Source organism: Tenrec ecaudatus, unplaced genomic scaffold, assembly GCF_050624435.1.
Source record: "Tenrec ecaudatus isolate mTenEca1 unplaced genomic scaffold, mTenEca1.hap1 Scaffold_485, whole genome shotgun sequence".
NCBI lineage: Eukaryota > Metazoa > Chordata > Mammalia > Afrosoricida > Tenrecidae > Tenrec > Tenrec ecaudatus.
Window position 1 is genome coordinate 181,776 of NW_027459395.1, and position 144,179 is coordinate 325,954.

The window sequence follows — 144,179 nt, forward strand, 5'->3', positions numbered from 1 at the left end:
CTTCTGGCAAAGGCTTATGGTTCCTGAGTACACGAAAGCACTGGTGGACATCTAATTCACTGCACAGCAGTCTTCCCAGAGGTAGCTTAACCCAGCTAAAGATCACCCAATTTTGGTGGCTGTAAGCATGTGGGCTTACAAACTTTCATTTTTCCCACTTCCCATATTTTCCCCAGAAAACAACCGAGTAAAGGGTGGCTTTGTCTGACCTCTGGATAGACAAGGAAGAAGAATTACCATGAGGGCAAAGTCAAACAAATAGCTACTCTCCATCTTAAGATGAGTTTTTCCATTGTCCCACTGCTAGGTATCCTATTTGTGACTCTGGCTCTCGTAGAGAAACAGGGGCACAGAAACTCATGTCTAAGTGAGACTCATATATAAAGGTTAAGTGTTCATCAAGCAGACATCTGAAAGCAGTGTGGTCCAAACCCACAAGTCCGACATTAACCCATTAACCCACATGTCGAAACCAATTGCAATGTCCTCCTCCATCTTTCAAAACAGACGACATGTTGCAGGGTGAAGGAGGGGGGCCGAGACAGTGAATGTGTAAGCAGAGCCGCGTGGTCTGTGGATATATCAGCATATCTCTGCACGGCTACTCCAACAACCCGGGCTTCCATTGGGTAAGTACATGTGTCTTCGGCTCAGGGACGTCTTGCCGGAAAGGAGCCTTGACAGCTAAAGCAGGGAACAAGCTGAGGCAGCTGCACGCTGCTCCCACGTTCAGAAATAAAGAGACCCAACTAGAATGGCAATGCTCAAGGAGCCATTGATCTCTCCGCCCTTCATTTAACTGCACGTGTGTATCACCCAGGTTGGCACAATCCACGAACTAAATCCACATTTGTGAACCTGGCACCCGTTCAAAATTCTTTAACCCCAACATGGAATTAAGTAACATCAGGACCTTAATTCAAAGCCTTATGGAATGTTCCCCCACTCAGAAAGTTTGTAAGCCAACTGCTCTGTGCCTTTATACCCCTAATTTTAGCTATTCACTTTATGTATGGCCCACTAATATAAAACCAGTGCTCAGAGGAAACAATCATTGCTCGCCATGAAGAAATCTTGATTCTAATAGGAACCTTTCACAGTCTGTGTCCATCGGCAAAATCAAAGCCGGACAGGCCGTGCATAAAGTCAGCCCTCTTAGGCACCAGTTCACAGTCTCCAATATCGCCCTCTGGTGGGCTTCTGGACGACCGGTGCCGGCTACCTCACTCAGCCTCCACGGGGTGTCCACCGGTCACCTTGCTTGTAGACCATGGCCTCTCACCACTATTCAACAAGTTGGGCTCCTGATGCGACGTGGTGAACATTCCTCGAGTCACCCTTGTGTTCCCCTTTACAGGTAAACAAATCCACAGGTATCCGTGCCCATACGCAAGCAATCCTGTTACTGCTGCATTTCTCCGACTTCCACACCATATGTAGATCCACGTGGACACCCAGCAAGCAATTCAGCCTGCTCACAGGCTCTCTTTAACACACACTCCCAGGGAGATGTTTTCTCCCTACTCCCAGATTTTTTTTTTTACTTCTGGCCAAGTCTTATGATTCCTGAGTACACCAAAGAACTGGTGGGCATCTATTTCACTGCATACCTGTCTTCCCAGAGGTGGTCAAAACCCAGCTAAAGATCACCCCATTTTGGTGGCTCAAGCAAATGGGCTTACAAACTTTCATTTTTCCCCCTTACCCTAGTTTCCCCAGAAAACAACCGAGTACAGGGTGGCTTTGTCTGACCTCTGGATCGACAAGGAAGAAGAATTACCATGACGGCAAGGTCAAACATATAGTTACTCTCCATCTTAAGATGAGTTTTTCCATTGCCCCACTGCTAGGTATCCTATTTGTGACTCTGGCTCTCGTAGAGAAACAGGGGCACAGAAACTCATGTCTAAGTGAGACTCATATATCAAGGTTAAGTGTTCATCAAGCAGACATCCGAAAGCAGTGTGGTCCAAACCCCCAAGTCCGACATTAACCCATTAACCCACATGTCTAACAACAATTGCAGTGTCCTCCTCCATCTTTCAAAACAGATGACATGTTGCTGGCTGAAGGAGGAGAGACGAGGCAGTGAATGTGTAAGCAGAAGAGCGTGGGCAGTGGATATGTCAGCATATCTCTACACGGCTACTCCAACAGCCCGGGCTTCCTCTGAGTAGGTCCATGTGTCTTCGGCTCAGGGACGTCATGCCGGAAAGGAGCCTTGTCAGCTAAAGCAGGGAACAAGGTGAGGCAGCTGCACCCTGCTCCCATGTTCAGAAATGAAGAGACCCAACAAGAATGGCAATGCTCAAGGAGCCATTGATCCCTCCCCCCTTGATTTAACCGCACGTGTGTATCGCCCAGGTGGGCACAATCCACGAACTAAATCCACATTTGCGAACCTGACACCCGTTCAAAATTCTTTAACCACAACATGGAATTAAGTAACACCAGGACCTTAATTCTAAAACTTATGGAATGTTTCCCCACTCAGAAAGATTGTAAGCCAACTACTCTGTGCCATCATACGCCAAATTTTAGCTATTCACTTTATCTATGGCCCAAAATATAAAACAAGTGCTCAGAGGAAATTTCATTGCTCGCCATGAAGAAATCTTCATTCCAATAGGAACCATTCAAAGTCTGTGTCCATCGGCAAAATCAAAGCCGGACACGCCGTGCATAAAGTCAGCACTCTTAGGCACCAGTTCACAGTCTCCAATATCGTCCTCTGGTGTGCTTCTTGTCGACCCGTACCGGGGACCTCGCTCAGCCTTCATGGGGTATCCACCGGTCACCTTGCTTGTAGACCATGGGCTCTCGCTCTATTCAACAAGCCTGGGGTCCTGATGCACATGGTGAACTTTACTCGAGTCACCCTCGTGTTCTCCTTTTCAGGTAAACCAAATCCACAGGTATCCGTGCCCATACGCAAGCAGTCCTTTTATTGCTGCATTTCTCCGACCTCCACTCCATATGTAGATCCCCGAGGTCACCCAGAAAGCAATTCAGCCTGCTCACAGTCTCTCTTTAACACACAGTCCCTGCGAGATGTTTTCTCTCTACTCCCAGATGTTTTTTTAACTTCTGGCAAAGGCTTATGGTTCCTGAGTTCAAGAAAACACTGGTGGGCATCTATTTCACTGCATAGCTGTCTACCCAGAGGTGGTCTAAACCCATCTAAAGATAACCCCATTTTAGTGGTTCAAAGCAAGTGGGCTTACAAACTTTCATTATTCCACCTTTCCATAGTTTCCCCAGAAAACAACCGAGTACAGGGTAGCTTTGTCTGACTTCTGGATAGACAAGGAAGTAGAATTACCATGAGGCAAGGTCAAACAAATAGCTACTCTCCATCTTAAGATGAGTTTTTCCATTGCCCCACTGCTAGGTATACTATTTGTGACTCTGGCTCTCGTAGAGAAACAGGGGCACAGAAACTGATGTCTAAGTGAGACTCATATATCAAGGTTAAGTGTTCATCAAGCAGACATCCGAAAGCAGTGTGGTCCAAACCCACAAGTCCGACAATAACCCATTAACCCACATGTCCAACACCAATTGCAATGTCCTCCTCCATCTTTCAAAACATTGGACATGTTGCTGGCTGAAGGAGGAGAGCCCAGGCAGTGAATGTGTAAGCAGAGCAGCCTAGGCAGTGGATATGTCAGCATATCTCTGCATGGCTACTCCAGCAGCCCGGGTTTCCTCTTGGTAGGTCCATGTGTCTTCGGCTCTGGGACGTCTTGCCAGAAAGGAGCCTTGACAGCTAAAGCAGGGAACAAGCTGAGTCAGCTGCACCCTGCTCCCACATTCAGAAATGAAGAGACCCAACTAGAATGGCAATGATCAAGGAGCCATTGATCACTCCGCCCTTCATTTAACCGCACGTGTGTATCGCCCAGGTTGGCACAATCCACGAACTAAATTCACATTTGCGAACCAGGCACCCGTTTCAAATTCTTTAAACCCAACATGGAATTAAGTTACATCAGACCTTAATTCTAAAACTTATGGAATGTTCCCCCACTCGGAAAGTTTGTAAGCCAACTACTCTGTGTCTTTATACGCCAAATTTTAGCTATCCACTTTATCTATGGCCCACTAATATAAAACCAGTGCTCAGAGGAAACAATCATTGCTCGCTATGAAGAAATCTTCATTCCAATAGGAACCTTTCAAAGTCTGTGTCCATCGGCAAAATCAAAGCCGGACAGGCCGTGCATAAAGTCAGCACTCTTAGGCACCAGTTCACTGTCTCCAAAATCGCCCTATAGTGGGCTTCTGGTCGACCCGTGCCAGCTACCTCACTCAGCCTCCACGGGGTGTCCACCGGTCTCCTTGCTTGTAGACCATGGGCTCTCGCTAATGTTCAACAAGCCTGGGCTCCTGATGCGACGTGGTGAACTTTAGTCAAATCACCCTCTTTTTCTCCTTTTCAGGTAAACCAAATCCACAGGTATCTGGGCCCATACACAAGCAGTCCTTTTATTGCTGCAGTTCTCCGACCTCCACTCCATATGAAGATCCATATGGTCACCCAGCTAGCAATTCCGCCTGCTCACAGGCTCTCTTTAACACACAGTCCAGGGAGATGTTTTCTCCCTACCCTCAGATTTCATTTTAACTTCTGGCAAAGGCTTATGGTTCCTGAGTACACGAAAGCACTGGTGGGCATCTAATTCACTGCACAGCAGTCTTCCCAGAGGTAGCTTAACCCAGCTAAAGATCACCCAATTTTGGTGGCTCTATGCATGTGGGCTTACAAACTTTCATTTTTCCTACTTCCCATATTTTCCCCAGAAAACAACCGACTAAAGGGTAGCTTTGTCTGACCTCTACATAGACAAAGAAGAAGAATTACCATGAGGGCAAGGTCAAACAAATAGCTACTCTCCATCTTAAGATGAGTTTTTCCATTGCCGCACTGCTAGGTATCCTATTTGTGACTCTGGCTCTCGTAGAGAAACAGGGGCACAGAAACTCATGTCTAAGTGAGACTCATATATCAAGGTTAAGTGTTCATCAAGCAGACATCCGAAAGCAGTGTGGTCCAAACCCACAAGTCCGACAATAACCCATTAACCCACATGTCCAACACCAATTGCAATGTCCTCCTCCATCTTTCAAAACAGACGATATGTTGCTGGCTGAGGGAGGAGAGCTGAGGCATTGAATGTGTAAGCAGAGCAGCGTGGGCATTGGATATGTCAGCATATCTGCACGGCTACTCCAACAGCCCGGCCTTCCTCTGGGTAGGTCCATGTGTCTTCGGCTCAGGGACGTCTTGCCGGAAAGGAGCCTTGACAGCTAAAGCAGGTAAGAAGCTGAGGCAGCTGCACCCTGCTCCCACATTCAGAAATGAAGAGACCCAACTAGAATGGCAATGCTCAAGGAGCCATTGATCCCTCCGCCCTTCATTTAACCGCACGTGTGTATCGCCCAGGTTGGCACAATCCACGAACTATATCCAAACTTGCCATCCTGGCACCCATTCAGAATTGAAATTACGTGACACCAATAACTTAATTCTATAAGCCTCTGATTATGTTCCTCCCTCTGGAATGTTTTTAAGCCATCTACTCCGTGCACTTGTACCTCATATTTTCGCTGTTTGCTTAATCTACGGCCCTCTTAGATCAAACCTTTTCTCAGAGGAAAAAATCATTTTCGACCTGAATAAATCTTCATTCCAATAGGAACCTATTGAATTTTGCGTCCATCAACAAAGTCAAAACCGAAGAAGCCATTCATAAAGTCAGCCATGATCCACACCAGTTCACAGCCTCGAAAATCCGCCATCTGTTAGGGTTCTGGTCAACCCATGCCTTCCTCAGCTCTACGGTGTCCACCGATCACCTTGCTTGTAGACCATGAGCTCTCTCCAATATTCAAGAAGCTTGGGTTACTCATGCTAGATCATGAATTTTTGTTGATTCACTCTCATATTCTCCATTTCTCCTGTAAACCAAATACACAAGTGTCAGAGGCCAAACTCAATTAGTGTTTTTATTACTACATTTCTCCAACTTCTACTGAGCAAGTAGATTCACGTGGTCACCTTGCAAACCGTCAGCCTGCTCATAAGCTCCCTTTTACACCCATTCCCTGGGAGGTATTTTCTTTGTACTCCCAGATTTTTTTAGTGTTGGCAAAGACTTGTGGTTCCTGAGTACAGGAAAGCACTGTTTCGCATATAAATCAATTCTCTGCATAGCTGTCTTCTAAGGTGTTTCCTAAGCCCATGTAAAGATCAAATTTTGTTGGCTCAAAGCAAGTGGGCTTACAAACTTTCTGCTCTCATACTTCCCATAGTTTCCCCAGTAATCTATTGAATATAGGGTGGCTTTGTCTGACCACTGGCTAGACAGAGAAGGAAAACTACCATGAGGGAGAGGTCAGACAAACATCTACTCTCCATCTTATGGCTAGTTTCTCCAGTACACCACTGCTAAGGTACCACAATGTGTTAGTCAGGGTACTTTAGGGAAAGAACTACAGTGAAACTCATGTCTAAGGGAGAGTTTTATATAGTTTATATAAAGTGCTTTATATAGTTTATATATAGTGTGCATCAAGCAAAAATCCCAAACCTGTCCTGCCAAAACCCACAAGTCCAAAATTAATCCCTCAACCCCTTTATCCAGTATCAAACCACAAAGTCCTCCTCCATCTCACAAACCAGACACCATGATGTTGACTGGAGGAGGAAAGCCGATTCAGTGAATGTGTAAGCATCTCTGCACCGGCATCGTGTCTACTAGGTCCATGTGGCTTCTCCTCAGGGATGTCTTTCAGGAAATTATTCTTGGGAGCTAAAGCAGGGAACTGGCTAAGGGAGCTGCATCCGGATCTGACCATCATAAAGCAAGGCACCCCAGCATTAGAAAGGCGTGGATCCCTGAACCACTTATCCCTCTCCCTTTCAATTCGCCCCACATGTGTTTATCGGCCAGCTTGTCACAGCAAACTAACTACCTCACAGCTCTTCTAACAGTCCATGACATCAATTGTATCAAGCTCATTTATACCACTATCATTTGTTGCCATCATTTTCTAAACAGTTACTTTCTTTTTGAACTCTTGGTTCAATTCTTCTCTTTTCCTACACTCCCACTCTCGTGACCCCTTGATTTCCTATCTTATACTGAGTGCTGTGTCCCTTCACCACATTTATGTTGTTTACCCCCCTGGGGAGCAGTATTATACAGCAATCATTGTGATCCGTTTCCCCTTTCTACCCCTACCTTCCATCTACCCTCCTGGTACCCTTCGGTTTCTGTTCCTGAGAGGTTGGTCTGACCTTGATTCTGTGTGTCATGATCCTTTATCTGTACCTGTATACATGCTCTTGCCTACGCACAACTGATTGGCAGAACTGGGATCATGATAGAGGGGGGTGAGGAAGCCTTAAAGATACAGAGGTATGTTGTACATTTCATTAGTGTTATACTGTGCTCTGGTTGCCTCATCCTTTTGTTGTGACCCTTCTGTGAGGGTATGTCCTCCCGTCTACAGATGGGTTTTGGGGCTCTGCTCCAACCCCTTTATCCTAAACAATATGGGGGTTTTTGTTTGTTTGCAGTCTTCTGGTGCCTACCTGATTCTGTCAACACCTCATGATCTTACAGGCTAGGGCCCTTTCATATGGGATTTGTTGCTTCTTTGCTAGATGGCTGCAAGTTTACCATCAGTTTTTTAAGAACCCAGATGTTTTATCTTTTTATAGCTGGGCATCATCAGCTTTCTTTACCTCATTTGCTTATGCATTCATTTTGCCTTCAGCTATTATGCTGGGAGGGTGAGCATCACTGAATGCTGGGTTGTTAGAACAAAGTGTTCTTGTGTTGAGGGAGGGCTTAAGCAGAGGCCCAAAGTCCATCCACTTCCTTAATTTATCGCTATGTAAATATATGTACATAGGCCAATACCTCGATTTTTATTAATATATTTTCATAAGTGCACACCTATGTTTATTCCTGTATCCTTAGATTTGCTTCCTAGATCGTTCCTGTTTTCTTTTTACCTTCCTCCTTTCCCAACATCATGCGTGCCCTTCTTCTCTCAGCTAGATTGCCGTTGCTCCACCACCACCACCAGGATCTCTATGTCCTCCTTGTTGTTCCTTTTAATTCCCTAGTTGTTTCCTGTCTATGGCATCGTTTGCTCACCACTCCTTTCCTCCCACTGTCTCCTCTCCCAAGTGCCTCCAGAAATGCCGGTCCCTTTACTTTCTCCTTGGGCTTTCTTCCCAAACCTATCTTATATTGGTAGGCAAAGCAATAAAAGAGACAAAGCAAAAAGAAAACAAAAGACTGAATAAAAAGGGAAAACAAAAAAAGGGGGGAAACCTAGAAAACCCCCCTGAAAACACATACAAAATTCCAAATCTGTCTGCTGACCTTTATGATTATCTCCCCACCAGTCTAGAGGGGTTCTGAGAACTGCCCCTCCTAGCCTGAAATCTATTGTGGGGACACTTCAAGGGCTTCGTGGCTTGGCAATGCTCCCATTGCTGATCTGTTCTGTTTCCTTCCTGGTTCATCCCATTGTGGGGATGGTCAGGCCCGACTCACTCCCTGCTGGGTGTCCCGAGTATTGTCCTCATTCACAATATGTTCCAGTGAGGGGACACCATGTCTCAAGCTGTTGTCAGCCCTACAGTCCTCTCTGTGCCTTAGCAGCAGCATGCAGGGCCGTCCTCCTCAGGACTTGGTGTGCCAGTATCCAGTCTAAACCCTCACTCCCTTTTTCCTTTGGGTTTACACTTCCATATGGGCATGGCGGGCCAGCCCCTCTCCCCAACCTGTAGGCTAAGTGTTGTCCTCTGTAGCGCATACTTCTAGGGGAAATGGAGGCGGGGTTGTCAGTTTGGCTTTGATTGGGGATGGCCCCGTAGACCCCTCAGTGATCTACATATAACCTCCTCCCTGGAGGATGGGCAACAGGAAAGTGGGTGAAAACTTGGATCTCCATCTGCAGAAGAATGAAACAGGACCCATACCTCACTCCATGTACAAAAACAAACTTAAACTGGATTACAGACCTAAATGTAAACCCCAGAACTATCAGGATCATCAATTAGAAACTTAAGGGGTCTATTGCAGGGCATACATGGACTAGCAAATCTAATAAAGGAAGCACACAGAGCAAAAGACAACACAGATGCCTGGGACCTACTAAAATAAAACACTTATGCACCTCAAAAAATTTCATCAAAATAGTAAAATGAGAACTCACAGATTGGGGTGGTGGGGTAACAATGACACAACTAACGAGAGACTTGTTACCAAAATCTATGGAATTTTTCTAAGAAAAAAATTAGTCCAATTGAAAGGTGGGCAAAGGACATAAAATAGACATTCACCAAAGCTGGCTTGTGAATGACTAACACATACATGAAGATATGCTCACCATTTCCTAGCCACCCAGGAAATGCAAATCAAAACAACAATGAGTTATTACCGTACACTCCTCACAATAGCAATTGAAACACACAACAGAGAATGACAAATGCTAGAGAGGGCGTGGAGCATTTGGAACTCTTATACATGGCTGGTAGTCTTGTAAACATTTACAACCAGTGGGGAACGCTATGAGACTACCTGAAGCAAGTAGCATTAGACCCAGCAACACCTCTGCTTGTCATATACCCCAAAGAAGTAAGAGACAGACCCCAGACATGTGTTCTCCTACATTCACCGTAGCACTGTTCACAATAGCAAGAGGCTGGAAAGAGCCCAAATGCCCATCAGTAAAAGAATGGAGGAAGAAACTCTGGTACACATTGAAATTATGTGCCCCTGAAAAACAGTGATGAAACCATGAAACACCCCATTACATAGATGGGCCTGGAAATGATTATGCTTCGTAAAGTTAGTCAATCACAAAAAGACTGGCACACTACTATAAGGATAAACACCAAGATAAAGGCAGAATTCTGCTCTTGGGTCATGTAATCATCTTTTTGTCATGAAATCTGGCCTCCCAAACAAGGTAGTGAGCCAGTATAGTACCCGTGCACTATATATTGCCCTCTTTACATTTGCATCTTACAAACCACTTCAACGGAAGACACGTCCCCTCCACTGGGATCAATTTCTCAAGATGGGAAGGGAGGAAGGAGGGAGACGACCAATCAGTTGCTGCCATACAACATTGTCCTACGGTCACCCAAATTCAATAGATACTCCTACGAGAGTGATTAGCAAACCATCCTGGAAACTCAAGTCAAGACATGAGGGGGAGACGGGTCTGTCTTGGAAAAGGCAATTACACTTTCGTTGATGGATAAACTGGGTAGAGCAAGATGCCATCTGGGGGGAAACATGCTTAACGGTACTTATAGAACCCAAGGAGAGAATACGCCTGGTATTACATTCCTAACTGGACACTTTTGACCTGGTTTCTATCCAGTCCTTGGTGATCCAGACTGGATGCTGTAGTCATCTAGGATTTTAGACTCTGTTCTTTCCAGGCTCACAACATCCTCCATGGGCCACATCAGAAGGATCCGATTTGGAAAGTCACTAAGGAGCTGATAAGATAAAGCCCCCTAGACCTTATTAGCTCCTTAGTGGCTTTCCAAATCAGTGGGATTTACCTTAGATTCGCCTGAAACAGGTTTAAGAAAGTGCTTTAAAACATACTCCCTTGGACTTAGGGCAAAGTGCTCTAGTGTCCAAAGATGCAGATGACTGCTATCTTAATACTCTGGAATTTGAGTTTGTTGGATTTCAGTCTGGATCTCTTGCTTTGGGAATACCCTGTGAATGGTGTCCCAGGACTATCATATAGTTACTGTTTGTATTCTCTCTTTGCTTTTTTGTCACATATGTTAATCTGGAAGGTATAGTCCTGGCTTTGTGAATGAATGTTATTGAAAATTTTATCCTATTCCCAGTGTATGTGTAGTGACCAGTCACTTAATCTTTTTTTTAATCATTTTACTGGGAGCTCATACAATTCTTATCACAATCTATACATCCATCCATTGTGTCAAGCACATATGTACATTTGTTGCCATCATCATTCTCAAAAAATTTGCCTTCTACTTCAGTCCTTAATATTGGCTCCTCCTTTTGTGCCCCTCCTGCCTCCTTCCCCTCCCTCATGAATCCTTCATAATTCATAAATTATTATGTCATATGTTACACTGTCTGACATCTCCCCCTGCCCACTTCTCTGCTGTCCATCCCCAAGGGAGGAGGCTATTCGTAGATTCTTGTAGTCGGTTCCCCCTTTCCACCCCACATTCCTTCTACCCTCCAGGCATCGCCACTCTCACCATTGGTCCTGAAGGGGTCATCTACCCTTGATTCCCTGTGTTTCCAGTTTCTATCTGTACCAATGTACATCCTCTGGTCTAGCCAGCTTTGTAAGGTGGGATTGGGATTATGATATTGTGGGAAGGAAGCATTAAGAACTAGAGGAAAGTTATATGTTTCATCGTTGCTACCCTGAACCCAGACTGGCTCATCTACTTTCCACAACCCTTCAGTAAGGGGGTGTCCAGGAGGCAAAGGGCACTTACAGAGGTCTAAATACAGGCATGGACATATGTAAATATATTTATATATGACAATGGGAAAATAGATCTATGTGCACATATTATAGGTTTAGTATTAAGTTAGCAAATGGACATTGGGCTTCCACTCAAGTACTCCTTCAATGCAAGAACATTTTGTTCTGTTAAATTGGCATTCCATGATGCTCACCTTCCTGACATGATCACTGAAGAAAAATGTGTGCATAAGCAAATGTGGTGAAGAAAGCTGATAGTGCTCGACTATCAAAAGATATAGCATCTGAAGTCATAAAGTCTTGAAGGTATACAAGTGGCCCTGTAGCTCAGAAACAACAAAGCCCACATGGAAAAAGCACAGCAGCCTGTGTGATCAGGTTTAAGGTATCAAAGAACAAAAAATCAAATCATTGTGAATGAGGCGGAGTACAGATTGGGAACGCCTTACAGAAGGGTCACAGGGAGGAGAAGAGCCAGTCAACGATGAAACATACAACTTTCCTCTAGTTCTTAAATGCTTCCTCTCCCCAACCCCCACCCCCACTATCATGATTCCAATTCTACCTTACAAATCCAGCTAGACCCACAGGATATACACTGATACAGACAGGAACTGGAAACACAGGGAATCCCTTCAGGACCAGTGATGAGAGTGGCAAAACCAGGAGGGTAGAAGGAAGATGGGGTAAAAAGGGGGAACCAGTAACAAGAATCTACATATAACACCCCTCCCTGCAGGATGGACAAGAGAAAAGTCAGTGAAGGCAGATAGATGTTGGACAGTGCTAAATTATCAAGTGTTCATGAGGGAGGGTGTGGCGGGAGGGAGGGAAAACATGTGGAGCAGATACCATAGGCTCAAGTAGAAAGAACATGTTTTGAGATTGATGAAGGAAACAAACATAAAAATGTGCTTGAAACAATAGATTTATGTATGGATTGTGATAAGAGTTGTATGAGCCCCCAATAAAATCATTTAAATAAAGATGGAAAGAATACACAGAGTTATGGTATCAAAAGAATAGGTTGACATTCAACCATTTCCAGAGGTGGCATCGGACCAAGAACCAATAGTACTGAAGGAAGAAGCCCAAGCTGCATTAAAGGCACTAGAGAAACACCAGGCTCTGGGAACTGACAAAATACAGGAAACACTCACTCACCAAGAAATCTGGAAGACAGCTGCCCGGTCAACCCACTGGAAGAAATCCATACTTCTGGCCATTCCAAAGAAAAATGAAGTGATGCAACAGAATGGAAATGATAAAATTTTCACTGATAACACATGCCGGTAAAATTTTGATGAAAATATTTCAAAAATGGTTACAACAGGACATCAACGGTGAGCTGCCAGAAATTCAAGCTGGATTCAGAAGCAGATATGATACAAAGAGAATTCTTGCTGACATGAGATAGATGGTGGATGAAACTATAAAATGGCAGAGAGATGCTTATTTGTGTTTTATTGACTACGCAAAAGCACCAGAAAAGAGAGAGCCTAACAATGTGCTGGTTTTCAAATAATCCTCAGCAAGTACAGAAGAATTCACCAAATTCTGGGAGATTTGCTCAAGCAGGGAGCTTTTCTGAAGTTGAGTTTTGGTCTGTTTCTGAGACCCTCAATGCTAATCTTTCTTTATATGTTGTAAGATACTCCCTAGTATTGGTTTATTAAGCCTTAGGAACCACCAAAACACATACATAACACAAAGCAAAACTGACCCGCTGGAGCTTTTATGTAAACTGAACTAAACAAGCATCAACAGCAACAGAGAACGCTCAGATAAAGGGGCAAGGAAGTTTAAAAATAAAAACACGGCATGATTAAGAAAGCCTGGGTATTATGTAGCAACACATGGAAGTGAACGTGTTGGGCAATAATGGAGATGCAAGGAGAACACTGTGGTCATTCTGGGAGATCTGCTGTGAAGCACCAGATCACCAGCACGTGAAGATGATCCAGCCTTTTATTGCTTTCCCACCACAGAAGAGGACGCAGCAAGAACGAGGGAGGGAGGGAGGCAGAACCCTTGGCAAATAGCAGGTGGAAAAACGGTGAAAAGTGAGGCCAAACAGGATCCCAGTGGTGAGGATTGGTCCAACCCTGGGAACCAGGTAGACTGTATCTGGGAGCTCGTGCTGGGACCCTGGACTCCTCCTCATGAGTGGAATGTTGGGGATACTGTTGTGGATATTACTCACAATTTAGGCACAGATCTGGGTGTGTAAACTATTAGATCCAGTAGCTGGAAGCTAGAAATAACAAACTGCACGGAAATGAAGTAGTCAATGACACCACTCATAAACTGAGTAAATATGCAAATGATGGGCTCAAAAACAGGCCTCAGGAGAAAGGAAAAATATAATTCTGGAAGTGGAAGAGGAAAGGTTGATGAGAAACAAAAGGTCTCCTGGAGAATGAATGACCAGGTATCCTAAAGAGAGTCTTCATTAAGGGTAATGCCAGCAATTTTACTGACTAAGATAAAATTGAGAGATCTTGTTCTACCCCATTGCCATTGAGTCAAATCCAAGCAAGTCTTGATAAATTTTTAAAAATTGAAATCATATGAAGTATTTTCTCTGATCACAAGTGAGTGAAACCAGAAATCAGTAACAGAAAAAACCCTGAAAATATGGAAATTAATTAACATACTATGAAACTAATAGTGGGTCACGGTAAATATCAAAAGAGAAATCACACATTTTAAAAATCTGATGAAAATGAAAGCACAACATACAATATTCAGAGAAGACAGTGTGCAGAGGGAAACTTACAGCAATAAACAGGAAGGAGAGGGTGAAGGGATCTCCAATTAACAGCCTAACTGGATAATTCTAGAAACTAGAAAGAGGAGACCAAAAAGAAGCCTTAATGTACCAGAAAAAGGGAAATAGCAAAGATCACTCAGAAATAAAATTAAAAACAGAAAGATAATAGAACCAATAAAATCAGAAGTTGTTTCTTTGAAACAATCATTAAGAATAACAAAACTCTAGCTAGTGACAAAGAAAACAACCAAAAATAGAGAACTAACTGTCATAGTTAGGTTTTGTATCACCTTGACCAGATCAGAATTCTCAGGGGGTTGGTAACTGAGGCCTAGTAATCCCTATGATGTTGTATAACACAATGTATCCCATAATGGGATCTGCTGTGATCAGCTAATCAGATTAAGGTGGAGTACAATCCTCTTACTCAGGTAATAGCACCAATACACCTGAGAGGAAGTTTACTCAGAGTGGGGCCTAATTCATATTTAAGCGGAGGTTGAGGAGACACTTGCTGGCTTTTTTGCGTCTGAGTCCTGTATCTGACTTGTCTGTCTCTTATTCTTTGTACTTGAACCAGCGGCCTGCCATAATGGCTGCCGATCCATAGAGCAATCAGCAACCTGCTATCTGACCTGCCAACCTTGACTTCGTTTCTCTCTCCTGTCACAGCCTGATTTGCTGACCCGAGATTCATCTACTTCTACAGCCTGTGGTATAGAAGCTGAAGCTACTCAAGTCAGGAGAAGCTTCCAGTTTAAAATCTGACTGGCTGACTTAAAGCCACACTGTCCTTACCTACTTCTACAGCTGTATGAGCTCTGTTATGTATGTACACACACACACACACACACAGATTTATATCAAGAACGTGCTGTGTATGTATATATACACATATAAATGCATGCATATATATAGAACCCCCATAAAGAAACAAAAATTTTCCAAAGCTGTGTACTTAATTTTTTGACAAGACACCTATCACTTTCAAAGTACTTTCCATTATACTTAATACATTTGACAAATCTGCCATTCCTTCCTTGGAAACCCTTTTCAAACTCCTATTTGGGTGGCTGACAGCACTTCCTTAGTTTTTTCTTCATTTCTTCTACATCATCAAATTGCTGGCCTTTCATGCCCCTTTTCATTCGTGGAAATGAAAAGAAGTCCCTCAGAGTGAGGTCAGGTGAGCCAGGTGCATGGGGCGAGAGAGGCATGCTCTTTTAGCTAAAAACTGGTGCACTGAGATGGCTGCATGAGCAGGTACATTATCGTGGTGGCAAAACCCATCCCCCATCTGCCACAAATCAGGCCTTTTTTGTTGCACACTGTTATGCAATCTTTTCAGAACCTCTAAATAGAAAGCTTAGTCAACAGTGTGAGCTGGTGAAACGAACACCAAATGCCCCACAATTTGGCATTTTTGTCTCTTTCAGAAGTTGATGGACATGCAGAACAAGGTTTGTCATCAGTCAACATTTCACCTTTTTTGAAACGAGCAAACCACTTGTACACGAGTTTTTCCCATAGTGCTCTCCGTATAAGCTGTGTGCAACATCACAACAGTGTCTGCCGCATTTTTCCCCAAGGAGGAAACAAATTTCACAGCCACACACTGTTCTCTTAAACCAGCCATCACACAAAAAAAGGAAAGAAAACGAGATTAGAGCAAAACAGCTTTATGAAAAAAATTCACTGTGATCAGAGAGAAGCTTCCCAAGAGATGCTACTGGGTGCACTAACTCAGAACAAGTAGATGCTGTCCTAGCAGGGGGAAAAGCCTACTACGAAAGGTCTGCCCAGAGGAGCTTTTTCCTGTGATGTACTTTTTGTACCCCCTCATACAGGAATACTACTCAGCCTTTAGGAGAAGTCTTAATACATGCTACGTATGCGTGGAACTTGAGGAACTAAGCTGAGCAAAATAAGCCAATTACAGGATAAATACTGTATGACTTCACTTACAAGAAAGAAAAGGCAAATATATAAACACCAAAGTTTACTAGTGGCTACCAGAGGCAGGAAGGAGGGGGGAAGGATTGAATAAAACAATAGAATTGATTACGGGTACGTTGCACACCCAATTATTGTAATTGCTGTCAATGATTTATATAGCTGTAAAAGTAGAATTGGCAAACGTTGTACAAGAAGTATGTTTACAATAACAAGTTAAATAAGAGTAGCTGCTGACCCTGCTTATATTCAATCAAAACTGATATTTGGTTCCTTAGTTTGGAGGTTTAGGGACATGGTTTCATGGAACATCCCAGTAGTTGTTGTTGTTCATTTTGCCTGGTAAAGTGTGCAGAGCTACTGATTTACTTCCCGCTTCACTGAATACCCTCTGGACTCTTTAAAGCTTGCAAGCAGTCATCCAAGGCACGATAATGTAGCTCTATTGACCCAGAGAAACAGAGGGAGAGAAAGAACTGGACGTAGGCTGATATGAAGGGTCTGGCTAATTACCTCTCTAAACAACTGCCTCCCTTTGAGGCCAGAAACTGGGCTGGTGCCCCCCTCTCATTACTGCACAATTTGGTCATGGATTTTATAGAAGAATCCTGTCCTACAACTCAATAAAACAAAACAAAAACCAAGCAGAATTTCAAACTCTCCTAGAGTCTAGTCTTTCTGGAGCCAAGAAGAGGGATAAAGCTCTGGAACCATTGCCCTGAGATAATTTTAAAGACTGAAACCAAAGTATCCCCGAGCACCATCTTAAAATCTCCTTGTAGTGAGCTTCATGAACTTGAGCATGATGCTCTTTTGAGAACGACCTATATGGAATCACATTGCGAACAGTAACTACAAAGATTAAGTAGAAAAGTTCGAGGGGAGTGGGTGTGTATTACTAAGGAAGGAACAACTCAGAAAAGAAGGGTGCTAATGCTCCCACAGCTGGAAGCATGTCATCAGTTTCTCTACATGTAGAGGCTCTCATACATGTAGAAACTGTCATACATGTAGAAACCCAACAGTATATGGTTTGCTGTGTGTCTTCTCAAGAACCACAAAACCATAAACACAATTTAGAAGGAAAAAGCGCAGGCACTGTTACAGACATTGTCTAGGCATCTCCACACACCTTTCAGAATTGAACAAATCCTTGGTTAAATTGTTCAGTTAAAAACTACGGGACCGATTACAAGGATCTACATGTGACCTCCTCCCTGGGGGATGGACAACAGAAAAGTGGGTGAACTTGGGAGACGTCGGACAGGGCAAGATATAACAAAATAATAATTTATAAATTATCAAGGGTTCATGAGGGAGGGGGAGGGGAAGCAGGGAGGGAGGGGGAAAATGAGGACCTGATGCCAGGAGCTTAAGTAGAGATCACATGTTTTGAGAATGATGAGGGCAATGAATATACAGATGTGTTTTACAAAACTGATGTATGTGTGGATTATGATAAGAGTTGTATGAGCCCCTAATAAAGCGATTTAAAAAACTATGGGACCATAGTTCTGTGGGACAAACTTAGTCAATTGACATACATAGTTCTTGAAGTTAATTGTCTCCCTCCTAGTTTGGTGAGTAGCACCTGTCCTTTAAAAGCTTCCAAGAATCCAACTCAAGACACCAGAGAATTAAAGAAACCAAAGACTCAAAGAAGAAACTAGTCCACAGTCTAATTGTCCACAGGAACCATCACTTCATTTATCCTGAGCTCAGAACTAAATGATGCCTTATACTGACCTACCGTTCCATCCAAGTAGATGTCATATAAAACGGGAGAAAAAGGAAGAACAAAATTCAAATTCCTTTATTGGACTGATCGCCTAAAGGAACTCCATTTGACCTTGAAGCAGAAGTCACTCCTGGAGGCCACGTTTCATCAATCAATACATTCTCTAATAACAAACAATCTCACCCCTGAGTGCTGAGCTCCCGTACGTAATCAACCAAATGATAAACATTTACCCTAAAGCAAAAATCAGATGGTAGGAAGACGCAAGGAAGTTCAATTAATTGAAAAAGAACAAACAGAATAGAAATAACAAAAATGTTGATATTTTGTGAAAAATATAACCAATGTTATGGAACAATTTGCATTAAAAATATTAACTGGGAACCTAATTTACTTTGTAAACTTTCACATAAACCCAATAAAGTATTATTTCACTAAACAAATTTCAAAGAAATCTGAGAGGTTCAGATTATTTCCACATTAATACATGGACATACAATAAGAACCAATTTCAGAACAATAAACCAATGCAATTGATAGGCCCCTGTGTACTCTTTCCCGATTTGAGGTGTGGGGCCTGAGGAGTGGGGAGAGACAGCCTGGTGCTTTGGTAAAGGAGTGGCACCTGGTGGGGAATAAGCTGCCGACCGCGGAGGTGCAGAAGCAGAGTGGCATGACATTTAACACAGGTAGTAGACACCGTTTGCCATCCCACAAGAATAACAGCTCCACTACAAACAGAAAAGGTGAATTTCTCCCTTTTTTGTTTCCATATCTTACACCATCCACTGTATCCCCTTCACCCGCATTTCCATTATTTGCCCCCATCCGAGGTGGGGTGGAAACATCCATCGTTGCTATCAGTTCCCCTCAAAAATTTCTTGAGAATACAAAATCATTTGGATAAAAATATTCTGGTAACTTTTTGGGATACGAATATATTTTCAGATAACAATCATATACTTTGTCAGGGAATTACATAACTGAGTTTTATAATCCCTATTTTTAGACAAGTATGCAAATTATAAGTAAAACCTATGAGTTATTGACTGAAGGAAATGATTTTCAGTATAAATCAGAGAATCAAAATCATCTAGACATAACCCCTTACTTTAGGGAGCTTTAATATGGTGATATAATCTATCCACTGACATAGTTTAATATAGACTATTAATGTTCACAGTGCACCTGAGGCAGGAGTTCTCAGTTCACAGGACAACCACAAGTCCTAGTTAACTGACCTCTGACCCAAATGATTCAGATTCACTGCTCAGGATTGAGTTAACAATCTGTATTCTTATGAAGCACACTAAATTGTTCTAGTGTAGGTGGTCTCTTGATAGGTTTGAGAACCAATGGGAAGCACAGAAAACTGTCCCCGGAGCTGGTGCTGTCAAGCAAGCACTGGGCTGCTAACCACAAGGTCAACTCCGTGTGGCTGCCTCACTCCGCCTCCACAGGGGGCCCATATGGTCATTCTGTCTTTAAGACCATAGGCTCTCACCAATACTCAGCAAGCCTAGCCCCCTCGTGCTAGGTCATGAACTTTAGACCAGTCAACCCGTTCTCTTCTCCCCTTTTTCCTGTAAACCGAGTCCACAGGTGTCAGTGGTCAAACTCAACCCGTCTCTTTATTGCTGCCTTTCTCCCACTTCCACTCAACTAGTAGATTCAGCTGGTCCCCTAGCAAGCCTTTCGGCCTTCTCTCAGGCTCCCTTTAACATTCTGTCCCAGAGAGGAGTTTTCTTCATGGCTCCAGATTTTATCCAGCTTCTAACAAAAACCATTGGTTCCTGAATCCTCCAAAGCACTGGGTGGGGCATATATTTTCAAAGTTTTCTTTACAGGCATGGGCTAAATCTACCTAAAGATCAAATTTTAATGGCTCAAATCAAGTGGACTTACAAACTTTCTATTTTCATACTTCCCATATTTTCCCCAGAAAACAACCGAGTAAAGGGTGGCTTTGTCTGGCCTCTGGCTAGACAAGGAAGAAGAACTACCATGAGGGAGAGGTCAAACATCTACTCTCTATCTTAGGATTTGTTTCTCCAGTACCCCACTCCCAAGGTACCATTATGTGTTAATCTGGGCACATTAGAGAAACAAATCCAGAGAGAGGGGGAGTTTTATATAAAGGATATAAGAGAGAGTTTTATATAAAGGGTAAGTGCACATCAAGAAAACAATCCCAACTCAGTGCTGCCCAAGCCTGTAAGTTCAACATTAACCCATATGTCCAACAACAATCCACAAAGTCCTCCTCGATTTCACAAAACACACCTATGTGGCCGACTGCAGGAGGAAAGTTGAATCAGTGAGCGTGTAAGCATCTCAGCGCTGGCAGGGGTCACCACGCGGCTGCTCCAGCACCCAGGGCTGCATCGGGGTAGGTCCATACGGCTTCTCCTCAGCAATGTCTTGAAGGAAGTGAGCCCGGCTAGGTGAACAGGGAGCTAGTTAAGGCAGCTGCACCCTGCTCCAACCATCAGAAAGCAAGAGACCCGAGAACTAGAAACGCCAGGCACACGGAACTATTTATCCCTCTGCTCTTCAATTAACCGCACATGTGTTAATCAGCCAGGTCGGCACAATAAATGTTAACTATCTCAGGCACCATAAGTTGGTGATGACGAGGGGCAATTAACAACAACAACATGACAGACACTGTTCTAGGTCCTTGGATGAAACAGTAGACCGAACAAAGAGCTTCGATTTCAGTGGGAAAAGACAAGTAGACTAATTTCAAATGTTGATGAGAATTCTGAAGAAGACAGCCTAAGAGGATTGATGGCGGACCATGTGAAAATCATCTGAGCTGAGGCCTGAATGTTGGAGGCAAGATCTCGGGGAAGGACATTTCAGGATGCAGCAAACTAAAAGAGGCTCGGAAATTAGTTGCCTTCCTTCCCAGTGAGAGCTGGAAGGAATCTAAGCACTTTGAAGTAGCTGGCCTCCCTGAGGGCCTTGATCAATAGAATACAGCAGAGTTGACACAGTGCCCGTATCCAGTCTGTAAGAAACTGGCTGCTTCCACTTCCTGACTCTGAAGAGTCCTCACTCAGAACTTTTAACTGCCAGGTAAGAAGCCTGTGTGCCCTGCTGCAGAGCCCATGTGGAGAAGCCTTGAGAACACACAGACAGGGAGAGGCGCCCAGCTGAGCCCAACCTTCTCATCATCTTTGGCAATGAGGAACATTTAGCAAAACCGTCGTAGACCCTCCAGACTAGCTGTCAAGTGCATACCAGCATGTGACCCTAGTCAATGCCATTTGGAACAAAAGATGTATAGTTGAGTTCTGCCTGACTTAGTCTTCCAGGGCTGTGATAACAAGATAGCACAGAAATGTATTCCTCACAGTTCCGGAGGCTAAAAGTACAATTCAGAGTGTCTGCCATGCTGTCTCCTGAGACGTTTGAGAGAAGAGTTGTTTCCTGTGTCTCCCTTAGTTCCTGGTGACTCTGAGCAACCATCGGCATCCCTTGGCTTTAGAAGGATGTGCCATGCTGTCCTCATGCGGAGTGTGACTTTCTGTTCGTCCTCTTCTTTTTATAAGATGCTCATCATGAAGCAAATCCCACCCAACTTTGATAGGATCTCATTTGACTTAGCTGTTTAGCCAAAGAAACCCCCACTTTCAAAACAGGATCACAATCACGGGCTCAGGGACTTCGACTTCAACATATCTTTAGGGAGAACACAAGCAATCCATCACACTGACCTACAACACTGACGGATGGTAAAAGGGTTGCTGTTTGAAGCCATTCAATGTTAAGGCATTGAATGATGTGCAACCATGGAATACTAGAAAACAGTCCAAGAAAAGGATCGGTGCAAAATGAGATAGGAAATGAGTGTAGAGTGTTCAAGAGACCAAAATTGGGTCATCATTAAAAGCTGGTGCTTTGATAAATGAGCAGAGAAGAGAGGAGATGAACGAAGAGAGTTGAGTAAGGGTCTGTTGTGTGGTGCTGGGGGGCCCATGCAGAGAATGGCCAGTGAAACCTTCTAAATCGATAGTGGATATTATCTGAACTTTGAAAGATCTTCCAGCAGCCGTGTGGCAAACGCACTGTCATGGGGCAAGAGTGGAAAAGGAACAACCAAGTAAGAGACTGTTGCAATCGGTGGTTTTTCCTGATTGGGAATTTAGCCTACTAGGAGAAACTTACCTTGCACCACTGTCATTAACTTCCTGTCTTTTGTTCCAGTTCCCGTAACTGGACCTCCTGCTTGTCTCCTTGCTTACCCCTAACTGTGCTTCTTGGTCTCAGCAATTTTCTCTCCACCTTGTGCCCCAGTGTCCTGTGTTATCAGGAGCAGGAAGAAGGAAAGTTTCCGCCTCATTTCTGCTGCTCGTCGTATGTGGACAAGCTCCACTTTAGGGACGTGGGTAACTTCTTTGGGGATAATATACCTCTGAACCTACCTACCTCAGCTCTCTGTCAGTTCTTGGGAGCCCCCTGCCTGAAGACAATAGGATTTCTGCTCCACTTTCTTACTTACACCAAACTGTCCCTCTCCCCCTGGAAGAGGCCGATGGTGGCCCAGGACTGCTATGACTACGGGGTACACCTGCCTTATTCTAGGTTTCACTATTAGAAAGCTTCATCTGCAGAGCGAAGGCTTATTCTTCTATCTCTATTAAACTATATTTTAAACTATCTGCCTGATTTCTATCTGTCTCACAAGGAAATTCAAGCTCAGGTGGTAAATAAGGAATTAGTTTGGGGCTTCACATCCATAACAACTGAAATTTAGTGTCAATAATCTGCCTGTCAGTCTAGTTCTTCTAAGGGCTTTTGCTTTGCTCATAGGTCTTTCCAGACCTCTCTGTTGGTGGTCCATGTGGATTTTCACATATGGCCTTTTCCTTGACTTTTCCTTTGTCATATGACAGCATCTCTGAGTGGACTTCCCTAGGTGGCCTAACTCTGAAACTAGGAATTGGCCTTCCATTCACATCCTTCCTTCCATTACCTTTAGTCTGTCCCCTCCTGGGCTGAAGTAAGTGTTTTCAATCTACATGGCTAAGTCCCTCCCACTGACCAGCCCCAGAGGCTATTGAGCTATGAACGGCCTTCCTTGGAATGCAGAAAGAAAGAGCAACATGGCATGGTGCTTTCTAGAGTCCTACTTGGTCTCAACCATGCATCCTTTATCTGGTTCTAGTTTCTCAGCCTCTCTGTGCTTCTGTTTCCTCACATACCAAATGAGGGTAGAGGCAACAGCGCCTACCTCAGGTTTACATGGGAATGAAAATAATACCTAAACAACACTCAGCACAGTACCTCGCATATAATTGAAAGCTCGATAAATATTAGGTAACATTGGACAGGCCCTGTCCTCATGCACTTTCAGAGTTGAATTTGAATGTGGGTGGAAAGCGGTAGCAGGAGAGCAAGGAGGTCAAGAACTCCTCAAGAAGAAAGCCCATTTGTAGGCCACTGGACATCCCCTTACAGAAGGATCTTGGGGAGGAGATGAGCCAGTCAGGGTGTCGTGTAGCAATGATGGAACATACAACTTTCCTCTAGTTCCTAAATGCTTCCTCCCTCTTCCTCCCACTATCATGATCCCAATTCTGCCTTACAAATCTGGCTAGACCAGAGGATGTACACTGGCACAGATAGGAACTGGAAACACAGGGAATCCAGGGCAGATGATCCCTTCAGGACCAGTGGTGTGAGTGGCGATACTGGGAGAGTGGAGGGAGGGTGGGGTGGAAAGGAGGAACCGATTACAAGCATCTACATATAACCTCCTCCCTGGGGGATGGACAACAGGAAATTAGGTGAAGGGAGGTGTTGGACAGGGCAAGATATGACAAAATAATAATTTCTAAATTATCAAGGGTTCATGAAGGAGAGAGGGGAAAAAATGAGGAGCTGATGCCAGGGGCTTAGGTGGAGGGCAGATTTTAAACCAGAATGAATACATTTTTCTTTGTCTTGCTCATTAAAAACTTTTCCCCAGAGGTGAGGTGCTGTTTTCACAGACCTGCTTGGAAGCACAATGCAGCTGTTCTATGTGTGCCCCTAATTCCAGGCGCAACTCAGAAAGGCTTTCCTCCGGCATGTCTTTGATGACCGCTTCTATTTCAGCTCGAGCTTCAGGGGCTCCTGTGCACCTTGGCACACCCAGGGCACTGTCTCTCAACATCCCTCATGGCTGTCTTCTCCTTGACACGTTTCAAGAACGTCTCGGTTTTTTCGATTATGCGTTGTGCTGGCTCCCTCCTTCACAGCTCCAATTTTAATTTTGCAACTGTTATAATTATCTTTCTTCTGCTAAACTGTCACTGAAGACAGTGAACAGAAAACTCGGCTCAACTCAATGGAGACAATAAGGATAGCTATCATATCACATCAGCAAGGATTTCTCAGGGGCTATTAGCACAAGGTGTAAGGCCACTGACCCAACCTCCGCCATCTAAAAGAGTGGTTCTCAACCTTCCTAATGCTGCGGCCCTTTCCTAGTTCCTCCTGTTGTGGTGACCCCGCAACCATACAATTATTTTCATTGCTACTTCATCACAACCCACAGGTTGAGAGCCGCTGCTCAAAAACTGGGTCATCTACTCTGTCTTTGCTGGGCGTTGGATTTATTTCCCATCTTCCCCTCCATCCTTTTTGATTGAATTAGTCATGGAAATACATGAAAAAATATAAGCTGGGGTCTTGTCACTAGGGTTCTGACTGTCTCCATACTCTAGCGAAGGTATTTCACTTTTGGAGACTGCTAGTACTTTCCAGGGAGCAATGTAGTTCTCCCCACCTGCACTCGTTCAGGAGCCCCGGCCGCATACTGGTTACACCCTGGGCTGCTAGCCCTTTGGTCGATAGTTCAAAACCACCAATGGCCCCAGGGCAGAAAGGCAGTGCTTCCTTCTCCTGCTCCCCGGAGCTAGCATGGACTTGATGGCAGTGAGGTTGGGTGTTCTGCTCTCCCCGCATGCACCCACTCTCTGTCCCTGTCCCCGTCCCTGTCCCCGTCCCTGTCCCTCACACGTGCACATCTCTGGGAGCTGCAGCCATTCCGTAGATGAGGGTGCTTCAGGACGTTCACAGACACACGAAATTGAAAGACCAAAGAAATTGTCCACCAACTCTTGGAAGGCTGCTCATATGTACGAATAGCAGGTGAAAGGTGAGGGGATGGAATAAATGGTGGGTGCCCTGCAGTGGTGACACGGAGTAGCTGTCCCTGGGAAGGCACAACCATAAAGCTTAAAACATTTCTGGGTTGAGGGACCAAGCTTAGAAGCTCCTGGAAAACATACAGGAGGAGACAGCCATGAGGAATAATGAGCAGGAGAGACAGGGGTGATGGCTTGTCAAGCTTTACCAGGCTTCTAAAGAGCTGGAACTGAAATAGAAGTCGCCAGCGAAGACAAACCCGAGGAAAGACAGTTTCACTATCCTTTTGGTTGATTCAAATCTTGAGCTTTTAATCCAGGGGAAGGACTTGGAGCAGCAGTTCTCAACCTGTGGGTCGTGACCCCTTTGGGGGTCAAACAACCCTTTCACAGAGGTCGCTCAAGACCATCAGAAAACACATGGTTATAGGAACTGAGACACAGCTCCTCTGTCTCCAGGCAGGTCCGCCCGCATAGACTGTTACCCATGCTACACCATGCTTCACGACAAAGTTTCATTTAATTGTTATTAGAATTAAATATTTCACAATCTATAATTACATATTGTTTTGTGATTATCACTATGCTTTAATTATATTCAATTTTTACCCATGAAAATACATCCTGCATATCAGATATTTACATTATGATTCATAACAGAAGAAAAATAAGTGATGAAGTAGCAACGAAAATAATGTTGTGGTTGGAGATCACCACAACATGAGGACCTGTATTAAAGGGTCGCGGCATGAGGAAGGCTGAGAACCACTACCTCAGAGGCATTCCACTGAATTCCAACCTGGCCTCGCACTGAGCACGTTGCTTACATATTCAGTGTAAGTCCAGTGGTCTTACTTGTAGCAGAAATTTCTGACAAATCCAGACGATTTACTAACTGCCAGTACCAGTTTATGGTATGCTACAGGCGGATTCAACAGGGATCAAAAGTAGAGTAACTGCCTGTGTCGTTTTTAATTTTCTCGGGTTCCATTTGAGTAAAAGGCTTGTAAGTTACCCGGGGACCAAATGCCCCTGGTGCCTCTACTAGGGGTAGAATGTTCAGGGAGGGTTCAGGGCTGGGACAATAGTGACCTGAAGTCCAGGATCCCTTAGGGCAGGGGTCCTCAAATTGTTTACACAGGGGGCCAGTTCATTGTCTCTCCGACCGTTGGAGGGCCAGACTATGGTTTTCAAAAAACCTATGGTCAAATTCCTATGCACACTGCACGAGTCGGCTGCTAAGCAGGACAGGCAGTGGCAGCAAAAACACCCCGAGGGTGGGATAAATGGCATCGCGCCACATGTGCCCCATGGACCATAGTTTGAGGACGCCTGCCTTAGGGGTTCCTGGGTGCACTGGGGATGAAGGTCACCTACTGCTCCTCGAGAGGAGAAATGCTCTAAGTCCTGGCATCTCCGCCCACTTTCCCGGCACTCTACCGAACTGTTCCCAGTGAATCACGGTTGGAAGGGAAAGCGTACCATTCTCTGCCCACCATTCTCCTTTCTCAAAATGATACTGTGGCCAAATAGAGTTGCAAAGTGAATCTATCAGCTTTTGTTTGCCCAGCCTCTCTGTATCAACTCTATCCCAATTGCACACGATTCATGCAAGGGGGCAATTCCTGAGCATCAAGCTGCTAAGTCCCATCTAGAAAGCACAAAACAAGGAGGCGATTGACAGCTTGCTGCCTCCAGGTTAATAACCCCCACTTGAGAGCGCACCCCTGGGTTGCCCTGAATCTCATGCCTCAGCCCGAGGGAAGGCGTCAAGGACTAGTCGCCAAGGGCGACCTTTAGGTCCAACCATTTTTCTGGACAACAGGCTAGGAGGACCACTGCTTGGGATGGCCCCAAGGCCCTCCAAGACGCCTGCTGGCGGGGCTGATGCTCAAATCTCTGAAGGGAAGGGACACGTGGCAGCTCAGGGAACCGTAAGGGAAATTGGAATTTCTGGCTGGAACATCATGGCAGAGGAGCTGTGTATTAAGTAAGAGCTGTCCCCAAAAGTGCCTGAAGCAGCATAGCTGAAAGCCTAAAGGTAACAGTGACTCCACCTAGGCTTCCGAACGCCATTGGCCTAAGCCTGGGCCACGGAAAACCAGCCTATAAGAAGGAACAAACCAAATCTGGAAGAACACTAGCCCTATAACGCCTCAAGTTTTAAATTTAGGAAGTAATTTTTTTTGGTTTTTATTCTTTACTTTCATAGTTATCAATATATATGGCATTCAAAATATATTTTAAAAGCATAAAATTTTCAGTGTTTTTGAAATGTGACCAAATTGTCACATTTATAATTTGGGTACCAGATACGTTTTCATTAAGAATTATGACAATTTTGTGCTTGGCGTTATAGGGCTAGAGCAGCTTGTTTGAAAAACCAGGAGAAAGGCAAAGGGAATGGAGGGGAAAAGGGAAACTTTTGGCTCCCGGGACCAGGCAGGGCTAACTCCCAGGCCTCTTCACCCAGCTCCCTAGGCAGCGCCCTTCCACATGTTTGGACTGGTGGGTGCCATCTTGGCCATGGTCACAGATCCTGTTACCTCTCGGCTACAATGGCGACTGTGTAGGATCTCTGGGAAAAGCTGAAACAGCTTTGACAAGAGTGAAGCCATTTGGGGCTGACAGAAGCCACCATGAAAAGAAAATAAAGTAGCTAGGAGGTGTAAATGAACTAGCTGATATTGGGGAGGTAGGCTGTGCAGACGTCGCCCAAGGGAATGTCATGAAGGAAATGGGTGTTCAGAAGGCTTGCGAGAACGACCAGAGCAGTTTTGGTTCAACTAAGAATGGCTAACCCTAATATCCTGCTTCTCTCTCACCTAGTCCTGAGGAAGTATCCAGGTACCTACTGTACAAAACAGTGACATTGGAAAAATCAGTGCCTTGAGAAGCCCAGGAGAGGCAGAGGAGCCACCACTAGAGAGAACGGGCCTAGTCCTTGCCTAGAAAAATCGAAGCTACAGACAATAATGCTCGAAGCTGAATAAAGGTGTCCAGGCTCTGTTTCACTTGACCCCAAAGAGCCCATGCTCACTCTCCATGTAGGGAGCCAGCCAGTAAATTTCTAGGTGGACAAAGGGGTCACCTTCTTGGTTTCAGAAAAGACTACAGGTGCCTTGTCAAAAGGAAAGGCCATTACAGGGGCCCCAGGGCAGACCCAAGCACACCCATGGACAACGGCCAGAATAACAGATTTAACACAAGAGACAGTTACACACACTCTCCTTCCTGGTAATGCCTCAATGCCTCTTTCCCCTAATTGATCGTTACTTATTATGAAAAATGGCAGCCATAATTACTTTCTCATCTGCTACAACCACCTTAACACTTGAACTTGAAAAGCCAAAAGTTTTGCTCACCGCTCCAATGTCAGAGTGATATGTGTTTTATCAAGGAGCAGAAGAGACCTCCTCAAAGGAACTTCTTGATAAATCGCTAAAAGATATTCCTTTTATTTGGGCAGAGAACAACCTGCCAGACCTTTCTGAACTTCAGGTGCCTGGGGTCGTACAACTTCTGAGCTCAGCTACACTGGTGTGTCAAGCTAACCCTACTCCCTGGATAGCAAAGGTGGGTATTTCTGTTCCCATTTGCAGACTAAAGAGGACAGGCATTTGGGTCCTCTGCAAGTCCACATGGAATGCTCCCCTGCTGCCCATGCAGAAGCCGGGAACTGAGGACTTTCAACCGGTGCAGGTTCTCAGAGAGGCAAATGAGAGGATAGAAACTGGCCACCCCACGTGCCAAACCCCGAGACCCTCCTGAGTACTATTCCGTCAAACTGAATTTGTTATACTGTTTTGGACTTAAATGATGCTTTGTTCTCCATACCCGTGTCCCCTGCACATCAACCCAGTGAAGACTTACAGGGACACAAGGAGATACACCCCCAAACCACTTTGCTCCAGTATGCAGATGACCTCCTCCTGGCCTCCGAAACCCTGGAGGAATGCCAACGGGCTACCAAGGACCTGATAATAGTCCTTGGCCCATTGGGGTACAGGGTATCTGCAAGAAAGGCTCAACTGTGTGTCCATAAAGCTGTATACCTAGGCTACCAACTGGAGGAGGTAAAACGGACCTTGTCCCCCAGCCGCACTGAGGCGATCCTCAAAATCCCAGTCCCTGAGACTAAGAGGCAGTTGCAAGAGTTTCTAGGAGCTGTGGGGTACTGTCCATTGTGGAATTTGGGATTTGCAAAAACAACGAAACCCCTATATGCAAGTACTGGGGAAAGGAAAAAGAACTTAAATGGACTGAAGTAGAACAACAAGCGTTTGAATCCTTTAAAAATTCGCTCATATGGGCAACCTCTCTTGCCCTACTAGACATAGTAAAGCCCTTCCAATTGTCTATGTGAGGCCAGAGGCACAGCAAAAGAAGTGCTAACTGAGAACTTGCGGCCATGGAAGAGACCTGTGGCCTATCTTTCAAAGAAACTGGACTCTGTAGCTGCAGGATGGCTGAGCTGCATGCGAGCTGAGGCTGCACGGCCATCCTAGTCATAGAAGCTAGGAAGCTTACACTGGGACAGGATATTGCTGTGGTAGGGGGACCTATGGTTGAACCACTCCTAACCAGTCCCCCGGACCGGTGGATCTCGAATGCCAGGACTATGCCACAAATCCCCAAGGTAGTGGCTGTGACCATGCCATCCCCAGTGTTACAGCCACAACCTACATACTCAGAAAATGATCTAAAGATAAGCCAAGAGCTGGCCTGCCAAAAAGACTGGGAGCATCCAGGGTGGCTGCTCCATCCTGATGGAAGAAGATTCATGCCAGAAGCTCTGGGAGAGATCTGATTCAAGGACTACATGAAGGTATGCATTTGGGATATTCTCTAAACTGTCTCAGTTGCTTCTCAGGCACTTTTACATACCCAGGCTTGGACACTGGGTGGCAGATGTCACCCACCGTTGATTGCACAACCCCAGAAAGAAAAGAAGCAACCCCAACCACGAGCTCGAGGTAGTAGTCCTGGAGAATTCTGGGAGGTGGACTTTATGGATATCAAACTTAGAAAGTATGGCTACCGATATTTGCTGGTGTTCGTAGACACCTATTCTGGATGGGTGGAAGCCTTCCCAACCAAGAAGGAAACTGCTGCCACTGTGTGTAAATTATTAGTAACTAAACTCGTCCCTAGATTTGGCCTTCCCACCACCTTGGGGTCCAACAATGGCCCAACATTTATTGCTCAAATTACTAAAGTCTTAGCAATGCTCTTCAGGGCAAGTAGAAAAAAATAAACAGAACCCTAAAGGAATTGTTCGTTAAGTTGCATTTAGGACCTGGCGAGAACTGGGTTGATCCTTACTTTACCTTTTGCCCTACTTCAAGTCTGAAGCACTCCCTATGTGAAAAGCATGTCCCCATTTGAATTTATGTTTGGCAGACCTTCCCCAAATCCTCCCAACATTGAAGGAAGTAGAAATAATGGAAGTCACTAATCGTTCCCTCATCGAGTGCCTGCAGGCTGTGCAACAGGTGAGAGACAAATCATCTGCTCTGACACCTTCATTTTGGGCCTAACCAAGGGAAAGGGAACAGGCAGCCAACAACGTGCAACCAGGAAACTGGACATGGGTAAAGAAGCACCAACCTGACACCTTAGAACCTAGGTGGACTGACCCATACCAGGTGATACTTACAACACCAACTGCTGTTAAAATAGTGGGGAGGGGGCCGTGGATTCATCAGTCATAAGTTAAAAAAAAAAAGCCCTCCCTGAGCATATCCTGAAAAGATGGACACCCAGAAAGACGGAAAATCCCTCAAAATTAAGGCTTTACAGAACTTAATTGTTTTTCTCCGAGTATTGCTGATAGCACCCAGTGTTTCCCCCAAGTACAAACACATCTGTGGACTGCTATTCTAACCTCCAGCAGTGAATATGTAACCTCTTATACTGGGTATGACCCCCTGTTTTCATTTTGATTTGTTTGATTTGCTAGGAAAGAATTGGCATTCTGGATCCTTTAAAGGTAAAGGGCACAATGGGACCTATACTGGAATCCCGTCCTATGGGTGCGGAATACCCTCTATAGAAAGAAGGCTCCAAACAAACCATGTCTATATATGCCCGGCTCAAGGACTCCCTAACTGCCAAGGGGAGGGACATTACCATTGTGCAGCTTGGGGTTGTGAAACTATCATTTTCAGGGTGGAAACTTGTTAAAGATGACCCTATTATTTTTACAAGAATGAGACTCAAGTCGGAAGGGTTTGATCCCACTACGTGTATGGTTTCCAAATGTAGCCCAATAAGAATTGGATTCAAGCGTTATTGGGTTCACTGGGAAAACATGGGGAATTCAACATTATGTAAATGACAGAGATCCCGGGACAACCTTTTCTATCCAGCAAAGTAAAATATGGCAACCTGCCATCCGTACAAAGGCCCAAACCTCGGGATAAATCCTGAAGAGCCACAGCTGGTGTCATTAAGATTCCTTTGCCGCACCCTCCAGACTCTCCAGTAACTTTCCCGTTTACTGCCAGCCCAACTCACAGGGCCCTTCTCATTCAGGAGCCACCTCAAGGTTCTGTGTTTGATTCTCGGGATGCTATATTCCAATTTATGAACTCAAATCCTCACCTCACAGCTGATTGTTGGCTTTGTCTGAACCCAGCTTCCCCTTACTATGTAGGCACAGGTACAAATAGCACTATTGGTACAGAGTGTAATCCAATTAGAAATGTTAGTGAAAAGGATTACACGAAGCAGCAGTCTATAGGTGATGTTAGTATGGACTCAAGTCTAAGCTCACTTTAAAAGATTTGCAAGGGCAAGGACTGTGTTTTTATTCATCTAAGTATCCCTTTAATATATCAAGATATCGAGATTTTTGCCTTCAAGCTGTTCCCATTGAACCAAATGTTGATCCTAATTTGTTATCTGCTCCAATGAGTACTTTTTTTACTTGTTCCACAGGACGAACACCCTGTCTCTTTTCCCCAGTATTAGTAGCGGACCCGGGTATTTGTGTGCTAGTGCATGTTAGTCCTCAAGTGTACCTGTGTTCTGGTGAAGGAGGTGTAGGGATAACTTTGGAATTTCCGGATGAGTTCAAAGAGCCCCAGTATTGGTCCCACTGGTAACAGGGCTTGGGATTATGGGATTAGCTGCAGTCGGGTCAGTTGCTTTAATACAAGGAAACTTAAACTATCAGACTCTTAGTCAGCAAATTGCTTTAGATCTACAGGGATTAAAAAAAACCTGTCTCCCATTTATCTTATCCCACATATCTTCCATCTAGGTCTATACACTCCTGAAAGAAATGTTCCTATCGCTATAACACTTCCTGAAAGAATTCTGCACTCTGCTTTACACAATATCAAACTGGCAGTTTTGGTAATTTTGAGGGACTCAATTTGTATTCCTTTTCAAAGTTCTCTGAGTTTTGGAAATAAAATGAAATCTAAAATATCAAGATCAGGCCTATAGAGTGGATAGGGTAAGGGCTCCCAGATGAAATTCACATAGGGCAGACCCTGATGTCATTGAAAACAAACAATAATAATATTACTGACACGGAAAAAAATTACTTCGTGCACCTTTTTCTTGGATGTTTTCTTATCAATTAAGTTTTTCATCATTTTGGACTATCTTCATAATAAGTACCTATGCTTATCCTGCATGTTTTGGGAAAGCTTATCAAAACAATCCTTTAGGACTGCCAAAGTAGCAGTGATTTCCTATGGAGCTGACTACACTGACTTGAAGTTAACGGGCTCAACAGATCCCCTGGGAAGCCACTGCTTTCACCGGATCTTGCTCTCTGGATCACACTGTTCAATGATCTTCATGAACTATTGGTGGATTTTGAGGTCTTCTTGATATTCCTAAAAATGATTGATCCATGTGAAAAAATTGTTTTTGTCGGGGTTCATTCCCACGAATGTGTTGCACGGATTCAATGATTTGGGAAGATATCTATATAAACTTTATTAAATATTTGCTATTAGTCGATTTCAAAGTCATGACTTTCCATGGCATCTGTCTCCTATTTTTGAAGACACTAATAAAACTATCGCAAGTGCATTACTGAGAGAACTTGTCTGCAGCTCTCCACCGATTACAGAAATGTGTGCTGTTTGGAATAAACTCAGGCATATATGGGCTAATTCCTTGTAGGAATACTTTTTTATTTATCTGGTGTTATGTCAATTATATTTCATTGGTTTTGCATCATTTCTATAAACAGATTCACAGTGTTTAATAACTTATGCTCTGTGGGAAATATAACCACAAATCAAAAGTGCATAAATCCTGTACAAAAAGAAACATTCACTTGAAGAGTATAGACCACATCTCCCACCTATACTCTGTAAAATAAAACAAATAAATCGCATCCTAATTTTTGTTAAGATTGAAATAAGAATATAGAACTGCAAGATATCCTTTTGGCTTCCCCATTTTCCTCTAAGTAACATATTCATGTGACAGTGCTTCGAATCTGTGGGGAGATGAGCAGTTCTTTGTTGTCTGTTCTTGGTCTGGAAGTTCCTCTGAAACCCTTTCCCATTGAGTGATTGCTGGCATCTGAAATGCCAGTGACACAGCACCCAACATCACAGCAACCCAAGCACCACCTCGATATGACACGCTGATAGCCAAACTGGACAATCTGAAGAAGAGTGTGGCATCAAGAGTGGAGGAAGGTACTAACACCCGGGGGTATGTAGCCATCACAACCTTGCTGACAGTGGAAAGGACTTGGAACACGTGTGGAGAAAGAGCGAGGAGTGCAGTCTTCACCCTCTATGGAAGCAAGCCCCAAATCCTCATCGCTGGACCCACAGAGAGCATCATGATAAAGGCAGAAAAGATTGAAGTGGTCAAGGATTTTGTCTTACTTGGATCCACAATGAATACTCCTGGAAGCAGCAGTCAAGAGATCAAAAGACATATTGCATTCGGTAAATCTGCGGCACAGACCTCCTTAGAGTACTCACAAATGTGGATGTTACTTTGAGGTCAAAGGTACATCTAAGCCGAGATATGGCATTCTCCATGGCATCATTTGCATGTCAAAGTTGGACGTTGAGTAAGGAAGAAAGAAGAAGACACGCTGCACTTGAGTTGTGGAGCTGGAGAAGAATATTGAAAGTACCAAGTGCTGCTAGAAGCACAAACCGATCTGTACTGCAAGACAGCCAGAGTGGGCCTTGGGAGCACCGAGGGCAAGACTTCGCTTTACATACGTCGAACATTTTGTCAGGACAGACCTAGCCCCGGAGAAGGACATCATGCTTGGTAAGGTGCAAGGGCAGCAAAAGGAGGAAGGCCCTCAAGTAGATGGACTGACACAGTGCCTGCTCCCATGGGCTCAGGCACAGGAACAACTGGGCGGCGGGTGCAGGACCGTGCAGTGCTTCGTTGTGTTGTGCGTAGGGTTGCTATGCGTCAGAGCTAGACTGACGGCACCTAACAACATCATATCTATAATGTAGTAGGCTGAGAAATTCTGAGGACACACAAGCTCGTTGTTTGTTGTTAGTACTTGCACTTGAGTTGGTTTTGACAGATCACGACCCTCTGTCCATCAGAACAAAACACCTCCCGGACCTGTGCTAGTCTAATGGTTGTTGCTTTGTTTAACCTCATGCTGCATCCATTGTGTCATTCCATCCTACTAAGGGTCTTCTCCTTTACCGAGCATGCGCTCCTCCTGCGGGGGCAAGCCTCTGCTTAAAATAGTCTAAAGTATGTGAGGCAAAGCCTTGCCAGCCTTGGCTCTAATACGCATTCTAGCTTTCCTTCCTCCAAGACAGACTGGCTTCTCTTTTTGGCCATCCGTGAAACTCTCAGTATTCTTCACCAACACCATAATTCCAATGCATCGATTTCTTCGGTGTTTTTTATTCCGTGTGCAACTTTCACATGGATATGACGTAACAGAAAATACCATAGGTTAGGTGAGACCGACCTTAGTCCTGAAAGTAACATCCTTGATTTTCAACACTTTAAAGATGTCTTGTGCAGCAGAGTTACCCAAAGCAATACCTTAACTGCTGCTAAGATGAGAATGGATTTTGGATCCAAACAAGATGGAAATCTTTGACAACTTCAATCTTTCCTTCATTTCTCATGATGTTATTTCTTGGTCAGGTTGTTAGGATTTGGGTTTCCTTTATAATGAATTGTAATCCACAATGGAGATTGCAATCCTTCTTCATCAGGAAGTGCTTCAAGTCCTCCTCACTTTCAGCAAGCAAGATTGTGACATCTGTGTATTGCAGGTTATTAATAAGTCTCCCTACAGCCCTAATGTATAACATAATGATAAATTCTACTGTTACCCAGAGGTTTTAATTGGCCAATATTAAGATTTCCAGGTCTTTCTTTATTGTCTTAGCCTGAAAGATCTGTCCAAACCTGTCATGCTCATATATTCCTTTTGGTGTTTGAAATGGTGGTGACATAGCTTCTAGCTTTGTAACAATGTACAAGTCATCAAAGCAGGGCAACTGACAGGTGATGGCCCCTGGTAGTCATGTGTGGTCTCATGTCGAAGATTTAGCAAGTAGAACATAACTGTGCCTTACCCCTAGTTTATCTCATAGAAAACTTCAAGAGTGTCTCTAAGTTGTTTTTCCCTGGAATGAACCTTCCACGGTGACCTTGGAAATTTTATCTCGAAGGTTCCAGGGAGTCTACTGCCTTGGGTCCTGGTTGCATGGCCGAGTACCAGTTAGTACACTCCATTCTGCTATGAGAGCGGGACATATAGTTCTGTGATGTTTGCTCCACATACATGTTTGGGTCTATTTTTAAAAGCAGTTAACCTTCCCGAGTGCAGTTCTCAAATAGAATCAGAAACAGATTACACTCAAATTGCCCTCATTTGGCCTTGTTACAAACATATGCAAGTAATTACCCACTACATAATTCAATATACTTGCATTTAAGCCTACTTGATGAAACTATGTAGTTACACTTAATTGGACAAGGAGATGATCAGCTTCATTACAAAATTAAGAATCGTAAGAGATTATGTTAGTGAATAAGTCACCTAGCTTAGATATGTGTATGTGTAATTGGTTGGTAATGGTATCTGTGATTACTACTACTGATAATGTAATCAATATAAGCAAACTGTGGGTTCCACTGAATGGAGCACTCCATTAGCTCAAGTCATTAGCACGGTAGGGAGTACACTTAAGGTCCGGATGTGGAAATGCAGTTTTCCTAAAGTTTCATCATTACAGGAAAACGTTGCTAACAAAATGAAAAACAAACAAACAACAAACTTAAAGAATATTTCATGTACTATTAAATGTGTTATTAATATATTATGAAAAGGTTGTAGATGATATCTCCTATTTTGTATACTATTCAGGTGGGATGAGCAGAAGAATTATTTAGGAATTAAAGAAAATACAATAATGAAGGGAAGCAAATGTAGACTGTTAAAGAAACAGAGAAAAACTGTCAAATACAACTGTATCTCTTCCCAAGCCAATGTTCCATCACTTACCTTCTTTCTTCCCTAATTCACCAGAACTTGCAAAGAAATATATATTTAATGGTTAAAATATATATATTTCAAAAGATGATTTAAATTAGATGATATATGCTGATATTGAAATACATTAATTTTATGAGCTTTGTTTTCATCTCAGATCCCAAACCACTGTTTTAAAACCATTATGAAATTCTGCAAATGTGAACACTTGAATCTCCTGAGATCCACGGCTTATAAACAAATAAGTATATTTTCTGTACTATTTTTTAAACAATTGATTTCTGAGTGCATGAAACTTGGGGAGAAAAATAATAATCCTTATACTTTTCTGACCAGACTCTTTCCAGTTTTCATTAATTGATTGTACATTTAAAAACTAATGAACATCCTATTAAATATTGTACAATATATGCAGAAAACATTATCATTGTCCCTTAGGGTACAGCTTTTTTTTTAAGCATTTGCTAAATGTTTAATTAAAGGCTTACCAACTTTTATCTGTAAATCGTTACTATTCATTATTAAAAGCTATTTATAGGTTCTTTATGGAAAAATACTACGCTATAGGATGGAAACCCAAATAGTTCTCTGAAAACCATAGAACAAAAAAGAAAATACAGCAAGGATGTATTGTTGCCAGCCATCCACACGGCAATTTTCTAGATAAAGAAGAATCTGACCGGCAGTGCTGAGCTGTCAAAGGCTCCTGTCCCCTGAAGCTGGCCGCGTGCACGCTGCAGAGGCCACGCAGCTTCCCCTCTTTCTCCTCCACTATTGGGCCTCCCCATTTCTTTTCGTTTGTTTCTCCTCCAGAAACATTTTATGGAGAAACAGACTTGGTGCTTCTTTTATGGACTCAGATAATAACTTTATAACACATTTACTCATGATGTTTAACAATCATAATTCTATCATAATATTAACTTTCCACCTCATTGGATGCAGGGTCTTGAAGAGAATGATGCAAACTTTATCTCTTTATCCTCAAAGTTTAAAGCAGAATCTAGCACAAAATAGGCACCTCATGCATGGGTTTCAATCTAAATTAAACTGTGGATATAATCTCAAAGTTATTTTAAAACAAAGTACATTTGCTAGGTATATTAAACATAGAAATAATGACTTTTTAAAATGTTGAGCATTTTGTAAGGTGAAAAGACAACAGCAGGATTGAAAAAAATTATTAGAGCTATATTCATAACATTTTTTCTAATTTCATTTATTCATCAGAGTGTAAAAGAAAAGGTTAATGCTGCGTAATCAATAGTTTTGAATAGCCAGGTGGCTGCCAAAAAGAAATAGTTGTAAAGTGAGTAAGATAGTAGCGACATTATGCAAACATCTCTGTTCTTTATTCTCTGACTGGTAAAAGACCTACCTAAAAGTAATACTGTGGTTTCCTTTGATACTAGAAGGCAAGAATAGTGTCAGTTGCTCTACCTCCAACAGTCTTCTCCTTGGAGTTTTTGCCCATCTAATTTTCTCCTTTTTTCCCTCACGTTTCATCAAATTTTTTACTTTCTTCATTTGGTGGTTACATAATTTAGTGTCAACTTTAGACTCTTAAGCGTGAAGGGGTGGAGTTTAGCCTGTCAAACAGGTCACATCTTGATGACCTCATTTGAAGGCGCTATGGAGATAAATAGCTCCATGGAGGAGGACCCACACTCCTGGCGAGACATGCCTGTTGGCAAGCCAGATGGAGCTACACTGATGCAGCCATAGCCCTGGAGCTGCAGTAACCATGTGGAGGCCCACACCAGCATTGAGATGCTTCCACTGCCACTGGATCCACAAGACTTCCCACCTACTGACCTGTGACCTTCCTTCATTTGGTGTCAGTGCATGTGTCGCATGAGTCAGAAGAGGAATTTATAGACTGGTATTGGAAATATAGGCTAATATTGGACGTATGGACTTGATCTGGACTGGGATGGGATGTTTTCTTAATATATAATTACTCTATTATATAAAGCTCTTTCTTACCTCTATATGAGTGTCCATGGATTTGTTTCTCTAGTCAACCCAGACTAACACATTATGGTACCAGGAGTGGGGTACTAGAGAAACGAATTGTAAAGATGGAGAGTGGATGCTTGTTTGACCTTTGCCTCATGGTAGTGTTTCTTCTTTGTGCTTTTCTTCTTTATGCTTTCATTTTATTTTTTCTTCTTTTCTACTTCTATTTTCTTTTCCCCTTACTTTTCTTTACTATTCTATTTTCTTTTTCCTACCTTCCCTAGTTTAACAATGACCCACACCAGCCAAATCCACCATCAGCTGTGATATACAAGCAGAAAACAGAGGGGCCTGGACACATTCCTATTATCTGTTATTCCCACAGAGATACTGGTGCTGAGTGCTTAAGAGCACACTAGCACACAATCACCAGTTAAATAGGCGGACACCAGCATCACAATTTCTCAAAAGCAAACAACAACAAGACAAACACATTCTTTCAATTCACAATATTAAATAGCTTAAGCAAACAAAACAAAACAAAAATAGCTTAAATATGTGCCCAAAATATAGAACTAAGGAACATTTCTAAGAAGAACTGTCAATGAAGCTAACTAAGAAGGAATTCAAATAACATGACATTTAGGTATTTACAAAGGCTTGAGGGGAAAAAAATCAATAAAGCTGAAGAAGAAATCAAATAAAACATAAAATATTAGAAGAATGCAGGAAAACACAAAATCAAACTTGAAAAATATAAAAAGTGAGCAAACATACGAAAATAGTAAATGGAAATTGAGAATTGCATTATGATTTCTGAAAAAGTAGACTGAAAGGATAAGTAAGATGCAGCAATAGAAGGCTGTATTTGTAAGCATAAATAAACATTTCTCCATACTAATATGTTAGAAAAATAGAGAAGAAAAAGAAAGTAGAAAGAAAAAAACTAAAGAAAGCCAAAGAATTATGCAGGATACCATCAAAAGGAATAACTTTGTAAGATCAGAATTTCAGAGCAAGCAGATACAACAAAAAGCACAGAGAAAAGTGTTAAAGAGTTATGGGAAGAAAATGTCCCCAGTAGCTGAGAGAACAAAAAGGTATGCCTTCAAGAAGCTGACTGAACTCCAATCAGATAGATTGCTGCAGGGCCAGTGAATTTCTTAACATGACTTTTCTAATGAAAGCTATTGTACCTCCCCTAAAACCTTTCCCTGCCTTGGACTGGGTCAGAAAAGGGGGATGCACTGAGTGGATGCATCTTTGAGAAACTGCTGAAAGGATACTTTCGCTAACCATCCTGTTGGGTATAAGATATGACCCCTTAGGTCAAGCAGGAAAGGGGAACTCATTAGCTGTAAGAGCCGGGAGTGGAGTGCCCTCTGGACGCCGGGATCTCTGCATAGTGAAGCTCCTTGTTTCAGAAGGAGGTTGTCCCATCGAGGAGAAGCAGTACCACCAGAAGCTAGAGCATAGAGCAGCGTGGCAGATTTCCCAGGCCCCGGAGAAACTAACACTGAAGGCTTTGAGGCTGGAGCCTGGTTGTGAAGTGGGTTCCCTCTGGGTCCTTAATGTGGGAAGGTGGATTTGCTGAACCAGGGAATTGAGCTGAAGGCCTGTGAGTTGAGGCTTACAGGAGAGTAGCGTGCCTTTGGGGTATTTATTAGAAGACCTGAAAGAACTGTGTAATGTGTCCTGATGAACAACTCTCTCCTGAACATTTCTTGTATTGCAACCTGTTAACTTGCATTATATACCCTTTAATCATGAAAAAGTTTTGTGAGTCCTGTGTAGCCACTGCAACAAATATTAGAACCCAGATATAAACGTAGATAATGCTGTCTGAATGCCAAACCTACTGCTAAATAAAATTACCAAATATATTATAATCACACTTGGTTAAACCAAAGATAAGGAAAGAATCTGGAAAGAAACTCAGGGGAACTGAAAACTTAACTAAAAGAAAAATCATGAAATTAAGCTCTGATTTCTTGGTAGATACTGCACAAGCATGAAGGCATTGCTATAATGTATATAAAACTTTAAAAGAAAAAAAATCAAATTGCCAACCAATAATTTCAAATACAACAGCAAAACTGGGACACTTACAGAAAAACAGAAATGAAAAGAATGTGCAAAACCCATTTTACAGGAAATACTAAAGGGACTTCTTTGGAAAGAGCTAACCATGCCAGGCAACGACTGGATGTCAGCACACAAGTCAGCATACCCGCAGGGCAATACAGGAGTGTCCTGGGTAAGGCAAACAGCCAAGACTAAAATTAGGGAGCCCTGGGTATCAATTTAAATGAGAGAATTATAAAGTAAAAGAGAAGGAATATATTTTGTACTTATAGAAAGTCCAACTGGAGATGGCATGTCTATTTTAAATTATATTGCTCTAAACTTGGAAAAATTAATTAATAACAAGATAACATAAAGAAAATTAATAAAAATTAATAAACTTCCTCAAAACAATGGCAAAAGGAAAACCATAACAATAGAAGTGAAGAAAGATCAACAATTTAAAAATTAACAAAGTCCAGAAAATTATATGCAAGAAACTAGTAGCATCACATACACACAATAACAGCAATAAATTAACACCCATTGTTAATTACACTCTACAGAAATAGATTAAATGCAATATGTAAGGGATAAAGAGTAACTAAATAGATAAGAAAACGGGGCCTATCAGATACTGTCTTCAAGGAACACACGTTGGATACAAAGACAAAAATAGATTAAAAATCAAGAGATAAAAAATTTCAAGCTAATAAGAATAAAAAAGAACAGGGGATGGGCAATATTAATTTCTGATAAAACATACAAGGGACAAAGCAGCATAAGAGGCAAGCCATTGATTGTATGATGATGAAAGAATCAATTGAACAAGAAGATATTGTCATAATAATTGTCTAGGTCATAAAAAAGTCAATGAAAAAGCCTCAAGAGACATAAATCAAACTCTAACAGAATTGAAGAGATAAACAGAAAACTTGCAAATAGTAGCAAGAGACTTTAATACACCACTTTTAATGAAGACTAGAACAGCTACATAGGAACTCAACAAAGACGCAACAAAACTGAATGCATCAATCAACATGATTTCATACACACATACAGATCACTTCACTCAACAACATACTATACATTCTTTTCCAACACATATGGATCATTCTACAGAATAGATCACATGCTAGGCCACAAAGCTAAATCACAATAATTTAAGAAAAACATCAAATACTATAATGCATCTTTTAAGAGCAAAGTGCTCTAAAATTAGAAATCAGCAATAGAAAGATCAATAAACAATCAACTACACCAAAGTTAAATAATAGCTTTAAATAAACAACTATCAAATAATAGATATTTTTTAAAACTCCTTAAAGCAAACAAGAATAAAACCTCAATACTCACAGAAAAAGTACTGCTCAGAAAAACAATCTAGCAATAAACACACACACACACACACACACACACACACAAAAAAAAATAACAAAGAACCCAATCACCACTTTAACCCAACATCTCTAATAATTAGAAAAGGAGCTCTATAAAAGGCCTACAATCAACAGAAGAAAAGAAGCAACAGATCAGAGCAGATACTAATGAAACATTAAAATAATAGACTCAACAATGTAGACCTTGTTTCTTTGAAAAGATACACAAATCATTGGAAATGTAACAAAGAAAAAGAAGGAAAAAGACTAGTGAAATGGATAACACCACAAGAGTCAGGTAAAATAAAAGGGATACCCAAAATATGCACAACTGTGCTCCAAAAATGTTTTAAACTATAAAATGTACATATTTATAGAAACACACAACTTACCTAAAGTAATAAAGAATGAAGTAGATATTTTGAACAGAGCCATCATTAAGCAGAAATGAATCCTATTATTAAACTCACAACAGCAGCAGAACAAAAGTCTGTGCACACAAAGTTTCATTGTAGAATCTTACCAACTCTTCAAAGAAGAGCTGACTCTAATCCTACTTGGGCTATTCCAGAGTACAGAAAAAGATGAAATACTTGCAAACACACTTAATGAAGCAAACATACCCATGATATTAAAACCAGGCAAAAGCATCACTAAAGAGGGAAAATCATAGACACATATCCTTGATAAGCATAGATATTAACATTCTCAACAAAGTTTATTCAACAGTACACAAGAACATATTTAAAAATACATCAAGACCAAGTGGGATCCATAATGTTTATTTAAGAATGGTTCAATATTAGGGGGGGAAATCAGTTCAATAACTACATTAAAAAATTTTAATTTCCAGAAAATTAATTTTCCTAAATATAACACACACTCTTGATAAAATAGTAATAGATGGGTAATTCCCATCAAAATCTAGGACACATATACAAATCAATGGCCAACATTAGTCACAATGAAGAATCACTGTAAGTATCACACTGTGCACAGGTACTGCACAAGAATGCCCTGAAGGGTCACTTCTATTCACTGTTGTGCTGGGAGTCTTAGTTAGAGCTCCGGTGCAAAAAAGGGAAAATTTAAATCATCCAAATTGAAAAAGTATAAATAAACTCTATTTTCAGATGTTATTATCAATTTGCAACAATAAGTCAAGATTCGTTTCCACCAATAAGCAGAAATCTGAAAAGAAACTCAGGAAAACACTGATCATTTACAATGCTGTTCTTCGTTGCTCTGAGACCATTCTGACACATAGGGAGCCGACGCACAACAGAACGAAACCCTGAGAGTCCTGCGCCGTCCTTACAAGTGTCCCCATGCCTGAGCCCATTCTTGTAGACACGTGCCAATGACTCGTTGATGTGCCTTCTTGTTTGCTGGTCTTCCATTTTACCAAGAATGATGTCCTTCTTCAAGGACTGGTCTCTCCTGATAATACGTCCAAAGTATGAGAGACAAAGTCTTGCCATCCTTGTCTAGAAGAAGCGCTCTGGCTAAACTTCTTTCATTGTACTAGTCAGTCATCAGCTGCAGTCATCATTGTACCAGTTTTTCATTGTACCAGTCATCAGTACTTTCAATATTTTTCTTTAGTACCACAACTCATTTGGATTAATTCTTCTTCGTTCATCCTTATTCAGTGTCCAACAGTCATATGTTTGTAAGGCAACTGAAAATACTATGGCTTGTAACATCAAAGCCTTTCAAAACTCCAGAAGCCTCGTGCAACAAATTTACCCAAAGTATTATGCCTTCTGATCTCTTGACAGCAGCTTCCATGAGCATTAATTGTGGATCAAAGCAAGACAGATTTTTGACAAATTCAATCTTTTCTCCCTTTACCACGATGGTCCAGTTGTGAAGATTTTCGTTGTCTTGAATTGACTCATAATCCAGAATGAAGACCGCAATCCTTGTTCTTCAAGTGCATCGAGACCTCCTCATCTTCACCAAGCAAGGTTGTGTCATCTTCATACACTAGGTTGTTAATAAGCCTACCTCCAAACCTGATGCTACATTCTCCTTCATAAAAGCCAGCCTCTCTGATTCTTTCCTTAGCATACGGACTGCACCAGTACAGTGAGAGGCTACAACCATTTACAAGAACTACTCAAAGGAAATACTTAAGAGTAAATCTAACCAGAGAAGCAAAAGGCCTATACAAAGAAAACTAAGAACACAAATAAAATCAACCCAAAGAAAAATAAATAAATGATAGAGTGCACCATGTTCATTATACAGAAAGACACAGCATTGTGGAAATATCAATAACACCCCAAAAGATCAATAGATATAATGCAAACCTGACCTAGTTTCCAATATAACTCTTTAAAGAGAGGTAAAAACCAATTACCAGCTTTATATGGAAAGAAAAGAGACACTCTAGAGTAAGAACAATACTAAGGAAAAACAAGGTAGGATACATTATACTTCTCAATCTCAAAACCTACTGAACAGCCACTGGAGTGGAAAAAAAAACAGAAGGGGAAGAAGAAAAGAAAAAGCCTTTTAGTGTTTCAATAGACTCATAATCAATGGAATGGAATAAAAAAATCCAGAGGTAAATCCATCCGACTATGGATAGCTGGTCCTTGTAAAGGGTCAAAATGCATTATCTAGGAAAAAATAATATTAAAGTGGTACTGACCATGCTGTATACTCATTTATAGAAAAATTAAACTGGGTATATATCTCATATCATACATAAAAGAAATTCAAGATGAATTACAGATGTGAAACCTAGAGCTAGAGAGGTTATCACTGATACCACAGGGACACACATGAGAGCCGTAACACAGAGCTAAATACACGATCAAATGTAAGTGAGAACACTTCAAGAGCAGGAGACACGCTGGATCACTGGGGTCTTCCTAAGAGCAGGCACTGCTGTGCACCCAAGGTGCCACCCAAACATGGAAAGGGAAGCCACAGCCCGGGGAAATGTGTTTGCCAGTACCAACGCAGCAAGGGAACTGATCTATAGAATTTATGGAGAACTTGAACACAAGAAAAAGATAAATAATCCAATAAAAATTAAGAAACCATAAACGGAATTTCATAATGTCAACCAGGAGGCCAACAACCATATGAAGTAATTCTTATGATTATAAGATATTTAAGAAATTAAATCAACACAACAAAGGGATGACTATACTTCAGCATTAATAGCAAAGTTTATAGAAAAAAAAATGTAAAACAGCATACAAAAAAGGCTAGCAAGACTCCATATAAATCTGGTGGCACGGTAAAGTGATGCTGTCACTGTGAAAAATGGCGTAGCACTTCCTTAAATGTGGAAATAGAAATACCATGCCACCCAGCAAGCCATCTCCTTGGAAAATAAAAGCTGTCACACAATAAGAGCTGTGACACACACAGATACATGCACACTCGTGTTCCTGTAGCCCTCTTCAAAATAGCAAAAGCGATGGAGACAATCTAATGGTCAGCAACGGGAGAAAGGCTTCTCTAAGGTACATGCGCACAGTTGAATACTACACAAACTAAACCGTGAACTTGTAAAGCACCTGGAGCATGAATAAACCTAGAGGATATTTTGCTGAGTAAAATTAATCAGTTGTAACAGGGCAGGTAAAGTATGAAACCACTACTCTAAAAAGTAAAAAAAAAACCACATTGAAAGAAATATTCTTTGATAATGATCAGAGGTTGAGGGCAAGGGAAGGTAGATTACGGACCAGAGGCAGGCATATTAACTACAGTAGAGAGGAAGGCAATGCATAAGAGCAGGGAGAGCAAAAATGACGAACGCTAGCCGGAGTCCCACAGCCAAAGTGAGCAGGTGTAAATACTGTTAATACCCAACCTTGCAATTAGGATGATTTCCAAGTAGATTCAGGATAAGCATGACGGCTGTAAGGTGTGGAAGGGAGACTGGGAGTATACCCGTTAAGTATACTTGTTTGAAAACTGATTACTTGTACAGGCATGTTTACTATTGCCAAAAATACATCCACGAATGTAGTCAAGCATATAGGGGCCAAGTTCTGAAACCTTCTTAGATATAACCAAAAACCTTGAGGGAAGACGTTGCTAGAGCTGCGGGCTCAGGGTCATGGTCAACTGTCACACCAGAGTCCACGAAGGCAATGCTGTACATCCCACCTAAAGGAGTAGTGTCTTGTTCTTAAACGCTTTTGAGGGGTCATCCAAGTGAACTACTGGCTTTCCCCCTCTGGAAGAGTGAGGAAGAAATTTGAAGCCATATGGGAATAATTGGATCAATGAACTAGGGGTCACGCAAACACCTGTCTCTGTCACGCTGAGACCAGAAGAACTAGGCCGGCTCTACTACCACTATCGGCTGCTCTGAAAGGGGTCGCATCAGAATATTCCCAATAGAGCAGACGTATGAGGAACACTCAAAATAACAGAAACCACCAGGCTTCCTAATCAGACACAGGTGATTCTGATCATGGCCCTCGGTCACCTGTTAGATCCGGAAATGAACTCACTCCCATGGCGCTCAAGTTTCAGCCAGGCAAGAGACTGTTTTTTTTAAGGAGTACAATAATCCTAGAGATATACGTCCACCTTGAGACTCTAAAAGAGCAGCATCTTCCCAAGGACAACAGCCAGTGGGATTAGGAATGAGGTAGGAATGGGAACAGGCAACAGAGGGAGGAAGTAATCTTAGATCGTGGGAAACGCAATGAATGACATAAAATGTATACGAACTCTTTAATGAAAAACTGATTTGCTCCGTAAACAATGGCAAAGTAAAAGGCTGAAGTTAAAAGAATTACAATTGTATAAAGAATTGTTAGCAGCAGGGCCTAGTCCTTAAAGAAGGACTTCAGACTTGATAAAACAGTCAGCGTAGAGGAAACACACCCTCAGGGTGATGGAGTGAACCAGTCGCTGCAAAACTTGGCTGAGCCACTGCAGTGATTGTAAAGGAGCGCCCTGCTGGGCAGCATTTCATTCAGTTCTACCTGATGACACGAGGAGCTGGAAGCGATGCAACAGCACCTACCCACTGACTACTCCCTGTATGGCCGCTATGTTGTTAGGTACCCTCACACTGGTTCCACCATCCCTATGCATAACAGAGTAAAGCACCTCCCATCCTGCTCCATCCTCACACTTGGTCTTCTGTTTGAGCCCTTTGCCGCAGTCACTTCACTGTGTCAATACATCTCATCAAGGGCCTTCCTCTTTTTCACCGCCCCCCTACTTTACCAAGCATTCTGCCCTTCTCCAGGGTCTGGTCTCTCCTGACAACATGCCCAAGGTACATGAGATGAAGTCTTGCCAGCCTTGCCTCTAAGGTGCTCTCTAGCGGCACTTCTTCCAGGACAGATCAGTCTGGTTGCTTTTTGAGAAGGGTATGTCACGTCCAATATTCTTCACCAACACCACAGTCAGAATACATGGATTCCCCCCCTTACTCATTGTCCAACTTTACACGCATAGGAGGCAATTGAAAACACCATGGCTTAACTGGAGATCCCCTCATAGAGGGGCTTAGGAGAGGAGATGGGTCAGTCAGGGTGCAAGGTAGTACCGACGAAGAGCACAGCTTTCCCCCAGATCCTGGATGCTTCCTCCCCCCAACTACCATGATCCGAATTCTACCTTGCAGGGCTGGATAGGGCAGAGGTTGTACACTGGTACATATGAGGGCTGGAGGCACAGGGAACCCAGGGTGGATGATACCTTCAGGACCAGGGGTGTGAGGGGCGAGGCTGGGAGAGTGGAGGGTGAGTGGGTTGGAAAGGGGGAACTAATTACAAGGATCTACATGTGACCTCCTCCCTGGGAGAGGGACGGCAGAGAAGGGGGGGAAGGGAGACTCCGGATAGAGCAAGATATGACAAAATAACGATGAATAAATTACCAAGGGCACATGAGGGAGGGGGGAGTGGGGAGGGAGGGGGAAAAAAAAGAGGACCTGATGCAAAGGGCTTAAGTGGAGAGCAAATGCTTTGAGAATGATTGGTGCGGGGAATGTATGGATGTGCTTTATACAATTGATGTATGTATATGTATGGATTGTGATAAGAGTTGTATGATTCCCTAATAAAATGTAAAAAAAGAAAAGGGAAAAGAAAGAAAGAAAAGAAAATGATTAGGGCAAAGAATGTACAGATGTGCTTTATACAATTGATGTATGTATATGTATGGACTGTGATAAGAGTTGTATGAGCCCCTAATAAAACGTTTAAAACAAAACAAAAACAAACAAACAAAACAACAACAACAAAAAAGAAAACACCACGGCTTGGGTCGAGCACACCTTAGTCCTCACAGCGACATTTTATAGTTATTGTGTTACCTAGAGATGTGTTAATTCATTTCAGACTACTATCTTTAAGAAACTTCAAGGTTAATACTAGTACGTCAATTTTAGAAATAGACATAGGTTTATTACAATTAAACAAATTGCCAAACTCGCCTTGTTAAAAAGTCAAAGAATGAAAGCCAGGATAGGCGAGAAAGCCCTTATAATATTGCCAAGAAAGCTCCCACACACTGGCCTCCTCTAGTATCACTCGTACCATTCCCTAACACCTGTCCACATGTCACTGTCTTAGAACTTACGACACTCTATTCCACACGCAACTAAACATAGAGCATAATTCCAGATGCTGTGAAATTAAAGCAAGTAAGTTTAGGGAAGGAGAATTATGAGAGAATAGCTTGAATCCTCACTAAACAAAACTGTATTAAGTTAAGGAACAGGTTGAACAACCATAGCAGAACACATCTCAGAATATGGCTGAGAAGAGCAGCAACCTCAGAAGTCCTGAGCAGGAACACATGCGGGAGTTGGAAAAGTAGCAAGAAGACCTTCCTGGGTGGAATGGGAATGAGGTAGGACAGAGGGTGATGGCTACAGAACAAAGAACCTTAAGTAATAAGGCTCGAGTTTGCTTTCTACGTGGGACACAAGGCCACTGCAAGTCTTGTTGGAGAAGGGCATGGTCAGATTTATTACTGGGAAGGGTGACTCTGGCTGCTGCAGAAAACACACTCAAGTCTGTCACACAGTTTTTCAAGATGAGAGCAAAATGAAATATGATTCCAACTTGATCTCCTCTCTCACTATATGGACTATGCTCATGAGAAAAATAGATAACTAGTGAATGAAGTGGATGTCATGAAAACACAGAACACGATATTTTAAGATAGACATTGCATGATATATCTTTTTGAAATCTTTTTTTAAAGGTGCAGACATTAAACATTTTCCAAAAGCTTATCTATACATTATTTATTGTTGTTCAACTGTGTAATCTAACAAGATATTGAGAAGGTTACTTAGAAGTTGTTTAATAGTGAAGATATTTTAAAAGCATACCCTTAGAAAATTATATATTCTACCTTTAGTTAATCAGCAGAGCTATCCGATGGTTTAAATATGGGAAAATATTTAAAAGAAACTGGGGAAATTATCCATGCAGTGTACTATTCCCAGGCAAAAGGTGATGGAATTCTGCTTATTGGTGAATTTACTGATGTTCTACAAAGCTACCTGGATAAAAAATGGACAAAAATTCCAGCAGGATTTTGCGGAGGTTGAGTTTAATGCCATCCAGATTCAAATCATTAACCTAAAGATCCATAAGTCATAGGAGACTTTAATTTCCTTTTAAAAACTGCTTTATAGAGAAATGTGTGGAAAACATGAAACTAAAGGAGGGAAAGATATTACTCAAACCAAACCAGTTAAAAATAACTAGGAATATTTCTCCTTGTATAACATTTGAGTGTTGCATTTTTATAGAGATTTTGTTATACTATATATAAAAAATTATATATCATATTAACATCCTAATTTTTTTACATTACTATGAGCTGTTCAAAATTCCCTCATGGATTGAATCTTGGCTACATAAGTTTCCATGAAAAAAAGTAACAGGGCTATTGGCATCTTTATTACTCTTCTACATGTTCTAAATAAATTTCTATGCATGAAATCTCCAAGTTGAGTTTTGAAAATTGGCATTTGGCTTCTGTGATCCCTGAAAAAATCTCTAAGTTTGTGTTTTCAGTCTTTGTCCACCATCATGCGGTGGGGATAGTCACAGTGATGGCCCACAGGAATTCAACCCTCGGTGTGTGTCGAGTTGGAATGAAGTCCTTGAAATCTGAACTTGTAAGCGTTAAGAATTAGGATCAGCATAAATGTGTTTCCCATACACAGGTTATTAGTTGACCCTCTTCCATGGTTTCTCTGACAGCAGTCATTCCTTAATGGAAATCTTTACTTCTCTACTGGATTTGATCAGAAATAAATAACATGATAAGTAAAGGTGTAAGCACAGGCTCATGGAATCAACAAAACGGGTAGCAGATGTCCAAAGCATATAACATGTGCAAGCCAAGCAGATAAGATATAGGGAAAAGAGAACATCAGAGTGGAAGGGAACTGGGAGCGACTAAATGAAACTAACATTTAAAAAAATGTTGAATGCAATAACAGTTATATTTTCTGGTTCATTTTGGACCCATCAGTTATAACTTCACAATCAGCTCTTATTGACCACATGAGAATGGTAGTCATCTGCACTATAATCAGGTGGCTCATGACATTATCCGATCCTGTACAAAGTTAACTTACACTTAGCGTCATGTTGAGCATACCCTTGAAATTGTACTATGGTATTTAGAACAGCCCTCGCTCCAGCTGGGAACCAACAGCAGTGGTTCAATGAACTAAGAAGATGCAGGATCACAGGACAGAAAGTGAATATGGACATTTTAAAGTATGATTTTAAGAAACAAGGATCATGGATATCTGGGAAGGGCTCACCACCAAACATTACAAAACAAAATAGTGAAATCTTTCCAAGTGACTTAAAAGTACTATTTCTTTTGACTACCTCAGGCCTTAATTTTTTTAGCTACCAATTTCCAAATAAAATGTTTGTGCTAATGCCTAAATTCAAATGTAAATTGCATTTGACAAATGCTAGTTTTTAATAAATTGCCTTTATTTTTGATTATTCAAATGCACTTGCTATGATAAAACCAAATTTTAAAAGCAACATAATTTAGCATCTTGGTAAATGAAATGAAAACAACTAAGTGGAGTACAAAGATAAAAGTTCACAGAATATAAAACAAAAAGGATTTGTGAACCCATATAAAAAACAATTCCAAAATTAAGTTCCTTCTTCAAATTAAATGAAGAGATTTATTTCATTATACACTCAGGCTTAATGGGTTCAAATCATTGGACTAGTATAGCTAGTGCTAAAGTTATTAATAGAAATACATCATAATCTGTTCCAAATGCTACATACAGTCCTGGCTGTAGTAAAATAATAGTAATAATGTTGAAGAAAGTGCAACTATTTCAGTATCTGAAATAGCCACCTCCGCAGATTCCATTAGAACAGAAACACGGCTCCTACTTGTGGAATCATTTTCCTTCTAATGATGCAAACTATTTGACTGATCAAGGGCCAACTTATGGCAGTATCACAGTGAGCCATTGAAAATGTGTCCGAAACTTCTGGATAATAAACAAACAAGTTTCACTAGTCAGGATCTATTTTTAGAGACAAAGCAAATGGTAAAAATGATAAGGCATGGCTACTGTATTCTCCATGGCTTTGCATATTGTTTTATTTGCAAAGCAGTCAGTTTTAAGCCATCCAATTCTCAATTTTCTATGGGCAGATTTAGCAATCGGTGAGACTCAAATAGGAATGAGAAACAGGGGAAGAGTTCAATGAACAGAGATCATATTTTGGGTCTTAGCATAACTCACAAACTGAAAACATGGGGTAGGGGTGTCATGAAGTACATATTTATTTTAGAAATATATATATAGTGAAAATTGCTCTGATGGAATGAATGATGCCTCAAATGGGCTTCCACACAGAAGGAATGGGTACAGAGGGTGGTGGATTAAAGGAGGCACACCTGAGTTAACTATTACTGATGCAGAGGGATGGATGCAAAAGAGTTCACTACATCTTCTGTCAGCTTTTTCATATATTTGAAATTCTTCATAATAAAATGTTAGACTGTCAAGTGGGAAGTAGTTCTAAGCTTTCTGTGTATGCCGGGAGTAGGCATCATGATGTCATCCTAAGGCATATGTTTAAAAGTATTTGATGAATATTATCTTCAAGAAAGTCAATCATTTCAATCTTGCTTGACTCCTTGACAAAATGGGCAAATGATATTTCGCTCTCATGGTCATTCTAAGGGTTAAAAAATCACAAACAGAGGAGTATTTCTTATATAAACTGTACAGCGCCTTAAGGCTGAAGGAGCAGAACTAGAACTTCTGCGACCATGTGCTCTCCATCTGCATTCTGACCTTGATTTGTTCCCTGCACTGAGCTACTAAACTCGTGGGTAGATCCCAGCACATCCATTCCCTGCTTAGGGACAAATTACCAAATGGTAGTGTAATTGCCATGGGAAAATTATGACTCTGTTCTGAATTATCTCCATCATAAATCCAAAACCAGTCAAACAAGCTCTGTCACCAGAGCGACAGGCCTGCTCTATAGTGACAAGAGTCCCACATACAAGTGCCCATAAATCCATGAGTACCACCGCCCTCCAACGTCATCCTGAAGCAGGCGTTCACGTCAGATGCGGAAAGCCAGGCTGGCAGCATGTTGGGCACCACTGTGGAAACAATGCAAATGAGGTGATAGACAGCTGTCAGCAAGAGAAAGCCCCTTCATCTGCCTCTTGTCGACTGTACACGTGGCTGCAGGAAGCTGTTTGTTTGCTTCTGCATATTTTTCTACTGCATTGAAGGGGGAGGGGAGAGGGCGTATTACAATTAAGAAGCTTAATAGGCACTCGGGTCTCTTTCTTTTAACTTGAATCATTTCTGTTACTAGAGGTATAAAAGCCTGTCGAAGAAATAAACTTCTCTCAAGCAATCACAGTGAGGGACATGACAAGGACCAGAGAAGGACACATCTTTGTGCGAGTCCTTATTTTCTTCTCTAGTCTTGGGGGAATGTTCATCTTGACTTAACAGAGAGATGAAACATCGACTATAATTCCTCATGATGTACAGAGGTATTTTCCTGCCTCTCAGAATGTTATACTCTATTTCAAATTAGAGTTAAAAGCCACCCAATCCCATTGCAGATGAAATGTGGGCAGTAAAAAAGATTTTTTCTATGGGAGAGCGAGGCGGGACATCAACTAAAAGGCGGGTTCTGTTGAAAAGCTAGCTGGGCTACCCTGAATTCAGCGGTGAGGAGGAAGGTATGCTGGGTAGTTTTTGTTTGTTTTGACACTTTGCTCTCTTTCTTCAGGGGTTCAAGTACAGAGAAAGGGTAAAGGTACACCCATGGCTGAGCTGTGACATGTACACAGTAGACGCTGCACTGAAACAATGCTATGAAGTTACTTGAGAACTTACACCTGCAAAGGACTTTGTATTTATACCTCACCATTTTATATTCTTAGAATTATTATACACTGGAATAGTGTTTAAATCAAATCAAATTAAGCAAAAAATACATGAAGTTTCTCTATCACCTGGAGATTTTTTTTCTAGGTAACAGTAACTAAGAGACAATTTATAAATCTCTCCAGGCAAAGAGGGATGAAGGGAAATTGCTTTCTCTAGCAAGAGTTTGCACTAGACTACAAAACTAACGGTTGATATTTCAACCCACTCAGCACAGCCATGAAGAAAACTACGGCGACCTGTTTTTGTACCATCGATGGAGGTGAGAAAATTGCTCTCTGACCAGCGGAATGGCAACATCTCTACTGTATCTCAATTTAACATACAATTTTGTTTCTGAAAATACACTATTTATATAGAAATTTTATTAAATTGGGGATCTTTAGGTTAGGAATATAAACCATAAGCTTTCTTTGATTTTTCTTTAATGCTGATGATATTCAAATAAAGTTTAGGAAAGAGTAATGATTATGATGTTCTAACTCAATGATGAATAACAATTCAAGGACATTAATGGTATGGATTTACTATTTTCTATCAGTGACACTCATTAATTAAAATAATCATCCTTCGTTACTATCTGAAAATTATCCCTCATTACCATTTGTAAGAGGTAATTTTCTAAAGTAGAAGCATCAATAAAATAACAAAGAATGACAAAAATACAATCTAACAACAGTGATATGTGCTCATATTCTAAATATGAAAATCCAAATAAGTATATATCTTTTTAAAATTATCAAAATATCTTATATTTTCCTGAAATAATGGTATATAATTCAAGATTATTAATGAAGTTGCAAGTCACATGAAATTGAAAAGATGAGGGGGTGTAGGGAGGGAGGGGAAAAACGAGGACATGATGCCAGGGGCTTAAGTGGAGAGCAAATATTTTAAGAATGATGAGGGCAATGAATGTACAAATGTGCTTTACCAATTGATGTATGCATGGATTTTGATAAGAATTTTATGAGTCCCTAATAAAACGATTAATAAAAAAAAGAAATTGAAAAGGTGAGAAAATACCGTCAAGTTAACTGAATCATATTTATAAAAGGTCTAAAATATAAATTTAAAACAAAACAATATCATTATTATTTAACACACAACACTGGAAAAACAATAATTTTTATAAGACTCATATAGTAATAAGAAAAAAGATGACTGATAAAATAGTTCATTAAAAATTATAGTTTTAAGAAAAAAATGCAAAATTCATAGAACCTAAGTGGCTAAAAATAACCATAACACGTAGACTCACTGTTATTTTGTTCTAAAAGAAAATATCTCAATTAAAATATTATAAAAGAATCAATTTATTCTTTCTTACCTGATTTATCAGTAGTTTAACCAGTATCTACTGAATCCTACAAGCATTATGAATAAGCCAGGTATTTACACTTTCTATAATATCTCTTGTCTTTATGGAGCTTTATTTATTGACTTTTAAATTTCTTTCTTGGTATAAAATTTTATTTTCATTGTTCCAAAGGACAGCATTGATTCTGCAGCTCCGGGAGATGCACATATCTGATCAGAGCACACAGGAGCAGATGAAGGGGCAGGAGGAGAGAGTGGAACACAGCCTGGCCCACCAGGCCGTGAGGATGATATTCCTGAGTAGAGCAGCCAATCCACAGAGAGGACAACATGGCTAGCCCCACTATGAGACATAATGCCCCTCAGTGACCAAGGGTGATACAGGGGACAGCACCGGAGACACAGTGTGTGAATTGCACCTGACCTGATCCCACCACACTGAGGCAAAGCACTGGGGGAGTGCAGCAGAACAGCAAGAGAATGGAGAGGCAAGGTCCCCAGGGAATGCTGAAAGTGGACTTTGGGGCCAGGGCGTGGTGCCCCAACAGACTGGACTGGAAAACGCTCCTAAGGGCCAGCAAACGATCCCTGAACTAACTACAACCTTTTCTCTTGAGAACTGTTTTGTTCTGTTCTTTGTCAGTGTTTTTTTTTTTTGTTTTGTTGTTTTGTCTGGTTGTATACTGTTGCTCTGTTTTCCTCTTTCTTGTTTTCGTGCACGTTAGAGTCTCCACAGGTCTGTCTGAATAGGACAGGCAGGATGAACTATCTGGAGGAAAAACAACGGGACCGACAGTTCCGGGGGGACTTGGAGTAGGGGGGTAGGGGGGTAAGGAAGTGGTGTTCACAAACACAGGGACAAGGGAACAGCATGGGACCCAAAATGGTAGCGGGGGGGGGGGGGGGAGTGGCAGGCCTGGTGGGTAATGATCAAGGGTAAGGTTGCGTAGAGAAGAGGTATACTCTAACCCAGGTGGTGACGAAGCATGGTAGTAGGGCAGGAGGAAAGTCAAGGGAGATGGAGGAAAGAGCTAGGAGTCAAAGGGCATTTATGGAGGTCTAGACAAAGACATGTACATGCAAATATATATAGGAGGATAGGGAAATAGATCTATGTGTCTATATTTATAGGTTAAGTATTAAGGTGGCGGAAGGACCTTGGGCCTCTACTCAAACACTCCCTCAATGCATGAATATTTTCTTTTATTAAATTGGAACTCTATGATGCTCACTCTCCCGACACAACTGCTGGAGCCAAAGTAGGTGAACAAGTAAATGTGGTGAAGAAAGCTGATGGTACCCGGCTATCAAAAGAGATAGTGGCTGGGGTCTTAAAGGCTTGAAGATAAACAAGCGGCCATCTAGCTCAGAAGTAACAAAGTCCACATGGAAGAACACACCAGCCTGTGTGATCAAGTGGTCCCAAGGGATCAGTTAACAGGCATCAAAGAACAAAAAATCATATCATTGGCTGCACACCTCCATGATAGGATCGCTGAAGACAAATGGGTGCATAAGCAAATGTGGTGAAGAAAGCGGATGGTGCCCAGCTATCAAAAGAGATAGTGTCTGGGGTCTTAAAGGCTTGAAGGTGAACAAGCGGCCATCTAGCTCAGAAGCAAAAAAGCCCACATGGAAGAAGCACACCAGCCAGTGCAATCACGAGGTGCCAAAGGGACGAGGTCTAAGGCATCATGCAAAAAAAAAAATGATGTGTGTGTATATGTATATATATGTGTGTGTATGTATGTATGTATATACATACCATATTGAATGAAGGGGGAAGTGGAGACCCAAGGCCCAAGTGTCGGCCAATGGAGATCCCCTTATAGAGGGGTTTAGGAGAGTAGATGGGTCAATCAGGATGCGAGGTAGTACCGATGAAGAACACAGCTTTCCCCCAGATCCTGGGTGCTTCTTCCCCCCAACTACCATGATCTGAATTCTACCTTGCAGGGCTGGATAGGGCAGAGGTTGTACACAGGTACATATGAGGGCTGGAGGCACAGGGAATCCAGGGTAGATGATACCTTCAGGACCAAGGGTGTGAGGGGCGATGCTGGGAGAGTGGAGGGTGAGTGGGTTGGAAAGGGGGAACTTATTACAAGGATCCACATGTGACCTCCTCCCTGGGAGAGGGACGGCAGAGAAGGGGGGTAAGGGAGACTCCGGACAGGGCAATATATGACAAAATAACAATGTATAAATTACCAAGGGCACATTAGGGAAGGGGGAGCGGGGAGGGAGGGGAACAAAAAAAGGACCTGATGCAAAGGGCTTAAGTGGAGAGCAAATGCTTTGAGAATGATTGGGGCAGGGAATGTATGGATGTGCTTTATACAATTGTATGTATATCTATGGATTGTGATAAGAATTGTATGAGCCCCTAATAAAATGTAAAAATAAATAAAGACTTAAAGAAATAAATTTTAAAAATTTATTTTCATTGTAAGCTTTAAATTGGAGTTTCATAATTCAATGACTCAAGGATGCCATCAGTTTTTCTGGTATGTGATAATGTGATTACACGTATGATCATGTATCTACTGGAATTTTTTTGCTAATAAACATCTGAGTAAGCCTGAATGTTCCTTTTTCTTCATCCTAAAATCCAGTGTGTTCAACAGAAAATATCTTAATTTTAATCCTCTTGTTTTGTTTTCTAAAACACCTGGTACCCTTTCAATATACATATGCACATACTTATTGTAAGAACACTGAGCTTCCAGGTATTAAATGTCTTTACCATTTGTATCTCCTCTTCATCTGACATTTCCAGAATTATCAAGTGTGTTGCACACACACAAATGATGCCTGTTTACATAGTCATTGCATAATGATGATTACCTATTTCCTACTTAATTTATCTCAACTATCGGAGACATACTCTATATATCCTTTTGGTGTTCCTTGTGCTTATAGTATTCTTAGATTTTATATGATTCTCTTCTAATGCTAGATCAATTTTATTCTCCTTATCAGAGTATTTAATTTTTCTATCCTTGCTTCAAACTCTCATTTTTGCTTTTTTAAATAGTTTTATTAGGGGCTCATACAACTCTTATCTCAATCCATACATACATCAATTGTGTAAAGCACATTTGTACATTCATTGCCCTCATCATTCTCAAAACATTTGCTCTCCACTTAAGCCCCTGGCATCAGGTCATCTTTTCCCACCCTCCCCACTACCCCCTCCCTCATGAACACTTGATAATTTATAAATTATTATTTTCTCATATCTTGCCCTGTCTGACGTTTCCCTTCACCCACTTTTCTGTTGTCTATCCCCCAGGGAGGAGGTCACATGTAGATCCTTGAAATCGGTTCCCCCTTTACAACCCACCCTCCCTCTACGGTCCCAGTATTACCACTCATACCACTGGTCCTGCAGGGATCATTTGCCCTGAATTCCCTGTGCTTCCAGTTCCTATCTGTGCCAGTGTACAACCTCTGGTCTAGCCAGACAGACTTGCAAGGGAGAATTTGGATCATGATAGTTGGCGGGGGGGGGTGGGGGGGCAGGGAGGGAGGAAGTATTTAGGAACTAGAGGAAAGTTGTATTTTTCATCAGTTCTACATTACACCTTGACTGGCTCGTCTTCCCCCCTCCCCCCAGACTCCTCTGCAAGTGGATGTCCAGTGGCCGACAAATGGGCTTTGGGTCTCCACTCCGTGCTCCCCACCTCATTCACTATGGTAAAATTTTTGTTCTGATGATGCCTGATCCCTTCAACACCTCGTGATTGCACAGGCTGGTGTGCTTCTTCCATGTGGGCTTTGTTGCTTCTGAGCTAGATGGCCACTTGTTTACCTTCAAGCCTTTAAGACACCAGATGCTATATCTTTTGATAGCTGGGCACCATCAGCTTTCTTGCCACATTTGCTTATGTACCCATTTTTCTTCAGCGATGGTACCATGGAGGTGAGCACACAATGATATGATTGTTTGTTCTTTGATGCCTGATACCTGATCCCTTCAGCACCTCATGATCACACAGGCTGGTGTGCTTTTCCATGTGGGTTTTTTTTGCTTTTGAGCTAGATGGCCCCATGTTTACCTTCAAGCTTTTAAGACCCCAGACGCTATATCTTTTGATAGCTGGGCACCACAAACTCTCATTTTAATCTCTTAGAATTAAGAGAGGGATACTTTTAACATGTTCTGCATGACATTTGTAGTTGTGCTGAATCATGATTTTAGCTCTCCTTGTTAATAATTTTCCCCATAGTTGCTAGGTTTTTATGCTAGTTTATGCTTAAATATCCTTTGTATTTGACGGGGAAAGTCTTCTTCAATAGAAGTGGTTGCTGAACAATTATGGCTAAAGAGCAATCATGTAGAATAGTTTGAAGCCAATGCAGTTTACATCAAGGGTGTTATTTCAGACCTAGTTCTAATCAAATCAACGGTTCCATCTGTTTAGAGGCATATTTCTGCTCCATAGTCCCATTTCAGAATATGCTGGAAAGCTGTGTGATTCACAGTTCAACCCTGTGTATTGCAGGTTATCACGGTGGTGATTTAGCATGTAATTGTTTCTCTCCAGCTGTCTCAATTAATGGTTGCCAAGTCAATTGCCATATACACACTTCTTCCACATTCCACCATTTTTGCACCCTTTTTCTTGTAAAAATATGGGGTTTGTAAATCTCTTACAGGCTTGACTGCTTCCTGCTCTTCCATGTGTAGAAAGATTTCACCATGTAGTCCATCAAGATTTCATTCTTCCACACAAGGCCTTCTACTCCTGGAGACCTCGGTGCTCAGTAAACTATAGAGAGGAGACCCATAGATTCTTGTATCTATTCTCAGAATCCTTTTGACATTTTGACTAGAATTCACTGTATTTTCAGTCGTTCTCCTTTTTTTGGTCTGTTTTGATAGCTTATAGTTTTTGGTGCCTGTGTATGAGCGTAGCAAAAATATTTGTTTTATCTTTTCCATTTATTTTGTCACTAACGGTGAGTCATGGGGTAAGTAGAAGAGAACAAAATCATGTAGCATTTCACTTCCCATAACTGAAGTCCTTAAAAGGCAAATAATCAAACCACTACATATATTTTAAAAGTGAAGCTAATAATAATTCTATGAAATTTGTACCAAAATTAGCACACTCATATATTCTGGTAGCACATTCAGTTGGTATGAATCAGCTGACTCTTTACCAAAAATCATTTCTCTTTTCATCGGGAGGAAATAATGAAACTTCAGTTTTAAAACTTCCTTTAAAATAAATGATACCATGTGATTATTGCCTACATGAGTCTTTACCATGTGATTTCTGTGTATTGTTTTTTGTTTTGTTTTAACTACATGACTGTTCTCATGTGAGACTTTGGGTCTCTGCTCAAGCCCTGCCTCAACACAAGAACACTTTGTTCTAACAACCTGGAATTCTGTGAGGCTCACCCTCCTGGTGTAAAGCTGAAGTCAAAATGGGTGCATAAGCAAATATGGTGAAAAAAAGCTGACGGTGATCAGCTATCAAAAGATAAAGCATCTGTGGTCTTAAAGGCTTGAAGTTAAACAAGCAGCCATCTAGCAGAGAAGTAACCAATCCACATGGAAAAAGCACACCAGCCTGTGTGATCACGAGGTGTCAATAGGATCAGGTAACAAGTATCAAAAGACCCAAAATAAGCAACAAAAAATGTGTTGAGAACAAAGGGGGTCAGAGCAGAGACCCAAAACCTATCTGTAGACAATAGGACAGATCCTCACAATAGGGTCCCAAGAAAGGGAGGAGTCAACAAAGGGGTAGGAGAGCACTGGTGAAACACACAATATTCTTCTGGTTCCTTGAGGCTTACTTATCCCCAACTATCATGACCCCAGTCCTGCCTTTCACTGTGGGCCAGATCACAGCATGAACACAGGTACAGATAAGACCTCATGACACACTGGATCCAGGTCAGATGAAACCATCAGAGACAGAAATGAGAGTAGCGATACCAGGGTGGTAGGGAGAACATGAGGAGAGGTGGGAGGTAGGGGGGACCAGTCACAATGATTGATACATAAACCCTCACCCCCAGGGGAATAAACAGCAGAAACCATTGGTGTAAGATATAAAAATAATAATTATTTATAATTTATCAAGGGTCATGAGAGGGGAAGAGGGGGAAGGAGGGAAAAAAGAGGAGCTGATACCAAGGGTTGTAATAGAAACTAAATGTTTAGAAAATGATGATGGCAACATACGTACAAATATGCTTGATACAATTCATGTACGGATTGTTATAAGAGCTGTGAGAGCTTCCAATAAAATGATCTTAAAACAACAACAGCATAAAAACCCCACATGCTTGTTCTCATGTGAGTCTCTTTTAAGCTGCTGTATTAACAACTACCAGATGTTTCTTCGTGTCTGATGTCCTTCTAGCTGGTTGGAATGGAGACAATACATCCCAACGAACTTTTGGAGTGACTTGTTAGCAGTCATTCCTGGAAGAAAGTCTACATGATCCATAAATAGATCCAAGAATGGATATGGAGCTCCCCCTTAATCCTAGCTCTAATCTAAGATCAATTAGTTCTCATGACATGACCCTGTAAGATACTTGTCCTAAAGAAGAAAGCAAAGAAGATATGGTGCTATACCAAAGTGTGGTGAAGAAATTTGATAGTGCCTGGCTATCAGCTAGAATGGCATCTGGGGTCTTAAAGGCTTGTTTCCAAACAAGCAGCCATCTAAGTGAGATGTCAACTAAATCCACAAGGACGAAGCACACCAACACCCGTGCCCTAAGGACTGTAAATTATATAATCCAAAGCAAAAGGAGGGAATGATATCAGAACTTACATTGTGAGATTCAGGTTTGCAGAAGGCGACAGATGACAACATATTTTTGAGATCTATAACTAAGCCTCCAGTGAATTCCCTCTAACCATAATAAACTGGATACAAAGAGAGAGTACTGGAGAGGTGACATAGCAGATTAAACTGACAAACCTCACTTGAATGATTAAAACCTTATCACTTGATCTGGTTTCAATATTTTCTGTTTATTTGTTTGCATATTGAAGTTTATCTCTGAAGTATTCTGTTATCATGGGTAGCCTTAAGGAACCTTTGTAATATGTTTTTCAGTATATGAAACCAGGATTGATGAACCTGTAGAAACAAAATTAGAATAAGGGTCCCTGGGGTAAACAGTGGGGAAGTTGGGGTAAAGGGGAAGCAAATATCAAGAGGTTCATGAAGGACAAAAGTGTTTTGAAACTGATGGTGGTAGCAATTGCATAATACTGCTTGATGTGACTAAACTATGGAATGGTATAATGTCTGGATTAGTTACTAATAAAATGGTTTGGGGAAAAATAAACAAAAATCTAAACAATAGTTTACCTTGACTAGTAAATAATTTATGCTTTCAATAATGTGTTCTTTTGAGACATATATGAGATCAAGCTGACAAGTGCAGCATGGAAAATTAGATAGGAATTTTAGGGTAAGTGGACTCCAGTTCGTGGGGGAAGAATAACTTGTGTGAGTGCAGAAGAGAAACACCACACCCAAAGCACGGGTGAAAACTTCATGCAACATGGAAACTAGATTGGAGAACCAGAGGACAACTAACGACAACATGGGTACCATATTAAATAGAATGTGACCAAACAATGCCATTGCTCAATTTGTGTGGAAAGTCTCAGAATGTAACCAAGCTTCTTTTGTAAATTTTCTTCAAGAACCCAATAAAATAGCAAAAAATGGACTCAAATGATAAAACATGGGTATACATTACAAAGAAATACACCCTAAGAAATTTACACTGAAGTAAACTAAAGTATAATGGTATAATATGAACTAACTATTTACCTGGCCTCCAAACCTGAGCTCAGTGTTATGGTGTACCTCCCCAGCATGCCATGCTTGACTGAGGATGTAGTTTGGTCATACATATATTCCTTAATATGCTTTACTAAAAAAAAATAGATTGAGCACTTATAGTGGCTGGGATGTAGTGAATGTTTTGAATTAAACAAACTTATGGCATAGATACTGTATTAGCGATATATTATAGACAGAGGAATTTAGGATCAAAGAATTCAATAACTTGCTCACAGTCACATGTTACTGGAGCTGAGAATTAATACTCCTATTTAATTATGGAGCTTGTGCTCTTCACGAATATAATTTCTCAAAACTAAAAATTAAAACACAAGAGTAGTTATGAGGGCAGGAACTTTGGTTGTTTTACTGGCTGTTTTATTCTTTGCTATTTACTCTTGTGTCTATACTAATTTCTGGCACATAGTGTTTATTAAATATTTGGTGAACATATGAAATGTAACACTGTTGAAAGAACATTTTGAAGCAAAATTTCATCCTATCCTATATGTATTTTCAACCCGCATGTATTTCCAGTTGTACAGGCTAAAACTACCATATAGTTGCAATATACTGCTAACGAACTTTGTATTACAGAATTCAGTATTTGTAAATTATTCTTAGTAACAAGCATCAAACACTAAAATTAAAAAGGTCAACACACTAAAACCATTTGGAGAACTTCTAATGCTTCCCACTATTTTCATTTTGCCTGTTTGTAAAGAAGCTCTCATATTACTTATTTGTGAGAATACACAATTTATTTCAAACTCACTATTTACATTGGTAAACTGAATAATACATATATATCACAAGGTAATAGTAAATACAGACTAATTACATGAATATAAAATACTTTATTAGCTTATATGCTTTTTATAGTTTCATAATGATTAATAAAGGACACATTTTTACTTTACCTTTGGCATATAGTTGAAGTTGGAAAATTTCTTAATATTTCTGCTTCAAACATTTGTAACTTCATATTGTTGGATGTGATAATTATTTAATACAGAATTTATAGAATTCACATGTTTTCAATACTTATCTTCAGTGACATTTTCCTCCATTAGGAAAACAACTTAAATTTATGTACTAAACATCAGCTTTTGTGCTCAAATTTTAAATTTCTCTATCTGTGCTCATATGACAACAGTATGTCAAAACTAATCTTCCTGAGACTAAATATGGTAATTTCATCATGGCATGAACTAAGTACCATGACTCTGTTATATATCTACTTTTATCATTCTACATTCAAATACCATGACTCTGTTATATATCTACTTTTATCATTCTACATTCCACCTATCATCCATCTATCTATCTATCCAGCTACTTCCCTACCAAACCTACCCACATATGTACACACTTACCTACCTACCAACTCCCTAATATTTACACTACATATATAATTTATTGAAAACCACAGGTGCCTGGGTCTAATGAAGCTCAAATTTTTATGTGTATTTCTCCGCTCGTCACCCTTATAAGAAATAATAATCTATTAATATCAAGATCCAACAGAAGCCAGGAACATTTAAAAAATGGAATCAGGCACCTTAAGAAAGTAAAAGCAGAGTGGGCTGGGAATGCAGCTCGCGAGTTGCTCTGCTCAGTGACCACATGCCTGTAATAGCATTCACTACCCACTGAAAGAGGAGAAGGAGCAGCTTCTTCCATAGACCATGGATAAAATTCATGATCTGCCCTAGGCGTCTGCAATTAACTTCCAATACATTGGTGACTTGGAATGCAGAGTCAACTAATCTTCGCCTGTTCTTTCTTTCTGCTTGGCATTTCTGACAGTCTTCCCAAGAACGTCCCGCTAATGGCGAGTGTGTTCAGCGAGCAAACGGAACACCTTCTGACGCTCAAGCGTGGTTCTCCTCGGGGACCATTAGCCTGGCCTGCAGTTGCCCGATCAAGACTGCAGTCCTAACATATGTTCTACCTTACTGAAATCTATTTTCCCCCTTTTGGGCAGCCCAGACTCCAACCTAAGTGACATGGAAATTTGATGCCGAACTTCCGTTAATCCTAAACTCTAATGGGGTGAAGCACCTGAGCAGCCACGGCTCGCTGCCTCCCTTCACTCAGATGCCTGAATCAACTCCATTCCAGATCAGTCTCAGTCTAGAAAGGAAGAATCCAATCTGCTAATCAAATGTGGTTTGATTCTGGAGGGCACGGTGCTATTTCGTAACTCCTGAGTCGGCCTGCACTTTTATCTTTAAACAATATCCAATAGGCTTTGGCAAAATTCCACTCAGTCCGATTTTCCTAATCTGATGTTTTCTTACCACCAGAACAGTGAGAGCCTTTTCACTGACACTCCATTCCCTATGAGAATATTTCAAGCATTCCACACAGGGTAGTCCAAATCGAATGCAATTAACAGCGTACATGATGTATTTAAAATCATCTCCCAAGATGTGAAGATTTACCACCCAAGCCAAAGTTTGGCTTAGTTTGAATTGATCCCTCCCCTTGTTTTCCTTTCCTCTCACTTCAAAACATCACCTCTTCAAACTGAAAAATGTAACCTTCTATAGTTTCACTGCAAGCAAAAACTATCATAAGCTGTTAATTATCGATCATGTTCCAATTATCTTTGAACCTCTTAAACAAGATAGCACTGCTACCTTGGATAAATAAGAGACCAAAAGTAGATTTGATAAATTCTGGAAGAAAATTATGAGTAGATCCTTTTGTTGTTGTTATTGGATATTTGTTTGTTAAGGAAAATGATTATCATAAGGGGCTCTATGAATCTCCATTTTGAGCTAGAGATATATTACAAGACAATATAAAGTAATGCATAATTACTTTTAATAACTCCTGTATTGATTTCTATATCCATATATTCCTTATTTTAAATATGCCTTTCTAATTCATTGCAATAGAATTGAAAGGAGATTTTTTGTGTATCCTTCAAAGTGATTTTTTTTCAAAGCTATGTATTTAATTTTTTTTTCACAACACAAACTTATCACCTTCAAAGTGTTCTACATTATACGTAATACATTTTTCAAATCTGTGATTCCATTCTTGGAAACATTTTCCAACTCATCTGTTTGGATAGTTGATAGCACTTCCCTCATTTTTGTTCCCTCACCTCTTCTATGTCATCAAATCACTGTCCTTTCATGTCCCTCTAAATTCTCAGAAACAAAAAGTAGTCACAGGGAGTGAGGTCAGGTGAGTTAGGTGCATGGGGCAAGAGAGGCATGTTGTTTTTGCCCAAAACCAGCACACTGAGATGACTGTATGAGCAGGTGCATTGTTGTGGTGGAAAAACCAGTCCCCCGTCTGCCACAAATAAAGCCGTTTTTGGTCACCTTTTATGGTTACGTTTTATGCCACCTTTTCAGAATCTCTAAGTAGAAAGTTTGATTAGCAGTCTGACCTGGTGGAAGGAACTCCAAAGGTACTAGGAGTCGACATTTGCATCCATTTGGGATGTTAAAAGACATCCAGAATGGGGTTTGTCATCATTCAATACTCCACCTTCTTTGAAATGAGAAACCCACTCAGACACTTGAGTTTTTCCCATAGCGCTGCCGTTGGAAGCTGTGTTCAACGTCACAACAGTTTCTGTGGCATTTTTACAAAGCAGGAAACAGAATTTCACACCCGCCTGCTGTTCTCTTAAATCAACCATCACGAAAAAGAGGTCCAAGAGCAGCGCTTCTCCACCTTCCTGACGCCGAGACCCTGTCACACAGGTCCCCGTGTGGTGGTGGCCCCCAACCATAACATTTTCATTGCTACTTCATCACTGTCATTTTGCTACTGTTATGAATTGGGTGCCCCTGTGAAAGGATCGTCCAAACCCAAAGTAGGTCACGGCCCAGTTTGAGAACCCTTGCTCTATAGGGATCCAGAGGAGGGCTGGTGGGTGTTACCCACTGACCTTCAAATTAGCAACACAACACTTTTCACGCAGTGTCTGGATGCTTGTGTGAAAGAAATCGATGAATGTGGTGAATTGTGAGATGATAGACAGGAAATAAATATGATGTCTAGTGATTGTGAAGTGGCTGTCAGTACAGGCTGGGCAGGCGTGCATACTAACAACCACAGCCATGGAACATGTGCTGAGACCGATGAAGGGTGTTGACTAGACCAATATGCTGTGGCTTGTTTTTATCCCTAAAACCAATTCATGGAGTGATAATTCCAATTCTTCCTCGCTTTATAGCCAAGGCTCTTATCAATCAGGAAAGTAAAAGGCATTCAGTAAACTGAGGTAAGTGCTCCTTGTACAAAGAAAAGGAAAGCTAGACAGCAGTGAACTTCTAGAAAATAGTGAGGATCAACAGAGTGACTGTCAAAATTAAAGTAAAATGAAGAAACAAAAGTGGATTTGAGAATTTATAATCACAAACAACCTATATAATTCCAAACAATTTGCACCCAATTGCAATGACCATTCTCTTTGGGGCAATAACCAGTCGTGTTCAGACATGACCGCAGTGGTGTTCAGGTGAATGCTAGGAATTACACAGAGGCAGAACTTCTCCCAGGAAGTAGTGAAAACAGATTTTATCTAAGAGCCACATTTTTACAACTACCTCATTCTACTTTGGCTGAATAAATAACTAGGGGATTACAGACCATATTGTTTTTTTAATATTCAGTACTGTGGCTGGCAAACAGCAGAGTTCTTGGATACTCTTGCACAAGTAAATGATTAGTTATATTTATTTTCCAATCTGCCAAATATCTATTGACCATTGATAAGATTATGGAATTCCCAAACTAAGGAATAATAACATTGAAAATTCTCATAACAGTGCTTTTAAATAAAGATGCAATATAATGGTATAGAACAAAAAGAGATCAGAGAGATGGATTTTCCACAGAGAATGCGAAGTAAGCATAGACTACAAGTGGATTAATTCCTGCTCTGATCACCATGTACTTGCCATTTCTGCGGTCAAACTGGAAGACAGGATTAGTCTGCATTTCTTTCAAGGATATGTTAAGAAAATGGTCAACCTATATGCTGTGAGTTCACACTGAATTAAAACATTAAGGAGAACGCTAGAGTATATGGATTAGATATCATGAACGACTACACTCTGAGTCTCTAGGAAACCCAAGGAGACAAACACAAGTGGGTACTTTTCAAAGAAAGTGGATCAGTCTCACAGAATGATGTTAAATGATGTCACCATTCTCACACATTTAGACGTAACATTAAGATATTTCACCCTTATAACTGCTGATGTCAACATTTGGCAGCAGAGTCTACAAATCTGCTGGCTTTGAAGCCACACTACCTACAAGAGCAGTTCTCAACCTGAGATGCAACCCCTTTGGAGGTCAAATGACCCTTTCACAGGGGTCGCCTGATTTAAAACAGTAGCAAAATTATAGTTATGAAGTCACAACAAAAATAATTTTAAGGTTAGGGGGTCACCACAACATGAGGAAGTGTATTAAAGGGTCCCCGCATTAGGAAGAATGAGAAGCAATGATGTATGGGTCTCCAAAAGAGCTTACCATCCTCAAAAGCCACAGAGTACTTGAAATAGTTGGACTTTTTAGAACTACTTAGTAGGGTGGCATTGGCTAGTTGCCTTGGGGCAGCTCTGGCCCTGTGACCCTGGGTACAAAAGAATGTAACATTGCCCAGCCTGCACCGTGCGTACCAGAGTGCCTATGAGCTCCCTGAGGCACGCACTGTGGCAGCCTGCCCTTGAGGCCTTCCTCTTTTACTGCCCATCACTGTCCCAGGCATGACGTGCTTCTCCAGGGACTGGTCTCTCAGATGGTCTGTGCAAAGGATGTGAGGCAAGGCCTCGTCATCTTCTGTAAGGAGAACTCTGACTGTACTCACTTCAAGACAGATGTGTTTGTCCTTTCAGTCCCTGGTACTGTCAATACTCTCCCACACCATGGCTCAAGTGCATCACTTTTCTTTGGTCTTCCTTATTCAATGTCGAACGTCACTGCATAGGAGGTGATTGAAGAGACAATGCTTTGGGCCTCTACATAATACCCTTGCTTTGCAACACTCTAAAGAGGTCTTGTGCAGCAGATTGACCTAATATAATACATATCCTTAGATCTTGATTGTGGCTTCCATGATCAAAGCAAGGAAAAGGGCAATATGAAATCCTTCATAACTTCAATCTTTTCTCCATTTATCATGATATTATGTATTAGTGCAGTTTTAAGACTTTGGGTTTTTGTTTTTTTTAATGAATTGAAATCCATACTGAAGTCTGCCATCCTTGATCTTCATCAGCAGGTGCTTCAAGTTCTCCTCGCTTTCAGCAAGCAAGGTGGGGTTGTTGTCTGTCGTTGTCGACGGTATTGTTCTGTGCCATCAGTCCACTGTGACACATAGTGAGCCTGTGCACAGCGGAACAAAACACTGCATGGTTCAGCACCACCCTCCCGATGGTTCCTGCGCCTGAGCCCATTGATGAAGCCATGGTGTCAACCAATCCACTTGGCTGAACCCCTTCCTCTTTTTTGCCACCCTTCCACTTTAGTCTTGTGACTACATGTCCAGAGCATGTAAGAGGAAGTCTTGTCATCCTTGCCTCTAAGGAGCACTCTGGTCTTACTGATTTCAATACAGAGCAGTTTGTCCTTCTCCAGCACCCCAGTTCAAATGCAAATTCAATTCAAATGCACCACTTGTCTGCCAGTTTGTCATGCTGTGGGCTCTTCTGTGTTGTTGTGATGCTGGAAGCTATGTCTGTGGTGTTTCAAATGCCAGCAGGGCCACCCCAAGCACAACTAAGGAGGGACTAGACTCCCACTCTTGAGGAAGAAGCTGCTTAAAACCTTGGACAGAGCTTCAAAGCAGGCTCACATGTTGAAAGCCTGAACAAAGGAAGCAGAACACTGTCAGATAAACTGCATGTGGATGGACCCCTCAGGTGGGAGGGCCCTCAAAATGTGACTGCAGAGGAGCTGCTTTCTTGGAGGGGAGTCCACTACGTGGAAGTGAATTGAGGAAAGCCGGCAAGAGCGGAGCATTTGCTGTCTTCATTTGCTCATGGCGCAGGACTCAAGGTAAAGCGAAACAGCTGCAACAGTCTTCTATGATTGGAACTTGGAATATGTGAAGCATAAATGTAAGAAAAGTGGAAGTGCTCAAAAATGAACTGGAATGCATGTACAACAATGCTCTAAGCATTAGTAAATGGAAATGGACTGGTATTGGCAATTTAAAATCAGAAGGTCATTTCATTTTCTACACCAGGAAAAACACAATCAAGAGGAATGGTGTGGTATTCATTGTCAGAAAGGATCTCACTACATCCATCATGAAGTACAATGCTGTTAATTACAGGATTATATCTATCCAGCTTCAAGGAAATCCAATCAATAAGCAATTATTCAAATGTATGGACCAACCACAAAAGCTAGTGATGAAGAAATTGAAGAATTCTACCACAAACTTCATTTGGAAATTGATCGCATGCGATCAGGATGCATTGATAATTAGTGTTGATTGGAATGCAAATGTTGGAGACTGGTGGAAGAACAGTAGTTGGTAAATGAGCTGGAGATTTCATGATAGGATTTTACAAAACTAACAACTTGTTCACAGCAGGTACTTTTTTCCACAACACAAAAGGCAAGTACTGACAGCAGACCTGGTGAGCTGTGGTTGAACCTCAAGACCATCACTCAAGAGGAAAGCAGAAAGTCTTTTTAAAAGACAGGCAAGAAACAAAGGTCAAAGTGGAGGCCAGAAGGTCGGGTGGTCCCCTCGATAGCGATAGCCTCATTTCAAGGAGAACACACTCAACAAATTTCTAAATAAAGCTGAAAGGCACTTGTTAACTGTCTGCACTTGAACCAGCCAGCTTATGCCTGCAGGGACAGGTCAGTGTGAAAATTCTAGTCTCGAGGCTCTTTCTGGGTTATCATAGAAAGGCAGCTAACGGCTCACAGCTCTTTACAGTAGAACATCCTGAAAATGTGTCTCAGGCTAGTTTTAACATTTCTCTGTCATAACGTGTTGCACACACCCAGGCTAATTTAGAAGCCTTCGGAATATGAATTCTTAAGCAATTGCATACAGAAAAATGATTTAAAAGGAAAGGATTTCATGGTGGCTCTTTTGAATATCCGAAGATAGGCATTTACAGTTATGACAAATAGATCATTAGAATCACCAGGCTCAACGATGTGAGAAATGTTGTGAGCCTTTGAGGGTGGCCATGAAGTTCCTGTGTGTGCTCCCTCCCTATGAATCACCACTGATAGCACCCAACAACCTGCACTGGCCACAGGGCTGAGCAGATAGCTACGATACAAATTAATTTTAATCACTTTTGGTCCATGGCAGAAGACTGGAAGCATATAGCCAACAATGAATCTTACTTTGCAATAAACAATTTTATCACTTTTGGGATTTCATTAATATATAATGCTAATTCTTTTTCACACACATTCTGTTGTCTTAACAGAAGATAGCTAAGAGCATAATCATATAGGAATATTTCTCCCAAATGAGTACAATACAAGTAGCTAGAGAATTATCTTTCACTTCCTGCCTACTGGGTAAAAAAAACACATTTGAATTAGTGCTCTATTATTATTAATACTACTCATGATTCTAGAAGAAAACACAACTAAGAAAGAATAATGTTTAGGCTTTGGCCATCTAGGAAAGGGTAGGGATTGAAGAGAGAACTCCAGAATTAAATGTTTTCCATAAAATTTGCATTTGCAAAGCACTAAGAAGTGTCAGAAGGATGCAGTAATCCCAGAGTTGTCTTTGGACAATCCTACTTAACTGCGGTGAAGTGTCTGCTGCAATGATTGCAAACTGAGGAAACTGGGAAAGATTTCGACCTGGCAGTGTTTTGTACAAAATGTGTCTAAGCCATCTATTCTCAATTTCATTCCTGAAAGGGCAGCATTTCTACAAAGTTAAGCAGTCACCTATCAACCTAAAACCAGTGGCTGTTCCTCTGATCTGGCTCAGAGTTTTGTGTTTTCAAGCACATCCTCTGACTTTTCACTTTTGCAATACGTAAAGAGATGATCACCACATGTTTCATCTGGCAAACTTTAAACCAAAGACTGGAGACCCATCAGAAAACAAAGAAGACCCTTTAATAAAATACATGTTGGTAAAAACCCAATAAGGAGATTTAAAGCAGATTCAGTGAGATTATTATAATCCAGTTTGCAAAAATATTAAGGCTATATTTGCAATGCTGTTACAATTCCTGAAACCAGGATTTAGATAAAAAATAAAATAAAACTGAAAGGCAGATTTTGAATGTTCTCAAAATGTGCTTCTTTATGAGCCATTTTATTGTCAGTGTCTAATTCACTGAATTTCCAGTTTCTCTAATATGACACAAATTTATAAGCGATGAAACAAGACAATAAAACTATAGTTATTAATTTTTAAATTATACATTCATCAAACATGTATTAAACACTACTGATGACTGCTAGCTAATATTTAGGGCACTACTAAGAGTGGCAGGAATAATCTCTAGACACATGTCCTTGTGTGTTATTACTGAAACAACTACTCTCAAAACCAAACTCAATGTCACAGAGCCATTTTTAATTTATAATGACCTTATACAATGGGGTAGAATTGCCTCCTTGGATTTCCAAGGCTGTTGCCCTCGTCTTTCTCCAGAAGAGCAGCTAGGAGTTTCAAATTGATAGCTTTGTGGTTAGCAGCCAAACATGTAGCCACTATACCAGAGGGTTCTCTTCATCTTTAATTAAGTTTGCAGATTAAAGATTAATCATGGCCTAACAAAAGTTGAGAAAGCACGTTGTGCTGAAAAAAAAAATCATAGCATTGTGAATGAGGGGGAGTGCAGAGTGGGGACCCAGGGCCCATCTGGGGGAGATTGGATGTCTCCTAGCAGAAGGGCTGTGGGGACGTGACGAGCCAGTCAGAGTGTAGTATAGCAAAGGTGAAACATACAATTTTCCTTTAATTCTTAAATGCTTCCCCTCCCCCCACTATCATGATCCCAATTTTACCTTACCTGGATCGGAGAATGTATACTGTCACAGATAGGAACTGAAAATACAGGGAATCCAGGACAGATGACCCCCTTAGGATCAGTGGTAAGAGTGGCAATATTGGCAGGATAAAGGGAAGATGAGGGAGAAGTGGGGAAGAGATGACAAGGTCTACCTATAACCTCCTCCCTAGAGGACGGACAGCGGAGAACTAGGTGAGGGAGATGTGGGATGGTGTAAGATAAGATAAACTATTAATTATTTATAAATTATCAAGGGTTCAGGGGGAGGGGAAGCAGGGAGGACGGGGAAAAATGAGGAGCTGATACCAAGGGCTCAACTAGAAAGCAGATGTTTTGAGAATGATGATGGCAACATATGTACGAATGTGTTGGACACAAATGATGTATGTACGGATTGTGAAAAGAGTTGTATGAGCCCCTAATAAAATGATTTTAAAAAATTAAAAACAGCTATCCCTTGGAAAACTAATGTATGTAATGAGAGTTTCTAACATCCAATAAAAGTATCACTGTTACTCTCTAAAAGTGTTATAATATTAAAAGTTGCTATAAATTATGTATTCTGCATAATCGAAATATGTATCTAGGCAGTGACTAAATGCTGGCAGCCCATGGGTTATGAAGGAGACCATCTCTTAATGGTGTCTTTAAAATTCCCAGGTCAGTCGGAGCAGGCGCACCGGTCTGTATTTAGCTGTCCAAGGGAAAGTTATAAGCTTCCTTCATGATTAAAGAGCTGCCAGTGCAACAAGTGAAGGCGATGAGATAAAGCATTTCAGTGCAATTGGGGCTGGTTTACTCGTTTCAAAATGAGGGCATTTACGTAGTTAAAGGGCAAGGAGTTGTTTTACAGGCTGGATGATCATAATCGAGGGTCTTCCTGTATATCAATAAACTAACTGCTCATGGTGAAGATGATGATGGCAACAACAGTGAGGATTACAATGAAGACAATTAGGGAGATTTACCTCGGGATCTTCCAGCATCTCAACATACATGACACCCAAAGCAATATACATGAAGAAAGCAGGAGGTGAGTAAGAAGCCAGGAAAGAAAAGCTGCTGACAGTTATGGCTGGGTAGTTCACATACCAGCAGCATCATTCAAGGTGAACAGTTTTCAGTGGAGCTTCCAGACTAAGACCAATTAAGAACAAAGTGAAGGCTATTCACTTCAGAGTTATTAGGAACGTAAAATGTCATGAACAGTCATGGAACACTGGCAACTATGCGGAAAAACGATGAACAGCAAGAGATCATGGTGAGCTATAGTGCAGGAAGGTAAGCCCCGCAAGTCAGAAGGCAATCCGTACACAGCTGATGGAGAGCTGCCACCTCAACTTAGAGCTGCACATGAGGAGGGGGAGGTAAACACGAGTGAGGACTACGGGGCACGTCGCTGTGCTCTTGGGAAAGCCGCACGCGGACCAATGGCCATCATCTGAACAGAACGAGAGAAGACGGAATCATTTAGAATCAGGGCAGGTGAGCACAAGGGCTGTAATCTTTCAGCATCCTTGTTGAATCTGCGTGCTGGGAGATAACAGGAGAAAGTGGATTGCATACAGAGGAATGAAGTATTTGGATTGGAGGAAAGCTTGCTAGCAACCTATGATCGGCGGTTGACACAACCTTGCTTGCTGCAAGTGAGGAGGATGGGAGCACTTGCTGATGAAGATTAAGGACTGCAGTCTTTTGTGTGGATGACAAATTAATGTAAAGAAAAAACAAACCATCACAATTGGACCAATAGACATTATCCTGATAAATGTAGAGATGGTGATTTTGTTAAGAATTTCATCTTGCTTGGATCCACAGCAATTTTTATGGAAGCAGCAGTCAAAACAAGTAAAACATTGTACTGCACTGGGCGAATCTCCTGTCCCTAGTCCCCTTAAAATGGTGGACATGCAAGGCCATCGCGTTCAAGGCTAAGGTGTTCCTAACTGAAGCTGTGGCAATTTCAACAGATTCTTATGCAGGTGAGAGTTATCTACCCAGTAATAAATAATACAGAAGAATAGATACATTTGAATACAGTGCTGGTGAGGACTATTGAAAAGTGCGATGGACTGCCAAGAGAACCAACACATCAATCTTAAAAGTATGCCCTCTAGATGCAAGCATGATCAGACTTCATTGTACATACTTTGAACACGTGATCAGGATAAACCAATTTGTGGAGAAGGACATCTATTTGGTGAAGTCTGAGGGCACTGACAAAGATGAGAAGCCCGATGGAGTGACAAAGTGGCAGCAACAAAGGGTCCCAACCTAACAAGCACTGTGAGTCTGGTGCACAGTGTCGCTGTGAGCAGGAAGCAATTCGATTGTACCGAGCAACAACTAAAAGCAATCTCTGGATGGCTTTAGACTATGAACAAATTTTCCAAATAATTTTCATGTATTTTAAAATATGTTATTAAATACCATAGGTCAATGAAGCATTAATATACACATATTTTTGAAAACTGTGCTCAGAGCATGTGAATAAGTTTAAATAGCCAGCCCTTTTGTTATTACTGATTCCTATTTCATTTTCTTCTAATTTTCAGTTTTTATCAAACACTAAGCTCAAAAATATTTTTTAATAAATCACTTTATTGGATGCTCATACAACTCTTATCCGAATCCATCCATCCATCCATCCATCCATTGTGTCAAGCACATTTGTACATGTGTTGCTATCATCATTCTCAAAACATTTTCTTTCTACTTGAGCCCTTGGTATCAGCTTCTTGTTTTTTTCGCCTCCCTCCCCCCACTCTCCCTTCCATACCCTTCATAATATATATTTTTTCATGTCTTACACTGTCCCATGTCTCCCTTCACTCACTTTTTCAGTTGTCCATGCCCTAGGGAGGGGGTTATATTTAGATCAGCTATCTAGACACCACTTCCATTTCTAAGAAATTTTAAATCTCCACTTTACACAAGGGATAGCATGAATCACTCTCCTGCCACAAGCCATCTACTTTATAAATGTGTTTGCTCCCACATACCTGTGTTTAATCTTTTAATGGATCCCCATGGTAAACTTTTATTCTCTTAATATGCTATCTTCCTTAAACTTTGCAGACCAAACTATATATTATGTATTTTAAAAGAACGTCGCATTAAGAGTGCCATAAGTTATCACTGTCTGTGCAGAAATAAGTGACATTTACTCAATGATTTTGTAATACTTATCCAAAGCATTTCTATATTGAATATTCTACTTAGCTACTGAATATCTTCCCTAGTAGACTGTGAGTTGAGCGTCTTGAGAAGAGTGAATCTGTCTTACTCGTTGGCATACCTTCCCAATCTAAAATATTGCCTCCAAAAATAAAAGAAACTAAACCAAATAAAACAATGATCAAAATATTTAGGTATTTTATCACTGATTTCAAAGATCGAGACATAATATAATCTGATTTGGAAGTAACTGAGTAATTGTTTACCTATACACAAGCAAGCACAACTGGGCTGTGATAAGTGTGTAAAGAGAACAATTCCCTCTGTAACATATCGAAATAAGAACGTTACTCTCCATACAGTATTTCATACATCCCATGCATATTCAGTCAAAGTCAAAATAGAGTTTTAATGTAATATGCCAAACTGATTACAAAATTGCTAATAAGAGAAAAACTGTCAGGTTTCAAAGAAGAGCAACAGGAAATGCTTACCAATGATGCCATCCTATACAGTAATGTAAAGAGAACCACACAGTATGGGAGCCAAACAACAACAAAAACAAAGCCCAAAAGAATACCAACAGACCAATGACAATCCCCTGTAAATAGTAAGATATTATATAAAATTACCAAATAAAAGTGCTTAAAATTAATTAAAATAACTGGTTATGAGTGTGTTAATGCTAAAGGAAATTAGATCTACATTTTATCCCGTATAATAAAAGAGAAGAAAGAGTTGACGAATTGTATTGCAAACTAAAGTAACAACTGAAGTACAAAGATATTCTAAATTCTTAGGGGAGCCTTCTATGGACAGTAGACCTAGAGAGCCACAAAAGGAATAGTTTGACAATTTTGAACATTCTTTGAATGTAAACTACCCAACAAAGTTAAAATAAAGAAATCAACATAGTACTGTGAAAACATCCAATAAAATGTAGCCTGGAAAAAGGATTAACATCCCAGATACCCACAACAATGAAAATAAAGTAGGATAAAAGAAAAAACCCTTTGTTGATTTTCTATTATGCTTTAATCCTTCATTAATCAGAAAACACTTCACAGAATAAAAATCAAAATTCACAAATACATTTGGAAGGATGCATAATCACATTTGCTAAACGTTAAAAACTTAAAAGTATTTATACTACCTATTGTATTCGCTTTGAGTTGTGAGGGAATTGGAATTTTTAGGTGCGTGGTTGATGAACCTTTACACTGGTAGAATCTCTTGGAATGTATCAAAGTGTTTATACATTTTGTATCAAATATTCCACTTACAATAACAAATTAATAAGTCATTTTTATAATAAAAGATTGTTCAAAATATTCACTGCAGTCATGATTATAGTACTGAAAAATTAGAATCAAACTCTCCAGACATATTTTTACAAATGAGAGTAGAGAACGAATGCTTTCATATGTAAATATTAAACCCTGTGAAAATACAAAGAATGAATGAGCATATAGTATTAGTACTTTCACATCTGAGGAGGGTTAAATGAGTATGGAGCAAGAGCAAAAGAAGGTTTTCATACTATATTTATGTTTTGTTTTAGTCTTGACAATTAGAAAGCGTTCAGTGGTTACTTATATATTTTAATATAGCCATAAATAAGAATACCTAGAGCAGTTTACTGAAAAGAGTTGCATAGAAGTCGATCCTTTCAACAATCAATGACTGATTAATTCAACAACACACACAAATACAACATTGCACTATGGACTGGAGTAGCAAGCAGTAGTATAAGGATGAGATAATGCACTATCCTCAGGATAAGGCTACACTCATCTAACTCACTCTAACCCACTGCAACCCAGTCAATGCAGACCCACAGCGAGTCTATAGGGCAGCGTAGAACGGTCCCTTTGAGTTTCAAAGACTGTAACTTTTTTTTAATTACTTTTATTGGGGGCTCTTACATCTCTGATCACAATCCATACAATCATCTATTGTGTCGAGCCCATTTGCACAGATGCTGCCATCCTCATTTTCAAAGCATTTTCTTTCTACTTGAGCCCTTCATATCAGCTCCTCATTTTTCTCCCTCCCCCCCTACCCACCACCCTCCTGAACTCTTGATGAGTTATATATTATTATTTTCATATCTTAAATCTTCCTCTGTTGCCCCTCACACAGTTTTCTGTTGTTTGTCCCCATGGGAGGGGGTTTATGTTGATCCTTGTGATCGATTTCTCCTTTCTCCCCTCACCTTCCCCTTATCCTCCTGGTATCTCTATTCTCATTGTTGGCCCAGAGGGGTTTATGGATTCCCTGTGTTGCAGGCTCTTATATGTAGCACTGTGCATGTTTTGGTCTAATCCGATTTGTAAGGTAGAATTGAGGTCATGATAGTGTGGGGGAAGGAAGCATTAAAGAATTAGAGGAAAGTTGTGTGTTTCAATGGTGCTCTACTGCACTGGCTCATCTCTTCCTTGTGACCCTTCTGTGAGGGGATGTCCAATTGTCTACCTACGGGCTTTGGGTCTCTACTTCTCCCCCCAACCCCCCACTCCCATTCACATTGAGTATAATTTTGTTCTGGGTCTTAGATGCCTAATACCTGATCCTTTTGACACATCATGATCGCACAGGCTGGTGTGTTTCTTCCATGTGGGCTTTGTGGCTTCTCAACTATATGACCACTTGTTTATCTTCAAGCTTTTAAGACCCCAGATGGTATATCATTTGATACCCGGGCACCATCAGCTTTCTTCACCACATTTGCTTATGCACTCATTTTGTCTTCAGTGATTTTGTTGGGAAGGTGAGCATCACAGAATGCCAGATTATTAGAAAAAAAATGTTCCTGTATTGAGGGAGTACTTGAGTCGAGGCCCGATGTCCATCTACAACCTTAATTCTTAACATATAGATATATGTACATAGATCTATTCCCCTCTCATTATATATTTACATATGTACATGCCTGTATTTAGACATCTATAAATGTTCTTTGCGCCTCCTGGTTCTTTCCTCTATTTCCTTTTACGTTCCTCTTGTCCCACCATCATGTTCATGTTAGGCCTTCATTTGGGTTTAGTAATCCTTGCTGCTACATTGCCCTTGGTTAGGGCCCACTAGGCATCTGAAGTCTTTCTCTCCATTGATTTTAGTTCACTTCTTGTTCTCTTATCCCTGGGTTGGTATCTCATCCCCTTCCTTTCTCCCACCTCCCTTTCTCCAGTATCCCTCCAGAATCATCAGTCCATTCTTATCTTCTCCGAATTGTTTATCCCACCTATCTTATTTAGATAGAAGACATGCAGAGACATTAATAAGCACAAAAACCAGGCAAAGCCAAAAGAGACAACAAAGGAAGTCAAAATCAACAAAACAATAAAATAACCAAAACCAAAAAGAAAGCCACTGATAAAAGTGGAAAAGCCTCTAAATAGTTCAAGGTCTCTTTGCTAGCCTTTAAGAGTGCTTTCTAGTCAAGTGTGATGGGGTCTCACATTCTGTCTCCAAAGTCTATTTTTTGTATTCACTGGAGATTTCACCACTTTGTTCCCCTTGCTACTCTGTTGCATGCCTTCGGTGTTTCCCTCCAGGGTGATGGGGTCAGACTGGCACATGCACTGTGTCTGCAGTGTTGTCCCCCTTAGCGCTATGGCTCAGTGAGGGACGTTGTGCCTCATAGTGGGGCCAGCCCTATGGTCCTCTCTGTGCATTGTCTGATCTGTGCAGAAATATCGTCCTTGGGGCTTGCTGGGCCAGGATGAGTTCCCCTCCCTCTCCATCCCTTTTCCTTTCTCCTGTGTGCTCTAATCAGATGTGCCCCTCTCCCCAGGCTGTAGGAGAGAGACCAGTCTTCAACCCCATGTGCCAAGATGTGACTACAACATACCGGCATGTACCAGGGAACCGATAGACAGGTGTGCGGGGTCAGCCCCAAACCCAACTATGTGGACACCCCCACCCCTTCGCTAGAAGAATGCACTTCAGAGGACAGCACTGAGACTGTAACTCTTGACAGGAATTGAAAGCCTCATCTTTCAATCCTGTGTAGAAGTTGGTGATTTCAAACTGCTGACCTTTCAGATTTCAGACCAACAGGTAAGCACTATGTCATCAGTGCTCCTCTACCAAGCATGTTGCCAGTTCACACGAAGTATATAGAACAATACAGAATTACCCCCTAGGATTTCCAATTGGCAAATCTGTCTCTCTCTCTCTCTCTCTCTCTCTCTCTCTCTCTCTCTCTCTCACACACACACACACACACACACACACACACACACACACACACACAAACACACACTGGACTTGCTAAAAAAATACCTATTCTTGCTGGGGAGGGTAGACAAGGCTTTTTTTTTAAGTAGAACCATTTTTTAAATGAATACTTATATCTTCAATTGACTAAGCAAACGGGGATTTAAGAATTTTCAAATACTGGGCAAAATTCCTATGATTTGGGGTCAGAACAACTGCTGCTCAATTGTTTGAGGTTATCCCCCATCCCTAACTTAAGAGCTGCCCAATTTTTGCTGAGCTGAGTGACTTTTAACCTTGATTTCTCAGCTATACAATTTTGATAGTGACCAGTTCATGAAGTGCTTTTACTGAGAAGTATGAATGAGATCCTTCGAGAATTTCATGAATATTTGCTATCTTCTACTCAGTCTCTTTGAACATGCTTAATGGAGCAGGATGTAGTCAGACTCCAAAGGTTGACAATAGATTAAATAACATAATTAGAGAATTTACTAGCATATACTAAAATATGTATGTCCTGCAAGTCCAAGTAAATGCAAAACATTTCCCCAATTAAATCTGAGTTTGGATTTCTTGTGGTTAGTGCCTCAGAGTTAATTCCAACTCGTAGTGACAAGCACAACAGAAAGAAACACTGCGCACTCTTACAACCTTTCCTGTGTGGGATCATTGCAACCATTTTGGCAATGAAACCCCACACCAAACTCACTGCCATCGAGTTGATGGCGACTCAGAGCAACCCTATAGGACAAGATGGAACCGTGCCTGGAGGTTTCTGAGACTCGAACACAGTGGTGCTCCACCTTCCTAATGCTGTGATCCTGTCACACAGTTCCTCATGGGGGAGTGACCCCCCAACCACAGAATTCTTTTCTTTTCTTTAAAAAAAAAAAAAACCAACATTTTATTAGGGGCTCATACAACTCTTTTTAAAATTTTTCTCAGTTTTATTTATTGATCTTTCTTTTTTTCTTTTTTTACATTTTATTAGGGACTCATACAACTCTTATCACAATCCATACGTATACATACATCAATTGTATAAAGCACATTCATACATTCCCTGCCCCAATCATTCTCAAAGCATTTGCTCTCCACTTAAGCCCTTTGCATCAGGTCCTCTCATAGAATTATTTTCATTGCCACTTCATCACTGTCATTTTGCTACTGTTTTGAATCAGGAGACCTCTGTGAAAGGGCCGTTCCACCCCCACAGGAGTTGCGACCCACAGGTTGAGAACCACTGCTTTAATTCTTCTTGGGAGTATTAAGTCCTAGCTTTCACTCCAGGAGCAGATGGTGATTTCTGGCTGCTGGCTTTACCATTAGCAGGCTGATGAGTGATTACTATGCCACCAGGGCTCCTCGGAGGAGACATTTTGTTCCTGCCAAAGCACTAGCTACTTTGGATTGAAGGTCAGTAATTCTCCCAGATAATCTCAGCGGTGGGCAACTGTGAAATGTTCTAGCAGCTCCTCTGATGCCAGACAGGAACTTGGGTTCATTTTCACAGTTGGAGTTCCCACCTGTAGAAGAGTAAGTACCCAAGTGGTGCAAATAGGAAGCGTTCAGCTACTAACCCAAAGGTTGGTGGATCAAATTTATCCGGAACTTTCTGAGAAGAAGGCCTGGCTATCTGCTTTCCAATGGTACCAGCCTTGAAATATTGATGGAGTAATTTCACTCTGCACATGAGTACCTTTTTCTTTTTCACTCACTCTCAACTGTGGACTAGCCCCTCCTGATGACACGTTCAAAGTACTTGACGTAAGTCTCACCAGCCTTACCTTGAAGAAGCATTTGGTCTGTACTGTTTCAAAGACAGTCTGGTCACTTTTTCTGGCAACCCAGGTAAATACAATATTCTTTGTCAATACCATATTCAAATGACTCATTATTCTCCAGTCTGTGTCCATCTTTCTCATGCACATGAAGAGATTGAAAATATCATGACTTTGATAAGGCACACTTTAATCCTGCAAGTGACATCTTTGCTCTTTAACATATTAAATAATCCTTTTACAGATTTAATTGATGTCTCGATTGCTTCTTTGCATGAGTGTAATTGTGGTATCAAATAAAACAAAATGATTCACAATTTCAATTCTCCCCACCACCGCCTTCCATTTATCATGATGTCCCTATTAGTTCAGTTGTATTTATTTTTCATTAGGCAGAATTGTGAGGATTTATTTTTTCCTTAGGGAGAAGTACAATCCATGCTGAATGCTGTAGCCTTTTATCTTAATCAGTAAATGCTTCAGGTCCTCTTGACTGCTGGCAAGCAAGGTGTGCCATCTGCATATGGAAAGTTGTTTATGAGCCTTTTTACAATCATGATGGTGCGTTCTTCTTGCAGTCTGGCTTCTGGGATCATTTTTCTCAGCATCCCCTTGATTGCCCAGTGACTGCTTCTGGGTCTTTCTATAGGCTCTGCATGAGAGCTATTAAGTATTCTTCGTAGAGTAATCCATAGGTTGTTTTGGGATACACAATCAAATGCCTGTGCATTGTCAACAAAACGCATCCATCTGATATCTACAATCATATAGTTCATCTCACATCCTCTTCTCAATCCAGCTTGAATTTCTGTCTTTTCTCTATGTATTGTTATAACTATTTTAAACTTATTATCAGCAAAAATTTACTTTCATGTGATATTATGATTTTGTTTTAATAATTTACACAACATATTAGGCCACTTTTCTTTGGAATGAGCAAATACATGAATTTCTTCCAGTTGGTTGATGGGGTAGCTGTTTCCTATAATACTTGACATGGATGAGGGAGTGTTTCCAGCTTATGGCTAGTTATTGAAATATCTCAATTGCTATTCTGTCCGTTCCTGAATCTTTTTTTTTCTTCAATATTTTCAGTGAAGCTTGGGCTTCTTCCTGTTATACTATAGGTTCTTGATTAAGATGCTACCTCTAAAATGGTTGAATGTGACCAAATTTTTGGGTACAGTAACTATGATTCTTTCATTCTTATTTTAATACTTCCTGCATTATTAAGCATATTTTCCATAGAATCCTTTGGTATTTTCGCTCAAGGCTTGAGTTTTTTCCTTATTTATTTCATTTTGAAAAATGCTGCATGTTGTTCTGTGTAGGATTTCTAACTGAATGTTCATGCATATTCATCATAATGCTTCACTTGTCTTCTTGAGCGAGCCTATAAAACTTTCAAGTCAGCTTTTACTTTGTCTTTAATTTTTCCATTTGCTTTAGTTGCTCTATGATCAATAAATAGCAAGGTTCAGAGTCCCTTCTGACATCTACTTTGATGTCTTCTATCTTTCCTGTCTTTTTAATGACCTTTTGCTCCCTTCATCTATGATGCTCATGATGTCATCCCAGAATCATCTAGTCTTTTATCATTAATGATCAGGCAATGCTGCAAGGCTATTATTGAGATATTCTCTAAATTCAGGTGGGATATACTCACCTGAATACTCTTATATTTTTATCCTACTAGACTTGTTCTCATCTTTTTCAGTTTCAATTTGAACTTGCACAATAGCAATTGATGGTCTGTTCCATAGTTTGCCTTGTTCTAATTCTGGATAAGGATACGGAGCTTCCCTATCTGCCTTTCCACACATTGAGGAGATTTGATTCTTGGGTGTTACATCCATGTGGCTTTGTTTACAACTACATATGTTAAAATGAAGGTATCTCATGATCATTTTAAAAATTCATAATTATTGCTCTAATAACATTTGCATATTCCCTGGTGAATTTTAATAAATGAGAATAAAATGGTTTGTTTCAAGTGTTTAAGACTTCCAAAATTAAAATGGAAAGCAATGTTCTGACTCAGTCAACAAGGAATATAAATTAGGGGATATATTTCTAATAATATTCTAACAGACAGACAAAGGTTATAAATATTTTAAATATTACATTTAAAATTAACATGTTAATGTGAATGAGTGAAAAATATTCACATATTTTCCATTTTCTTTTGCTCTCTGTCTTTAAAATATCACTACTTGTTTTCTCATAAGCATTCTAAAACTTTCAGAATACGAGAAGGTACCCACTAAAGGGAAAAAATAAATGGAATTTATTTTTCAAAACTATAAATTTAAAATTTTTAAATAAAACAACCTTTATCACCTTCAAAGTACTCTCCATTACCCTTAACACATTTGTCATATTTGTGATTCTATTCTTGGAAACATTAAAAGTCATCTGTTCGGATGGCTGACAGTACCTCCCTCATTATTTTCTTCACCTTCTGTGTCATCAAATTGCTGTCCTTTCATGTCCCTCTGGATTCACGGACATAAAAAGAAGGTGCACAGAGTGAGGTCAGGTGAGTTAAGATGCATGGGGCCAGAGGGGCATGCTGTTTTTTCACCCCAAATTGGCACACTGAGATGGCTACCTGAGCAGGTGCATTGTTGTGGTGGCAGAACCAGAGTCCCATCTGCCACAAATAAGGTCTTTTTTGTGGCACAGTTACTCTATCATTTCAGAACCTCTAAATAGAAAGCTTGATTAATAATCTGACCTGGTGGAAGGAACTCCAAGTGGATTATGAGTCAACATTTTTGTCTTTTTGAGATGTCGACGGATGTCTAGAATGAGTTTTATCATCAATCGGCATTTTACCTTTCTTGAAATAAGAAAAGCATTCATACACTTGAGTTTCTGAAGCATATTTTCCAGGCAGGAAATAAAATTTCACAACTGCATCCTGGTCTCTTAAATTGGCCAAAAGAAAAACTGATTTCCAGTGATATTACTTCTACAAAAAAAAAAAAAATTTCACTGAGACCAGAAAGAACTTTCCCAGGTGACGCCACTGGGTGCGCTAAGAGCAAGTTACTCACCTACCAAGAAAAATGCATAGTGTGAAAGTTATGCCCAGTGGGGCTTTTTTCTCCATTTGGGGGGCGGGGGTTCCCCCTCTTTATAGAAATGTCTTTTTAAAGTCCTTCAGTTTTCTAAAGTAAACTTCCCTTTTATTAAAATAAATGGCATTGCTGTTGAAGTGTAGACTCTTGTCCTTTTTAACAGTATGGGTTCGACCGTCCTACAAGTTGGATGTACACACGTGCCCTGTTAATTGCTAGCAGCGTTACGTGGTCAGGTTCAACGACTTCTCTGATCCTCAGCTTCCTTATTTATAAAACAGTAACAGGATCATTCGACATATAAAAAACAAACTTTTGAAAGGCAAGGATGTTACTTTGAGGACTAAGGTGCCATGGTCTTTTCAATTACCTCACACGCATGTGACCATGATAAGTTGGACACTGAATAAGGAAGACTGAAGAAGAGTCAACACATTTGAATCATGGTGCTGGCAAGAAAATATTGAGAATACAATGCATGTGAAGTGAATAAACCAATCTGTCTCAGAAGATGGGCAGCCATAATGCTGCTTGAACTTCATCTCATTTACTATGGGCATGATGGAGACCCGCCCCTAGAAAGGAATAGCACACTTGGTAAAGCAGAGGAGCAGAGACAAAGACGTCTTGACGCTGTGGTGCAACAATAGGATTGGACATAAGAACAGAGGGGGAGCGCGGCACGGGACTGGCATGTTGTGTCCTGTTTTACATGGGGTAACTGTACGTCAGAACAGACATAAGGGCACCGACAGCAGCAACAACCAATCCTACATATTTCATAAGGCTTTATCAATTATTCATTAAATGAATAACTGTACACAGATTTGTGTCTGGTGCCTTTTAAGTTTCAGGTAATTGTTAGTTCATGATATAAGTTTTCTTCTAGCTACTTTAACTTTCTGTGGTAATCTATTGCACTACTTGCTTGTCTTGATTTTCTCTGGGTGAAATATTGGAGTAAGTGTATGCTCATTGACTTTCTGGATTTTTTGGAACTTCTATGTCGACTTAATCTTTCCACTGTATCTAAAACATACTTTAAAGTCTTTACATCATACTTTCAAGCAAAAAATACCTCTTAATCATTATTTTCACACATCGGTATCTAAGGAGATCCTCTCAATCTCTATTATTTCTAAATGTTTGCCCAATAAGTTGATGTTGTAATATGGAATAATTCTTAATTACCTGGTTGTAAGCAAAAAATGCTTCTAATTAAACAACTGTTTTGAATAAATACAACTGTATTAGACATTTTATTGCTGCTAAATGATCCTTAGTCTTAGCATTCTGTGAGCAGCTATTTTTGAACCTGAAGTTCCACCCAAAATGAGGCACTGACATCAAGTAACAGAAAATATTGATACTGGTTCTTGGCTTCTTTAACAAGGAAACAGCAAAGGCCAGATATAAATTTCTTTTAAAAGAACCACTGAAAGTCCTTTACCTTTTTTTAAATGAGGTTTTCCTTATATATATTATTATTTATTTAATGAGTGCTGTTTTCTGAAACCTGATTCCAAGCTTTGATTTTGCCTCTATCAAAGTAATTATCTGGGATCGATATTTAGACTCATTGGTTTTGATTAAATACAAAGCTCTAGGGAACTATATGCTTTTTAACATGCAGAAGAAAGTTGCTATGTGATGGGATGTGCACACTGTGAAAGCAGTTTAATGCCCCGTTATGAGACAGTGCCTAATGCACGAGACATCTCTAGGTGGTTTTCACAGTATCATAGGAGAATTAACATAACGAATAATGACAAACACTTAAGTTAAGAGAACCACTGTGTCCTAATCTGTAGCTTGTAAAATCAAATTAGTAAATTAAAATTTGCATGTGAAGCAGTACAAACAATTCAGAACTGAGCTGTTTTACTAGTTCGTCTCCAAACTGAATAAATCACTTGGGTTTATTTTCAAATTATTTAATTTAAATAATTTTATTTAATTATGCAAAGCATAATTTACTTTAATAGTATAACAAATTATGAAAAATATCAATGAAAATGCTACTATAAGATTGTTATGACTCTTTTCTTGAGATGTTTAATCTGCATTTTTAATCAAAATTTGGAACTACCTGTTTCTGAAAGCAATAGCTTTTCATAATGCACCACATTTTAAAAAGATATACTAATCTATGTAAGAGAAAAAAACTGCTAACACTGAAAAGTGTAGTCTATCAAACATTAAATATGGTGCAATGGCCATTTTGTAGAGTTAATTAGTGAAATGGTGAAGCAATTATTAATCTCCAGAGTGGTCAATCGAATTTTCAGTAGAAATTGATCAAGCTTCTTCTGACTCAGAAACACCCTATGGCTAACTATTGATCAAGATTATATGATTATAATTCATATCCCACCCCCAGAGCACATGAAACAAATTATTTCAAAAGATTACTCAAAACATACACGCGATTGAGTTTAATAGAGAAAGTCTCACTAGTGTGAGTCTTGATTGGGTAGTTGCATAGGAAAACACACCTACCTGGCTAGGCTGAAGGCATCATCGATCAAACCTGCTCGGTTACTGACTGAGAGAACCTATGAGGCCAACCAGAAAAATATTGTCCTGGTTAGAAATTTAGAATTAAAATCCAGGGTTCACATCTGAAAACGGATCTTAAAGAGAAAATCCAGAATTTACCTCATGGTTCCTTATTAACTGTTCGATTAATAATCTCCAATTCCTTAGGTCATAGTTGACCCTAAAGTATCTGGTTTGATTGATGTTCCCCAACAACCAGCTTCCTTTGCCCAGAGAAGTGATCCTGTGGTGCTCTACAAACAGCATGTTTTTCAGGATGAAATAGATTTAGATGTTAATGATATATAAAGTATATTTTCTTAATACCAAGTGTAAAGTTACTAATAATTATTATTGCTCAATTAAAAGCTAATCTTTCACGTAATCATTTGCATCTAGGATATACTAGTAAATGTTTAGTAGGTTATAACTAGCCTCTATTCCTGATAAAATCCCTATCCCCTACACATAGTAGTTTTTTCAACATACATGTGACCTAACATTTACTTGTGTCTGTGTGACATAGACTATATATGCATATAGTATGATTAGAATGAAGGGAAAAGTTTTGAGAACTACATTCTCTTAACGCGTTCAGTAAGAAAGTTATTAAAACAATCGAGCTCATTTATTTCAGAGTCATGGGTGTTCCTTGCCTCTTCCTTGTGCTTTCTTGGAAATACTATAAATAACAGATGATGCAGCATCATCAATAACGCCGGAAAAAGAAACTGCATTTACTTAAGACTCTAATATTTCTACACATAATTAAAAACAAAGATAATAAATTCTGCTTATTGGAATCACCTTGGAAAATAGTAACTTGATTATATTAGCCAGGTAATTCAATTAAAGAAAGCGAGCTGGTAAAAACAATCTTATAACTTCTTACACATTTAACTCCTTCAAATATGGTACATATGGAGAATGCTATTCATTTTCAATTGTTTCCTTATTTATTTACAAACCATAGGTCACAATTCCAATGATTTTGTACTTCATTGTGGATGCTTTCAGACCTTGTGTGTCCTAGAACCTGCATACTCTTTAAATAAAATATTTTTAATCTTTGTGCATAAATGTAAGGAAATATATGTAAGTGTACACGTATACATGTATAAAACCACTGCCATGGAGTCAGTTCTAACTCACAGTGACCCTATCGGGAAGAACGGAACTGCTGCTCCTGGTTATGAGGTCAGCTAGCCTCATCTTTCTCTGAAGGAACAGCTGGCTAGTTTGAACCAGCTTGCAGTCCAAATGCTTAGCTTGCTATGCCACCGTTTACTATAGCATGTGTTCATGTTCTCTATCTACAAAGCCTCCAGGATTCAGCAGAGCTTATGCTAAAACAGTGTCTCATGCCCAAGGGAAAAATAAATCATTTCCATGATAGCTCACACCAGAAAATGTATCACAGAGACCATGTGCAGCCCATTGGAGTCAGCTTCAGTCCATTGTCAATGTTTTTACATCTCAGACTCCAAATCAGGTTTTCCTATTATTTCCCCAAGGACGCATTCAAACATATAGTTTTTGAATGGAATCTCTTTACATAGAGTCCATCAGAAAATAATTCTACTACCACAAAAGGTATCGTGGACAAAAGTGGTCATTAATTGCTCAAAACTGGAATGAAGTGGAAGATTTAGTCCAAACATGCCAGCAAGATGAAGAGGCACCTATTACAGTCCACTAAAATATAATCCCAAACTATTGAAAAAAATCTAATATTTAATGTTTCAAAGCACTGTACTTTGGCCACATTTATATGTAGTACCCGTGCAAACGAGGCTCAGACAGTTGTAATTCAATTGTCCAACACAGCTGAAAATAGTCCATCTCAGGTCTTCCACCATCTAGGCTTCTTTCTAGTCTGGTCTATGCTCCTGACACAACGTGGTATAGTGCTTTTACTATCATAAAATACACATTTTCACATTCCTTCTCTCTTTTTAATTTGAAAGGAGAAATATGACAGTTAAAATAAACTAGAATAGGGGCAAGAAAGTCATGCCCGACTATACATCTATATACATAAATGTTTAAACTTCGATAGCATATTCCTTTTTTAAAACCACTTTACCTATAACCTGATGGACAAACAATGGCCTATAAGGTCCCTTTCAATGCTACAATTCAATGGAAAAGAAATGGTATACATTCTCTTAGGCTGACAATTGATCTCTAGTTTAATAGTGGTATGCAGAAGGAAAAGTCTATCAAGTTCTATTTTAGAGTATGAATGATTTTCTCTACCTATGAGACTTTATAATCTCCTTTTCTTCAAAACTTCAATGTTTATCCACACAATTGCTATAAAGAAGCTTTAGAATATCATCCCCATTTTATGGATGCAATGATGACAAGAGATATAGTTAACAAGAAAATGTGGCAAGTATAAAAAATAAAATTGAAACATTAAGGATACTGTTTCTGTTGATCAACTTTGACTTTATTTTCATGCATCTGTAAGTTCACAATGATCTATTCCTTATAAAATATTAAAATCATGTCTGAATTCACAGAATAAATTGGATCTCCCCACTCCTTAAGTAGTCACTTTATAGGTGATAATATTTAAAATTCAAGCCTCATATCTGATCATATAATTTAGGGTTTTACAGGTTTCAAATTGTCATGATTTATAATTATTAAATATAATTTAAAAGTTATTTCATGCTCATCTTTTATATAAATCTCATGTGATATAATTGGCTCTTGTTTTTAAATCAATTTTATTCAAAAATTTAAATCTATACTCAAATTAAAATAATATGTATGTATAAATGATAAAAGCAATTCTTACCCCTTTTATGTAGTCTGGTCAGTAAAAAAGAAGGAAAGGAAATAAAAGGCAACCATCTCCTGCTTTTAAGTTTGCCATAATTAAACTGATAACTAAAACCTGAAGGTTATTACTGTTCGTGAATAATTTTATGTCTCTGGTATAAGTGAAATCTGTAGAGAAATAATCCCTGGCAAGATATAGTAATACATTCTTAAATACCTTTTCAGTTCTAGTTAATTATATCCCTAAAATATTCTTCAAATTAACTAATGGCAAGCAATGAATTTTAAAGTGTTCTTTTTCCATGGCCTCGTGATGTACAGTGCATGATGAGAACCATAAAAAATTATGGAAGCTATATTTTGAGGGTCGGTAATAATAATTAAAATTTCTATTTGGAATGTTCCCAAAATGACACAAGTCTGAGGCCATATCAAAACACAGAGCAGTTAATACTTTAAAATATTTTAGTTCTTATCATTCATTTACCACCACCACACACCCAACACACACCCAACACACACACCCAACACACACACCCAACACACACACCTAACACACACACCCCAGGACCAAAAGAAGAAGGTGATATATTCTTTACAAACTTGGCTGGCTGCAGATGAGAAGAAATGTCAACCAGGATAACAAAACTGGAAATACACAATAAACTCTGTGATAACTTAGGTGGACTTCCTCCCTAAACTTGTAAGAGAATTAAATGAGATAATGTTCTGTAGCTCTTTAAGAGTCACTGGCATACACCCAATGACAAAGTGTTACATAACTAAGAGATCGCCCAGACAGCCTAACAAAACTTTACAATTTTATCCACGGTAAATAAGGGTGTGCTCATGAGAGAAGTATTAAAAATAACAGAAGAAAATCACAGCCCTAGACCTAGCTCTTTACCTAATTTGCCAACGGACTTGATCCAAGTTACCATCAAATTGTAATAAACTCATTTAGAAGATGGGGATTAAAATCATATTGCTTCTAAGGGCTTCTGAGTCTCAAGTAAGCCAATGCTGAAGGCAAAGGTGAGAGCACTTCAGCACTAGTTTAGTGTTTACTGACCTTTCAGAGCCAGTGTCTACTCTATTCTGACTGTGTTCTTTCCTAAAATGTAACTGAATGTATTGCCTGCCACTCTTGGGTAAGCAAATATCCAGTAAATATGCAAGCTATTACATTTATAATGCCTAGATTGTTGGTATTTTCTCATTGAAAATGAAAGAGAGAAAAAATTTTGGCTGTTTCTAATAACTTAAAAATTGACTTAATACTTTAGGTAGCGTTTTATGTCATCTTTAGAAATAATTATATATTTATCCAAAGGGCTTCAAAAATTTAACTCTCAAGAAAATATGATGATGATAATCAAATTTAAACTTTATAATTAACTATGGCCTTGTGTGAATATATGTGAAATAAAATCTTTACTGACCATGAAAAATTACAAAACATTGATCTGGTTGTTGTCATTAAAATTTGGCATTTTTTTACATGTGTTTATAACAATTGACCAATGCGTTTTTCTCCCTGGCTTAATGCAGATACTTTTCATGTACATTAGTTGTTTGTTTTGAATAAAATAGGAGATAACATATAAAAGAAGTTGAGGTTAACCAATCTTTTCTTTTTATCTAATTATAGTGTGGTGTCAGGTTTTTACTAGGCCTCATCGAAGTTCAGGACTTCAAGAGAAGACGGTGCATAGGTAAAATGACACTGAAAAAGGCAAACTAGAAAGATGACTTTTATTTTTAGCTTCACTGGGAATCGGTCACCCCAATTTGTGCATTTATAAAGCATTTATAAGGCCTTCAAGTGACATGTGGAAAACTTACTTGCTATTGAGTAAACACTTGACGGTATTGAGCAACCTTAAGTATTAAGTGTTACCATGTTCGTGTCAAATAGAGAACACTGCTGGGATTGAAACAAAAGGACACCTTACACTCTGATATGTGTGCAGTGCCTGACTGTGGGGTGGGGATGTGCCACTCACAATACCCCCTTCATAAATAGCATCCCCTAGAGTTTTAAAGCGTATACCTGTGCAGTTGTTCATAGCAGTTCTTCATATTAACATTGGTGATATTTAAGGCAAACATGTTGAAAGAATGGACTGTCATTATCCTGATTAATAACTCAAGATGAAGCAATCTCTCAAGTACAACCTGTATTGGTCAAGGGAAGGCTTATGGTCTTCCCAAAAAGGAGAAAGTAAAGGATAAAGAGGAAATACCTTCTCCAGCAGGTTTCCAGTAAGAACAGACTCCCTATAGCCCTCACCTTCTAAGCTGAGTGTTTAGGCTGATTCAAATATATAATCAGTAAGTACTTCTACATTTCTTTAACTTTCTCATTTCCACTCTACATTTCAAAGGGATATGTCGTAGTTTATTTCTGAAGATTATTATGTCTCATGTTTCTAAGAAATGTATGGAGGGATGGCATAATTCAAATCGTTGGACAATTACAACTCCCTAGTTTCATTCACCATGTAATAACATATTATGTATTCAAGTAAAGGTGCTTCATGGGGATAAAAGAGAATTATAAAGGAAAATAAGATAGTAAGTGTGAATTCAGAATCACGAAATAAACGCTAACTCAAAGCAATTAAAAGAACAAATTGTAATGAGTTATTTTAAAGGAGAAGAAACCAATAAATGTTACAGTCAGCATTTCAACGTACCACCACATTACATGTGAATGTCTTATATGCAATAAACGTGAATGGAATTGTAACTCTTTATAATATGCAGTTTCATATTAAAATTACATTAACACGAAATTATGAGTAACCTTCACCCCTGGGAATTACAAGTGTTTATGTTTCTGATAGTCAGATTACATTCTGGATTCAGTACATTTTGCCTATATGTAGCCATGCACCTATTTTGAGTACTTAACTGTGCCATGTATGAAATGAAACAAACATTTGTTTATTTACTTAAAACAAAAGATATATGCTCAAAATGATGTTTATAGCATAAAGAATTAAAATACACTAACAGCATTGGTGAAAGCAGCAAGGGGAAAAAGGTAGAAAAATGTGACCTTCTTAGTGCCACTGAAGTGTTAATAGAAGATGATCATCGCCTTTTCTCCAACTCGCTGGGAAGCAGAGCAAAAGGAACCCTCATGTGGACCCTGCTGTCCATGAAGGACTTAGAAGGGACTCAAGTACTCTTCTGTGAGTGATTGCAAATAGGCCCCTCTCCTGTTTGGCGCCATTTACACAGACAATAAGGAGCCCTGGTGGTGCTGGGGTCAAAGAGCAACAGCTGCTAACTAAGCGTCCCTGGTTCAGTCTCACAGCTCCTCTGGGGGTGAAAGAGGACACCGGTGTCCTGTGTGTGCAGGTACAGCCTGGGACACCCTAAGGGGCAGTGCTCCCGTGTCCGAGGACTGCTGGGAGTTGGAATCTATTTGATAGCACTGGGTCTGTGGGTAGAAAGACAATGAACTGGCTCTTCTCCCTGCACCTTGAGGTTTGACCCCCAAAGGGTGCACTTTGAGGACAACTCTAATCCTCTCCCTTCAAATCCAATAATTATAATTATCTAATCCCATGAAGGATATTGCTTCTCTGGTCTCTAAAAGAGATAGTCTGAAAATGCAAAGAAAGACAGTGGAATGGGATTAAAACTGTTGCCTCAGTTTCAGTTTGTGAGACACTGCTCTAATGGGAGTTCTGCTTACATTTTAATTAAATGTGTGATTATGAAATTATACAGTTTAAAACAGCTACGATGAGATCTACAAAAGCATTTAAATGTTTTCTCTTCACCATGAAAGGAACAAATAAACAAGAATTATATAGGCAGGGTGAAAGTGGATGAGTCAGAAATTATACCGAAGAGATCCTCTTATGCTTTCTTATCTTGTAGAGGTGATTATCATTCTTCCATCTTCTCTTTCTAGTTTGTCTTTATGCACATTTTTATAACCCCAGAAACCAGAGGTTAAGTTGCTGAACAATTATCTGAAACCAATTGTCCACAGGGGAGAATATATATCTTACCTGATTTGTTAGACACCCAAATAATTGCTTCTGAAGACACATGGCTTCTATTTCCTACCACAATGGTTAATGGAATCTGCCACAGGTAGCTGCAAAATAGAAGAGTAGCTTTAAAAATACAAATTGGTGTTCATTTGAAAAACATGCATCTTCAGAGGGATTTTTATTAATGCTTTTTAGGGAAGCTACCAAAAACAACAATAAAAAAAGCACTCAGACATCAAAGTAGATTCTAATTCATTGTTTCTATCTCACCAAGAAGACTGTGCACTCAGAAGTTTTCTGTCAATGTAGAAGAGATCTCCTAATAATATACTTTGCCAAAAAAACCCAAAATGTGTGCATTAGGAGTTAAAAGTGGCTAAATACTACAGTATATATTGATTTGAATCTTAAAATAATTCATTTCTATTGTTTTAATATTAAACACTAGTGATTTTATGTATTCACATTTCACCAATTTCTCCTTATTTATTTTATAACTGTTCAGAGAGATATTTTATTATATTTCCATAAGGTTAATATGGCACACATAAGGTGATTCAGGCAAAGAGAATAAAACAAGACTGACAAGATCCCCCTAAAATCCATATAAACACAATGCACCCGACAGGGCACACCTAATGTCCTGCTGATTTAAATGAAATTTCCAAATGGATTGGCCAAGCACCACCGATACTTAATGTTCAAATGTGGGTCAGAGTTATAAAAGAGAAACATTTGATAAGGTTTGCCTTTTATAGTAATAAAAATCAAGGCCTATATGTTTACATAAAGTATCTATTTAATCTGAAAGGCTAACCAGTTAATGATAGATGATTTTACATTGCGTTCAAGCATTATATTTTATTTTCTTGAAATATAACCTGATTCCTTCAACTAATCATTGTGCTATTGCTAAACAGCTGGAAGTTCAAAGCTAAGAACTGTCCCACGGGAGGAAAGTGGGGCAATCAGCAACTGTACACGTTTACAGGGTCAGTAACCCTATGCAGGGTCATGACGAGTCAGAATGGACTTGCTGACGTGGGCCTGTCTTGTTGTTTTAGTTTGCTTTTATCATTGTGTCATTGGCAAGACTTCACAACAAGCGAGCAATGAGTATTAAAGTCATATATTTTGTTTGTGATATAAGAAGCTATACTGTGTCAGCTTCATAACTGGAGAGCGACTGAAGAACTGAGAACCAGTGGAGACGCCGAGTGACTGATCATAAAATGGGCGTCTTTCTGGAGATTTGGGAAGAGCAGTGCTGAATCGGTCCCTCGACACATAATTGTTTTACGTGTCACAGAGTTCATTTCTCACACTCACAATTAATACATGGGAATTCATCAAGAGTAATATGTCAGATGGAAAAGAGGAAAATTCATTATGTCATAACAACTGCTATCCCCAAAATCAAAAGTCAAAAGGCCATCCTTGACATTCTGAATTTTAAATGATAAGCTGAACTTCATCAGAGAAACATTTCTGAGTGCCAACCATGTGAAGGTACCCTGTTACACTGTAATTGACTCCACATAATCCATCATGAAAGAACCAATTTATTGTTGCCTAACCTGGTTCTTTGGATAGAAGTTAGTGAACAAAACAATTTATGTTCCTTAAGAGAGGCCTCGACGCATGCAATGAAAAATATGTGATAAATATATGACAATGGACACACCGTGGGAACATCACAGCCAGATTATTTTATTATTTTTTAAACAGCATCCCTCACCAAAGATAATTAATCTATTTTGGTTAATTGGAAAAATAAGTTAAGAGGCAATAGTACCTGGATCTAATCTAAATGCTGGATCTAATTTTCAATTTAAAACACAAGTTTATTTTTTGTGTGTACTTGCAAACAATAGATATTGGAGACATTCAATTAATTACTCTCTGTAATTAGACCGAAAGGAACTGGGTGGAGTATAAGTAAAATGAAAGACCAAATCAATTTCTCTGTAAGACATAGACTAACTTTATGAACAAGACTTTATAGGTGTATATCTTCCACATTGAATTGACGATCTAAATTGTGAAGCCAAACAGATATTAATTAAAAAGCAAACAATATATACGACTAAAAACATCTAAAGACCCTCTAAATAAGTCTAAGACTCTAGTAGTATGTAATATTTTAAAAAGTGATTAGAAAAAATTAATGTGTGTAGTTAGATTATGTTCTTGTTGTTTCTGTTTAACTGATCATATGGATATCATATTTTAAGTAACAATAGAAAATTTTCAAAAAATATATCCCTTTCTTCAGTAGTTCTTAAGAATTCTGATTGTACTAACATGGAAAAGAATTGGTACGTTTTAAAAAGTGGAATGAGAAAAATCACACCCAGGAGTTGCTACTAACATTCACGAAGCATTGATGCACACAGGGAAACCCTCCGGAGACTGCTGCAGGCGGGGCCCATAAGGAAAGGGTGAGTGTGCGGACACACAGAATGCCCTGTCGCCCAAGACTCCCAGGAGGTGCCCCATGCTTCAGGTGGTATTAGTTAACAGTGAAATGTATTAAATTTATAATGAAATGAAGGAAAAACAAACTACGAAAATTCACAACTTCCTGTGTACCAAGGATTTTATGCACTTAAACACATTACTAAATATATGCAATTGTTAGAAATAGCAAAGATTCATTCTTCCTCTACTTAACAGCTAGGATGTACATTTATTACATATGGAAAAATAATTACATTACACATTTAAAATGTTCCAGGTAAGAGGTAATGATAATTGTCCCACAGAACAGTCATGGCAAAGCGAAAGTCATGATCAGTAAAGCTGGGTGCTTTGGGACCTACGGCTGGCCTGTAGAGTGGGGGGCCTTTGGCCACTTAACTGGGTTTGCTGATGCACAGAGCTGGAGCTAAGTGCTTTGGGCTGAACCTTACACAGGAGTGCCATGCTTGCTGGGTCTTTGTTATCACCTGGAAGAGAACTTGGTGACTTCTCCTGACAGGACAACCATGTCCTATGTATTTTTCACCTTGATTGTATGTAACCTGTAAACTTCCTTAAATAAAACCCTTTAATCTCAAATATTGTCTGTGAGTTCCCAGTTGCCCCTCCAATGAACGATCCAAGTCAGTAGCTGAAAAGTCGAGAGCCGTGGGAAACATTTATTTTAGCACGTCAGCAATGTCTCTTCTAGAGACCTCGGAAGGCTTGTACAAGGAGCACACAGACTTGATTTTCAAGCTTTAACTGAACATTAATATAAATTAAGCAATAATCTAAGTGGGGAATAGTAAATTCTCATCTAGAGATGGATTCTGTCCTACTAGGAAAATTATTTTAAATAATAGAATGTCATGTATATATTTTTTTTGCTCTGTTTGCCATTAAATGGATTCTGACGCATGGTCCTCCAACAGGTCGGGGTACAACTGCCTTAGGGTTGTCCCGGTCTGCTGTCTTAATGGGAGCACACTGCTCCCCCTTTCTGCCAGGGAGTGGCTGGCAGCTTCGACATGCCATCTTTGCTGGCGGCTGAGCACTTTAACACTACGCCACCAAGGGGATTTTAATTTTCCTCAACATTTTTATATACCAATTTCTCAGATTCAGAACCATCCAGGTGGTTTTATAATGCCAGCAGAAGCTAAGCGCTCTGTGCTAAAACTGCTTACTCATGCTGAGAGACTTTCCCCCGTGAAGAGCCAGGCTCCTGGCTGACACCTCTGATGCAGGTTATGGGCTGGCAGAGAATTTTTGTTCAATATTTGTTCTGTCATCTGGGTGTCCTTTCTGTTTTTCTGCATCGGGGAGGCCTGTGTCAGACTGTTCATTCTCAAAGGCATGGCCCCAATCTGGCTTCGCCACAGTCAAGTCGTTTTTGTGTACTTCGTGGTCCATGCCGAAGCGTGTTTCGCCTGGGGCCAGACGGTGGGTGATCAGGGCAGCCTTTGACAGCTGTGGGGACCCAGAGAAGGGGACGAAGCAGTGACAGGCAGATCCCGACAGGGTGAAGGGAGGAGTGTTATTCTGCGTGTTCGAGCAGTTTAATTGCAAAAGGCAACTCCTCATACCTGGTGAAGGCCTCTCTCTACTTGAGCCTTTAACCTCCATGTGCCCCCATCTTGACGAGAGTAGAGCAAACTGCAAAGTCAGCAGTTTGAAGCCTCCAGCTCTTCCGCTGGAGAAAGAAGGGGGTCCTACTCCCAGCCCCAGCTACAGTCTCAGAAACTCCCAGGCTAGTTCAACCCTGTGTTTAGGGGGGCTAGGAGTCGCCATCAACCTGATGGCGCAGAATTGGGTTTTCATCTGTATGGCAGCAGACCTGCAAGTCTGTCCCCGGCAGCATGGCTGGGTGAGAACCCAGGGCCAATCTTTCCATTCTAACTGCTGTGGAGCCCAGCTCCTTCCTACACCTATAGTATCGTATCGTATACTATAGTATCGTATCGTATTGTATAGTATAGCTGCTGTACCAGTATTTATCTCAATACAACAGTGAAGACTTCATGTTTTCTTAAATGGAGTTCCAATATCAGCCACCAGAAAATGTTCATGAATCTCCCTAACACTTTTATTCACATCAAGCTAACTTGGAGATGCTATCCATTCATGTAAGTTTAAAATATTCCCCACCAATCCTACATAATAATGGATGATGAAGTCCAGCATCCTAATTTCCCAAGGTGATAGGACACAGCATGAGTAAACTAATATGAGCACTTCTATTTACTTATTACTTTTGATCTCTATACTTGCCCTCCCTTCACCCCTCCAATCCCTTACCAGGGCATTCTATATATAAATTTAAAAACTGCCTGATTTGAAGTGTACTTTCTTACATTGACTCAGTCTTTACTGAAACAAAGTAGTAAAAATAAACTAGAAAAATTGGATAGAATGTTTATATTCTGAATTTTAAGTAATTAAATGGGTTCCCCAATGTTAAATTTATAGCAAATCAAAATTCAGGTGTGTTTTCTATAGTTTTAAACACCACATTTGAGGGAAAGAGAATATATTTTCATATTGCCACTTCTACTTAAGATCACCTTAAGGTATTTATTTAGTTTTGAGTTTTGTTAACTAGGATAATATTTATTATCTAAATACTTTTGATTTGGTTTTCTAGATTGATCCCATTCAATTCACAACACACCTTAACTTTCTTAAAGATGATTAAAAAATATTATAACAAAAAGTAAAATATCATATCTCACATTTAAAATGATTAGAATAATTTAAAATAGTCTTCAATGAAATACCATAAGTGTGCTCATCAATCAGGGGTTAAAATATGTAAGGTATCGGCAGTAAAAGGAATCAAAAATACCATATGGAAATAAAGAAATAAAAAGAGTCTTAACTTATATTTCAGAATTATGTTGTCAAAATTATCTTAAAATATTAAAATTAAAAGGTGAATGGCAAAAAGAAAAGTTCCTATATTCATGTTAAATTAAAAGAGAGTCAGTGGTACCTGCTGTTTCGATGTTCAAAGGTTTTGGTCTTAGCACTTATATCATAAATGAAGCGTTGCTGGGTAATGGTTACCCTCTTTTCGGCTGTTGCATTTCCCAAGATGGTGATAACAGGATAGCCCTTCTGGAGCGTCCACTGATCCATGACTTCTTGTATATTTACATATTTTCCATTCCTCTTCAAAGCCTTTAGAACCCAAATTGGATAAATGAGCTTTATAAGCATGAATTATACATATAATTATATTAAATCATTTTCACTTTTACCTTTAATATTTACCTAAATATGAAACATTTCAAGATCAGTGAAGCTAATATAATGTGTTACTAAAATTAATTTTCTCACCTTAAGTTAGGCTTCATGCATATATATATGGAAGTTTCATTAGCATTAATTTTTTTTACATAATGGAGAATAAAATACATTTTACTGGTAAAGTAAATACATGCAGCATCATTAAATATCCCCAGTGTGTCTAGTTGGTATATTTAAATATTTGTCATGCACACAAGAAAACATATTTCCTTAAAAACTTGCAGTATTTCTCACTTTAGCATGACTCACTTCCCAAATATATTAAAATTGTATTCCATAATTATTATCTTTTTAAAGTATGAAAGGCATCAATAACATTAAGTACATTTAAATCCCATTGTATTTTTAGTACATTTTATATAGCTCATTACTATACATTTATAAATAATATGCGACAAAGGAAATAAAAGCTCAAAATGAAAACATACTGTCAGCGTCAATAAAAGTTACCAATGGTTTGGGTTCTTTTTCTTCCTATACTTTACCTCTGAGAAGGCATTCCAGAGATCATTTCTGGCTGCGTTGCCATACTTATGAATGGTTAAATAATCCTACAAAGAAAATAAGATTTGAATTACAATTTAACTGCTAAGCAATTACCAGTTAATATAATCATTTCTCAAATCAAATAAACAATTCTATTTGCTGTGCTTATATTGATACAAAGAGAAATACTCATAAAGGTTTATAAGAATTAAATTTTAAACTATTCAAAAAAACTTAAGCATAGCATATTTTCTAATTAAGTATCAAATAACTTTAATCTTTAAAAATTATTTTTGAGAGTTGAATCATTTATAGATTTGGGGGGGGGTCAAAAAACATCCCTTCATTTATCATGTCAACCTTGGCTTTTTGAATTAAATTACCTCCCCAGTGTAATATTTTGGGAAACCTTGCCCATCAGGATTTTAGACTGGAATCTAAAAAAATATTTCATGGGATAAGAACAACTCTGACAATAACAAATCTTTACTGCGGTGGATGTCTTTCGAGTTCAGATTCCATGGAAGAGTATAAAATGAAAGCAATGTGTGGTTTTGTGTGACCCTTATCAGAAGGCCTAACTAAGAAAGATTTGGTCAAGTGGGACTGGCTGATTTTTGTCTACGTAGCCAGTGTAAATGAGTCCCAATGGCCTTCTGTTAGTCAAACAGGTAAGAGGTATCACTTTGCCCAAAGAGGACTGTTGTCACAGGCTTTCTAGTGCGAAGGTGCCTATTATCACAGAGATAAACATTGCTTTTCATTGACTTGATGAAAAAGTATTATTAAAAAGAAATTTTATCCTGGTCTAATATGTTTTTAATTTAGGAATTCCCAACTATTAGTTAAACCTACACACTCTCTTTCTAATTTAAGCCTTCCTCCTCTCTGGGAGGCATGGATGCATCGCGGTGAATGCGTCCTCAGTTATGACGACTGGGCACTTCGTTTTCCGATGTCGAAGTGGGAGAAGGAGAAGAACATAGATGATGTTAAGCAAAGTGTCTCATTTGAGATCCTTTCAGCCCTAGAACTTGGAGGTAACAGGCAAATGCTTAATTTACATGCCAGTTCTGAAACTGGGGGGAAAATGCTGACTCCATTGAGAACTTTATGTAAAGTGGGATGCTTTGGAGATAATTAAAGTTGTAGAAGCAGATTTTCTGAAATACAAATTGTAGCACCTGTGACAGATTGAGCTTTTGTGGGCAACTCACATGTTCAGATGGCACCTCCCACTTAATCAGACGCCTGGAGAAGCAACATCCACACTGACTTAGCAATGACAGATTTCTCATCAAGATGCTCTGGACAACTTTACTGCGAATTTAGATCTCCAAAGAACTAATCTGAACCTGGAGTTTAGCTTTGGGTAGGAGAGCTATATGAAGCACTCTCTATTTGAACCCTGGGACTAGGATTTAAATCATTTTCTGATTAGGTGTTAAAATTATTAGAAATTTTGCTTTTAATTTGTTTGTGTGTGTATCTTGGGGGAATCTCTTGAATACACTGAAAAACAATGGACATTGAAACTTATAAATGTATGTGAAACATCTATTTAAATGAGAACTATTATTGTTGAGTTCTGTTTATGCAGAGGTATTGGGATAATAAAAGAGAGGCAGCAAAGGGACACCGACGGATCTGGAAAGGACCGATGCAGGAATACAGGTTTCCCCTTGGGGTGGATCAGAATATCTACAGTCAGTCTACCATGAGATCGGTTGGATCTTAGCTTGATTTTGATCATTAGCTCAATGTCTTTTTTACTCTCCCAATTCTGTATAAGGCTCCAATTTGTTTCTAACAAGCTGAAATGGCAATCAGTCAGGATTAAGAAGGGGGTCTTCATATGCCAGGCTGGATATTCAGGATAGAAATGGTATGTTTTTGTTGGAATCCCATCAGCTTCAATATTCATGGCATTGGAATTCTTCAGATTTCAACTGTCTTTCCTCCCCAAACACATATTCTTTAGTTATCCCAGCCTTTCTCTTATACAACAACGATATACATATGGAAATATATTCTTAGTCTTTGGAGAATTACAAAGAAAATGTGAGGATCATGCCTATTAAAAACCATATCATCTATTTATTCTTTTATTTCCATGAATTGTATAATGCACTTAGTATAGACCAGGAAGGTTTCGTGGGAATGGAGGAACAGTGATGGGCAAAAGGTCGTTGAGAAAAAAATGTAAATAACAAGATGCAATTTGAGTAGGTCCCTGTGACTGAAGCTGTGAAAGTCTTGGACCAAAAATTACAGAGCCAAAGCAATTCCAATGGTTGGTGCATGTTTACATCGAACGACTTTAAGTTCTATTCTAACCTACCAGTAAATGAATATGACAATGATTGGATAAGAAATTTATTAATAAATATAGACACATATATGAAAATCCAACATTAGATATGACATTACAATATAAATGTATAAAGTATAATGCTTTGACATCCACTGTAAGAACAGTGATGGGCTGTCTATACTAGATATTTCAGAAATGAAAGAAGTTGAAAATAATGAAGATGATTAGTTGAATATACTTATGAGACCTATCTAGCAATATAAACTGATTACAAGTTAAAAAGGGATTAACCGAAAGCATATTCTGATATATCTACCTATGGGAAAGCCAACATGCATAGTAGTTAAAAGTGAAGTGAACTACTTTAAAATGTAGTTAAAAGGAAGGTTCAATATTATATAACCCAAACCTCTCTGCCATCAAGTCAATGCTGACTCATAGTGACCCTCCGAGGGTTTCTGAACTGTAACTGTTTGCGGGAGTAGATAGCCCTGTCTTCCTCCCATGTACCTGCTGGTGGGTTTGAACTGCCAGCCATGTGGATCACAGTCCCACACGTAACTACTACACCACCAATAGTGATTGAGGTGATATTAGCTACAATAATCTTCTTAATAAGCTCAGGCTACTGAATAGGAAACTGAATTACGTAACCAACCAAAGGGTAGCATCACTAATAATTAAGGAATGTTTCACATAAAAAACTATAATGTCATTTGCCTCTCTTAACACTGAATTGCTTTATATTCCTTCACTTAATTCACATAACATTGGGATAGGTAATATAATCATTTAAGATATCAGGAAATTTGAAATCACAGACCCTGGTCCATATCCAAACCCCATACATATGTCTACAGCCCAATATCCACTAGATTCCCCAAAGATAATTAAGGGTCATATTCAAAGAAAGCTAAACTCACTCTCCTCCCCCAAACTGTCTCTTCTTGAGGGCTTTTCCCCAATGATGAATATGAACCAAAGAGTCATCTTTCACGCCTTCCTGTCCTTCCCGTCACATTACTGCTCTGATATCCTGAATCTTCCTCTAAGGTGCCACGCTACACATTACAGCTTCTCACCTGGACACAGCGCCTGCCACTGCTTCTTCTCTCTTTCAACCCTACCACACACCACTGTGCTAGCCAGCCAATACGGTGTGCTCAGAAAACACTACACCTTGAGCTCCCTCATGGACTAGCCCCGCTGTACTTCCTCAAGCCTCTTAGCACTTGTTGCCCAGTCTCAGATTAGCTACTTTATTTGAAGATGCCTAATACAATATTTTCTCTATTTCCTAGTTCTCCACTCAAACTTTACCTTTCTCCTTTACTGTGCAAATTCACTTTAATAGTCAAGTCTCAATTTTAATGCATTTTCCCTGAGAATCTTTGCCCACTTCTGCCTCCTTTCTAATTCTGAGCCAAGTACCTTGTACCCTATCAGAAGACATATTACTCTGTGTTTCAATTGCCTGCTCATTAATTTAACTGCCCACATAATCTAAAAACTCCCTAAGTAAATCCCACCCAAACCATTGGCATCCAGCTGTTTCCACTGCATGGTCGTCCTGTAGGAGGGAGTCACACTTCCAGTAGCATTTCCTAGAATTTTGCTTCTTTTGTTTTACAGAGATCTGCCATGTTTGGTTAAAACTACTTTGCTTTTGGTTAGCACAGAACACTTCCCCACTGCAGGACTAGCGCCTCTCGCCATAAGGTCAAAAACAAAATGGTACTGGTATCCAAATGATTATGATGTATACCACAAAGTAGAATTGCCCCCTTTGGGTGTCTAAAGTTATAAATCTTTACAGGAGCAGAAATCATATAGAGCAGCTGGTACTTTTGAACTATTGACCTTGCACTTAGCAGTTCAATAAGTGATCTAATATACCACCAGGGCTCTATTGTGTAAGGTAAGGACCTGGTTGTTTTGGCTTATCACTGTTTAACCAAACTGTGTTCCCAATATAGTACGCAATAAATGCTCAATCTGCGTGTGTTTTCTGAGGTTCCTTAGTCAATATGCTTTTCTATTACTAATTTGCAATGAAGTAAAAGATTTATTACACTGATAAAAGCAAGAAAACCAAACCCAGTGCCACTGAGTTCATTCTGACTCATAGCAACTCTGTATAGGCTTTCCCAACCACATCTGGACAGGCATGCACAGGCTCATCTTTCTTCTGTGGCTGTTGGGTTTGAACAACTGACCTTGAGATTAGCAACTCACACACCAACAGTGCTCCTTACTATTCACACCAGATTCGCTCAAATACTCAAACTCATTTTTCTCAGTGTTTATTTGTTATATATAATTTACATTAATACATATGCAGTTCCATATCAAAAGATTTTGAATGATTGAATATAATACCATTTTTGGTTTTCCACTTCTGGCTAACAAGTAGTACAGTTCATAACGTTTCATATATAAAAGCCAGTGGGACTAAGAAAGGCCAGAGGGAAAGTAAAATGTTGAGCTGAGGAAGTAAAGGCCTATTATCTTTCAAGGTTTACATGCAAATAGTTATGGAATGCTTACTCTCTTATTAATGAGTCTTTCCGCGTGTTAGGGCAGCAGATTAGCTGCATGAGTAGTCTATCCCTCAGGTTACAGAGGGACCATTCAATAAAAACCAAAGATGCATGACGTACTTTAGATGTGTTTAGCTGAAAGTAAAACGAAAATTTACCCTATGATGACTTTTCTTTATTTTTTTCCCCAGGATGACTTTCAAAGTGATAAAAACGTGTCCCATCCTCTAAGAAAAGGAAGATTACAGTAGAGGTGCAGCCCCTCCCTCCGGAGCACTTCACTGAGCCCCCTTAGTGGAATCTTTCCTCCAGTTTGGGCTCTTAGCAGCTGAGGCCCAAGCACAAGATTCAGATATCACAGTCGGCAGAGACAGAATTGTTCCTTCCATCAGATGTTAAAGACTCAAGAGACCTTTGCTTCAGATCCTGCAGCCAATACCTCAAATTTCTCCTTTATCAGAATTTTATGATGTCATGAATTATACATATTAGGATTATTTAGTATATAATTTAACCAACCTAGCTAAAACATGCTTCTGATGCACTAAGCAGTACCATTTGGATCTTGCAAAAGGCAGAATCCAGTCCTTAGCAGGATATGGCTGCCTAGAGTAGGTGAAGGTGAGACGTTGAACAAAGTCAGAATTCAGTTCATGAGTAAAAGGGAAGACTCGCTCATGAGCACACCACGAACAATGCTTTCTACAGTGAGACCAGGCCCCATGTTGCACGCAGTGACTCTGCTATGAGGATGTCATCTACTTGCACGACTAGTTTGAGAAATGATAAATAAATTCAGGCATTGATTTTTTTTTCCTGACTGTATGGCAGGAAGGTTGAAACAGGTTTAAAACATTATTTCTTTCTATCACGATAAAATGTGCCTTGAACAATTGATACCAAAATATGTCAGTGTTTGGCTTTCTGACATTTAAACAGCACTTTTCGATGGGGGCAATAATTCAATACGGACTTTTATAAGAGAGCAAGGAGAGGGACACAATACTACAGGCACACTTGCCACTCTCTCTGGTAAGAGAGGATGGGCGTGCCCCCTGTCCTCAGACAACCCCATGCTCCCTTCGAGGTCTGTGAATGCCCGTGGAGTAGAGCAAAGAAGGGAAGGAAGATCATTGAAATGTATGTCCTGTCTTGGTGACAGGAGCTGGGTGGGGGCCATGTCAGCAACTGGATCTGAGAGTTCTGTAGCTCGACTCTGGCTGCCTCTCTGTATTTCACAGAACCCTTTAGTTACTACTCTATTTCCAAAGCCCAGCTATTTAGACTTTCTTTTGACCCAATGCGCTACCTTTGAACCCTGCACTAAATTTGTTCTGGATAATACAGCTGGAATTTGCTTCTGTGGCTTGCAACTCCAAACCCTAACTGATAGAATACTAAAAGGTGCCGTAAGCTGAACAAACAAAACAAAGATATGGCTAAATTTCCCTAATAACCCACCAGCTTTTGTGTGTGTTATAAAATGGACTCACTGTCAACGAGTGGATGACTCCTCACAGTAACCCAGTAGCACGGGGGACCTGCCCCTGTGAGTCTCTGAGACTGTAACTCTGTGAGTCACAGCCAACACAGAACCCCTCCACCACCAGGGCTCCGCATAATAAGTATCGGGGAAAGTTTTCAAAAGAGGCAGACCAGAAGGTTAAAGTCCACACACACAAACCTGTACACACACAGAAACTGAAAGGGATGCAGCCTGTGCAGAAGCTCTTAGACGGAGGTGCACATAAAGCGACAGCGACGACAGTGCATAATTATAATAAGCTACTTTCTTGTCTTTACAAAAGCTTCCACAGCCGGGGTCCATAAGCAGAGGAAGGACCACGAGCTCCGGACTCCAATCTGTGCCAGTGTGTGCACTGTGAGAGTGTGGTAACCTGAAGGGGTCCATGAACACCACCACCACAGATTACAAACTGCCAGGTCACAGCAATGTCACCGAGAGTGGGATAAAATCTATTGGAATGCTGGCCTGTGCCAGCATTCAGAGGATGTCTCTACAATCCCTGACCTTGAACGAAAGCAGCAAGGAGACTCACACAGTGACAGATGACAAAGTAAAATACCACAAAGCTGGAGTATAGACCAGATGCTATTTTAGGTAATATGAGAAGACTAGTTAGAGATTATGAGATTATGTAAAATGAGCATCAAAGCAGTGACAAAGCATAAAACAAAATAAAAGCAGTAAAGTTCACATTTTCATTATCAGAGAGAAGAACAGAGGAGGAAACAGAGGCACAGGTATTAATTGTCCCTATTTACCATTCAACTGTGGTCAAGCTTCCCAGAAGAACATTTGATCTCTTGGAACCCTTACTCACTTGTCAAGATCTGGAGGTTTCCAGCCACCATAAAACAGCAAGGTGCCATTTAAGAACAAAGCTATTTAAATATGCAGAACAATCACAGAAAAGTACTTTATTGTTGATATGTCATTCTGATTCTGTGGGTTTTTTTTAATGTGTGTTTATGCCAAAAGTTATCTCCCTAAGTAGTTTGATTGGCTATAGGAGGATCCAGATATTTCTCCAGGAGCAAAATGCAATTTTGCACGTTTAAAAATTTCATCATTCTACTTAATGAGTATTTTAAAACTCATACTTTCATGATAAGCTACTCAGTATGGCAGACGATTTTCACTCAAAATAAACTGTAAGTCCATGAAGATTTTTAGTCGTCTATTCATTTGATTTTTAATTAAAGACAGCGAAACATTCTTATACCAGGTTTGTTTTTATATGTATTTTATGTATTAATTATAGATCAGACTCCAACATGCAGGCACACCAGCAGAAAGGCAGTTATTTCTATTTTGGGATGTGTACTGTGTTCCAGAACAACCTGACAGGGTCCTACACCTGTAAGTGAAATAGTGTGAAAGTAATAGTCTGTTGGGGTGCTCTGGAGTACTAAAATAGCCCTACTTCTCACTTTCACTGCGAGAGTGAAATATTACTCAGACATAAAATGTATCTATTGGTAAAACTGAAGTTTGGGAACTGCCTTTGCTGAATGCCCTGGTAAAGGACTTAGACCACTACAAGCTTACCAAACAGACATATTTGGTCTTGGCTGGCAAAATGCACTATTTCCTAGGAAACAAGAGGGCACTGACGTTAAGTCACGTCTATGACCATCACCGCCCCCACCCTACTCTTGCTCAGCACCCAGTGCAGGAGACTACAGGAAACGAAAATGCATTTTAATTGAGAGATATTGGATGTGCACAGCAAGGAAATCCTTGGTAAGATAAATATATATGGTGGCACAAATATAACAATTGTGAGTTTATCTCAGGACTAAGCAGTGTGGTGTTTGTTTGTTTGTCAGTTTCACAAAGACTCACTACGAGTCAAATTCAACTCAATGACAACACACTCAGAAGAACTGGGTAAGGAATTTGGCCCTTACCAGTCATCTGATAATATTAATGTATACCTTACAAGCATGTGCTCAGAAAACAGTATAAATCTTTAGAAAAATATACATGATGCAAAAAAGATCAGGATACATTAGAAACTTTATGAGCAAGCTCAAAAAAATACTATCTGGGTTGAACCTCTCTCTGTTCAACTTTACTTCCAAGAGAAGTCAAAATGTTCCAGAGGGCCAATGAAAGGAAATTATACGAATTAACCTAAAGGAGAAAAATGCTTGGATAAAAAAAAAAATCACATCAATGTCAATGAGGGGAAGGGCAGAGTTGAGACCCAAAGCCCGTCTGTAGACAATTGGACTTCCCCTCACAGAAGGGTCACGAGGAAGAGATGAGCCAGTCAGTGTGCACATACTTTTTCTCTAGTTCTTTAATGCTTCCTCCGTGACCCCCACTCCCCACTATTATGACCCCAATTCTACCTTACAAATCTGGCTAGACCAGAGCATGTACACTGGTACAGATAGGAGCTTGCAACACAGGGAAATCAGGACAGCTAACCCCCTCAGGACCAATAATGAGAGTAGTGATTCCAGGAAGGCAAGGGGAAGGTGGGGGAGAAAGGGGGAACCGATCACAATGGTCAACATATAACCCTCTCCCAGGGGGACAGACAACAAACAGAAAAGCAGGTGAGAGGAGATTGGTGTAAGACCTGAAAAAAAATGACAAATTATCAAAGGTTCATGAGGTAGGGCGCGTGGGAGAGGGAGGGAGGAAAATGAGCTGTTACCAAGGGCTCAAGTAGAAAGATAATGTTTTGAAAATGATGAAGGTAACTTATGTACTAATGTGCTTGACACAATGGATGCATGTGTGGATTGTGATAAGAGTTGTAAGAGCCCCCAGTAAAACTATTAAAATAACAACAAATTAAACACAAAAAGCACGGAGGAAAAAGTTGAAGTCGAAACTTTATACCTGAAAAAAACTAATTCCCCTCTGAGTTTAAGAGATTTCCTGAAGTTGTAAGGCCTAGCACATGTAGTTATGCAGCCATTTACTGAGATGCCAGGTTTGCTAGCAGCTAGCCCAGAAAATGGGCATACGACATTCATTCTCGCCATACCTCTATGTACAGACACTGACCTCAAGAGGAGAGGTTTGGAAAGACGTACAGGTAACACTTAAAAATACGCACTATCTCCACTTCTCTCCAATACCTACACATTCCATGACATCAGGACCTACGACTGCCTAGCAATGTAATCGAGACCAGAAGGTTCCGCCCCACATGTTCTAGATTGGTAAGGTTTCCTTGAACATTTTTACATTTATGGGCTTAAGGACACTTCTATAAGGACATTAAATTTCTTATATTCTCAGAGGCAATTTCTTTTCTTCAGTGCTAAAATCATACACACTATACTAGTTTATTATTTGTGTTCGTATTGTTAATGTGTGTGAGATACTTTCTGTCTTCTTTTTCCTTAGATTTCATAGTTCATCTTAATCAATTCTTGGCAAATAGCCACCTCAACTTTTCAGTTCTGTTCTTCAATTATACTAGCTTGGCAAAAAAACAATTCCAGATGAATTCAAGTATTTTTCTTCTCTAAACCCGCACTCGTGCAGCTGAACGTCACTGGAGAAAATCCTGTAATTAAGCAGATTCAGTCTATGATACGTTCATAATCACCCAGCTCAAAGAGGCAATCAGTAGTTAGTAGGTGTGCCTCTTTATTCTCAGACCTACATGCTCACATTTCACCTCTCATCCTCAGCTTTCCACTACAGACCCTTGCTCAAACAACACTGAAAAAAAGCACAATTAGAAAGGAGCTCCCTCATCTCCCCACTACCAGATTTTCAAGTTTATTGAAAGCATCTTTCTACTATAAAAATTAGTCCCTTCACCACCGCAAGGACCGAGATGCCAGTTTTCTCTTCTTGAGCACTACCAAATTCCTTTTCTTGTTAGTACAACGGGCTCCCATATTGAAGTAGTCAATAAAACAAAAGCTTTCTGTGAGTCCTTATATCCTTTATAGCAAATTACTTCACTTTTCTAATATCCTTCTTTTGCAATTTTTAAAAAGTATGCGCTTATACCCATTCCACTCAACCTAATAAAATTGCAGTCTTCCAAAAGAATACGTTTCCATTTTTCCCCTACTCCACATGTATCTTACATTTAACCTTGCTGCTCGCTTTCTTGTTGTTGAAACGTGTTTCTCTCCAGGCACTGGCGACACTGCACACTTGGTACTCTGCCTGCCTTGGCAGCTGCTCCATTTGGATCTGAGGTGGCCCTCCCTCTTCTCGGAACCCCCAACCGGTACAGTCCTTCCCGGTTGGTCCCAGGCCCTCAGACAGGAAACCGCAGAGGCGTCCTTGACTCTGTTCTCTCCCTCTGCTCCCACACCTCACTCTTCGTCCAATGTACGCCAAGTCCCCGCTAATTGTACCTTCAAAATACATTTTGAATATGTCCCTGCCTCTGCATACCTAATTATGCCATATCCAACCTTTCATCCTCTTTTACCAGATACTTAAATTCCCTTCTAATTTTATTAGCCAGTTACCGTAATGGTAGGCTGATTCTTTCAAGGCCACTGCAATATTTGCAGAAAGATAGAGAACATCCCAGTTTAAAACCCTTTAAGAACACCCCACTATACTTAGGATAAAATCCAATTTTCTCCACAAAGTCTATTTGGATACCCCATGACGGGCTCCTACCCGTACCTCTCCGACCTTGTCTTTTGTCCTTCCAACTTTTCTCAAGCACCTTAGCTTGCTTCCTTTGACATGCTCAATTTTTCTTACCTTTTGCACAAGCTCTTTCCTCTTCCTGATGATCTCCCCTCAGCCCTTTTATATCCCTCAGAACTTTGTGTATCATCCATTTTCTGAAGAAAGATCTTCTAAATACCCGATAAAGTTACCTCCTCTCACTCCCTCGTAGCATTTAACACAGTTAGCACCATATATTTGTCTTTGAATCCTTTATCATATTTTATGATTCATGGAAATGTATACTATACCTGCTCTATACAGCATGCACTAAATACTCACTACTTACCGTAAGTACATAACAAGAATGTATAGAATAAATGATATTTAATGGGTCATAAATATGGGCTGTAGAAATAACTAAGTATAGCTTTTAGTATAGGAAGAAAAACTATAATTTTGTTCTGTTAGCACAAAGTATTAACAGGCAATTTTTATATTTAAATGGTTAGTGTTCTTAAATGTTTTTAAAAATCACAGGTGGAGGCCTTGAGCCAACAAACAGATGGTGGCTATTGGAGATTGCTTACAAATGGAATCATATTGAGGAAAGCAAGTGATGCCACCATTTTTTGTCTTTAAAATATTTATTATGATTTACATGAAAGTTTCCAGAGCAAATTCATTTCTAATCCAGCAATGCATGCATGGGGAGTTCCCTGGCCCGGGGTTACAATTCTCACAAGGTGTCAGCACTTCACACATTCCTGCCTTGGTTTTCCTGTTTTCATTAGCCATGGTTTGCCCCCTTTCTGTTAGTTTACTGGAAACAATTCTGCTTGATTTTGCTTTTAGATAAATACTATCTGTTCAGGTGTATATACTTGATTTTTCTGAGGGGCATGTTAGTTTCACCCATGTGTTATTGTTCACACACCAGCTGAAAGGTGGTCTCAGGCTTGGCTTCAGGTCTGAGTTAAAAGAATGTCTGAAGGCCATAGTTTGCAGGACCCACACTCTCTTTGTTCAGCCAAGGTGAAGTTGTGTCTTTCTCAAGACAGACTTAGAAGGTAGAGGAGAGCTAAAGCACGATTACCATTGACCGAAAAGAGGTCTTTCAACACATTCGATCTTACTGTAAGTTTTCAAACACGTGACCAGGAGCAGTATTTACAGATTTCTTTTAAGTCACCAACTTACAAAATGTCATCTTTCATATGATTTTAGATATTTGATATCCCAGGGGAGAAGGATATTTTCAATATAAATGTTAATGTTCAGTATCTGTAGTGCATATGCATTTGTACAAAGTTTTGAAAAGGAGAGTAAAAGCTGCAATTTTAAGTGTATAAAACACAAGGCTAAAATCTTCATAAAAGTATAAATAAAATGAATGTGTTGTTTCTATTAGGTGCCATCAAATCAGTGCCAACCAATAGCGACCCGATTCACATACAATGAAACACTGCCCTGTCCTGGACCGTGCTCACCATTTCGCCTTGGTTTGTACCCAATGTTGCAGCCACTGAGTCAGTGCATCTCCTTGAGGACCTTCCTCTTTCCACCGGCCCTCTACTTTACCAAACATGATGTCAGTTTGTTTGTAAAAAGTATGTAAGGATCTAGGATGAACGCTTGAAGTCCTCATCTCTAAGGAGTACTTTGGGCGTACTTCTTGCAAAACAGACTTTTTAGTCCTTTTGGGAGCCTGTGGAACTTTCAAAAATGTTCTCACCATAATTCAGATGCATCAATTCTTTTTTGGTCTTACTTAAGCAATGTCCAAATTAAAAAAAGGAGAGAAAAGGGTGCATCTTTAATAGTAAAGGCTTTTTGGTTGATTACAAATAATTGTATCCTTACACAGAAACGCATTGCTACTGTATGGATTCCAATACCTAGCGACCGTCGGTGGGCACTGACGCCCTGTCCCGGTCAGTCTCATGGCTGCACTCCCTACAGGGGCAGACGGCCTTTCTTTCTCCTGAGAAGAAACTACGAGGTTTGAACTTTGGACTCTTCAGTTAGCACCGAAATGCTTAAGGCATGGCTCCATCCATATAGCTGCAGAGGTCACAGGAAAGCTTGCAGTTCAGAAGCACATGGTAAGGATTCCGTGTGTAAGCCTTCCAATAAACAAATTCAGTGACAAAAAGTAATCCCTTTTTATTTAGAGATATAAATAGCCATGGCTATTTAAGTTTTAAAAGTATTTGTTACACATGAAACTATTTTCACATCAAGCAATCTTTCAATAAAAATCAAATGTTTTTCTCTTTTACATGTTCATTAATCTTGCCTTTGTAATTTAACTTGTTAATAAATGCTAATTTGGTAAAGTCCAAATGGCTAGAACCAGTTGTGATGAATCGGTTTTGTAAGACTATCATAAGTATCATCACAAACAATGATTACCAAGTGGTAACTCTTTTCCCTATCACATATATAAAACTGTGCCGTATTTTAAATGAAACAGAGAGACATTTGAGCAGAAACTGTCCATGGCCATTCATTTTAGATTAAGTGTGACTGAGTCACCATCTGGACGGAAACACAAACCATCTCCACAGAAAGGACCTTAACTTTGACACACTGTGTCTGCTCTTCTATTACTATCTGAGTTTTCATTTTCGTGAAAACCCACATGCAGGGAGCAGTCTTTCACAACTGTAAGCCTGCAGGTCTCAAACAAAAGTCCTGCATACACATGCTAACAGACAGCAGCATCTCCCTGGAACACAAGTTACTGAGCATGCTTTGCTGCTAATACTCCCTGTAGCATCGTGCCTGTCATTACTTCAGGCCATCAGAATTTTATGAGCACAAACCAATAATAATGATATTTCCTTTTTGCTTTTTATCCACACCTCATTGCCTTACATTGATTTGCATAAGCAATTTTCACCTTGATAATTGGACCCAAACACTGTGTTGTAGGTTACCTTATGGAAAAGAGCAGTTAAATACTAATCAAGAGAAATCTTTCTCTATTCAACCATATTTTAGATGATATTAAATTACTCTCTCTGGTTCAGCAGGAAGGTGACCCACTTTCTGACATAGATTTTAGGGCTTGGGTTTATATCAAGCTTAACAATGATCTTTCTTCACAATTTTAATTCCCTCATGTGGACTCATAACAACATGAAGAATGGTACAACCAGGCCCAAATCATTAAAACATTATTGTTTTGTTTGAAAGGAAAAAGCAATAGTATTACATACTAATTATTTTTGTAATAGCTACTGGGCCAATCAATGTTATCTAAGGATCCTATAATTATAGCTTTACTATTTTATTACTGGGCGAAAAACAAGAGAAAATGTAATTAGGGAGATTAAAACAAATATAAATGAAGTTAAAAGGACTCGTGTAATTTTAAAAGTCCAAAGAATCAGCACCTGAATTGGTTACTTTAAAAGTAATCCTGCGAGTTCTTCTAGAACTAGGATCTGAACTAAACGGACTCAAATTAGGAAGAAAGAATGGCACAAAGGCAGTAGATCCCAGTTCGTTTGTCCTGCTTTGTTGATCGTCCCCCATCCCACCCCCACGTTAACCTCATACACTGCTTCCTCTGCGTAACGATGAAGGCGTGTGCATGGAAACCGCACAGACTCTGGCAAATTAGAGATGTAACTATTACCAAAGGATGTTGTTTGATAATATTTGTAATGGATTTGAAGGTTTGAGTTGCAAGAGACATTGCAGAGGGACATGTCCAATCACCAAGAATTTATAGAGAGGCGAAAGAGGAGCACACTTACATTACATTTATAGTTCCAGTTACCCCGGGGAAAGAAAGGAAAACAGCACTGAGCACGGAAACTTGTCCACGCGCGGAAAGGGTAGTAATGAGGTTACGGCACGAGTTTGGGGTATTGTGATCGGTAGAGAACGAATACAGACCTCCCAAAGTGATGCTTCGAGTTTCTCTTCACAGACTGGTCTAGGAAGCTGTTTGATATATGCATAACACAGTCAAAAATGAGGCCTCAAAGGTAGCATTATATGATGCATAACTTGTTCCCGACGTGCAAGGAGACTTTCTAGTTATTGCTAATTCTTTACTGCGTTTTCACTAACTCTATTTAAGTCTCCATTGGGAACACAGCCTGCAGTAATTTTTTTTAACAACAATTCTCACTGGACAGACACTTACAGTGAGGAAGACATACAGGTTGGGACGCCATACTGGCTCACTTTCCAGATGGGCTTTTTGTCCCGTGCATATTTGATTTTAAATTAAATGTAATTTAGAAAAACTGCTGCTTAATTCCTTCTCCATATATTTATCATATCCTAGTAGGAGGGGGGTGAAGGGAGTAGACTGAAGAGCCAACAGTTTCGATCGCGTAAACCAGAAATATAAAATATTAAGTTAATTAAAAACAGAAAACTTTTATAATAGTCAATTCCCCTGTCTTTTTTCGTCAGCGCTTATTTTAGAAGTGTCATAATTAGATAGTTGGAAATTTCAGACATATCATACCAGTACTGATTCACCCTGACACCACCAAGCCAGTCCAGTCCCTCCCCAGAGGGGCCTGGAGATTACAAACCCGGTGGAAACGGGAACATGTTTCTGCAGTAAGTAATACAATGATTAGGGAAGGAACAAAAATAATGGAGCTATCACTAAAGTAACAAAAGAAAATAAAAAAGCTCTGTATCGTAATACAAAAAGCTACATATATAGTACAAATAATAATAAAATCACTAAAGTAAAACAACAACAAAATGGATCGATTACGTTTGTTCAATTGTCTGTCGTCAGCTCACCTGTCCCCTTGCTACCTTCTATACCCTGTTGAGCACTGTGCAGGCTGGAGGCCTGGGTGCCACATTTCTCAGAATCCCTTGCTAATTGGCTCCAAGGCAAATGTCTGTCAGGTGAGAAGCAGGCACAAGCTATCGGGAAGGCACTAAGAAAGAAACACTTCCCTTAGTCAAGTGCAGAAGAAGGTACTGCTGGTGGCTTCCAGGTGTACGGCTGGCAACTAAGCAAATGAGTGTTATTTTATAGTGTTTCCTGAATGTTTTGATTTTATGAAGTCTTCCCCATTTTTACTCTTTTATCCCTCCCAACTGTTTTATAAAACCCATATTCTCTATGCTAAATCCCTTTGTGCTTGAAATATTAGAATGATATTGCTATGCTTTGCTACTGCATTATATACCAGCTATGGTTTCCTGAAGCAAACCTTCAAAGATGGGTACTTAAGAAGGTGTCCTGTCAGGTTAAAAAGGAATATCATTGAGATAGAATATCCAGTAAAATTCACCAAGCACTGTTTAGTTTTTTGAAAACATAATTTAAGACAGATAAAGTCTTAACTATGAAAATGTAAATTATCCATAGCAAATCATGAAATGATTTTAGGTAACTAAAATCAAACAAATATATATGTCAAATATTGACAAAAAGAAATAAGTCACTATCAAAACTCTCCATAACAATAAATGCTGGTCTGATGGACTAAAATTAAGGTATTATATGCCCTAGAAGTCAAATGGAGTTAATATTCAGAACCTAAATCAAGCTTCAAGAAGAGCAGTGGCATATTTTTGCCCATCTATTCACATTTCTCCACATCAAATTATGAACACTAGTTTCACATGAAAGTCAAGTTGTCTAACTAGCAAATCAAATTAAATAAAATTTGGATTCAGAGATGATGAAACATGGAAAGGCTCTTAGAGATTATCTAGTTCAACTTTTGAATTGTAAACTTTGGAACCAGAGGATAAGGGAGATTTAGTGTTTTGCAGAAATCCCACCAATATTTTTTAAATAAATAAGACTATCATTTTTGCTCTGTATTCATTTCATTGTGTCATGCTTTCTGAAATATGTTTGCTATTATTTTGGGAAACGCAATCTTAAGAACAATATAGAGAGTGCACATTTGGAAAAATATAAGCAACCTACTTTAAATATATGTATGTTGTTTATAAGTGGTATATTAACTCAACAACAAAAGGATTCAATGTTTCTTCTCTCAAAATTTTACTGTCAAATATTACACGAAACTTCCAGAAAAGAAAAATTTAGGTATATAGAAAATTAACAGAAAATATCATTGTAATGTTTTTCATGTGTGGACCATGAAGACAAAGCTGCAAATACAAAAAATAAAACAACAGAGAATAAATAGAAGAGATAGACAGATAGACCGGCAGGCAGACAGATGGCAGAACAAGCTTGAGCATGCTCGAGTGAGACCAGAAGAGTAGGGAGGTGGAACGAAAAAAAAAAAAGGAAAAAACATACAATTTTAAATTTTATATTGCCTATAACTGTTAACATAATCTAGTGTCTATTTGCAAATGAAAAAATTCTATTTGTCAACAGAAAATAGTCATAGTTATTATGAAAAGAATTCATCGTTTGTCCAGCCGAGGTAAACCCTGACAGCCAGGCTTGGCTGTCTCAACAACATGCAAACCAATACTCCCCTGAGCCCCTTTGGAAAGGAAGCATATTAATATCAACTCTGACCCGTCAACATCATGACATGAAGTGTCTGTTCAGGAGGTCATCTTCAAAATGTATCCCATACATCTTCATGCTCAGGAGATGATAATTTATCACCCCGACATAGAGATCTACTGTACACTAATCCAAACTGCTGGTGATACACTAAATCAGTTTGAGTGATGAGTATAAATAAAGCTGAAAGTGAAGTACTGAAGGATACAAATCTATCTGACCAATGAGATGTCACAATGCAAATAAAATGCAATGTGGACAAACATAGAGCCCCTTACTTGAAAATTAAAGCCAAATCAAGTTTCAGAGAATAAGTAACACATTAAAACAAGTTTTATATCCAAGTTTAATGTAATGAGAATCAGATGAATAGTTTTTTTCAGATATACTTGATCTGAAGTCTATTAAATATACTTCAATATAAAAGGATATATTTAAAATGTACACATTTTGCATACTAAGGAAAATATGACAAAATAAAGCAAAAAAGGTTGCAAAATAATAATCCTTTCCAAATAAAATAACTATGATTATTCAATCTGCTGAGCAAATCTATACAGACAGATGAGAAAAAGAACAAAAACTGTACTCAGAAAATGATTTCACATCAACTAGCTACCAAGAAATCAAATTCAATTTGTATTGCTCTTATACAAGTTTAGATTTTTTCAAGAACTGTCATGCTACAACATCAATGGGGAAAACAAAGAAATGGCGGTAGAGAAGGACATTCCTCTGATATTCTTGGAGGGCGCTCCTCGAGAGGAGGGAGAAATCCAACTATGTGATCAGAACAGACCCTTTCTCCCCAACAAAATAGGTTCCATGGATTCAGCTCTTCTGAAGGTTTCCCTAATGGAAGGAGCTGAGTAAAGTAACTTCCAACCACTGCTGGAACAAATCTGTGAAAATATTTTCTAAGGGAAATTATTCTTCAGGAAATTTATAGTTTTGCTTTGTTGTGCTACGTATAACTAGCCTTGTCAAAACATAGTTAACTCTTGCTTTGTATTTTACCTTTACAAATTGTGGGGGGTAAACATAGAATTATACTACTAAAATATGACCTGATCTCAGATGTAGTTTATTAAAATTTTAAAATGAAAGCTTACTAAGAACAGATAAGATTGATAGCTCTCTCTGTCTTAGCATAATTGTATTTCAGGTGAACATCAATTTACTTTAAAGGACACTTCTAAGTAGCAGAATGCATCATAAATAATTCATCAATCACAGCTGCTAGGAACATGATTTGCTCTAGCAGATTTCAATGGAGTAAAAGTTTTATTTTTCTGTATTTGTATTTACTTTAAAAGCCATTAAGAAGCCTCTTTTTCTAAGAAATTTACTCCTAAATCTCATACTTCCTACTGCAAATACATTTTGATAAAATTGTTTATTTTCCTTTAATTTGTACAGCACTGTATTTTCTAATTAAAAAGAAAAATTTAAATGATCATCAGATAAATAACAATCTCTATCTATCTATCTATCTATCTATCTATCTATCTATATATATATATATATATATATATATATATATCAACAGCGGAGCAACAGAAACACAAAATACATGTAGCTGAAAATACTATTAAGATTTTTCTTCACAATATAATTTTCCTAAGGTTATTATCACTTCTTACCTTACATAAACTTATCAGTGGAGAAAAAAGAGAGAAGTAGGCATTCTAAATATTTTATATCAATTATTTGGGCTCTTACAATTTTAATTTAAAATGAAAATTAAACATATTCTCAATCACACAATACTTCAAGCTTATTCTGGTGCTATTGAGAACATGGTATTTATAAGTTTCATTTCTCATATTGAAAGATGATGCTAACCTTATACATCTTAAACTTTTCCATACCATTTAGTAATCTTATATCAGTAATTTCTTAAACTGTAAAACATCTACATAGCATAAAATAAGAAAAATTTTAAGAGAAAACAAAGCAATTTACTTACTTGCAAACCCCTTTGAAACACTGAATGGCCCATAAAATTAGCCAGCATTTGAATTAAAGCAGCACCCTGTAGAAAACATATTTAAAAAATAAAAGAATTTGAACCTAGTGATATGATTCCAAAATTTTCTGACACCAATAAAACACAGTGTATTCTTGTAATTTATTTTAAAATATGCCTTAAACAAAAGCAAGAACACGTATACCACTTGGAAGAACTTTATTTGTTTTGTAGATCTGAAAGTTTTATGGATGCAATACTGATCGTTGCAGAATAGAAAATTCTTGGAAAGAATATCTCAGAACAATAATAAGCTATAATTTGGGTGAAATAAAAATCATACTGAGCCATCTACAAAGTAAATAAAAATTAGTTCCACTATAAGTTTATAAACTAATAAGGAAGATATGACATTAATAAGCATAATAAAGTATAAATGTAGAGTGACATAGCTACTGAATGCACCCCTGGCTCCATGCGGAATAGAATTGTTGTGGGACTGGAGACTTTGGAATACTGGCTAACAGTTCAAACTCTGCACCAGACTGCTGGCCTCAAACAGTGTGTCTGCCAATTACTGTCCAGGTATCCCTGGGACAACGATCTCAGTGCTCCTCTCATTTCACATTCCTTGTGTGCATATTTCATATGGCTGCTCCCAAGATTAAATTAATTAACAAATGCAAATTGTTTGAACAGAATTTTAAAAATACTAAGCACCATGTGTTAGGAACCCCGATAACTCCATGGTTAAGAGTTCAGCTAGTGATCAAAAGGTCAGTAGTTCAAACCTACTGGCTGCTCCATAGAGCACAGCCCTGCGCTCTGCTCACATCAGTATTGCCCATGGCTGTCAATTCAAACCAATTCAGAGCAACTCTGCAGGCTGGGGCAGAGCTGCCGCACAGGGTTTCCAATGTTAAGAATTTCACGGAAGTAGATTGATGCCTCTTTGCTGCATTAAGCAGCTGGTGAGTTCACACTGCTGATTTTTCAGTTAACAATCAAGCAGCCTAAGAAACCCAATGGGACAAGTCTGCGTTGTTCTCAGAGTCGCTATGAGTAAGAATCCACTGCATGACACGTATAAACAACGTATATGGGTGTTAGTTATTGATATTATATCACCTCACTACATAAGTTTTGTGCTAGATCTTTGAGAAGCAATGTTTACTCAAATACAGATAAAACAATGTAAGTATAACTAATGTGGTTAATATGAATACTTAGCAAGTCAGGGAAAATACTACGGGTGTCTGCCTACTCACATTAAGTATCATTACTATAACAGAACAAAATCTGGACAAAAAGGTAGGCACGTAGTCAACGTGATGTTGCAAGCAATGATGGATGGCTAAAGCCAGATGAACAGAAACCAACAACAGAAACAAAAGTAGAAAGGGAAAATAGTAAATTAGCTACAGCATTCAAATTGCTTTGAGCTAACAATCTTTGTAAATCAAAGAAATACTTGTCCACCAATGTCCATTGCAGTGTTATCCACAATAACCAAAAGATAGAAACAAGGAAAACGGATATGTCCATCAACAGAGAAATAGACAAATACCATGTGATACAGACATTCATTGAGTTGTAACTCATAAAGAAAAAGTCCTGATGTGTGCTATGATATGTATGAAACATGAAAAGACTTGCTATATGGATTACATGAATAAAAAGAATATGTATAAACAAGTTATATAAAATATCAAGGAGATGGGTTAATTAGGAGGCCCAATGTTCATCTGCTACTGTAATACTTTATAAATAAATATACGTGTAGAGCTCTAGTACCCTGTCATTGCATATAAATGTAATTATATATATACATGCCTGTATAGCTATCCAAGTTTTCAAAGCTAGTAAGTGATAGAGCTAGGGACCCAGGAAGTCTGATCTAGTCTAAATATCTACATAGGAAAACACTAAAGACCCGGCTATTGACAGCTAACATTACCTATATGGAGTCATCTAGTAAATAGCAAAAAAATTATTCACCATAACTTTCACACAAAAAAGCAGAGACTAGATAAGTGGATATTAATTCATGCGTTACTTGTAAAGCTTTCTGCTATCAGAAAGCACAAGATCATTGTTTACAATAATTTCATAAAACAACAAATTATTTCAGTTATTTTGAAATGAAATATATATATATATATATATAAAATGCTGCTCAGGTCACAGGTAATATATAAGAAAATTAGTTTACATATCTTTTATCCCCCCCTGGCCTTTCCTTCCCTCTGTTAAAGAGTCATTTCGTACTGAATAGGCCTTTGGCTCACACAGAGGTAACAAAGAATGTACAAATGGTTAACAGGGCTAGAATTGAAGACAACATTCTTACTGTAGATTTTGGAAACAGCAAATAAATTCATAGAAAACCTCCTAGTTTCCTCAAAATGTATCTTATACTGAACATTTTTCTACCCCAGCAACGAATGGTTACATTCAGCGATTTAACACACATCATTTGAGAAAGATTGTGAAGCAGGGAGGTACAGAGCCATGCGAGTCCTGATATTACGTTACTTTACCGTATGTTTTACACTTTGATAAGAAGTGGGAGGCATATTATATTACTTTAGTAGATAAAATGATAAATTGATAAAATACATGAAAAGAACCACCCACATACAGGGCTTCAAATTAAGGTACACCTGCGATATCACTGTAGGCTTGTCTACCTCTTTTAGAGACCATTCATTCAAGCATTAGGTTTAAAATTAAGTAATCACTTTGTCAATACTGCTAGCTGTCAGTTTCTTGTACTGTGGTAGATTGCAGGTTGCTGTACTGCTAGAAGATGGGTCAAATACCAGTAGGATCACCTGAGGTGAGAAGTTTTCAACAGTTTCCAGACTAGGAATAGGCTATAAAGAAGAAATCAGCTCTCAACTTCTAAGGGATTCGCTGTGGAATACCTTATAAATAGTAGCAGAGCATTGTGAGATACACTGAAAACCTTATGATTAGTAGGGGGATATTCACAGATATAGCACAAGATGATGAGCCACTCAAGTTAGAAGTCACTCAAAATATGCCTTGAAGAACTGCCTTCTCAAAAGTACAGCTGAGCATAATAATGGAGATGGAGTGCAGCCTGCAAGACTAGTAGCTGCTGAAGCGTGACTCACAATGAGGAGCAGAAGCTGCAAATATGTATTAATAACCCTAATATGAGATGTGTGATGTTGTTTGAATCTAGGAAAATTGTGAGTTCTCAGAAATCAAATGGAAAGCAAAAGGATGGATATCCTAGCCATTAGTCACCAGAAATGGTTTAGCATTGACCATTCTGAATCAATCCTACAATTTACCACGTTAAGATGTCAAATTCAAAGGCAATGACATGTATATTGTAAAAAGAGGATTTTTACATCATGACCAAGTGGGATTCATACCAGGGATGATGGGATGGTTCAATATTTGAAAAATAATGCATGTAAAGCACCATGTTAACAAGAAAAAGGATAAGAAGCATGTGATTAAATCAGCTGATTCAGAAAAAGCATTTGATAATATAATATCCAACACCCATTCCTAATAAAAACTTTCAAGAAGACAGAGGGGAAAAGTCTCAATATAGTAAAAGCCATATACAAAAATCCTATAGCCAATACTACACTCAATAGAGAAAAGCTGAAAATATTTCCTCTGAATATGGGAACCTGACAAGGATGTCCTTTATCGCCACTTTTATTCAACACTGTGCTAGACATCCTAGCCTATTAATACCCTAAGACAACAGCGAGAAATAAGGGAGTGCACGTGGCTAAACTAGAAGTGAAACTGTCGCTATTTATAGATAATGTGATTTTATATATTGAGAATCACAAGAGTCCACAATAGGATATTGAAAACAACAGAGCAGTTTAGTGGTATAGCAGGATACAAGATTAACAAGCAGAAATCAATGGGATTCCTATATTCCAGTGGGGGCAACACCAAGAAAGATTTCAGGGCAACAATATCATTCACAGTAGCCGCACAGAACCTGGTTACCTAGCAATAAATCTAATAAAAAAATAAAAGATCTGTATGAAGAAAACTACAGATTACTCCAAAGGACTAAAGGGGATCTACAAAAATGGAAGGATACCCATATTCATGGATTGGAAGACTCAATATTGTGAAAATATCAGTATTACCTAAAGCAATCTACAGATTCAGTGCAATCCCGATCCAAATCCCAGCATCATTCTTCAAAGAAATGGAAAAAAATTATTACCAACTTCATTTGGAGAGGAAAACAGCCCAGGATAAGCTAAGAAGTCCAAAAAAAAAAAAAAAGAAATTAGGTGGTCTTGAATTCCCTGACCTCAAAACCAGTACCAGCTGTCAAAGCAGTCTGGTACTGGTATAATGACAGAAACACCCACCAAAGATCAGGACAGAAAACACAGAAGTAAAAACATTTGCATACAGGCAACTGATTTTTGACAATGGTCCAAAAGGCTTTAATTGGGAAGCTGATACCCTCTTGAATAAACAGTGCTGAAACATTGGCTATGCACCTGCAGAGAATGAAACAAGGCCCATATCTCACCACATGCACAAGGATAAGCTCAAAGTTGATAAAAGACCTGAATGTAAATCCCAAAGCTATCAGGGTCATTCAGGAGACAATTGGGGGCAATTGTAAAGTGCCCTAGGGCAGGGAATATATGGGCTATCAGAGATAACAAACCAATCACAATCCATGGAAGACAAAATAGATGAGTGGGACCTATTAACAATTAAACACTTATGTACATCAAAAGACTTCCTTAAGAGAAGGGGGAAGGGAGACTCCAGATAGGGCAAGATATGACAAAATAACAATCTATAAATTATCAAGGGCTCATGAGGGAGGGGAGAGCAGGGAGGGAGGGGGAAAAAAAGAGGACCTGATGCAAAGGGCTTAAGTGGAGAGCAAATGCTTTGAGAATGATTGGGGCAGGGAATGTATGGATGTGCTTTATACAATTGATGTATGTATATGTATGGATTGTGATAAGAGTTCTATGAGCCCCTAATAAAATGTAAAAAAAAAAAACTTCCTTAAAAGAGTAAAGAGAGAGCCCACATACTGGGAAAAGATATTTAGTAATGACACAACAAACAAATGACTAATTACTAAAATCTACAGTATGTAAAAATCTACAACAATAAAAAAACAACAACTAATGATCCCCTGTGAAGGTGAGCAAGAACCAAGGATGACATTCAAAAGGCTAATAAACACCTGAGGAATGCTCTCGGGTCACTAGCCATCAGATCCCCCAATAAAGTAAGTAAAAACAAACAAACAAATAAAACAAAGCCAAAACAATCATAAGATACCACCTAACACCCAAAACTACTGACCAATTAAAAAAAAAAAGAACAAAAAGACTGAGAACAACAAATGCTGGAGAGGGTGTGGTGAGATTGGAACTCTGATCCACTGCTGGTGGGCTTGTAGATAAGTACAGCCACTGTCAAGGTGATATGATGACACCTAACACAGATGATTAACAGACAACACATAGCAATAGCAAATACATTCTAGTAATATGTCATTGTGGTAAGGTGTAGACAATGTAACTCATCATAAAAGTGTCTGAATTGTTTCTTTGAAGTAACTTACCATATTCATACCTGCTATTACTTCTGCATCATAATTATGTGATATGATAAACCATAATGAATAAAAACCAATTGTGAAAAAACCAAACAAGTGAAAAATGATATGATCCAGCAATACCATTACTGGGCATATACCCAACGCAAACAAGAAGCAGATTACAACAGACGTTTGGGCCCCCGTTTCCATGGCAGCATAGTTCACTATAGCAAGAATCTGGAAACAGCTAAATTCCTACCAGTAGATGATTGGATAAAGAAACACGGGTATATACAAACAATGGAACCATACACATCCCAAAAAAACAGCTGTGAATCCATGACACACCTTCAGATGTGGAAGGAGCTGGAAGTCAGTCTGCTGAGTGAAATTAGTCTGCACGCATGGACGAGCCCTTTATGAGACCGCGGCTGGAGGAAAAAGCATCAAAGTTCACACTTGTGGGACTCTCATCTATTGGCTGAGGGCCATACAGTCTGGTAGAGAGGCTGACCGGTGCCAACGAACCGTACACCCTCTGTTCTAGATTTCCTAAGGTCACCAGGCTTGAGGCTGCCTCACCTCAGCTGGGATCAACGGGTCAAGAGGGTAGAGATGTCTAATAAGAAGCTGACATGTTCATCTTTGATGAGGTCCCCCTCCCCCCCAGGGCCGGGTAGACAGCCCTATCAGAGAGAGCAGACATACACATGGGAAAACAATGTAAGGGAACAAACAACGCAAGGGAAAGGGAGCAAACATAACCCGGGAACACAAGCCATACCTGTCGGTAGGGAAAGCGAGAGGCCTGACTTCCCGGTGTGGGAAAGAATGAGTGGAAATGCTTTGGGGGACAGTTGGCAGGGTGGGGGGGGGGAGGGGGGAAGTGCCTTTGCCAGTATGCACTGGATGGACCACATTGACCAGGGTTCTGAATGCATCTCGGGACCCTGGCCAAGGCCTGAGGTGCACGGGACACTGAATCCTGGATCTTTCAAGTAGATAAAACCATGATAAATGAAGAAAAGATGGAAGTGGTCAAGGATTTCATCTTCCTTAGATCAATGTTCATGGAACTGCTGTCAAGAAGTGAAGAGACATACTGCACAGGACAAACTTGCGGCAGAAACCTCTTCAAATGGGGATGAGTAAGAACATCACTTTGAAAATCAAGGGCACCTGACTCCAGTCCTGGTATTTCCAGTGGCCTCATAGGCAGGGGAAGTTCGGCGCTGAGTAAGGAAAGCCAAAGCACGGGGGCACTTGAGAGAGGCTGTGGAAGGTAGCCCGCAGTACCAGAAAAAGGAGGAGGGATCGCTTAGAAGAAGTGCATTGAAAATGTTCCAAAGAAGTGAGGTTGGCAAGACATTTCTAATGGACTTTGATCTTGCTATCAAGAGCTAAGTCCTGGAAGAGGTCACCGTATGCATGGTAGAAAGGCAAAACCAAACAGACGGAAAGACCCTTGCCAACCAGGATGCAGACTGCCTGCAACCATGGGCTCCAACCTCCGAATGGTGGCTGGGCGACGTCCAGGCTGGGGGTAAGTACGATAGACTCTATTCCATGGCGCCTAACACGGACAATAACAGTAATAACCGCCTACCTGATGCTTTACAAATAGCACCCAAAACAGAAACTGCTGCCATCAACATGCTTCACCGGGGAAAAGGTTAAAATCTATCTACAGTAGAACCCGGTACTCGACTGCATCAGTGAGCGACATAATTGGATTTTGATGCGAAATGTAGAGAGCATTTTGCATCAGAGCGCAAACAAAACATCAGAACCTGACCCGACGCACATGATTTTTGTAAAGGAAGCAGTTCGTGGTTCGGTCACGTGCGTTAGCTGGCATTGTCAGTCTAGGCCTTGTTTAAACCTTTTGCGGCTGCGTTCCAAGCGTTTTTGCTATTCTTTTCTTAGTTTTCGTGGCTTTCTGTACTGTTTTTAGATAATAAAAAAAACATGGGTTCAAAAAAAAGAGTATTTTGAAAAGAATTATCATGATAAGGAACTGGTTAACCTTGTTATTGATATTGTTATGATAATTTAGTAAACCCTTTTAGAAAACAGATAAGGAAATGCCAACCACAGACCATATTAAACAGAATATGTTTTTCTTTTTTTAAGAAAGCCAGCCAGGTTCTAGTAAAAAAAAAGGCAAAGAAGGGAAAACACCTCAAAAGCAGCTCCCAGTTGATTTGCCCAAACAGTGACTCTCTCTCCACATCCGTGTCCACAGATCCAGATCCTCATCAATCTCAAGGTGTGGGTCAGACTGTAGTTGTTAGAAACTTTTAAATGTTGTGTTTCTTGTTTAAATTATATAATTTAACTCTGAACGCATTCACTTTGAAATTTCTGTGTAATGTTTGATATAAAAAGGTAAGGTTAAGGTAAACACTTGGTGGTCAAGAACAGATTAATCCATGCTCAGTTGTCTCTTGTGGGAAAAACTGAATCAGAGCTCGACTGCATCGCATCGTGATGCTCCTCCTATAACTGATTAGCGTCAAGGTCCGGGGTTCTACTGTACAGAGATAGGTACGACTGGGAAGAAAGGAGTTATTTTCCTTTTTTTAATCCAAGGCCTTGGGTTTCACCAAAATAATATCAACACCCTTCAAATCATTGAAGGTTGTCAGTTGCCAGGAACCATCCTGTTTGTCTTTTTAACTTTGTTACAAATGCTTGATGGTTCATCTGCTTGAATTAGTCTGTGTAAACTAACTCCAATAAATGTAAATATGTGCCTCTATAAATATTTTGCCCATTAAAAGTCACTGATAAAAAGATAGTTTTGAAAGTAAAATATCCACTAATATCCTATAGTTGAATATGTAATATCTACTGTTATATATGGAACCCTGGTGGCATAGAGGTTTTGTGTTTGGCTGTTAACTGCATAGTTAACAGTTCAAAACCACTAATTACTGCTCAGGGTCAAAATGAGGCTTTCTGCTCCAATAAAGTGTTACAGCTTCAGAAGCCACATGAGCAGTTCCACCCTGTCCTACACAGTTGCTGTGAGTCTGAACCAACTCAATGGGAGTGAGCCTATATAGAGATTTGATTGTATACGTATAATAGATTATCTTCTAAGTGAGATAAATTCAAGGCTTGATTTGCAATCATTGGCTTTCAGAGTACAAGGTTGGCAGTTCAAACCCAGCAGCCATTCCCCAGGAGACAGATGAGGTTACCTGCTCCTGTAAAAATTCATAGCCTGGGAAACTCAATAGAGGGTGCCCCTGTTGCAATTAACTTAATAACATGGATTTATTTTTTCTGGGCAGAATATCAAATGATACAGGAAGCATAAAAAGAAGATAGAAGGTACACAGACTCAACATAAGAGAAATAATGGTTTGGTTTCAATCATTTAGAGGTAGAGTATGACCAAGAACTGATTGTACTGAAGGCAGAAGCACTGAAGACACGGGTGAAACCCAGGCTCCTGGGAGCTGAAAAGACACCGATCAAAATATGTTTGCAAATCACCTAACTCTGGAAGTCCTTACTGCATATACTCGTGTAGAAGCCGAGCTTCTCAGCACATTTTTAATGCCGTTTTTGTGGTAAAATTAGGTACCTTGCTGGATATTCAGGTCAGCTTATACTTGCGTATATACGGTTCCAGTCTGTGCCAAGAATCTGGTAGTGAGCTAACTAGCCAAAGTACAGGAAGAAATATGTATCTGCCATAAGAGTAAACAATTCTAAAGAATGTAAAATTGAATGTAGAATGTAGAAATTAACAAAAAATATAATTAATATCACTTTCAAGAAAATGGTTGCCAAAGATCATTTGAAAATAGAGGTTTACATTGACAGGGGGCTACCAGAAATTCAAGCCAGCTTCAGAAGACGATGGGGAACCAGGCCTATTGTTGCTGATAATATATGGATCTTGGGCTGGAAACAGAAGACCAGAAAGATGTTTACATGTAGCAAAGATGGCTAGGTGGATCATAGAAAACTACAGATGACATTGTGAAGAAGGAGCCTGAAAACATTTATTGGTGCTCATGCAGAACCAGTACAAGGACCAAAAGGCAGCATTCATAAAGAACAAGGGAGTATGGGTTGATTTCAACAGGAGCGGCATATGTTGGGTGCGCAACCTTTTACTGGATTTATTCAATCTGTATGTTGCGCAAATAATCTGAGAAGATGGACTAGATGGAAGAAAATTTCAGCATCAGGATTAGAGAAAGGCAGATTAACCACCCACGGTATGCACACAGTCTAGCTTCAGGAAGTGATGGGGACTTGAGTCACTTGCTAATGAATATTAACCACTGCGACCTTCAGTAGTACAGACTGCAACTGAATGCAAAAGAAACAAGAACCCTTACAGTAGTACCAATAAACCACATCACAATAAACGAAAAGACGATCAGTGTTATCAATGATCTTATTTTCCTGGGATACCAAATCAAAGCTCATAGAAAGGGAAGCCAAGAAATTAAATAATAAACCAAATGAGGCAAATCTGATTCAAAGTTTGCATTAAAATGAGAAAGAGCCAAGATGTCAGTTAGAGGACTAAGACAAACCTCCCTTAAGCCACGGTGTTTCAGTCGGCTCGTGTGCCTGTGGAAGGTGGACAATGAATAGAGAAAGCAGAAGAACAATGGCTGGATTGGGGTTATGATGATGAAAAATGTTGACGGTATCATGAAATTCCAGAAGAAAAGACTCTCTTAGATCAAGTACAGCCAGATGCTCTTTAGAATTGAGAGCGGCAAGCGAAATCTGCTACACTTTGGACCTGTTGTCAGGAGACAGAAGTGTCTGGAAAAGGACACGATGCTGGTAAAGGGGAGGGACAGTTGTAAAGGATGGATTGACCTGTGGCTGCAAGAGGGAGCTCAAACAGAACAGCGGGGAGGCTGGCGCAGGGCTCCTGAGTCTTTCATTCTGTTGTTCCGGAGTTGCTGTGACCAGGAAGGGACTCAATAGAAGCTAACAACAACCAGTGACTTGAACAAATATAAATAAGCCTTCAAGAAGGCATCTATATCCATGCAAAATTCTCGGCCTGTGGCGCTCTGGATTGTGAACAGTTACCCCCAGCCACACATATTGCCCTGGACTCGGTCTATTCACCGCAACACAAGCTTAAATACAATGGTAGCCTGGTCCTCCGAGGAAGGCATCCCCTCTATAAGTCGTCTCCTACCAGTTGCGATTTTGACAAGAGAACTGTAAGAACTGCCTACATCCTCAGCCTGCCCGGGACAGACTGCTGTAGCCGATCACGAGAAGCAAGAAAGTATTTCTATTCCTTGTGATGCAGATTGTTTCCCGTACAACGAGAATTTTAAAGCCATGCCACACTCAGCTCCCAGGATATCCACTGAAGATGTGTCTGGGAAAAGTTTCTTTTACCACCAAAATTCTTCAAAATTTTATTCACAAATCAATAAATGATGAGCCGGACAAGTCAGAAATTTTATGAGTCTTCTGATATATTTTTCCTCCCACAAGTTTGACCATTTTTTCCCTTTCTTTTGTGCCCTCCTCCTTATTTCTGCACACTTGTGTAAGCTCATGAAATGTAAGCATTTATGATTCAATCTTGGGACCAGGTTAGAATTCCCTTTAGGACCTATCATTTCTGCTCCTTGAGTTTCCTTGACAAGCTTCCCTCCTATACATTTCCAATCTAATCGGCCCACCCCAAGGCTGTAAACTGTCAGCTTTGCGGCACATCTCACCAGGCCATCTGGGGAGCGGGACTTAAAATATCCAGCAGTCAACTCAAACTTCCCTTCAGAGCAGAATCCCCGTCTTCAGATGATTTAAGTGTTTCCCTCCAGGTAATGACGACTTGGTCTCTTGACAGGCTATAAAAACGATCAATTTCCCATCATCTAATGATGAAGAAAATCCTTTCTAATCATAAGGAATGTGCTCCTTTTCTGTCTGGGTTGTTGGAGCCCTGTTCTAACAGGAAATAGAGACTAGAAATATCAATATTTTAAAAGTTACATACTATCACCACTCCGTTAATTGTGGCTTAATTAACTTCTAGACCACATGTCTACATTGCGCACTTGGGCATTTTAACGTCTCCAGAGTAGCATGCACTCTTCTATATTTAATGTAACCTTTTCTTTCCAACGCAAAAATGTAAACATCCCTATTTCATAGAGTTTTATACCCCGATAGGCTTGCCAACTGTCTCAGGAGGCCAGCACGTGATCAGCACCCGCTATGAGGAGCTACTGGGAGCGTTTATTAACCACCACAGTCTTTGTCACGATTGCATAAAGCGTGTGTTCACCAAGGAAGTAGTGTTTACACACTGTACTTTATATTCAGAAGCCAAGTTCCTGCCCCAACATTAGAAAGTGAACCTTTAGGAAGCCTAAGAAGCTCAGGGGGATAATGTACTTGTTTCTGTAAGATTCTTGAAAGCTTCCAATTAATTCGTGCACATTCACCACTGTGTTAGCTAAACACAGATTCAGGGAAATAGTGGGGGGCGGGAAATGACTTTTATGGGTTCTTTTTTTTCCAGGTTTCAAAAAGAATAATATACAACACTTTGCTTATGAAATATTGATCATGTAGTAATTTTTATACCTTGAGTATTCCTTTTCAGATGTCTTCATAAAATTAATTTTATTCCACATTATACAAAATTGCATGCATGTCAGTCTTGCAGGCATTCAATAATTCCAGGGAAGGCGCTGTGTCCTCGTGCCCCCATTGCCCCCATCCCCAGCGCCTACTCAGTAAGGCTGCGCTCCCTTAGGGTATTAATTAGGGGAGAGAGAAAGAACCAGTACCTATGGACATCGCCACTACTCTGAGCTCTTGCAAACTGGATACTCAGCTGGGCTACAGAGTTTATTTCTTCACTGGTATACTTCGGTGTTAAGAGAGAGCTTCTCATTTATTCTTTTAGTGATGCTTATTAAGCAAGGTAGTATGCCTATTATCCTGTAGAATATAAATGAAGATGTCACAAGTCTCTGTCCTCATGGTTCTCAGGAGCCTATGTCAAAAAAAGAGAAGCTGCAAAACAGTATGAGGACCAGGTAATATGGCAGGAACCAGATCAAATACAGGGATACACATGGTATACAACTAAAAAGGAGGTGGATCAAGGAAAAAAATAACAATAATAATAAAAAGAAATGGGTAGCTGGGGCACAGGGTACTAACCTACCCAAGGGGAGGGTATTGCTTATATCTCCACAGGGAAAGAAGGACCACACTTCAACCCAAGCTGCAAGATGTGAATGCAACATGCCAGCATGGAGTAGGGAACCAGTGGAGAGGACTGGGGGGCCGGCCCCAATCCCAACTACTAAGTGGACACCTGCCCCTCCCCCAGAAGAATTTATTTCAAAAGACAGCATTGAATATGCAGCTCCTTGAGACGGACATATCTGGTCAGAGCACACAGAAGCAGATGAAAGGGGAGGAAGAGAGAGTGGAGCACATCCTGAGCCACCAGGCCTTGAGGACGATGACCCCAATTAGAGCAGAATGTTCACAGAGAGGACCACATGGCCAGCCCCACTATGAGACATGACGCCCCTCACTGACCCATGGCCCTACAGGGCACAACACCGGAGACACAGTGTGTGAATTGCACCCGAACTGATCCCTCCATACCGAGGCAAAACACTAAGGAGGTGTAACAGAACATCAAGGTAATGGAGTGGCGAGATCCCCAGTGAATGGTGGACTTTGGGGCCAGGGCGCGGTGCCCCAACAGACTGGACTGGAAAACACTCGTAAAGGCCAACAAATGATCCTTGAACTAACTACAAGCTTTTTTTTGTTGTGTTTTGTTTGTCATTGTTTTGTTGTATATTGTTGCTTGGTTTTGCTCTGTCTTGTTTTTGTGCATGTTATTATCTCTGAAGGTCTGTCTAAGATAGGCTGGATGAACAATCTGGAGGAGAAAACAATGGGACCAACAGTTCCAGGGGACATGGGAGAGGGGAAGGGGCAGGGAAGGAAGTGATGTTAACAAACCCAAGGGCAAGGGAACAACAAGTAATCCAAATTGGTGGTGAGGAGGGTGTGGGAGGCCTGGTAAGGCATGATCAAGGGCAATGTAACAAAGAGGAATTGCTGAAACCCTGATGGGGTCTGAGCATGATAGTGGGACAGGAGGAAAGTCAAGGGAAATAGAGGAAAGAGCTGGGGGTCAAAGGGCATTTAGAGAGGTCTAGTTAAATACATGTGCATATGCAAATATATTTATGTATGAGGATGGGGAAATAGATCTATATGCATATATTCACAGGTTTAGTATTATGGTAGAAGAAGGACATTGGACCTCCACTCAAGTACTCCCTCAATGCAAGAATACTTTCTTCTATTAAATTGGCATACTATGATGCTCACCTTCCCGACACAACCGCTGAAGACAAAGAGGGTAAACAAGCAAATATGGTGAAGAAAGCTGATGGTGGCCAGCTATCAAAAGATAAAGCGTCTGGAGTCTTAAAGGCTTGAAGGTAAACAAGCAGTCATCTAGCTCAGAAGCAACAAAGCCCACATGGAAGCACAGCAGCCTGTACGATCATGAGGTGTCAAAGGGATCAGGTATAAGGCATCATCAGAACAAAAAATCTTACCATAGTGAATGAGGGGGGGGTGGAGTGCAGAGTGGAGACCCAAAACACATTTGTAGGCCACTGGACATTCCCTTGCAGAGGGGTCTCAGAGAGGAAACAAGTCAGTCAGGGTGCGATGTAGCAAGATGAAACATACAACTTTCCTCAAGTTCCTAAATGTTTCCTCCCCCGCACTATCATGATCCGAATTCTCCCTTGCAAGTCTGGCTTGACCAGAGGATGTACACTGGTACAAATAGGAACTGGAAACACAGGGAATCCAGGGTGGATGGTCCCTTCAGGACCAGTGGTGTGAGTGGTGATACTGGGAGTGTAGAGGGAGGGTGAGTTGGAAAGAGGGAACCAATTACTAGGATCTACATGTTACCTCCTCCCTGGGGGATGGACAACAGAAAAGTGTGTGAAGGGAGACATCGGACAGGGCAAGATATGACAAAAATAATAATTTATAAATTATCAAGGTTTCATGAGGGAGGGCGGAGTGGGGATGGACGGGAAAAATGAGGACCTGATGTCAGGGACTTAAGTGGAGAACAAATGTTTTGAGAATGATGAGGGCAATGAATGTACAAATGTGTTTTACACAATTGATGTATGTATGGATTGTGATAAGATATGTATGAGCCCCTAATAAAAATATTTTTAAAAAGTTTAATCTCCCCCCCCAAATAAAGCACTGCTTGTTCTAACAACTATAGAAAGGCATTTTAACCATCCTCTTCTCTATACCTTAAAAACTCAAGGAATCACCTGTGATAGTTTTAAATTTTAAAAATTCACCAGAGGCTATTCAAAGACATTAATAATAGAAGATCTTAATGCCCCAGGGGATGGTCCATAAGACTCTCTACCACAAAATCACATGAAGATTCTGCATGGCACCCAAAAGCTGATTTGTAAAAACAACAAACATAGATCCAGGAATGAGTTTTGGGTTTATATTAAATATTGGATCCAACTTAAGTACAATTAATTCTTACTTCATGACCCTGCCCAATGGAAGAAAACCCAGAAGTTATGGTAGCTATAGAAGAGTATGGTGAAGAAATTATATGGTGCCTGGGTGTCATATGAAAATGCTTCTTAAAGGCTTGTTTCCACAGAGGCATCCATCTAAGTGAGATGTCACTAAGAGAACATGGAAGAAGCACACCACCACCAGTGGCTGATGGATTTAAAAATCATATAATCCAAAGTCAAAGGGAGGAATAGTATCAGAGCCTAAATTGTGAGAATCAGGTTTGCAGAAGGCTGTGGATGTCAGAAGGAGTCCAAGATACATTTGTGGGATCTACATAGAAAATAAGCCTCAGGTTATTTCCTTTTATCCACATTAGAGGGACAGGTCAAAGATAAAAGAGAGGGTTTTCTGTTTGTTCATATTTTGGTTTAAGATGTGTTTTGTCATTGGAGGTGTCCCTCTTGAATATTTGTCATTATGGTCATTGTTTTTCAGTACACGGAACTTACAGGGACAGAAAGTATAATAAGGGTTTATGGGGGTAGAGTGGTAATGGGGGTGGGAGGATACAAGGAGTTCAAGAAAAAAAAGGATGCTTTGAAACTGTGGTAGCATTTGTACAATATTGCTTGATGTAACTGAACTATGGAATGATATGATATCTGTAATAATGACCAATATAATTGCCTATATAAAAGAATATAAGTATATAAAAACTTTTAAAACAATGCTCATAAGAACTTTATTTATATTGCTTTGTACTGGAAACAACCCAAGTACTCACTAACAGATGAATAAATAATAACAGGGTGATATTTCCATCCAACTAAATACTACATAACAATAAATGGAATTAACAGGATGATACTTCCATACAACTAAATACTATACAACAATAAATGGAATTAACAATCAATATGTACAAAAGTATATGTAAATCTAGACAGTTGTACTTAAAATAAAAGAATGTATGCTGCATGATTTCATTTATATACAAGTGTAGATAATGAAAACTAATATATAGCGATGAATAGAATTAAAAATAATAGGGTGGGAGGAAATTACAATGAAGCAATAGAAATTTTTTGAAGATAATCGATTCATTTTCTTAGTTATGATATGCACATGACTTTATACAATGTTAAAACATCAAATTCTACATTTTAAATATTTCAGTAACAAATATTCCTTTGCTCCATTCTCAAGAAGAAAATATTAATTCACAATATCTGAAATTAATTTAATTTAAAAATTGAATTTTAATGAGGCTGCGTCAATTAAAATATGCAAGCACAATTTTTCAATGCCTTGAAAACAGAAAAATATTCAAATAGTTTGGAAGCTAATTTACTTGGGAATTCTAAGAAAATCCTGGATTGTCTGCATAGTAATCTAATACCAAAAACTTAATTATCAGAAGCTGATAGGGAACGTTTATTTTAGACTAATGTGATGGTTATTTTTGTATGTCAGTTTAACTAGTCTATAGCGCCTGAGTCAACCAATAATCTTATTTTGTACAAAAGTATTTTGTAGCTGTGGTTAATACAATAATCCATTGACTTTATATCATTTTAGATTCCCAACCTTATCTGGCCTGTCACCTTGTTTCAGAAAATAAAATACTCAGCACTCCCTTGACTATTAAAAACTTTTGTACTGTAGCCCATAATCCACGATAAAGTGTAGGTATCTGTTTTTGCAGCTTCCTTGGATCATTCCAGTGTCCCCCATGGAGTGATGTTGCCTGATTTTGGAAACACTGCTTTAAAAAAAGGAGACTAGCCTTGAAAATGTAGAGAGCCTTGTTCAGTAAAGTAAAACACCTTGAGTAAAGCTGAGGATCCCAAAAGAAAAAATTCAGTCCCCAAACTGCAGCACCAATTTCTGCTTCAGATTATAGACTGCTTACTTATCCTACAAACTTGAGGTTTTCCAGTGCCTACGCATGTGCAAGGCAAATCATTTAAATACATACCATAAACCAGGATACATTTTTAAAAACACTGTTTTAGCATCAGATAACGAGAAGATAAAAATATGAAACTGTTGTTTCTCCACATATTTTCCATCTAGGTCTATACATTTCTGACGATGATGTTTCTCTTTCTAAACCTTCCCATAGGCTTGGGTGCTCTTTGTTTGTTTTCAATTTCGATACCATTTTAATATTTTTCAAATTTACATTCCATAAAATTGTATTAAAATTAAATTTGTAATTTACCAACTGCAAAGCTATTTATTTGTTTTACAAAGCCAGTTTATTCGGGGAAAATAGAAATATATTATTCCATAGGTCAATGCCATCAAACAGGATTGCACACGTTGACTTACACAATTTGTATAAAATTGTAGTTTTAGCATCCTCAGGGGACTCAAACCATGTTCCTTTTAAATGTTCTTGGAGTTTTAGGACATTCTACAGAGGGAACGGGAGTCTAAAGGAGCATAGACCGTAGAGTGGATGGATATGTTCAACAGGGTGCTCTGGAGACGCAAAATCATTGGCACTTGTAGGTGTACATATATAAAGTCAAAAGTCATTCTACTGAGTCAATTCCAACTCACAGAAACACCACAGAACAAGGTGTTTCAAACAAACACACGGTGTTTCATAGAACTGCCTTTTGGAGTTTTTGAAACTATAACTCCTTATGGGGGAAAGAAAGCCTCATCTTTCTCCCTCTGGCTGGTGGTTTTAAACTGCTGACCTTGGCATTAGCAGTTCAGTGTGTATTGATACAGATTTATAACAAGAAATGGCTCACATAATTGTAAAAGTGAGCAAGTCAATTCTGGCTCAAGTATGTGTATCAGATGCAAGCAGAAGACTTCTCTTGACTCTTTAACTACATAGGTTGATTAACAGGATGCTAGGAAATGAAGTAGGAAGAGCAAAGATTGATGCATGCCATGCTGATGAATCTGAGATAGGCTGAATGGATTCAAAGTCGTCAGTCTGCTGATGACTCCTGGAATGGACAGACAATAAAATAGGAGGCTGACATACCAGTTGCAGGATCCAAATTCAGCAATAGACGTGAGCTAGTTCCCACACACTGTCAATTTATAAGACAGGCCAAACTCTGAATGAAAACTCCCATAATTGTATCAAGATTATGATCAAATTAAGGAGTCTTTTCTCCACAAACTGGTTTGATGCTTCACAGAAGATCCTCTCACAGAGTTGATTACACTATGTTAGATAGTATCATAAGAGAGTCCTGGCAAACTTAACACAAACCTATCACAGTTCACCCCTTTGTCAGCTTAGTATCTCCTTAAATAATACATCAGCATTTTTCAACCTGTGGGTTGCAACCGCTTTTGGGGGGTCTAATGACCTGTTCACAGGGGCCCCCCAATTCATAACAGTAGCAAAATTATAGTTATGAAGTAGCAACGAAAATAATTTTGTGGTTGGAGGGTCACCACAACATGAGGAACTGTATCAAATGGTCGCAGCATTAGGAAAGCTGAGAACCACTGCTATATAGTCTACAAACAAAGACAGTAATAAAGTCATACTTGCAGCTAATATTATATAACTAATATGCACAGAACCAAAAAATGCACTCACCCCATTTAAATTTTATATTTTATAACTAAACAAAATAAAACTATTTAATACACATATACAAAGAAAACATTTCCAACAAATCGCTATTTCTGTAACTGATCACATGGCTGTCGGTGGTATTAAGAACTACCATCTTCGACTACTCATTCTTTATTTCCTTTACTCTTGGCTAGTAAATTCCCTTTACTCTCAGCTGATCATGTTGTTCGTTCGCCTGATGGGGTGACCCAATCCTAATGTCAGAATCAGGTTACTACAGTCTACTCTTGACTTAAATCACAGGACAGAGTAATATTAAGGAGACAGTCTAAGGGATATCCTGGTTCTACACATACCCTGCTATACCTCCATTAGGCAATGCCAACCCAATTCTCCCTTGGCAATCAGGATCAATCATCCCACTCAGAACATTAACACTCTCCTTTGGCTGTTGATCCATGAGGTATCCAAAATGGCCAGGAGGCATTCATAACTCACGGTTCAATGGAATCAATGCTTTATCTCCAGTGGAGTATTCCTCCCTAAGATTTCCAGACCATAAGAGCATATGGCTACAGGAAAAGGAAGCACAAGTATTATGAATAGGTCATTGGAAATAATAGTGAGTAATGTCACTCACATTTAAACTTTTGGTTCCTGGACTCCATGGACCCTGGCTATTGGAGAAAAAGAACCACATACTGGGTGCTGATTTAGGATATATACAGCCTCCTGGAGTACATTCCCCAGCCCAGCAACAACTCACCACTTAGCTGGCATCGTAATTGTGTCTTTAGAAATCTAGTCCATCCTCCCATCAACTCAACAGCTTCAGGACAGTGGAACATGGGGAGACCAGTGGAATCTATCGTCATGGGCCCATTGCCACAGTTCTTTGCTGTGAAATGGTCTGTGTAAGCTTCTCATGGATAAGACATTCTGTAAGTTTATGAGTGGTAGTATTGACAGAAGGATTGTGTGCAGGGAAAGCAAAGCTAAATCCAGAGTAAGTATCTATTTCAGTTGGAATAAAATACTGTCATTTCTATGAAGGAAGATCTGTAATCAACCTGTCACCAGGTTTCAAGTTGATCTCTCCAAGGAATGGTCCCATATCTTGGGCTCAGTGTTGTTCTCTGCTGTCAGCACATCAGACACTCGGCAGTGGCAGTAGCCAAATCAGCCTTGATGAGTGGGAGTCTGTGTTGCTGAGCACACACTTAACCTTCATCCTTGCCACCATGGATATTTTGTCACTTTGGGCAATGACAGGAATTGTTGAGGAAAGAGAATGACTGATTTCTACAGAACATGACATCCTATCCACTTGATTCTTAACATCCTCCTCTGCATGGGAAGGTAACCCTCTTTTGAGCATTCAAATGAGACATTCAGATAGGCCTTTTCACATACTTCTTCCCCACAACATCTTTGTCATCAATTTTCCAATCATACTCCTTTCAAGTCCCTGACTCTCCAGCTAAACCATTAGCAATAGTCATGAATCAATATAAAGTTGTGCATTTGCCCATGTTTCCTTCTAAGCAAGCTCCAAGATGCACTGCTCAAAATTCTGCCCACTAGGAGGAACTCCCTTCACCAGTTCCTTCAGCAAGGTCCCAGAGAGGGGCTACACAGTGTTGCTGCTGTGCACTTTTGAAGGATGCATGCACGCCATGCAGAACCATCAGTAAATCAAGCCTGCATTTCCTGTTTCTCAGTCAGCTGATCATAAGGCACTCCACATGAAATCATAAGTTAAGATTGGGGAAAAAGATAGTATGCTGGCAGGAGTGGAGACCATAGGACTTTAGCCTACTTCTTCATGCCGTTTGTTTGTACCGTCAGATCCTGCTCTAGCCTGGTCTTGTATATACCACTTCCATTTAATGACAGAGTGCTGCCGTGCATGTCCAACTTCGTTATTCTGGACCAGGCAGCGCTCAGGGCATGCTGAAAAACTCTCAGGCTACATGGTGATTGTTGGTGTATGTTGAGGTGTTCACTCTCCACTCTCCACTGAGGCCCAGTAGCCCAGTAGGTTAAAGGCTGTTTTTCTGCAGAGCATAGCAGAGCTTACCTTGAATATTCCAGGGTAGGGGTTTTCTCTGTTACTCACCAATAAGGGTCTGCGTCTGTCAAAGACCCCAACTGCATCTGTATCTACCACTGATACCTCAAGCATTAAACGTTTGAATTATAGTGTTGGAGAAGAATATTGAAAGTACCAAGGACTTCTAAAAGCACAAACCAATCTGTCATGGAAGAGGTACAGCTAGACTGCTACTTAGAAATATGACTTCATCTCACATTCTTTGGGCGTGTTATCAGGTGAGATCTGTCCTTAGAAAAGAATAGTATGCTTAGTCTCATCCATGGGCGCAGTTGTCAGGATGGGGCAGGACTGGGCTGGGTTTTATGATGTTGTACATAGGTCACTGTGAGTCCTAACCAACTGATAGCACCTAACAACAACAGGTTATAAAATGCTAAGGGTTTTTGTTTTGTTTTGTTTTGTTTTGTTTTACAATTCTTCTTCTTAGCCAAGCTCCCAGCCCTTCCTCTCACTGGTTCTCATTATCTCAACATGTGATCCATTGACCTCTGCGGTGCTCTGGGAACCAGTGTACCCAGTGGCCTGCCTCACAGGCTCAGTGCTGCTCCTCTGCACTACATAGTGGTCTCAAAGCTGCTCCTGTTCTCTGTCTCATGGTCTGGGTGGCAGGACCTCTGTTGCCTCCATCGCCTCAGAGGTAGGGATCTTGCGCAAGTTCCCTACGTGGCTTGTCTTTCTAAATTGGGTCTTGATTATCTCTCTTTCTGCTCATTTACATATCCAAAGGAATTTTAAAGCCAATCAATCCCTTCTATTAGTGTTTTAGACACCCTTTTTGCATGGCTCCAACCAATCATTGGGTAAGAGTTACAAGGGCATGGATAGAAGAACCATATCAAGTAACTTCACTTCACCACAAAGTTAATTAACATACTTTGTTTGAAATAAATGCACATTTGTATGAACAAGAAGCCCAGTTGCCAAACCTTTCTGACTTACCCTTACATTGCAAAGGAGTTACATTGTTGGAATTATAGTCAATGCCACAACAGAGGTGAATGGAAAACTAGTTTTCTCTGTAAATTTGTATCCAAATTACAAGAAAAATAAATAAATTGAAAGAGATGTATGTTAGAAATAGAAAAGAATGCAAAGAGTGCGTGATATCTTTAGGAACGATTGCTCATTCAACATGGTTGTAGCATGAAGCTGCAGCCCTGTTTCTTACATGCTGAGTTTGAGCTGCATCTGCAACATCACCTTAGAGCTGTCTAGTCTAGTAAGCAAGAAGCTTGGTGGTGCTGCGGGCTAAGAGCTGAGGTGCTAGCTACCAGGCTAGCCATTCAGACCCAGTAGCTGATCCAAAAGAGAACGATGAAGCTACCTTCTCCTATAGTGATTTCCCAGCTTGGAAAACCAAAGGGACAGCTCTCCTCTGTCCCATAAGGTCACGCTGAGTCAGTATCAACTCATTAGCTATAGGCTTTAGTCTACTAAGAGACTGACTGCGGAACTCCAATAGACTGAGGAAATTTGGGATGGGGAAGTAATTGAAGATATGGTTAACAGATTAAGTTGTAGGAGACTGTGAAAAGCACTTACTAGAAGACTCAACCTCATTGCCATTGAGGGAATGCTGATTCAGAGCAACCCTGCAGGACAAGGCAGAACTGGTTCTGTATGTTTCTGAGACTGTTGTTCCTCTTTATAGGAGGACATTTATATATCTGAGGAGAATAAAGATTTAGGAGACATAGAAGTGGAAAAATAGGTACAAAGTACAAAAAAGATATTGAGATTGTGCTGTCATAAAGACAGGAAGAAAACTAAGAGCACGTGACATCACGTTAGTCAAGAATAGTGAGCTATCCAGAAAGAAGGAGAGGTGAGGTGACAGTGTCAGTGAATAGCTTCAGTAAATTTATAAAATACATATAATATAAACTTAAGCAGCTAAATTTTATTAATACTTTTTAGAGAATACTAATTTTCCATGATCATCCTTCCAACTTCATTACTAACAGAATTTCAAATGAGTTATAAAATATTTTAACACATAACACAAAGTCTAATCATATACACTGGTATCATCATGTCAAAGGAAAAACAACACTGTGTTACGGGCAGTCAATAATTACGGATGACGGTTGATAGAGTTGCCAGTTGTAAGAACAGAAGGGAATATTGCATCGTTCAAGACCCAGAAATGGTGACATAGTCGCATTATATTTATTTAACCTTTAGGCTGAATAAACAATCAAAGAAGATGGACTTTATGAAGAAGGATGGAGGATCAGGATTGGAGGAAGGCTGACTGACAATCTTCTGGAGGCAGAGGACACAATCTTGCTTTCTGAAAGTGAGGAGGGCTTGAAGCAAAAATCTTGCGAAGATTAAGGATTAAACCTAATTCAAAGAAAGCAAACATCCTCACAAAAATAAAGCATCATGGTACACAGAGAAGCAGTGAAAGCTGTCAGGGCTTCACCTCGCTTGGAACCACAACCAATGCTCATGGAAGCAGCAGTGAAGAGTTCCAATGGCATGTTACATTGGGTAAATCTCAATGTAAAGTATTGAAAAGCAAGTATGTTATTTGGATGATTAAGATGTGCATGACTCAAGGTTGGGGTACAGAGGAAGCAACTGGGGTCCTTAGGAGTGACTTTGCTTTTGGGGGCTCTTACAGCTCCTATAACATTCTATACATTGATTGTATCAAGCATATTTACACATATATTGCCATCATTTCCAAAACATTTTCTACTGGAGCTCTTTGTATAAATCCCTATTTTCCCCTCCCACCTTCATGAATCCTTGATATATTTTATATTGTTATTATTATTTTGTATCTTAAGCTGTCTATTGTTTCCCTTGACCTACATCTCTGTAATTCATTGCCTTTGGAAGGGCCTATATATCCAACCTTGTGATGTGTTCCCCCTTTCTCCCCATGCCCCTTCCCCAACCATCCCCCTACCATGATATCGCTATTCCTACTACTGTTCCTGAGGCGTTTATCTGTCATGAAAACCATGAGCTCTTATATGTACCTATGTATGTTCTCCGGTCTAGACAGATCTGTAAGGTTGAACTGGGTCATGGTAGTGTTGGGGAGGAAGCAGTCAGGAACTAGAGGAATGATGTGTGTTTCGTCACTGCTGTACTGAACCTTGGCTTAATCATCCCTTCCTTATAACCCTTCTGTGGGGGGGATATCCAATGGTCTACAGATGGGCTTTGTTTCTCCACTCCAACCCCCTTGTTCACATCGATATAGCTGTTTGTTTTGGATCTTTTGATACCTGATACCTGGTCCAGTCGACACCTCGTGATCACACAGGCTGGTGTGCTTGTCCATGTGGGCTTATTTGCTTCCCTGCTAGATGGCTGCTTGTTTAACTTCAAGCCTTTAGGACCCCAGATGCTGTATCTTTTGATAGCCAGGCACCACCCACTGTCTTCACCACATTTGCTTATGC

General features: G+C 39.8%; 1 protein-coding gene across 1 annotated transcript; it reads right to left on the reverse strand.

Moving 5' to 3' along the window:
- Window positions 1-5,421: 5,421 nt before the first annotated feature.
- Window positions 5,422-119,980, reverse strand: LOC142436622 (thyrotropin-releasing hormone-degrading ectoenzyme-like). The gene is made up of 7 exons (XM_075540161.1): window positions 119,920-119,980; window positions 100,467-100,532; window positions 99,665-99,852; window positions 94,225-94,313; window positions 87,521-87,654; window positions 87,362-87,417; window positions 5,422-5,961 (listed from the first exon to the last, which is right to left on the reverse strand). Exons 1-7 carry the CDS (start codon window positions 119,965-119,967, stop codon window positions 5,910-5,912), a joined length of 633 nt encoding a protein of 210 aa, XP_075396276.1. The 5' UTR covers window positions 119,968-119,980; the 3' UTR covers window positions 5,422-5,909.
- Window positions 119,981-144,179: the final 24,199 nt, after the last annotated feature.

Excerpts from the sequence above, each read along its gene's own strand:
- LOC142436622 (XM_075540161.1), bottom strand. The coding sequence starts at position 119,967 with ATGCTGGCTAATTTTATGGGCCATTCAGTGTTTCAAAGGGGTTTGCAA. Across the intron at positions 87,655-94,224 it reads TTGGGTGTCTAACAAATCAG|AGCACCACAGGATCACTTCT; the intron begins GTAAGATATATA and ends TGCTGTTTGTAG. Across the intron at positions 5,962-87,361 it reads GATGCCTTCAGCCTAGCCAG|GAGAAATGGAGAATATGAGA; the intron begins GTAGGTGTGTTT and ends TTTGGTTTACAG.